General features: G+C 52.2%; 6 protein-coding genes and 1 long non-coding RNA gene across 9 annotated transcripts in view; 2 read left to right on the top strand and 5 right to left on the bottom strand.

Moving 5' to 3' along the window:
• The window catches only part of IBA57 (iron-sulfur cluster assembly factor IBA57), an 8,071-nt gene extending 3,076 nt beyond the window's left edge, over nt 1–4,995 (bottom strand). Inside the window, exon 1 of one of the 2 annotated variants that reach the window (XM_036450381.2) lies at nt 4,587–4,995. In XM_036450381.2, coding sequence (XP_036306274.1) covers nt 4,587–4,927 — 341 coding nt within the window. In that variant the 5' untranslated portion in view covers nt 4,928–4,995. Of the gene's footprint in view, nt 36–4,586 lie in introns of those variants that run through there. The other variant, XM_036450382.2, reaches the window with a different exon arrangement.
• A 7,883-nt stretch (nt 4,996–12,878) lies between these two features.
• GJC2 (gap junction protein gamma 2) lies at nt 12,879–22,456 on the bottom strand. Its single transcript, XM_036450612.2, has 2 exons — nt 21,517–22,456; nt 12,879–14,505 (listed from the first exon to the last, which is right to left on the bottom strand). Exon 2 carries the CDS (start codon nt 14,485–14,487, stop codon nt 13,276–13,278), a length of 1,212 nt encoding a protein of 403 aa, XP_036306505.1. The 5' UTR covers nt 14,488–14,505; nt 21,517–22,456; the 3' UTR covers nt 12,879–13,275.
• Nucleotides 22,457–22,592: 136 nt separating this feature from the next.
• Nucleotides 22,593–30,574, bottom strand: GUK1 (guanylate kinase 1). Of its 2 annotated transcripts, none has more exons than XM_045585962.1 (8): nt 30,421–30,574; nt 24,992–25,105; nt 24,733–24,774; nt 24,072–24,168; nt 23,270–23,408; nt 23,101–23,194; nt 22,900–22,985; nt 22,593–22,799 (listed from the first exon to the last, which is right to left on the bottom strand). In XM_045585962.1, exons 1-8 carry the CDS (start codon nt 30,497–30,499, stop codon nt 22,764–22,766), a joined length of 687 nt encoding a protein of 228 aa, XP_045441918.1. In that variant the 5' UTR covers nt 30,500–30,574; the 3' UTR covers nt 22,593–22,763. The 2 variants fall into 2 exon arrangements, with proteins under 2 accessions (XP_045441918.1, XP_045441919.1); XM_045585963.1 differs by having other exon boundaries at nt 23,101–23,185; nt 30,421–30,571.
• A 5-nt stretch (nt 30,575–30,579) lies between these two features.
• Nucleotides 30,580–34,287, top strand: MRPL55 (mitochondrial ribosomal protein L55). Its single transcript, XM_036450617.2, has 4 exons — nt 30,580–30,691; nt 31,516–31,585; nt 33,606–33,807; nt 34,051–34,287. The coding sequence occupies exons 2-4, from the start codon at nt 31,560–31,562 to the stop codon at nt 34,204–34,206; spliced, it is 384 nt and encodes a 127-aa protein (XP_036306510.1). The 5' UTR covers nt 30,580–30,691; nt 31,516–31,559; the 3' UTR covers nt 34,207–34,287.
• A 5,098-nt stretch (nt 34,288–39,385) lies between these two features.
• Nucleotides 39,386–57,777, bottom strand: ARF1 (ADP ribosylation factor 1). The gene is made up of 5 exons (XM_036450616.2): nt 57,623–57,777; nt 41,240–41,424; nt 41,044–41,154; nt 40,843–40,967; nt 39,386–40,714 (listed from the first exon to the last, which is right to left on the bottom strand). Exons 2-5 carry the CDS (start codon nt 41,385–41,387, stop codon nt 40,553–40,555), a joined length of 546 nt encoding a protein of 181 aa, XP_036306509.1. The 5' UTR covers nt 41,388–41,424; nt 57,623–57,777; the 3' UTR covers nt 39,386–40,552.
• A 15,525-nt stretch (nt 57,778–73,302) lies between these two features.
• On the bottom strand, nt 73,303–121,500 carry WNT3A (Wnt family member 3A). The gene is made up of 4 exons (XM_036450615.2): nt 121,239–121,500; nt 105,032–105,273; nt 83,843–84,108; nt 73,303–75,070 (listed from the first exon to the last, which is right to left on the bottom strand). Exons 1-4 carry the CDS (start codon nt 121,307–121,309, stop codon nt 74,591–74,593), a joined length of 1,059 nt encoding a protein of 352 aa, XP_036306508.1. The 5' UTR covers nt 121,310–121,500; the 3' UTR covers nt 73,303–74,590.
• On the top strand, nt 75,220–85,999 carry LOC123652894. Its single transcript, XR_006742446.1, has 3 exons — nt 75,220–75,827; nt 81,426–81,431; nt 85,989–85,999. It is a non-coding gene; the product is annotated as an uncharacterized LOC123652894 (long non-coding RNA).
• Nucleotides 121,501–139,743: the final 18,243 nt, after the last annotated feature.

Below are 139,743 nucleotides of genomic sequence, written 5' to 3'. Positions count from 1 at the left end.
GATGTGGATTGAGCAAAGTCCCAGAATGGTGGCAGCTGAGATGGGAGCAGGGAAAAGAATGAGGGGCATCATCTGGTGCCGGACCCTCCCCAAAACCTATCACCTGGCTGCCCGATCTCAGCGGCACACACCTTGTGGTGTCCACACACTTGTCTCACATAACCAGTTGCCACAGGACCACTACAGACAGGGTAACAGGGTGAGGAGGGTGGGGAGGACCTGCCACAGCAAGTCAGGCTGACCCCTCACTTTCCACATGTCCTCACAGAACGTCAAAAATGAGGTCAGCTGAGCAGCCAGAAGAATCAGCTAGAAGAGTTCAGAGAAGTTGACACAAATAAGAACAGGAAAAGAAGTTCAGTATCACTCCTCAGTCACAAACAAAATCAAAACCAGCAGGGACAGCCCCTGGCCAGGTGGATCAGTTAATTAGAGCATCTCTGAGTATACCAAGGTTGTGGGTTCGATCCCTGACCAGGGCACATATAAAAATCAACCAATGAATGAATAAGTGAAACAAATCTCTCTCTCTCTCTCTCTCTCTCTCTCTCTCTCTCTCTCTCTCTCTCTCTTAAACAAACAAAAAACACTAAATCCAGCAGGTTCAGCACTAGGTGGTCAGGGGGGCTAACATAAAACAGGGCCACCCCATGCTGGCGATGCTGTGGGAAGCTGACCACAGAATGTTGCTGGTGGGAATAATAAGTACAGCAGCTCCAGAAAAGGGTTTATAGGTCCTTATAAAACTAAACATCAACTACCACCTGAGCACTACCATCAGATACCACTGCACTCCTGGGCCCTTACCTGAGAAATGGAAACTTGTGTTCACACGAGAACCTGTACACAAATGTTAGTAGTTTTATCCATAACTAGAGGCCCCATGCACTAAATTCATAAACGGGGGGGGGGGGGGGGGGGGGGGGGGCGGCGCACCTCAGCCTAGCCTGCACCCTCTCCAATCTGGGATCCCTCCAGGGATGTCCGACTGCCTGTTTAGGCCACCGGGATCAAGCCTAAACCGGCAGTTGGATATCATTCTCACAATCCAGGACTGTTGGATTCCAACTGTTTGCCTGCCTGTCTGCCTTATTGCCCCTAACCACTTTTGCCTGCCAGCCTGATCATCTCCTAACCACTCCCCTGCCAGCCTGATTGACACCTAACTGCTCCCCTGCCAACCCAATTGCCCCTAACTGTCCTCCCCTACGTGCCTGGTCACCCCTAACTGCCCTCCCCTGCTGGCTTGGTCACCCCCAACTGCCCTCCCCTGCAGGCTTGGTTGCCCCTAACTGCCCTTCCCTGCAGGCCTGGGTCCCCCCTAACTGTCCTCCCCTGCAGGCCTAGTATCCCCCTAACTACCCTCCCTGCAGGCCTGATCACCCCCAACTGCCCTCCCTTGCTGGCCTGATTGCCCACAACTGCCCTCCCCTGCCAACCATCTTGTGGTGACCATCTTGTGCCCACATGGGGGCAGCCATCTTATGTGTTGGAGTGATAGTCAATTTGTATATTACCTCTCTATTATATAAGATACAATAGTAAAAAATGACACCAAACTGCCCTTCAGTGAGAGAAAGGTTAAACAGACTGTGGTTCGTCCCCTCAATGGAATACTTCTCAGCAAGGAGACAGGATGGACCACTGGTCCCAGCTGGACAGAGATGAAGGACATTATTGGCAGTGATCATTTGTACAACATTCCTAAAATGCCATAATCTCAGAGATGGAGAGAGAACAGGGAAGGGTCTATAGGGCTGAGGGGATGGCAAAAAGGGGAGCCTAGTGGTGATAGAGTAGCTCCATCTTGTTCAAGGTCACATGGGTATCCACACATGGTCACAAATACACACCTATTAGCATGGTCAACATCCAGAACACTGATAACATCAAACACGGTTGAGGATATAGGGCAACAAGAGCTTGTGGAATATAAAATGGTGCATCCACTTTGGAAGGTTTCTTATAAAACTAAACATACTCTTACAAGCAATTGTGCTCCTTGGTATTAACTCAAAGGAGTTAACATGCCAACACAAAAACCTGCAGAGATGTTTATAGCAGCTTTATTCATAACTAGAGGCCCAGTACATGAAATTTGTGCACTGGTAGGGTCCCTAGTGGCTGCCAGCTAGGCCTCCCTCCCTTCCCCAGGTTGGATCCATCCCCTGGTCAAACTCCCAGATGAACTCCTGGTCGAGGGGACAATTTGCATACTACGCTTTTATTATATATGACTAGAGGTCCAGTGCACGAAATTTATACACAGGTAGGGTGCCTAGGCCTGGCTGGCGATCAGGATGGATCAGGTTCCCGCCTCCCTGCCTCCTCCTTTTCTCACTCCCTCAGCACCCCACCACCGCAGCCTGCTGCTGCTGGTGACCTGCCATGTTCCACGCTGTTCCCAGGTGGTCAGTGCACATCATAGTGAGTGATCGGAACTCCTGTTCTCCCAATTGAACTCCCAAGGGGACCCTTTACATACAGTGGTGCCTCACACAATGAACTTAATTCGTTCCAGGAGCAAGTTTGTTATGCGAAAAGTTCGTTATGTGAAACGCGTTTTCCCATAACAATACATGTTAAAAAAAATAATTCGTTCTGTAGCATAAAATATGCTAAGATGACATAAAAAAAGATAAATTTTGTTATTATTTTTATTTAGATACATCATGATATAAAAAAAATATTGAGTTTAACTTAAAAAGACGACTGCCATGATACGTGCGTGATTTAATTCGTAATGAAGAACGATTGCCGCGATACGTGCTTAAGTTAAGTGCAGTGACTAACGAATGCCTGCAGTGCCTGCGCGGAAGGATGCAATACTGTACATCGGCAGAGATCGTGGAAGCTCAGGCAAAGCGGTCGTGGAAGCTCGGGCGACTTCGTTGTGTGAAACGAAGTTCGTTGTATGAATCATGAAATGAAGTTCGTTGTGTGCAGCGTTCGCTGTGCGAGGTGTTCTTTATGCGAGGCACCACTGTATTAGCCTTTTATATATATTTGGTTGCCAAAACTTTGGAGCAACCAAGATGTCCTTTAGTAGATGAACAAATGAATAAACTGTGCTACAACCGGTATTATTTGGCACTACAAAGAAATCAGCTATCATAAGCCATCAAAAGACATGGAGGGCCCTAACTGGTTTGGCTCAGTGGATAGAGCGTCAGCCTGCAGACTAAAGGGTCCCAGGTTTGATTCCTGGTCAAGGGCATGTACCTTTGTTGCAGGCACATCACCAGTGGGGGGTGTGCAAGAGGCAGCTGATCAATGATTCTCTCTCATTGATGTTTCTAACTCTCTCTCTTCCTCTCTGTAAAAAATCAATAAAATATATAAAAATATAAAAAAATAATAATGTACAAAGGATATTATAAAAAATTTTATTAAAATGTCTCTTACGTACTGTTATACTGGCTGGGCCTCAAAAATATTCGTTTGGGGCCGAAACTGGTTTGGCTCAGTGGATAGAGTGTCAGCCTGTGGACTGAAAGGTCCCGGGTTCGATTCCAGTCAAGGACATGTACCTTGGTTGCGGGCACATCCCCAGTGGGGGGTGTGCAAGAGGCAGCTGGTCGATGTTTCTCTCTCATTGACGTTTCTAACTCTCTATCCCTCTCAATTCCTCTCTGTGTAAAATCAATAAAATATATATTTTTTAAAAAATATTCGTTGTGGGCCGCGAGTTTGACATGCTTGCTCTACAAGCTTTCATGGCTCCAAAACAAGGCATTTAGCTTCTCAACAGAAATGCCAGCTCAGGAAGACAGGCTATGGTTTCACAATTCTCAGTGGCAACTTTGCACCTGAAGTTTTATTCCAGTCACACCATCAGGTAAGACCACTTTTGCAGAGCTCTGATGAGTCCAATTTCACCTGCAGTGTCCACCTCTCAACAAGCTCCTCTGCGAGTCCAACGAGAAAGAGGCAGCCGCGCCCACACCGGAGGGGACACGGGGTTCCCGGGCCCAGCCTGCTTCCCCACACACTGGAACTGCACCACACACTGGAACTGCGCCACACACTGGAACTGCGCCAGTGGGCGGTCCCAGGACCGTCCCGTATAACGGGTCGTGATAATGTCGCCGGGTTGATGTAAAACACCAAACACGGGTATCACTGGATATGGGGGGATTTGGGAGGGAAGTGCGGAGGGCACCGCAGAACTCGGAAAGTCGTGGCACAAGCCGGTCACGCAGAAGCCACTCCCTGCAGCCGTGGCTCCCTTTTCCGTGCATTGAAGACAGGGCGACCGGGGCAAGACTGAACCGGAGGGAAGGGCAGGTGCAGGGCCGCCCAGCAACCAGTAACCAGTAACCAGCAACCAGAACCACCAGAACCACCACCAACAGCACCACCACCACAGCTCCCGAGGGCCCGCCCTTCGGTGCCCCTGCCCCCACCTATGGAAGCCTTGCCGGAAGCCCTCCCCCAGGCTACCGCCCATCTTCCGGTGCCCTTCCATAAATGCTCCTCCTCCCAGCTCCCCACCCCTCGCTTGGGTGGTCCGCTTCCCTCTGACTCCCCACTTTCCCCCAGGTGCGCCTCCTCTGGCTCCCCTTCTCCCCACAATCCGCTCTCACCCATAGAGAATGACGTCATACAGCGTGCGCCCCTGGACGTTGAGAAAGTGGGCGTAGCCCGCACGCGCGGGGGGCGAGGCCGCACCGTCCGCAGGAACCGGAAGCGGCAGGTCATTGGTCAGCAGCCCCAGGAGGAAAGGGGCCGAGTCCGGCCCGCGCACGCGCACCAGGGCGCGTTGGCCCAGCGGGAAGCAGGCCCAGGCCGCGCCGTCAGCGGGGTCGCTGCCGTGGCCGCTCGAGCCAGAGGCCAGGCGGTGCCCTGAGGTCGCGCGCAGGCGCCAGAGCCAGGCAGGCCCGCCACACCCTGGAGCCGCGCCCCGGAACAGCGCTGCGACCGCCATCTTGGGTGCGAGCGCGGCTGCGGGAAGGAGCGACCCGGCCACGGGTGGGTTCCACAGCGGCCCCTGGCGGCGGGCGGAACAAGTGCGGGGACCTGGATGGGCGGGGCCTCGGGCTGGTCGTCAGCCCCTCGCCCCGCCCGGCCCCCGGGGTGGGATCCCGCTCCGGGCTCGGCGCGCCTGCCCCGGCCTGCGGAGGATTTTCTGAGCAGCTTCCGCTGGCTTACTGCGCCTCAGCGCTCTCCAGGTGCACAGCTCAGGAGCAGTAAGCGCATCCCCAGTGTCCTGCAGCCATCCCCGCCATCCAGCACTTTCCCATCTTCCCAAATGGAAACATCATACCCATCAAACTGGAGTCCCCCTCTCCTCACCCCCTGGCGGCATCCCCCCGCCCCACTCCACTCTCTCTGTGAACCTGACTTCTCTGGGGACTCATATGAGAGAAGTAATGTGATATTATCCTTTTGTGACTGCAGATGCCACTGTGAACGATGTCCTCCAGGCTTGTCCACAGTGTGTCAGCATTTCCTTCTTAAGGCTGAATAACATCCCCTGACATTTTGTTTACCTAACTCGATGCTGGACATTTGGGTTGCTTCCACCCCTTGGCTATTGTGAATGTGCTGCATTGACATGAGTGTGCAGATATCTCTTTAAGAGTCTGCTCTTGGCATTGTGCATGGAAATCCACTCCTATGTGTTGTTGACTCTCACACTCCTCTCACTTAGGGCACTTCCGATCACCAAAGGTGCGCACACTGGAGGTCCATTGTCTAACTTGAGGTTCCCACAGCCGTGTCCTTGCGTTCCATTAATTTGCTAGATTGGCTCCCAGAATCCAGAGGAACATTACTTAATATTGCCAGCTTCTGGTAAATATAGCTCAGAACATCCAGATGGAAGCTGCGCAGGGCAGGGTGTGGGAAAGAGCGAGGGAGGGGCTTCCATGCTTTCTGTGCCCAATACTCTCCCTGCCTCTCCACACTTCCAACAACTCAGAAGCTCTCCAGATCCCCTGAGGAAGCTGACGGAGACTCCCTCACACTGGCACAAAGTGACTGAATCGCCGCTCATTGGTGATTGATTCAATCTCCAGCACCTCTTTCTTCCCTGGAGGTCAGGAGGCAGAACTGACCCTGGTTGGCTTCCCTGGTATCCAGCTCCCATCCTTAGGGCTTTCCAAAAGTTACTTCATTAATATAAGAAAAGACTCCTTTATGGTTCTCATTACAAGAGATTCACATGATTTTAGGAGCTCTGTACCAGGAATAATACAAGACCAAATATACCCTGAGTGGCCAGATTATTATGCATTCAGAGGTCATGATAATCTGGCCACTCAGTGTATACCTTCCACTGTAAGTCACAGTATCACAGGTAAATACCCTAAGTGGAATTGCTGGGTCATACAGCAATTCTGTGTTTAATTTTGCAGGAAATCTCCATGTTGTCTCCTAAGTGTCTCAGTCAGCTCATGATACATAAACACTTCAGGCTGGGTGGCTTAAACACAGGCCATCTCCCTCACAGCCTGAAGGGAGGCTGGACATTCAGGATCAGGGTACTGTCGGGCAGGTTTCTGACAGGGCCTTTCTCTTCTTAGTGTGCACACAGCCCTCTCTTACTCCAGGTGTCGCTCCACATAAGGATACCAGTCCTATGGGATCAGGGCCTCACCCTTATCACCTCATTTAACCTTAATCACTTCCTAAAGCCCATCTCTAAGTTCTGTCACACTGGGCATAGGGATTCCACAAGTGGATATTGGGGTACATAATTCAGCCCTTAACACCAAGCACAGTTTTTAAACGCCTGCTCCCCCATTAGTTGTTTGCTTCCCCTCCCAAGGGAAACTTTGAGAGCCTATAAATAACTCACTGTTCGTGAAACCCACAACTGGTCTACCCAGGAAACTGCAAGGTGGCAGATTGAAACCAGCCACTAGTGCCACAGCCCCTCCTGTGCTGTGTTCATCTGCTTCCTGCTCCCCCATCTGCTGGCCTGGGCTCCCTTCTCACTGTCACTTCCACCCAGGTCTGCTGGTCAGAGAGCTTCAGAGCAGAACCATGCTGGCCTGTAGTGTGGGGTCAGGAGTGTCCCCTTGGAGCCTCCTCACTTCCACTCAACCCACCAGCTCTCCAGACACCTGATTTCAGTGTCCACAAACCAATGCTCCAAGTCATGCCTGCAGTCCAGGCATTACTCCCAGATTCCAGCCCCTAGTCTGTTTGGCACTCCTCCAGCATGTTTGATAGTCTAACTGTGTGTGCACAAGCCTCACCCCCACGTCTCCCTAAAGACCCATCACTCCAGCTGCACTGGGCTCAGCTTGCCTGCACACCCCTTGTGTCCATGAGGTCCCCATGTATAACCTGGACTCTCCCTCACAGAGCTCACAGCCCCACACTCCCCTCCAGGCTCATCAGAGTCAGCTCTGCCCCATCTCTGGCCTCCCACCTCTGCCCCCTCCCCAAGAGCACACAACTTGCCCCACTCCAAGACTGGGCCCAGATACCACCTCTCAACAAAGCTGTGAATGCATTTCTCCAACGTTCTATTTGAAATATTTAACCTACGGAAATTGTGAAAGTAATAAACTGTACCACCCTTCACCAATTGTCAACATTTTGCCCTGTGTTTCGGTCTGCTATCTCCTTGCTTGTGCAGCTCCCACTTGTGGGGCTGGCCCCCTCTGGGGACTGTGCTGTCCAAACTCTGATTTTTCAGCGGGGCCAACTGCGTGGTGAGGGGCACAGGCAGCATGCCAAGAGCCCCCAGGCCCTCCATCCCCACCCAGCTGGCTTCCTGGCTGTGACCCACCAGTCAGGCCTGGTATGTGGCGACCCTGACCACTGGCCCTTCGCGGAGGAGGCCTTCCTCTGCCGCCGGGCATTCCAAAGGTGACCCAGCACCTCCCGCCAGCCCCTGAGGACAACACGGGATGGGGGCGCATTCCTGCAGCCTCACATCAGCCTGTACCCCAGCCAGCAGGGAAAACTGCTTCCCCCCGGCCCTGCTGCAGGAAGGGCCAGCAGGCAGCCTGGGGCCACCTGGGACCTCCATGGCCTGCTTCACTACCTGGGCTGTTTAGTGCAAAGTGACTAAAAAATGTCAAGTGAACATTCCAGCTCCTCCCCACCTGGCAATGCTGTCTGTTCCGTCCGCCAAGGCTGGTGTCTGCCTCAATGGATGGAACAGATAGCACCTTCCACCACCCCGGAGTCTGCCAGCCAGCGCTGCTCCCAGCCCCTCCTCCAGGAAGCCTTCCTGGGTCTCTGCTGAAGCCTGTCCAGCCTGACACTAGGGAGCCTAGCATGTGAGCACCACCCAACTGCTGCCCCTTCTCAGTCCCACTGCTTCTCTGGAAGGAGCGGTGGCCGGGCCTCAGGAGGTTCCCAGGGAGCTGGGGCTGAAGTCAGATGCACATGTGCGCCGTCCTGCCTCCGAGGCCACAGGATTGGAGTCATCAGGACGGGTGGGGAGCTAGGAGCTGGGAAATGGCGGGTGTGGGGGTGTGACCCCACTTCCCCGATGCTGCTGAGCCAGGGGTGGTTTCCTGTTATTCTCTCCTCATGGCCTCCTCCCTTCCCAAAGGCAGGATAAGGAAGTTGCCCCGTTCTGGGGGTGTTAGAGCACCCCTCCCTGCAGCCCTCTGCAGTCTCCCTGAGTAGATGGGGAGCTGGCTCCAGCGATGGAAACGGATGGGAATGAGATGGGGCCTTTCCATCTGATCCTGCCTGAGCTGCGCCCCGGGCTGACCCTGCCCCGGCTTGGGCCTGCGACCAACGCAGCCCAGGGAGCCCATGAGGCACAGAGGCTTACCCTGCTGGCCTGCTCCTGAGCCAGGCGGGCAGACAGGGTGGGCAGGGGGGACAGTTCTGTGCCCAGGTTCAGCCCTTCATCCTCATGGTTATCCCAGGTTGACAGGGGCACGGAGAGGGATTTTCATGTTGTTTTTTGTTTGTTTTTTAAGTAGCTAAGTGAACACAAGGGGTTTATTGGTTGGACTGGGCTCCAGTTCTTGGAGTTAACAGACTTTTGAGCATCTCAAAAACCATGTCTGGGTGAGACATGGCCCACCACATTAAGGTATCAGCTCAGGCATGAGGTGGAGGTTGTGTCCAGCGTCAAGGAATTGGTTTTAGAGACGGGACCATGGATGACACCCAGACTGGCTTCTCAGGCATAGGACAACCAGTGACAACAGAACCTAAGACCCCACCCTCAAAAGCTCACAAAACTGCCTGGCTGGTGTGGCTCAGTGGTTGAGCACTGAACTATGAACCAAGAGGTCACTAGTTCAATTCCCGGTCAAGGCACATGCCCGGGTTGTGGGCTCAGTCCCCAGTGGGGATGTGCAGGAGGCAGCCGATCAATGATGTTTCTCTCTCCTCGATGTTTCTATCTTTCTAGCCTTCTCCCTTCCTCTCTCAAAATCGATAGAAACATATTTTAAAGAAATCTCACAAGCCCTCGCCGGTTTGGCTCAGTGGATAGAACCTCGAAGAGTCCCAGGTTCAATTCCGCTTAAGGGTACACGCCCGGGTTGCAGGCTCCATCCCCAGTAGGGGATGAGCAGGAGGCAGCTGATCAGTAATTCTCTCTCACCATTGATGTTTCTATCTCACTCTCCCTCTCCCTTTCTCTCTGAAATCAATAAAAATATATTAGTAAAAAACAAAACAAACAAACAAACCCTCACAAAACTGACAGGACCCAGGTGGTGCATGCAAACCCCCAAGTTCCAGAGACAGAGGCCTCTGCCTTCAGGTGGAGGACTTCAGATGGAGCTGTTTTTGAGATAGGATCTTTAAAGAGGTAATTAAAGTGAAACAAGGCCTCCTCTTATATGACTAGTGTTCTTACAAGAGGAGGACATTAGAACAGACACACTCAGAGGGACGGCCATGTGGGGACACAGGAGGAGATGGCCCTCTAACACCGAGGACAGAGGCCTCCAGGGAACCAGCCCCGCCCACACCTGCATCCTGGACTCTCAGCCTCAGGGCTGGGAGAGAAATGTCCGTGTAAGCCCAGCCTGTGGGATTTGTCACGAAGCCTGAGCTGAGAGATCTGTTCCAGAACAGAGCCTCCCTTTGCAGCTTCCCTCTCAGCGGGGGTGCCCTCTAACCATCTCTGGCTGGTGGGTGTGTATTCCTGGGTGTTCTCCAGAGAACCAGTATCAACTTGTGATCTGTAGAGGAAGATGTGTTACAAAGAATTGGCTCATGCAGTGGTGGAGGCTCAGAAGTCCCGGGATCTGCCATCTTCAAGATTCAGGAGAACCAGTGGCCTAAGTTCCCACTTGAGTCCAAGTCCAAGGACAGGAGAAGACCAAAGTCTAGACATCCTGTCCAGAATGTTCAAATCTAGAATGTTCTTCCCCAAACACAAATCTGCCCAGTGTTTTCCCCTATCTGCTTGGTAGGGCCGTGCCCCACTCCCCACCCCTTCTAGACGCTTTCACCATCATATGAGGAGCACTGACCTTCAGGGTCCCGCCAGCCTCCCATCCCTGCTGGGAGTAGAGGCCTGCATTCCTTGCTGCCCTCTGCAGCCATTAGGGCTGTTGTGAAGCCCAAGTTCCACTGTTCCCCACCCAGATGCCCACCCATTTCTCTGAGCTCCTGAGGGCCTCTGCCAGAGGAGGAGAGTGGGCTGCAGGGGACTGACATGGAAGCATGGAGGGGCCGGGGAGAGAGTGCACAGGCGTTCCATCACTACCAGCTCGGCCACTCGCTGTGCCCGATCCTACCCGTAGAAACCAGGTATGGCAGGACAGCACTGCCCCAACCCCAGGGACCTAGTCTCCCTCGGTGACCACAAAGCCAGGATCACAGTCCTAAGTCCAGGACTGCTACTCCGTGGACCAAATTCTTTTAGGGAGGTGAGCTGTACGTCCCAGCTCTGGATCCAGATTGGAGTCGCTCTCCATGACTTCCTGGGGCGAGGCTCCCCAGGGAGAGGGCTCTTCAAGAGGCCAGTCTCCACTGAAGCGCAGCTCCCCTCGGACAAGGCTCAGCCTGGAGGCGGGGTGCCTCTGGGGGCAGGCTTGTCTAGGAAGGGGCTCACCTAGGGGAGGTGCTCCGACAGTCTGACCCCACACGGAAGAGGGACTCAGCTTACAGGTGGCATCTGACCTGATGCAGGCTGAGGTTAGGGGCAGGGTTCAGCCCGCCTTGGAGCTGTGGAGGAAAAGGGGCCATGTGCTGACTTGACACGCTCAGGGGAGGCCTGCATGGCAGTCATGCAAACTCAGAGACCTAAGGTAAACCGCACAGGATGGTCTGAAATGAAACTTTAACTAAAAGCAGTTCTTGTGGGCAGTTACATCTTAATCTGGCATCTTCCCTGACAAGGTCAAGCTTTACCTTAACTGAGCTTATTGTCTTTTTGCATTTGTGCTAACATATCATTGAAATGTCAGAGTAACTTGTAACTTCCCTTTTTTCTGGACCCCTCAGAGCACAACCGAATACCCTGGGCGCCAGGGCGGAGACCACAAATTCCTTCATTGTCATTGTTATCATGTTAATTGTTGTGACTGTTAACTATCCTGCACCCGAGTAAAAGAAGTATGTGTCTACCATTTTACTTTTTATCCAATCCCAGGGTTCCCCCGCCCTTGGCTTCCTCTCGCCTCCCTAACCTATCACAATGGATTTCATGTAACCTACTTACATCTCCTCCTTTGATGTAACTAAAACAGGTGAAAAACCACCATTCTCTGGAGCAGTGGTCGGCAAACTCATTAGTCAACAGAGAGGCAAACTGAGGCTCGCGAGCTGCAGTTTGCGGAGCACTGCTCTGGAAAATTATCCCAATCCGTTGTGGTTCTGCTTCCTGGCAATTGGTGACAGTTTGGCTCATATTAACTCACGAAAATTCTTTACAGGTTTGACTGTTCTTACGTTAGCAGGGCTTGGTCCCCGGGGCAGCAAAGAGAGGGCTTCCAGCCAGGAGAGGTTGTCAGGACCTGAGCCGGGCCTGAGGGAAGGCAGTTGGTCACCGAAGACTAGACCAAGGTGGTTCCTTGCAAACAGCAGCTGATTTCCCCACCTCCCCTGCCACCTCTGCTCCTCACCAAAGCCACCTCATCAAAGTTCCCCTGAGACAGCAGGGCCCCGCTGTCCCCTGAGCCACAGGCCATCTTGGCTCTGAGTGTCGGGCCTGGACTGCTCTTCGTTCTTACCACCCGTGTGCGTGGAGGGGCCCGCCTGGCCTCTGCCTGGCACTGAGCTGCAGCCCGTGTCTCAGGAGCTGCTCTCCAGGCTAGCCTAGAGCTTAGCTGTGTACCTGGAGGCAGTGATGGACATGCACACGTTTGCACACACCGTAGGGATACATGTATGCATGTGCTTGTACACAGGACATGTGCACACAGGTCACATGCACATAAATACATACCTGTGCATACACACACATCACACATACAGTTATAAACAAAAGTTAGATTTTTATTTGGGAGGCTGTGTCTGAATTAGGAAGGGGCTCCAGGGCAGAGAGGCCCTGGGCAGGAGCCCCTAAGCCCCTTCTCCCAACAAGGCCAACGCCGCAGCTCCAGGCCACCACCCTGTAGGTCCCAGCAGCAAGGCAGACTGACGTCCCAGGGGAAGGGCCCAGCCGGCAGCGGGAAGCTTAGAGGGCGTGGCCGAATCCACGCCCATCTGTCTGGGCGGGGCCCCGGGCAGGATGCAAGCCCGCCCCGCACTCGGGGAGGAGTACGGGCAGCTTAGGAGCTGGTGCCCAAAGGGCCAAGGAGGGAGGAGACGCAGCTGCGGGCTGCCTCGGTTTCCCCTACTGTAGGAAGAAGACTTGGAATTGCTTCCGTTCTGCAGGAAGCAGCATGTGGGCTGGGGGGGGGGGAGGAATAAGGTGCTAGGAAAGGAGTCCCATTGGCTGCTGCAGGGAGTGGGGAGTGGGGACAGCATTGTACCCCGAACGCCCAGGCCAGGCACCTCGGAGGAGGCTGGACCCTCTGTTCAGAGACGTTGTCCTGAGGCGCTGGCCAGGCCCAGGGAAGCTGAGGGAAGGACTGGGCACCTGGGCCAGAGAGGCTCAAGGTGGCTCTGTAGGGGGCGGTGGGGGCGGGAGGCAGTGCCCTAGCCACAGTCCAGCACACTCCTCAGGGTTTACGGACCAGAACTGGGAGAGAGGGCTCCGGTGTGCAGGGGTAGTGATACGAGCAGAGGGTGCCCTTCCCAGGGGAGAGGTCGGCCAGCCGAGGAGGAGCAGGAGGAGGAGACGGCAGGTGATGCTCTGTGTCCAGCGCGGCCGGTACCCAGCTTCATCCCAGAGTCCCCAGCCGAGGCGATGCCGGCGGAGGGAGGGCCGAGCCCCGGGCCGGGGCCTCAGATCCAGACGGTGGTCTTGCCCTCCCGGCTGCTGGCACTGCCTTTCTCGGAGCCCGCCCTGAGTTTGGCGCCGGGCCGGCCCTGGTCCCCGCCCGTGCCCCCCGACGTGGCGCTGCCCGAGCCGGAAGCCGAGGCGCCGGCCCGCGGGGGCCCCCGGGCGGCGGAGAGGCCGGGGCAGGGCGGGCGGTCCGGGTCCCGCAGGGCGGGCAGCGCGGGGCCGCGCAGGGCGGGCCCGGGGGCGCGCACCACCAGGCTGTAGTCGGGCGGGAAGGCCAGGCCGGCGGCGGCGGGCGGCGGGCCTGGCGGCGGGCGGCGCGCGGGGCCGGGGCCGGGCGGCGCGGGGCGGCGGGCGCGCACGGCGTCCTTGGCGCTGCCCAGGCCCAGGTGCGCCATCTCGCAGAGGTTGAGCAGCAGGCACAGGCAGCTGACCACGTACATGACCAGCAGGAAGACCGTCTTCTCCGTGGGCCGCGACACGAAGCAGTCGACCACGTGCGGGCAGGGCCGGCGGCTGCAGGGGAAGAAGGGCGGCACCTCGAAGCCGTACAGCAGGTACTGGCCCACCAGGAAGGCCACCTCGAAGGCGGCCCGCGCCACCAGCTGCGCCACGTACACGCGCATCAGGCCCTCGCGCTGGATGCGCCGCCGCCCGTCGTGCGGCCCGTGGGCGCCCGGGGCCCCCGCCGCCTGGGCGTCCCCGCCGCCGAGGCCCTTGGCCGCGCTCGCCGCCTCCGCCGGGTCCTCCGCGCCCAGGCCGTCGGCCGGCCCCGGCTCCTCGTCGTCCTCGCCCAGGCTCAGCATGGGCTCCTCCTCGCCCAGGTCCCCGGGCTCGGGCCAGGCGGGGCGGGCGGGCGCGGGCAGCGGCGGGGGCGCGCGGCGGCGCTCGCGGGTGGCGGCGCGGGCCAGGCGGTGCACGGCGTAGCCCAGGTACATGACGGAGGGCGTGGAGATGACCACGATCTGGAAGACCCAGAAGCGCACGTGGGAGAGGGGCGCGAAGGCGTCGTAGCAGACGTTGTCGCAGCCCGGCTGCTTGGTGTTGCAGGTGAACTTGGTCTGCTCGTCCGAGTAGATGGCCTCGCCGCCCACGGCCGTGAGCACGATGCGGAAGACCACCAGCACCGTGAGCCACACCTTGCCCACGAACGTGGAGTGGTGGTGGATCTCCTCCAGCAGCCGCGTCAGGAAGCTCCAGCTCATGTTGGTCATAGGGGCGCGGGGCGGGACCTGCGGCCACAGCAGAGCTCAGCCAGGGGCGGGAGAGAGGGGGCGGGAGGGGATGTGGGGCTGGGGGTTGGCAGGACCTGAGGTCCAAAAGGGGAGCTCCACCCTCGGAGGGGACTAGAGCTAACCCCATGGCCCGGAGGAGCACAGGGGCAGGAGTCCAGGGCCCCAGAGGGGACTCAGCTGCCTTCCGCTGCAGGAACAGCCCCTCCAGGAGCCCCGCTCCCACCTCTGGCCCCTGCCCCCTGCCCCTGAGGTGTGTACAGAGAAGTGGGGCCTGGGTTGGCAAAGGAGAGACCCCATGCTGATGGTCAACAGGCTGTGTTGCTCCGTGGACCACTCACCCCTGCTGACCCAGGTCCCAGTGGCCTCCAGTGGAGCCAGCCCCTCCTGTGCTCCCCAGGAAAGCTTGGTTCTGTGCAAGCCTCTCCCATCCCTCACGTCTGGGAACCCCACCCTAGGTCCTGAGAGCCACGGGGAGTCAACTGGGTGAGCCAGCTTCATGGGGTTGCCTAGAAACCAGAGGCCAGCCTCAGCCGTCATGCATGCTTGGCCCCCACCCCACTCAGCCCCCAGCAGCACCTCGCTGTATGAAGTCCTGCTCCCAACACCCACCTTCCCACAGCCAAGGCCAGTACCTGCTCCATCACCCACCTTCCCACAGCCAAGGCCAGTACCTGCTCCATCACCCACCTTCCCACATCCAAGGCCAGTACCTGCTCCCAGTGCCCACCTTCCCACAGCCACAGCCAATACCTGCTCCCCATGCCCATCTTCCCACAGCCACGGCCAGTACCTGCTCCCAGTGCCCACCTTCCCACAGCCAAGGCTGTACCTGCTTTCAGTGCCCACCTTCCCACAGCCACGGCCGGTACCCGCTCCCAGTGCCCACCTTCCCACAGCCAAGGCCGGTACCTGCTCCCAGTGCCCACCTTCCCACAGCCACGGCCAGTACCCGCTCCCAGTGCCCACCTTCCCACAGCCACGGCCGGTACCCGCTCCCAGTGCCCACCTTCCCACAGCCAAGGCCGGTACCTGCTCCCAGTGCCCACCTTCCCACAGCCAAGGCCAGTACCTGCTCCCAGTGCCCACCTTCCCACAGCCAAGGCCGGTACCTGCTCCTGGGGAGTCTGGGAAAGGAGACCCCTGAGTGCCCAGCTCTCCTGGCCCTTCCTCCTGAGCAGGCCTGGAGGCAGCGTGGGCAGGTGTGGGATGGAGAGGCAGAGACAAGCCGGGCTCCGGGCCCTCTTTATGCAGTTGGCCTCTCCCTGGCGGGAGGTGGGGAGGAAGAGAGGGTAGTCAGGGTTCCTGGGGAAATGACCCTACTTCCTTACATCTGTGTGCACGGCCCACCTCAGAGCTACACGTATGCAATGCAAACACAGACACACACTCATGTTCACTCAGACACACATGCATACAGGTGTACAACCGTACTCATAACATGCACACTCACATGAGTGCACATATAAAAAATACCCTGTGTTAACACACAGTTAACCTTACACACATGCAAACACTCAGACATGTGCATACAGGTGTACAATGAACTCACAGATATGCACACTCAAGTGTGCACACACTTATAAACACTCACGCACACAGTCATCACACACATACAAATACTCAGACACATGCGTATGCAGATATGCACGCTCCCATGTGCACATATACTCAGGTACAGGCTGGTGCAGGCCAGTCCCTTCAGGGCCGCCTTCTCCCTCACTCTGCCGCAGGCAGGGGCTCACAGAGGACCCCTCAGGCCTGAGACTGGCTGCTCTTCCAGGACCTGTTCCACCCTCACCTGACACACCACAGGAGGCTAAAGCCACCAGAAAGGGAAGGCAGAGCAGCCCCCACTTCTTTCCTCTCACCCAAGACACGGGGAAGGGGGGAGTCTCAGGGTGCAGGCAGACCTGACTTGTGCTTTGGGGGTCAGTATTAACAACTGGTTCTCGGGGGAAAGCCTTCATGCCTCATTTGGCAATCCCTGGGGTGGAAGTACTCCCCTCACACCCATGACCTGTGGCGGGGGATCTAGAGACCAGCTCCAGCTTGGCATGGGTCAGACCCCGCCCTGGGGGGTGAGGGATGATGCAGAGAGAAGAGGGCAGGTGACAGTGGTCAGTCGCAGGGCCATCCTGAGCAGCGGGAGGGGAAGGAGCGAACCTCTCTGTTCCCCCTGTGTCACGGGGGTCTCAGACAGCCTTCGAGCAGGGGCAGAGGCTCTGGCTCTTCAGATCAGATGCACGTCCATGTGCTCATACATGTGTGTGCAGGACCTGTGTCACACATGCAGTCAAGGTGGTCATTCCGCAGTCGGGGGCTGGCAGTGCCCAGCTCTAGCCTGGAAGACCCTTGCCCTGGTCTTAGTGACATGCACAGGAGTCCTCAAACCCACACCTTCTGCTGGTGCTGCCTCCTGCCCTGGCACATGGATCCGGAGGACCAGTCCCAGCACTTTAGGAATTCTCCTGGAGCATCTGGTGGAGACAGAGTAAGGAAGTGCTAGCACATGTCCCCCCTCCACACACACACACACACACACACACACTGCTGAGGGGTACGGCAAAGCGATACAGTAATTTATGGAAGGAGCTCCCCATGGGTGTCTGAAACCAGATCAACTTGGGCAATAGAGTGGATAAAGGAGTAATATAGGCTGAGTTATAGATTATTACCAAAGTATAAAATGAACGAGTCCCTATTGATACAAATTACTGAATAACTAAATGGGGAAAAGGGAATTCTAAATAGTTTTTGGAGCCACTGTGCCCTCGGGGGGGGGGGGGAAGAAGGGTGTCTAACCCTCATTCCTCAAGGGCAGCTGCCCAGAGTGCACAACAGGGACGGAGAGCAGAGCCTGCAAATGTGACCGTGGGTGGGACCAGAACCCACCTGCAGTGAAAGGCGAGGATGAGAGCACGGGCCTTGCAATGGTGTGAGAAGGGCGGCCCTCGCTGCCTCTCCCCAAAACCTCAGCCCAGGCGACCAGGAGACAAGTTCCAGGAGGGGCTTTTTCATTGACACAGCCGAGGGCATCGGGCAAGGGGCTCTGAGGGACTCAGGGGATCCGAGATATACATGCCCAGTGGGGCCCAGAGGACAGAGACGTGAGGACCACATGCCTCATGGGGGAAACTGGGGACATCAAAGGTCATGGGAGCCCTAGTCAGTTTGGCTCAGTGGATAGAGTGTTGGCCTGTGGGTTCGATTCCAGTCAGGTCAAGGTCATGTACCTTGGTTGCAGGCTTCTCCCCAGCCCAGGCCCAATAGGGGCTCATGCTGGAGCAACCAATCAATGTGTTCCTCTCACATCAATATTTATCTCTCTCTTCCACTCTTCCTTAAAAAAAAAAAAAAATCTATGGATAAATATCCTCAGATAAGGATTAACCAATGATGATGATGATGATGATGATGATGATGATGATGATGATGGTGATGATGTCATGGGAGTCCCAGGTTTGATTCCAGTCAGGGGTTTCGGACACATCCCCAGTAGGTGTGCAGGAGGCAGCTGATAAATGTTTCTCTTTCATCAATGTTTCTAGCTCTCTATCCCTCTCCCTTCCTCTCTGTAAAAAATCAATAAAATATATTATAAAGAAAAGGTCATGGGAAACATGGGAAAGCACTGGTGTGGCAAAATAGTGTTTGCCTGTGCACTGAAGGGTCACAGGTTTGATTCCTGGCCAAAGGCACATTACTGGGTTGCAGGTTCGAGACCCCACTCTAGTCTGGACTTGTGTGGGAAGCGACTGACCAATCGATGTGTCTTTCTCATATTGATGTTTCTCTCTCCCTCCCTCCCCCCTCCCCTCCTTCCATTCCTGTCTTCCCCTCTCTCTCTCAAAAAAAAAAGAAAATCAGCCAAAACCGGTTTAGCTCAGTGGTAGAGCGTCGGTCTGTGGACTGAAAGGTCCCAGGTTCGATTCCGGTCAAGAGCATGTACCTTGGTTGTGAGCACATCCCCATTAGGGGCTGTGCAGGAGGCAGCTAATTCATGTTTCTCTCTCATCAATGTTTCTAACTCTCTATCCCTCTCTCTTCCTCTCTGTAAAAAATCAATAAAATATATATTAAAAAAAAGAAAATCAATGGAAAAAATATCCTTAGGTGAGGATTAACAACATATATATATATATATATATATATATATATATATATATATATATATGATTTTTTTTTTTAAAGGGAACATGGGGAATCTGAGGGATGTGTGGGCTATAGTTTTGATTGTCCCATGGTGGGTGGGCATGGGGGTCACATGGTCTTCTCACCTCTACTTCTCTATGAACCGCAGTGCTGTAAAATAAAGACCTTAATTGAAATATTGTAGTTACCGCCTATCACTCTGAGCCCCAGCCCCATCTTATCTCCCTGCCTGGCACACATCTGTCTGCCTGGAGGCTCAGGTTTGGGGGGTAGACTTGGCTGGTGACCTGTTCTGGGCTGCAGTGGGGCAATCAGTGCTGCTGGGCAGCTGCGGCCAGCAAGGGCTCAGCCGGGCCAGCGGGAAGGGGGCTGCTGCCCCTTCAGGGATCCAGACTCTGGGGGTTTGCAGGGACTTCTGTTCACAGGGAATCTCACCCAAACCATATCAGAGCAAGTGTAGATAAGAGCTGCTCAGAGATCCAGGATGAGGGTTATTTTATTTATTTGGGGGTGGGGAGGGATGGGGTGGGAGGGAGGAGCCAAAAACCCTGGGTCTGGGAGGTGGCAGATCTTGAACAGTCAGCAAGGGTGTTGGGAGCGATGACTGCTGGGCCAGCGTGAGCACAAACAGGGGTTCCCTGTGACGGCTGGCTGGTCATCCCCACCAAGAGGCTGGAGGGAGGTGTGATGGTGGGCTTCAGGACGGCCTGTCCTGAGACAGCTGGCTTGCTTCCCCCAGTCCAGACCTGGAGAGTGGCCTCTGCAGGGTGGGCAGCTGGGCTCTCTCTGCTTCAAGTACACACCCCCCCCCCACCCCCCCCCCGTCTGCACAAAGGTTCAGGAGGTGGGGGTGGGAGGCAGGGCTGAGAGCCAGGGACAGCCTAGCGCCATCCTGCAGTGCAGCAGGCCATGGCCCGGCCAGCAATTTCCTTCCCATTTCTGACCACACTTCCTCCCCGCACCCCTTAGGGCCACGTGGGTGGGACTTTCCTCTGCCGAGGTGGGGCTGTGGGCAGGGCCTCAGCGCTCAGCTGCCATGAGGCAGGGGAACCCTGGCCTTGGAACCTCGGGCAGTGGAATGAGGCGTCTCAGGCAACGCTTTGCCTCCATGCGGACATAGGGACCTTGCCTGCACCTGCCACCGACAGCCTTCATCCACAGGTGAGCACCATGAATACTTCCAGATGGCTCTGCCCTGGAGCCCAGAGCCGGCTCCCACCTGTCCACCCCCTGAGGAGACCTGGGGGCACAGGCCCGGTGCTGTACGCCCCCTCCCAACCTTAGCTCTTCTCCCAGGTCTCCCCTCATCAGTTCTGTGGTGATCCCATGGGGTTTAGCCTTTCCAGGTCCCTCCCCGGGACACTTAATTCCCATCCTGGAGGTCCCAGTTGTGTTTTGCCTGGATTTCCTGGCCAGCCAGGACCCAAATCCCTGGCTTGGGGACCCTCATACAACTGCACAGCAGCTCCTATGCACATCAGTCTACCCCCAACACCCATCCCACCCCCTCAGCCCAAGGAGGCTGAAGGCCCTGTCAGAGTGGGTCCCAGGGAGGCTGGATCTCAGCCAAAGCCCTCATCCTCCCAGGGCCTTCAGGGCTGGCCTCGTCCAGGTATGCGCTCTGCCTCACACGTGTGCTCACCCACACGCCTTGCCACTCTCTCCACACCAGGTGCTCAGCAAATGCAGGGAGTTAGGAGACACCTCCTTCTGGGAAGGGTGGGTGCATCCCAGGGCCAATGATGTAGGTAGCTGGGATTCGAGGAACCCGAGGGGGCAGAGATCCCATGGAGGACTCAGGAGCCTCTCAGCTGCAGCTGGAACTGGGAAGTGAGGGAGCTCCTCCGGGGAGGGTTGAGGTGTGGTGGGCATGGGCCTGGGGAGCAAGTCATGTGGCACCGCCCGAACAGCTCCAGCGGCCTGGCCTCTGCCCCCTCCGGAGCTCCCAGTGCACTGCTGGCCCAGGGTAGGATGCAGAGCCCCTTGCCCACTCCTGCAGAGTGCCCACACTCTCCACTCCTCCCAACCCCCTCACCCCTCCTCTCAAACTGCCCTGGGTAGAGCCACCGCAGCCAGCACACTGCCACCTTTCTCAACGCAGAACACGGGTCACTTTTCCTCTGCACTCCCAGGCCCCTGCCATGTCCACCTAGTCCCCACAGCCCAGCACACCACAGGCCCTGCCCTGGGCAGCAGCCTGACCACTCCCGGACCAGCAGCTGCCCCTTGCCAAGCCCTCTGCCAACTCCTGCTCACCATCCTTGCTCTGGCAAAGACAACTCGCCATTTCTGTGGCACATTGGGGGGCCCTCCTGGAGGACATGGGTCTGTTCTATTTCCTGTTGGTCCCCTGGGCCTGAGGACCTAGGACCCACAGTAACTTAAGGGAAGTCCGTCCCAGGCCATGAAGAGGCTGGCTGGCCCCAGGTCAGGTGTGGAGGGCAGGGAGGTGTACCCATCCTGGCTTGACTGCCCACATGTAGGGGTGGGGCTCCCAGATTCCCCCTCCCCCGCCCCCCCTCCGGCCCAAATAGCTGCCTGCCTGGGCTGGTCAGTCCCGCACAGCATGAGTTCCCAGCTGCCGGGGGAGGTTCTGGGCACACACCCCTACTCCTCCCGCTGAGCAGCCTCCCCCTTCAGGTCTTGCGATCCCAGAAGACCCTGCTGGTCAGGACCCACCTGTGAACAGTGGGCTTCAGACAGATCCCCCAGAATGGACACCTAGCTGGGCCCATTTCTCCTGGGGAAAGGCCATTTCAAGAGGCTAGAACAGGCCTGAAACCCTGGTCCAGAGGGGAGGGTGACACTGCTCAGCCCCAAGGGCAACCCACAGCTGGTCCCTAGACAGCACCCTACCTTTTTCAGGTCACAAAATGCAAGTCCCTCTGAGCCCTTCCACCTGCCGGCTGGTCAGACACTGGCCTCCAAGGGTGTACACCCGGCAGAATCCCAGCCCGATCCAGGGCCACCTCTCACCACCAAGCACAATGCAGGGGGGAGGGCCTTCAAGGGCCTCATTGTTCCCCCGAAGGCCCGGGGTCTGAATCCCTGATTGTCCCTAGAACTGTATGGGGCCAAGAGAAGGAAGGGCCTCCCCCAAGCTGGGTGACAGTGCGTTGGGAGGCAGCCAGCCTTACCTTACCCCCTCTGCCCACTGTCCCGTGCCCAATGCCAGGCCTCCTCTGTGCATCTGAGGGTATGGACAACGCCCAGCCTCCCCCCTCCAGCTCTGTCCACTGCTTGTCTTGGTCCCACTGCAGGAGTATGGCCTGGGCATGGATCACTATACCACAGGCCACCACAGCTGCTCTGACCCAAGACGAGTGGCAAAGGAGGTGTCTTCTCAGCCTCCAGGGCGCCTGTAACCCAAACAGAGCCCCCCAGATGTCCTTCCAGAGCTGGCCTCTCCCAGACCATCAGGCCAACTGGGCTCAGTAGGTCAGTAGGCGGTGCATACGCCTGATGGAGTATCTGACAGAGGCCTCCAGGGGACAGAGATCCAGCCCCTGTATTCTCAGCCCCATCACCACCCTCACCTGGTTCAGGGACCAAGTGGGGCAGCTGGGCAGGAGGAGCCCCCAGGGCCTTCTCCTCCCAGCCTCATTGTCTTGGGGAGTCAGTGGGAGAGGTGTGTGCTGCGTCAGCAAAATCCTTCCTGCCTCGGGGCAGAAAGCAGCCCAGCCTTGGGGGACCCCCTAGTGCCCCTGTGCAGGGAACCCCTGCTGGTCTCTGGGGTGCGGAGCTGGGCATGTGGAGAGCCTGGGGAAGTAGTGTGCCATCGGGGAGCAGCCCCACTGGCCCATACCCAGAGTAGCGGATATGGGGTAGAACCTGCTGCCAGCAGCCCTCTTAGGGCTGGCTGTTTAGGAGGGGGCTGCCGGAGTCCCCCAGCATGAAGGATGCGGGGCCAGGGCGGCAATCATGGACTCAAGGACACTCTTAACTAGCAGCTCTTTATTAGGATGTGGGTCCAGGTCCCACAGGAGAGTGGGACTGATCTGGGGCACCCAGAAGAAGGCTGGCAGAGCCAACCTTGTCAGGGGCACCCTGGCCACTGGGGTGGGTTCAGGGTCCTGTCCAGGGAGGACACAGCGTGGGCATCCTCAGGAGCAGCCAGTCCCTTGGGCCTTCTTGATTTCCTGCAGGAGAGAAAGAGGAGCTTGCCCTGGAGCCCAAATCCGCTGTCCCAAGCCCTTTACTGCAGCGACAGAGATCCACCCCTGCCCCCGGCAGACCCACCTCCGAGAGTGCCTCCTTCAGGCTCCAGTAGGCCTTGTCTAGGTTGTCGTTGACAATGATCAGGTCAAACAGACCGGGCTCCTTGCCTGAGATGGGGGGGAGGGTCAGTGAGGGGAGGGGCTGTGGGTCTACCTCCCACCTCCGGCAGATGAGTTGTCTCAATTGGGGAGGGTGGGGGACACTGGCTGCACCCACACTCACTGCTTTCCATGTCGGCCTGGGCAGCGAGTAACCGCTTGGCCAGGCTCTCCTCTGTCTCTGTGTTCCGCTGCCGCAACCTCTGTTCCTGAGGTGCCTAAGGAGGGTCAGAGCCTGCAGGGCCGCCTTAGCCCCTCCTCCACCCCTCCCGGGCCTGGCTCCCCACCCCCACCAGGACTTCCAGCGAGGGTGGCTGCACGAAGATGTAGATGGGCCGCAGGTCGGTCTTCTTTAAGTTCCGCACGCCCTGGAGGTCCACATCCAGCACGCAGATCCGGTTCATGGCCTGCACCACTCGCACAGCCGCTTTGCTAGGGAGGCAGGAGGGGGCCGTTCAGCAGGGACCCAGAGCATCTCCACTGCCGTCCCCTGGGGTTCTGCCTCCCCATTCTGTCAGGGAGCCTGCAGGGGCCATCCTGACTCCAGCATCTGCTCCCCTTTCCGGAAGCACTACCTCAGGAACCCTGCCACACCGGGCCACCTGCTAGGCTGGGGGCAGCAGTGGGAGGGGCAGGAAGGCCCTGGCGTCATCACTGGGCTCAGGGCTCCTGGGTGCCCACCATCTAAGGGTAACAGCAGCCCCAGTGTGACCCCCTTCGGGGGCCAACTGCCCCCACCAGCTGCACCTGGGGTGGAGCTTGACGGTCACAGGGGGCTCAGGTATAGGCTACGCATAGCAAGCCTGGGCCCGCCTGGACAATGATGCTGCTCTGGGTGTGTGGGAGGCAGGCAGCTGTTGCTGGGCTGGGGACTCCCCCAGGCTGCCCTAATTGCTGAATCTTCACTGCACACCAGCCCATCACTTGGCTTCCTGTTCCCACAGGGGCCTGGCCAGGTGGGGCGGGGAGGGGACAGAAGGGGGCAGCCTGGAGAGCTCAGGCTTCTCTTCGATCTTGATCCCTGGATGATGAAGCCCTTGCCAGGGCTGCACCTCTAGGTCCCGGGCGGGCTGGGGGTTGCTGAAGGTGACTCACCTAGTCCCGTACAGGTTCCCCGAGAACTCGGCGTGCTCGATGAAGTCCCCGGCAGCAATGTCCCGCTGCATCACCTCCCTGGTCACAAAGTAGTAATCTACAAGAGCAGGAGCTGGTGGAGCTGTCCGCAGCCAGGCCACAACTGCCCAAGCAATCAATGGGCAGAACCAGCTGTCTGGGCCGGTCCGCCCTCTGTCCACCCACACCTGGGCTCCAGCCACTGGGCAGGGAGATATCCGAGGAAGGGACAGACACCGCCTCTCACACCGTCCTCACTGAGGGGCCCGGTGACTACCAACTCAGTGGGGGAGGTTGGGGGAACTTCAGTGCTCTGCCTCAGGAAGATACAAACACCCTGCTAAGGCTGTGATGTCAGAGAGCCCTGAAGGCTGTGCATGGCTGACCCCAGCTATACTGCCATGTGCAATGCAGTGCACAAGCAGGGATCAGTACCCCAGCACTGCCTGGGGTTGGGGTCAGAGCCCTGCCGTGGACAGCTGGTGTCAGCATGAGATTTAATGCCTATTATCCAACTAGGCCTGCCCACCCACCCATCAGATGGGGAAATGAGGCCTCATGTGTCACCCTGACAAGTGTGTGTGTGTGTGGAGGGGGCGCCCCCAGACCTGTACCGGGGCACTGAGTGGCAGGGCCAGCTTACCTTTGCCATTCTCCTCTCCGGGCCTCGGGTCCCTCGTGGTGTCTAGGAACAAGCATCTGTGACCCGTCTGGAACATCAGGAGCCCACACATCCCATCCCGGGCCTTCCCGAAGGGCCCGGTGCAGCCCGGGTGAGGGACTTCAGGGGGGTCAGCAGTATGGGCACATCCCGTGTGAGAGCGGGTTCTTGGGGGTGTTAGCAGTGTGGGCAAGTCCCCATATTTGTGGATCACAGGGCCCCCCAAGCCCTAGGGCCTCACGGGACACGCTGAATCCGAAGATGCTGTTGTGCTCCTGCAGAAGTCTCTTGAGCAGGGTGCTCTTTCCGGCCCCAGAAGGTCCACTCAGGACAACAGGCCTTGGTCCTGACATCCCTGTGGGTGAGGGAGCACACATCAGCAGGCCTGAGGGACCCCAGTGAGTGGGACAGCTGCAGTCACAACCCCTCCACCCCAACTCTCCCCAGGAATCTGAGCTGGGGGCCACACTCAAACCTTGGCTGCACCTCCTCAATGGGTGGGCTACCTGGTACCACAAACACATGACCTCCCTGGCTGTGCCCTCCCAGCCCCCAGAGCCTGGACTTCTGCTCCTGGGAGAGGCACATCTGGGTCCCCACCCCTGCATTTCCGAGGCGCCATGCCCTGCCTTAAAGGTGGCCGAGGTTAACAAACCCTGTTCTGGGAACTTCCATCCGGAAGTGAGGGGCCGATCCAGAGGACCACAGCCTCCTAGCCTCCCCTCCTCTCGGATACCCTCCCTCCCAGCCAACAGCACAGGCTCAGACACCTGCCACAGATGGGAGTGGGTGAGGCAGGGGTTTAGGAAAGCATCAACCCTGACAGCTCTGAGCCTGCCTGACACCGCACACCCCTCCCCAGAACAGGACCTACTTCCTGGGTGGGCGAGGCCCTCTCTGTCAGCCTGGGCTGCTCCGATTAAGCTGGGAGGAGTGGGTAGTCCCAGCCAGCTCTGACCTCTCAGCACTGAACTCCCGAGGCGATCAGCCCCGCCCACTCGGTGCCTTTGGGAAGAGGAGGCTAGTTCCGGCCCTTCAGTAGCGGCTACCCACCCAGCCACGTGAGCCTGAAGGCAGAACGCCAGGAGCAAGTGTGCCTGCCTCAGAGGGAAATCCCGAGGGGCATGTGGGAACTGGAACGGCTCCCTAGGCAGGCCTGGCCCTGCTGGCTGTCTGGGGGCCCTCTGATAAGGCGTGGAACCTCCAAGGTGCAATCAGTGGCCAGGAGGGAAGGCCACCTGGCTCAGGGACACCTTGTTGCCCATCTCCAGCAGGGCCCCCACCGGGCACTGCTTTCCTAATCCACAATGTAGGCCAGCCGGGTAATCTGGCTTAAGCACTGCTATTCTGGGCAATCACACCACACACATTACAAAAAGCACCCTGTTTCTATCTAGAGAAAATCCCAGCGGACTCCTGGCTTCTCACTGGCATCCCCGCTTTCCCCCCAAATACATGCCACCTACACAGCTGCACACACGTGTGCTGGCTCGAAGCACGTGGCCATTAGCAAAGTGCAGCCCTGGCTCTCCCTGGAGGCCTGGTGCACAAGAGGTCTCTCCCTCATGGCAACCTTCACAAAGCCCTGTGCTGTTCAGGAAGGATGTCCCAGTGGCAGCCCAGCCTACTCCCTGATCTGTCCTGATTCCTAGGTACTGGGTGACTGGGGAGGGGAGTGGAGGGGGACACCTAGCAAGGCAGTGGAGGGGCTGGGGGCCACCAGGTCCCGTGAGGGACTGAGGGCTGGGGTCTGACGCCCACACTGCCCAGCCTCTCCGGCCTAAACTCTTGGACCTGCGGCTGTTTGGTGCTACAGGTACATTAGTTCTTCCAGGGCAGGAGCAGCCCCAAGTGGACACATGGTGATGGCCACAGCGATGGACCAGGAGGCCTGCCGGAGCCTTGATCACAGTGGCAAGCCCTCAACCCAGTGGGCACTCATCCCCAGCACCCAATTTGGGGAGTCTACCTCCAGGGAGAGGAGGACCCAAAGGCACCCTTACCCTCCTGTTAGGGACTTGGGAGGTGCCCCTTAGGGGGGTTGGGAGCACAGAGAAGGGAGGGAGGCCCACTGCCTGTTTGCACAGAAGCGCCTCAGGGGCGCTCTGCTTTCTGTCATGTGTCTGCCATGGGGGAGTGCCCTACCTCATCCCCCCCCAATCCCGAGGGGCACCCTCCAGCCTCCAACAGCAACCTGGTCAGCAAGACCCAGGGCTTTCTCCAACATGCTTCCCCAGCTGCGTTCCCCACGCCTGCAGTAAGGCCACACCTTCTGACAGTTCTGACACCTGGAGACTGCAAACCTGCACAGGACTAGCCTGGACCAACAACACACCAAGTCCCAGTGCTGACACTGCACATGGCATGTGGCACACGACCTGCTTATCACTCACATCCAAACGCTGGTTTCTATTGGGCGCCCTCCACCCCGTGGTGGGACACTGGGTAGGGGAGCCTGTCCCACTGAGCAGCACTCCCAGGCTCACCACATACCTGCACTGGGCCAGCAGTCAGCAGGGGGTGTGTCCGCACAGGACTGGCTGGCAGCTGCAAAGCTCACCCCCTGCCTGACTGAATCACTGCAACCCTCAGCCTCTCCTGAGCCCCCACCGACATCAAGCCCAAGCGCCATGTGCCCAGTGCAGCCACTACCTCTCCCGCTCTGTAGTCTGTCTCATGGTGGTGGAGTCCAGCCTGCTCAGCCTGGCTAAGGGCATGTGTGCTGAGTCTTACCCCGAGGGGCCCACACAAACCACACAGGGATGGCCCGGCCCTGGACGGCCGCAGGGGACAGGCCTCTGTCCAGTAAACACGCAGCAGAGCACTCAGGAAAGCCACCTTCCACAGAACACCCAGCATGGGACAGTGCTTTGGCCTTGAGTACCCAGAGATTGACTTTGGCCCCAGGGCCTGCAGAACCAACCAACCGAAACGTGTACCTCAGAGGAGTCATCTCCTAGGCAGAGCCCTCTAGCTGGGGTATTCTGTGTTCTCCATTTCTCGACTATCCCACAATCCCAAACCTAGTGGCCTGGCAAGAAATGGCAAAGCTCACAGGACTGCACTAAAAACCCAGACGCAAGCATGTGCATTCCGGAATGCTCTCGACAGCACCTGCCCGCGCAGCACCCAGCGCAGCCGGGCAGCCTTCTTCCAGAAGCACAAGGGGATCCTCCTCTTTCCAGCTTCCCCTTTCTTCCCGCTCTGTCCCAAGAGCAGGACACTGTCACCACCCCGCTTTCCTCCCACTCCCCCACAAGATACCAGGTAAGGTATGGCCTCTGAGAACATGGAGAGGAAAGTCAAACCCTGCCTGCAACAAGCCATAGACCGGACAGAATCTGGCTCAGGACAGCAGGCCATGTCCCACCCCTGAGAGAGACACATCCTGGCCAAACCGCTCAGCTGTTGGGAACTTGGGTTGCAATGGGGCAGCCACAAAGCGCCAGCCATTACTCCTCACTTCTCCCCACAGCGGGGTGGGAACCATTCCTCTCACAAAAGAAAGCTGGCCCCCCAAAAGCACGAGGAAGAGCCACAGAGTCCGTGCAGGACTTGGGCCTGTCGGTGCTGCATGGCATGCCAGGGTCTCTTTCCATAGAGGAGAAGAACCAGCATTCAGTCTTGGACCGAATCCCAATTCTGCATCACAGACAGAGGGCAGAGGATGCACAAGAGGGGAAGGGTCCCAGGCAAGCGAGTTACAAAGCAGGAAGGGCAGAGGCACCAGGGTCAGCCTTGCTCTCAGAGAAGAAACCGAAACCCTCAAGTGCAGAGTCAGCTGGAACTGGGGGGAGGGGGGAGAGGCCTGGCGCATGGGAGGTAGCAAGGACTTGGGGTCGACTACCAAAGTGCCTGCCCCCCTTCCAGTGCTCCCAGGGGCTCACCCTCATCACTGACTTGCACTGCTGGTGGGCTGGAGTCACCGCTTTCCACCCAAACACACCACAACACCCTCTTCATTTCTGCTCTTCCGCAGATCGACTGAACATGGTTTTCAGGCTGTGGTGAACATGCTACAAAAAACTGAAGTTTACTGTCTAAGTGGCTGAATAGAAAAGTAGTGACTGTATCGCTATAACTCCCAGAATCTGCTACTCAAGAAAATAACCGAGCCCTGGCGGGTTTGGTTCAGTGGACAAAGCATCAGTCTGCAGACTGAAGGGTCCCGAGTTCGATTCTGGTCAAGGGCACAGGCCCAGGTTGCCAGCCAGATTCCCAGTAGGGGGCATGTAGGAGGCAGCCAATCAATGGCGTTTCTATCTCTCTCTCCCTCTCTGAAATCAATAAAAAAAATATTTAAAAAAAATTATAAACCTACTTAAAGAAGAAGAATAGAGAATAACTGATATCACCCATCCCAGTCAAAGATCAAGGGCCAGATCTACGTGACCAGGATCTAAACAAAGTCCAAGCACACTGCACCGGTCACAGGTGTGGCCCTGACCTGCACATAAGCGAGTGTGGTGTTGCAGGCAGCTGCGTGGCATTCTATGAGCATTCACAGAGTGGGAACTCACATAGCAGGAAATTAAGCTTGTTAGTGGTAAGACAGGAAGCCCCACCCCTCCCGGATCCCTCCTGAGTGGAGAGAGAGGTTTTCCTGCATTCTTCACAGCAAGTTATGATGGGGAAGATCTAAGAGTGACAGAAAGCCCAGAAAAGCCTGCAGGCATGCTGCCTGGGGGACTCACACGAGGCCAAGTCCTGGTTCCCCTCTTCCTGTCCCTGTGGGCCCCACCTCTACTGGCCAGCTGTCACCTCAGCTCACTGCTTCCCTTTTCCCAAGTGGAAGACAACAGTGATAACAGGTGAGGTGACCTCCTCATTGCTCCTCCCCAGACCAGCACCTGGATGAACTAGATTCATTCCTTCTCTGTTCCCAAAAGAAAGTCTAAGAACAGCAGAGGGGCGGGTCCAGCAATCTGGACTTGGTCTCTGGGACTGACAGAAGCTGAACATCAATGACCACATCCACAAGTCAGGCATGCCCGCCCCCAAGAACCTGCTCCCGGTGGTGTACCTGTATCTGCCCGCAGTCGTGGGCCTTGGAAAAGGCCTGGGGGCCCCACAAGCTGGCAGGGACCGTGGGGATGATGCCATACCAGGTTCCTCAGGCGCCACGTGATGGCCCCTGCTCTCCCAGGGTCTCCGGCTCTGCTGAGTGCCCACCCTGGAGGAGTGTCAGCCTGCTTCCCCTCTCTGCCCCTCCGCGTCCTTCATGAAGTCCCAGGCTGCAGGGGTTTCACCAGCTGCCTGGAGCTTTCCGCGCTAGAATTTCCTCCTACGTTCTGAGAACTGGCACCGGGGAACCGGCTTTTAATGCGTCTCCACCAAAAGCCAACTTGAACACCCGGACACACAGGACACAACTTCAAAACGATCCTAAACGAAGTCAATTCACCTCCAGGAGAAACCGCATTACCCAGTCCTCGTGCCCCCTCTTCGCTCGCTAGGACCCCGCGACCAGCCAGCCCTGGGAACTGCCGCGGACGGGGTGGCGGTGGGAGTTCCGGCGGCTCCCGCCCCCAGGCCCCTCACGCACCCGGGAGCACGCGGGCGGCCACGTCCCGGGTGCAGGGAGAGCGGGACGCGAGCGGCTCCTCCTGTGCGGTCCGCGGCGGCGCACGAAGGAGCTCCGGGGCCCGCGCGCGCTCAGACGCCACTCACCGTGCACGAAGGTGCGGTCCAGGGCGGCCGCCGCCAGCCCCGCCAGCCCCGCCAGCCCCGCCAGCGGGCGCCGCAGCATAAGGGGCCCCGGCGCCACCCTCCGAGGCGCGCGTCGCCGCGTCGCGCCGGCCCACTTCCGCTCGCGGGGCTACGTCAGCGCCGCGCCCCGAGGGCTGTGCGTCAGCGCCGAGCGACGGGGGCTCGCGGTGGTGGCGTGGCTGCTGCGCCGCGGCGGGGCTGGTGTGGGTGCCGCGTTGCGTGAGGGCGGCAGGTAGGTGCGGCGTCGTGCGGCGGGGACGGCTTCCCCACGGGCGGTTCGGGTCCCGCCGCGTCCTCTGGGGCAGCTCACAGCGTTTGCGTGTCCCGCGGGGTCGCCGCGGGCGACAGGAGGCCCGCAGTTCCTGCGCTGACCGATAGGGGACAGCGAGACAGGCCCACACCTCTCGGCTCGGCCTTGGGGTCTGAATGCGATCTCAGCAGAGTAAGGGCTTAGTAAGGGTGACCCTTGGCCTCAGCTCCTGCCACGTGCCACAGGGGTCCTCACTTTGCTGAATTGTGAGAATTAAATGACCTTGGAGAACAAGGTGTGAGCCAACCAGTTTCTGTTGCACTGCATGCTCAGAGCAGCTTCCTGACTCTTAACTCGCCAGAATGGGCCCGGGCCCTGCCCAGACTTCTGGAGTCCGGCTCTTTGGGAGTAGGACCTGAGCATCTGCTGGTCACAAATCTTCCACGGGTGATTCTAATATCAGGTTAGGGCGAGAGCCTGGCAGTGACCTGGGAACCACATACGGGTTTATAGATGTGATTTGGTTTGTGGCGCTCTTCCTGGCTGGGATTTGGCAAGAATCCATTATGTTGGAAAAGCCTGCCTGTTAGAAATACTTTTCTTGCCTGGCCGGCGTGGCTCAGTGGTTCAATTCCTGGTCAGGGTACATGCCTGGTTTGTGGGCTCCATCCCTAGTGGGGGGCGTGCAGGAGGCAACCAATCAGTGATCATCTCTCATCATTGAAGTTTTTACCTCTTTCTCCCTCTCTCTTCCTCTCTGAAATCAACAAAAACATACTTTAAAAAATATTTTTCTTGCTCACCAGGTCACACACTGGGCCTTCACATGCCACAGTGACCCTCAGGAGGAATGACAGTCGTGGGCAGCATGCTTGGGTAAGCACCAACTTCCAGGCTCCTTGTGATTGCTGTCATGGGGTCATCCAAAGGAATATTAACTCTGGAGCTTCAGCCATGCTGCCATAGGGAAGCCTCCCAGGCCACTGCTTGCTATTTGGAGAATACATGCAAGCACACATGTGTAGATGCTTTAACAGGGTGTTGAGGGGGGACTGGAAGCCGCTAGTGACTATTTAGCACCAGGCAGTCGTGGTAATCACTTTCCTATTCAGAGCCTGCAACCTGTCTCTGCTCTGGGCCCCTGGAGAACGCCATGGCTCTCCTGCTGTTCCCACAGGCACTGCCTGCTCCCCTTGCCCCAGTGGCTCCCCCAAATGGGAAGCATGGTGTGGTTAGTGTTGCCAGAGGAGAAAACGAGGGCAGGTTTCTTGTTTCTGTGGAATCTGGGGAGAGGGAAGTGACACTTGCAGTCTGAGTCAGTGTGAACATGGGGAAGGAACCTTTCCCTGGAGGGCCCTCGTCCTGGGAAAGGTTCATGCGAGAACCACTGCTAGAGTGGGAGAACACCAACATTCTCCTCAAGGATTGGCTTCATCCCTCCCAGAAGCCTCCGCAGCCCACTGATCTCAGGTTCTCAGGAGAGGCCGTGCCCTGGGCTCCCTGGCACTGACTGCAGGCTCTGCTGGTGCTGGTGCTCCTCCACCATCTCCTTTCTCCCATCTTACACTTCTGAAGGCAGGGACTGGATTCATTTGGCCAAAATTCAGAGTGCTCAGCTAATGGTCTAGGACCATGGTTGGCAAACTGTGGTTCATGAGCCACATGGGGCTTTTTGGCTCCTTAGGTGTGGCTCTTACACAAAATACCTGGGCGAGTCTATTTTGAAGAAGGTGGTGTTAGAAGAAGTTTAAGTTTAAAAAATTTGGCTCTCAAATTTCAATCGTTGTCCTGTTGCTATATATATTTTTTTTTTAGAGTTTCCAGAGAGCTGGAGATATATATATATATATATATATATATATATATATATATATATATATATATAATTGATTTTTAACAGAGAAAGGGAGAAGATAGCTAGAAACGTCGATGAGAGAGAAACATCGACCAGCTGCCTCGTGCCTGCAACCAATGTACATGCCCCTGACTGGAATTGAACCTAGGACCTTTCAGTCCGCAGATGGACGCTCTACCACTGAGCCAAACCGGTTTAGTCTGTACTGTTGATATTTGGCTCTGTTGACTAATGAGTTCTCGACCGCTGGTCTAGGACTTAACAGTCAATAAGCTCTGGTTCTTGCCCCCAGGCCATCAGCCCTGGGTATCAGCTGGGAGGTGCAGGAGGTGGGTCTGAATTCAAATTTGCATGAAAGCCAGGTTGTAGGGGACTTAGGGGGCCACAAGGCAAGGCCCCAAGTAGGTGAGAGAAAAGGCAGAGCAGGGCCTTGCCTCAGAGTATGTGTTTTCCCAGTGTGGGAGGTTTTGAGTGTATGCCATGTTCAGAAAGTGGCCTCCACTGGTCTTGGTGGGCTCAGGCTGCCCCACAGAATGCAACAGACCAGGCAGCTTTATTTCCCACAATACTGGAGATGTTCTTCTTGGTTCAGATGGCCACCTTCTCCATGTCTTCACAGGGCATAGAGAAAGCCAGTTCCCATCCCTTCTTATAAGGGCACCATTCCTACTGTAAGGGGCCTACCCTCATGAACTCTTGTAACCCTGCTTTTGAAGCTTCTTATTGGGGGTTAGGGCTTCAACATAAGAATTTGGCGATACATTCAGTTCACAGCACCAAGTCTGTGTTCCCCTAAAAGGCAGTTTCCTTGTCCATGGTTGCAGACATCTAGAAACTGCTATCCTAAGTCTCCTGTCCTCAGCAGTCTAAAAGTCTCTGTGCTCTCCCTCCTTGGCCTCTTCCCAGACATGGGGCAGAATGTGCTTTGACCATATCCCAAACCTAGGAGATCCCTGTGGGCACCCACAGGAACTGGCTGATTGGGGCTTAGGGGACACTCTGGTCCCAGCACCTGCCACTGACCAACATATGTGTCTGCAGCCTGGTGCGGCAGCATGTGGTGATGGGGGCCTCCTGTGTGGGCCGCTGCCTGCACATATCTTCGTGTCGAGCTGACAGCAGCAGAGCTTCGCTCACTCGTGTGCACAGACAGGCCTATGCACGCTTCTACCCCATGCTCCTGGTCAAGCAGGATGGCTCCACCATTCACATCCGATACCGGGAGCCCCGGCGAGTTCTGGCGGTAAGCTTCCCTCCCAGGGTGCAGGTCTAGGCTGGACTGGGGGGAGGAGGGCAAGTCATGGAACTCATCCCACACACCAAGATCAGACAGCAGCAACAGGCCATGTGTAAAACAAATAAAAAAACACTTCCTGGGTAGACAAGCAGAAATTTATTTAAAGATGAGAAGCTTTGAAGGGAGAGGAGTGGCTACACTTTTTGGCCCCTTCCAGTGAATGAGCGCGTGCCTTCCCTTCCTCTACAGATGCCTGTGGACCTGGATGCCCTGTCCCCAGAGGAGAGGCGGGCACGGTTCCGCAAACGTGAGGCCCAGCTCCGAGGGAAGAAGGAGGAGGAGGAGCCAGAGCTCCCTGACAGCTTTGACCTGGAGCAGTACAAGCAGTTTTGGACCAAGAAGTGATCATGCCCACAAGCTGCCCTGCCTCAGGATGCTGTAGAAGGGGAGGGCATTCATCTTTAAATGGAGTGTCAGGATTTTAAATCCACCTTGTCTTCTTTCTTATACACCTGCTGGGCAGGGCTCTCTGTGACAGCCCATCGGAGGGATCAGTTGGGTCAAATTGTGGTTTTAGGAGGAGGTTCAAAGGGCACATGAGCTGTTGACAGAAGTCAACGGTGTTCTTCCCACTGCAGGAAGTGCCTGCTACCGTCCAGCCACTCTTCAGCTCCGGAGCCTGCTCTGCCAGCACTGCCTGTGCCTCAGTACCAGGAGCTCTCCCGGGAAGCACAACATGGGGAGTGGGTGGGATCCAAGGATGGTAGCACCTAGCCTGCAGCTGGCATACTCTGCCCCTCTCTGATGCCCCCCTAGCCCCACCCCGACAGTGGGAAAGTGCTATCTGAGAGGGGACAAGCAGAGCAGAAAGGTCCATTGCTAACTTTTTAAATCTTAGCAAGGAGCTCTGGTGGGCTGCCACCTTTTGCCCTTTCCTGCAAGACCTGAGTGAGCAATTACCCACTTTTACACAAGCAGCTAACCAGGCCCAGGCATGGGGCTATACCTTGTCCTGTCCTGGAGGTTGATCATGGGACCGTGGCTGTGAGGCTTTTTCATAAACCTGAGGGCCCATGGTAGAACACTGACATATAGCTAGACAATGGGGAACGCCATGGCCAGGGAGACAGAAGTCTGTGGGAAGTGACCCTGCTCACACAGAAGGGTGCTAGGCTGAGCACCCACCTTGGATGGACTTACATCTTTCAATCCTGTCCACTGAGCGTGCAGCCAGTTGTAGCTCCCTCCACGATCTGCCAATCCTCTGGCCTGCTCAGGAACATTCCTGCCTTGGCAGCCTCCCTGGATCCTTCATCCCTTCAGCTGCTGCTCCAGCTTACTGCTTACTACTCACCTTCAGGGAGACACCTAGCAAGTGTCTGTACTCACTGTTCAGGGCCAAATTGTTCCTGACACTTGGAGATGGTAAGACATACTGACTAGGGTAGGGCTGTGCCTGAGGGTGCAGTGGGGGGAAGAGGCTAAGTGTTGCACGGAAAAGTGGATTTGTGCCAGGAGCAGGGTAGGGGTCAGTGCTGGGAAGTTACTAAGAGTACTTACCTAATGGGTGTTCTGGTTAAATCCATCTAGCAGGATTGATACTGAAGGCAAGCAGGCGATCAGACTTCCACTGGGAATGAGGAACCCAACTAGATATGGAAGGTGGGGGATCTTACCGGAACTGGAGGTGTAAAGATGGACCTAGAGGCCCAATGCCTGGTGGGGGAGCTCTGAGGAGCCTGAGGGGTTAAGCAGTCTCATCTGCACTCTCCATTAGGGTGGTGGCAGTGGCGGGGTACTCTATAGCCCCTCAGCTCCTTCCATGCCTCTTCTGGCCCTCCTTATCCAGTTAACTCGCTCTAAAATGCCATCAATGCTGATTACCCCCAATATCCAGAGTACAGATGGTCTTCCCCACGTGGTAATGTGGGTTTGGGAGAGCAGACTTGGAGCTGACCCTGCGGCTCCCCAGCATCTTCCCGCCCTTTGGCATCTAGCCCTTGTCAGACATGGCAGTGCCGCCTTTGGACCCACCACTGCCTGTGAGGTCCCATACTTCCCACAACAAGCTATCCTACACGGCAGAGCTGCTGTCCCTCACTGGAGGCCCCTGAGCATGTGCAGACAAGGGCTCCCACATGGGGGAACTGGGGCTCAAACTTAGTGGTAGTGTATTACAAAGCTGGGGTTCAAACCCTGTTGAATCCCACTGTGGGAGCTCCCAAGTCCCAAAAAGCTAGCGAGGGAGTCAGAGGTGGGCCAGGGGAGCAGGTAGAGGCCTCTTCTTTGCCCAACTCACTGAGGACTTGCAGGCCACATAAGCAGGGTACACACTAGGGCAGTGTTCTGTAAAAGAACCCACAACCCAGGGGACGCCCTATTACATGTCTGCAGCCACCCTACTGAATGGGCCCTGCATTCATTATTCCATTGTCACTGAGTCGGGTCTGCTACAGGCTGTGGTGACAGGTGGGACGCATTTGTCCAATCACCAGCTGGTAGAGCCAGCAACGAGGCAGGAGAGGGCAGAGGTTCTCTGCCGCATTGCATGCCCTGCTGAGACCACAGCTGGGTACCAGCCGTGGCCACTCCCTGGTCCCCACAGCTGCAGATATAATGGCTAGAGACTCATGTCCCCAACTTTCCCTCCCGGGCACCTGTCTGTGGGCCCTGGTACACGGCGCTTATCTAGACAGTGACTTTCGGGCGCCGGCCCTGGGTCCTTGCATCGCCACACAATAGGGCTTCTAATAGCAGCTGTCCAGCCACTTGGGTCCAGTTTCTGCCCTTTCTGGGGTTGGGCTAGGGCAGGGCAGTGTTCAGGTGCGTGGGTTAAAGGCAAGGCCCAGCAGCCATGATGCACGAGGTGGGCACCAAGGCCAGGAAACCCAGAGGCAACGGGCAGATTGGAACCATGTTTGGTTCCAGCCTAAGCGGCAAGTGTGTGTGTGTGTGTGTGTGTGTGTGTGTGTGTGTATACTTCGTGGGTGAGCCCGAGTGGAGGTCAGGGGTGCGTGCCCACTTGTAGGCCGAGGACTGGCCTGTTCCCACAGGCAACTTGCTGATGGCGCAGGTAGGCTGCTGACAGAAAGGCCATGACCGCACGTGATAAGCTAAGGGCCAGGCGGACAGCGTTGTGCTGCGCCGGGAAAGGAGCCTGGGGCGCACTGGGGAGGACGGGCTGAGGAAAGGTCCATGCCTGACACTCAGGCACCTTCCACTGTGAAAAAGCAGCCTACCGGCCTGAGCAACGTGAGGGGCGGCTTCCTCGAGGTGCGAGAGGGAAGGGGTAAACTACACAGTACCATGAGCTCCTGCCAGCTTCCCACGTGACTGTGGAGATCTGCAGGTGCAAAGGAAGTGACCGCGGGGGAAAGGGAGTGGACTGGCTTCTGGCCTGGGGAGCTACAGGTGCTCCAAGAAGGGCAGGGGGCTTGGCCTTGTCAGCCAGAGCTCTCAGCAGGCCTGCTGACTTCCTCTTCGGCTAAGTTAGGGGTGTCGAACTCAATCAGAGAAGGGGCCAAAATCTAAATCCAGCCTAAATCGCGGGCCGAATGGTTTACTGAACAGTCATAAACTGTCATTGTGATGGAAACGCAGCGGAGTGCAGTGATGACGGCGCGGTGCGGGCCACATTGCAAGGCCTGGCGGGACGGATTTGGCCCGCGGGCCTTGTGTTTGACACATGTGGGCAAGTGATATTCCCATCTCTGGCCCCCTTTCCTTTTGGGGAGCCTCTTTAAGTTGTGAGCCTGGGCCCACCTGTTGTGGAGGCCACTTGAGGGGTGCAGGAAGAGGTACTATGGCGAATGTGCTGGAAGGGACCATGAAAAGGCCCCACAACTTTTCTGCCTAGATGGGAAGGCCCCTATTGGAGCTGCCCATTATGCCAGTCACTGCTGGCACTGTGTGTCCCCCTCACAGCCCTGAGAATCACAAGAGCAGGAAAAAGAAAAAAGCACAAGAAAGAGGAGAAAAACAGCACAGGACCAAGGTGAACTTCCTTGAGGTCCCTGGCTCCTGCCAAGTAGGAACAGCAGCTGTGCCTGTGGGGCTGGGGCAGGTGGTAGGCAGTTCCCTCATATACCCCAGGACTTGCCACCACAAGCACTACTCTGACTCCTTGCCCTGTTGTAAGAGAAGGCAAGGGCATGACAGCGACTAAGACCCAGCCCACCAGGACCCTCTCACCCTAGGCAGGCCCTGTCCTCAGTGAAGCCTTTGAGCATGTGCCCCACCAGGCCCAGGGAGCTGGAGAACAGGCTTCTGGGGGCCCTACCAGGCCCCTGTAAGCAGGCAAGGTATCTAGATGAAGCCTCACCCCCAGGTAATCCAGGCCCATCAGGGGAATACAAACCGCCCAGGAGAGAGAGGTTCACCTGCTTTAGGCTCCAGTTACTGCTACTTCTATTTTTCTTTGTGTTGACTCATCCTTTGTACTTAAACTTTTAAGTTGAAGTGTCCTAATAGAAAGTGATGTGAGAGAATGTGTCAGATGCCCTGGATTCCAGCAGTACCACCTAAGATCTCACTCGGTAGGGGACTCTCTATTAGGGGTGTCGAACTCAATCAGAGAAGGGGCCAAAATCTAAATCCAGCCTAAATCGCGGGCCGAATGGTTTACTGAACAGTCATAAACTGTCATTGTGATGGAAACGCAGCAGAGTGCAGTGATGACAGCGCGGTGCGGGCCACATTGCAAGGCCTGGCGGGACGGATTTGGCCCGCGGGCCTTGTGTTTGACACATGTGCTCTAGTTGATGGTGCTGGGCAGAAGTTGCTCACCTGCAGGTGGGCCTTTCTGAGGTGGAAGAGTGCAGGGGGAGAAGGCAGTCAGAACAAGTTGCTTGTAATTGGTGGATAGGGGGTGAAGGTGATTTTATACTTGGAGACACCTTTGTTCCTCAGGTACCCAGAGATCTGCTACCCTGGTTCCATGAATCTGCTCTGCTTCTCCCAGTCAATCTCCAGGTACACCTCCCCTACCCTCCCTCCAGCTCCTCTGCGAGGAGATATGCCTGCAGGCATTCATCACCTCATCCACACAAGAAATGAACATTTACAATAAATCACATTGGAGTAAAGACAAAACCCAGGCTGGATTACGAAATATATTCAATTTTGCTTCTGATTTTTTAAAGAACTGAAAAGGAAAGTGATTCTGTCTTCAGAGCCCTGATTATCAACATGTTAGTGAGACTAGATAACAGGGCAGAGGGCTGAGCCCCACATAGGGCTGGATGGCTCTGGGGGAAGGACACCTGGAACCTGGATTGGGCAGATACCAGGGAGCCCAGAGGGTCAAAGGGATAGCCCCCGGATTGGGTAGGGGGCCCACAGCACCCAAATGGGCAGAGACGTGCACCACGGCGAAGGCTCGGGAAGCAATGATAAGGAACTATTAGCAACCCCATATGGGGATCTTCTTGGCCCAAGACTAGACCAGGACTGGGGACTGGACTGCCAGTGGAGACAGACCAAGGACAAAAGCTCCCGGGAGTGCTGGTCACATTCCCTAAGGCATCCTGCCTGTGTCCCAGGAGGCAGCCTTGGTCAGTGGCACCCAAGCACTGGAAAGCCATGAAATAGTTAAGAGATTTTATTCTAATAGCTATAATTACAGTGCTTGTTTGTCGAAATGAAAACTGAAAACAAGTATACAAAACAGTTGATTACTAATCGTGTATTGAAAGCAGAAAGAGGTTCCACGACACCAGATAAACCAGTTCTGAGTTTTTCCCCAAGATAAATTTTAACAGCTCTAGTTTCTTCAGTGTTTTATCAAAATACAAAAGAAAAAAGTAGAGGTTGTTGTTTTTGATGTCAATCTGACCCTTGCAGGCTGAGGGAGTGAAAGCACATGTGGACGGGGGCTCTGAGGAGCTCGGCTCTAAGATGACCGGTCACCTGTCTGCGTTCCTACTGGTGAGACCCAGACAACCTGAAGCAAATGAGTTTGTGTAGGGACCATGGGGGTCTCCTGTTCTGGCCAGAGTGGTCCCACCAAAGCACCTGTGCTGACCCACTGACCAGAGGGAAGGCTGGAGTCCTTCCAAGGGGTCTGAGTGGTGGCCACAGCCCCCAGCCCACACCCACAGGCAGTGGTGTAAGCACAGGTACAAGCATGAGTGCTATGGGATGCAGATGACCCAGCGAGACAAAGCCAATCAGGGACCTAAGTGACCATGCAGAATGCACTGTGGCTGGTTCTGCCCACTGCACACTCCAGATGGGAGACAGACCGCAGGCAGACTGGACTCAAGCCATTACTGCAGAACTAGGCACATTTCTCCCTTCTCTGTGTTAAAGTGTCTCCTTATGTTTATATTATAAAAAATGTACTGAGTTTGGGTTAAAAACCAACCACCAAAAATGGATCTCAACACAGATTTAAAGCCCAGAGGAGGAGCGTTGAGGTGATCTCACAGCAGCTCCTTGAGGCCCTGCCCCGGTGCCTAAAATCCCTTCTCAGTACTAAACAGTGGGTTGATTCTTTTTCTTTTTTTTTTACAATAAAAAAAGCTGAGTAATATTGCATAGGAGTACCAGAAACTGCCTCATTGGAAACAAGAACTATTTACATTAAATAAAAACCCGGTTGCAGGCTGCGTCTGCACATGTACAGCATGATGAAGCACACTGAGACCGACCATGGAGACAGCTTCTGGCACTCACACCACAGGGGCACATCTGCCACATGAGAGGAAAGCAAGGGTGAAGGAGGGAGTGAGGGGGAAGAGAGGAGTTCGGCTCACTTCTGGTTCCGGAGCTGATTGGACAGCCAGTCCAGTCCCTCATAGAGCCCGTCCCCACTGGTGGCACAGGTAGCCTGAATGTACCAGTTCCTGTGGCGCAGAGAGTGGAGGCCCAGCTTGTCCGTGATCTCAGCTGCGTTCATGGCATTGGGGAGGTCCTGGTGGGAAAGGCAGGGTGGCATGGCAGCCATGGATCATCAGAAGACTGGGATCCCTCCCCATCTGACCTGTGATCCCTTCATACCCCCAGCCCCTTGGGGTAGCTCAGTCACATGGAAGTGCGTACCTGCTTGTTTGCGAACACGAGCAGGACAGCATCCCTGAGCTCATCCTCCGCCAGCATCCGCATAAGCTCCTCTCGTGCCTCATTCACACGCTCTCGGTCATTGCTGTCAACCACAAAGATGAGACCTGCCGAGGAGCAGGTGTCAACGAAGGTGCTGAGGACACCCAACCTCTCCTACAGGCCATGGCCCCCAGCCCTCACCTTGTGTGTTCTGGAAGTAGTGGCGCCACAGAGGCCGGATCTTGTCCTGGCCACCCACGTCCCACACAGTGAAGCTGATGTTCTTATATTCCACGGTCTCCACGTTGAAACCTGCAGGAGCATGGCCTAGTTGTGAGCCAACCCCCACCAGCCGTTCCAGCCATCTCCCCAACCCCCCATGGCCCGGCCTCCTCACCTATGGTGGGGATGGTGGTCACGATCTCACCCAGCTTCAGTTTGTACAGTATGGTGGTCTTCCCCGCGGCGTCCAGGCCCACCATGAGAATGCGCATTTCTTTTTTGCCAAAAAGGCCCTTGAAGAGGTTAGCAAAGATATTCCCCATGCTGTAGACTGGAGGGAGAGACACTGGCCAGAGAAACCTGCAGAGACAAGAAAGGGATCCCTGAGTCTCTCTGCAACACAGGGTTTAGCACAGAAGCAGCTTGGAGACAACTGCCCCTCCCACCATGTATGGAGAGACAAACCTCCTGCTTCTTCCTGAGAACTCACAGGACAGGAGCTAAAGAAATGCCAGTTCCCAAGCTACAAAACAATAAAAAAAGTTCTGTCTGCTGGGCATCTCAAGCCCCCTTTCACTCGCTGTCCCTCTCCCCCACCCCCTGTACCAATCACCCTTAGAAGGCAGAGTCTGGGAATCTTAGGGACAGGGCTGACCCTTACCATCCGACATCCATGGCTTTCAAAGGAATACTAGACTCTCTAATCTTTCAAGGGGTCAGAAACAACTGAACCAAGGCCCCATAGTATCCCTCAATTGACCCACCAAGCCTCAGTGAAAGATGGAGCAGGCTCAAGATGATGACTCCCCTCGGCCGGAACGAAGCAGAAGCCAACCTTTCCCAACACACTGAGAGCTCAGCACTCACCCAGCAGCAGGTGAGACATGGGGACCACACCTGGGCACTGAGTCCAAGGCACAGCAAGGGCCCCACGGCATCATGTCAAGGGGGGCTCTTTCCCACCAGTGGAGGTCACCCCCGTCTCAGAGGGGAGGGGGCTCGGCCCAAGCGGGGTGGCAACACACTTACAGTCTGCCCCCTTCACGTCCCCCACTGGGGATCAAACCCGCAACCAGAGCAACATGCCCCTGACTGGAATTGAACCTGGGACTCTTTAGTCCACAGGCCAATGCTCTATCCACTGAGCCAACCCAGCTAGAGCTACTCTTCAACTTTTATTCTAAAGAAGAAAAAAATTGTCACTTTCTCAAATGCTGATGCGCCTGCCCCCAGAAGTAACCAAGAGCTCCCAGTCTTTGAACAAACACTGCTGAGGTCAGAGGCCAGTAAAAGACATGATATGGGCCTAGCACAGGCAGACCCCACTGTATGGGACGTGCCCAGACCCTCACAGCCCCATGCCACCTCTGATGAAAGGCTCAGGTAGAGTCAGAGTTTTCTCGAATCTAAATTCTCTGCACTTGAGCACTGAGTGACAATGTACACACCCAGCTCTTCATCAAACATCCACCCTCTCAGGTTTCAGCACCTTGACATTTCCTGGCTGAACTGCCATGACAACTGTCAAATGGAGCTTTTCTAATTTAGTCATTCCTCCCAGCTGTTAGCATTCTGCTGTAAGAAACCACCTTTCCTTCTCCAAGTACATGATCATGAACTCACATATTCCTATTTCACTGAATGGGTCAGCTGACCCATTGTGAATGTGGTGCTCCAATGGTCCCAGACATGCCCAGTAGAGCCTTTTCCAGTTAAAAAAAAAAACAACATATATATATATGTTTTATTGATTTCAGAGAGGAAGAGGGAGAGATAGAGATAGAAATATCAAAGATGAGAATCACTGACTGGCTGCTTCCTGCAAGACCCCTCTCCTGCCCCCTACCACTGGGGATCCAGCTGGAAACCTAGGGATGTGCCCTGGCCAGGAATCCAACTGTAACCTTCTGTGCTAGCTTCGACAGCACATATACAAACTGTAACCTTCTGGTTCACAGGTCAACACTCAACCATGGAACCAGTCGAGGGCTTTTGACATTTTAATATTCTTTTTTGTTTTGAACAATATTACTATTCAACAAGTTAAATTTTAAAGTTTAAAAATATATTTACTGTAACATTTCCTTTTCTGCAAATAGCAAGTTTTCCTCCTATCTCCCTATAAGGAGTCGCCATGGAATGGAAGAGACTAAAATAAACAATTTGGAAGGAGGCCAGACAGAAAGCAGAGACTATTTAAAAGGAAAACAAACAAAAGCATAACCCCCACCCAGCCTCCCAGTGTTAACAAGGTGGGTATGTGCTACCTGAAAAACAACAAGATGCTAGCACAGGGAGCAACAGTGCAGACAAAGTGAAAAATCCACAAAAAACATGGGTAAGAAGAGGAAAACTAGGAGAGTTTGAAAGATTAACATCTACTTGGGCACGCTGATGACTTTTTAGATACAATACCAAACACATGATCTAGAAATAAGTGATAAGCTGGACTTTGTTAAAATTGAAAGCTTCTACTCTGGGAAAGACACTGTTAGGAGAAAGAGAAAACACATTTGCAAAAGACATATCTAATAAAGGAATATGCACCCAAAAATACAGGAAAACTAGTTAAAACCAATAGTAAGAAAACAACCTGATTTAAAAATAAGTCAAAATACTTTAAAATATATATATTTTTATTTATTCAGAGAGGAAGAGAGATAGAAACATTAACAATGTCATGGATTGGCTGCCTCCCGCATGCCCCACAATGGGGATTGAGCCTGCAATTCAGGCATGTGCCCTTGACCAGAATCAAACCTGGGACCCTTCAGTCTACAGGCTGATGCTCTTTTCACTGAGTCAAGCTGGCTAGAGCTGGGTCAAAGACTTTTTATGACAGTTGTTTGTTTGTTTTTTCTCCCCCCCCCCCCCCCCCGAAGGGAATACTTTAACATTGAAACAAGCAAAGAAGATGTACACAGAAGGCAAATGATCCATGAAAAGATGCTCCACATCATATGACCTCAAGGAAACACAAATACACACCTACTAGCATGGTCAACATCCAGAACACTGTCAGGAGCTGGTGGGAATACAAATTGGTGCATTCACTTTGGAAGGTTTCTTACAAAACTAAACATACTCTTACAAGCAATTGTGCTCCTTGGTATTAACTCAAAGGAGCTGAAAGGTTATGTCGACACAAAAATCTGCACACAGATGTTTACAGCAGCTTTATTCATAATTGCCAAAACTTGGGAGCAACCAAGATATCCTTCAGTAGGTGAACAAATAAACTGTGCTACGGTCATATGATGGAATATTATTCGGCACTACAAAGAAATCAGCTATCACAAGCCATCAAAAGATATGGAGGGAACCTGATATATTATTAAGCGAAGGGAGCCAATTGGGGTAGGTCACATACTCTACAATCCAATTATCTGACATTTTGGAAAAGGCAAAAACTAGGAGGCAGTAAAAGATCAGTGGTTGGCCGAAACCGGTTTGGCTCAATGGATAGAGAATCGGCTTGGGGACTGAAGGGTCCTGGGTTCGATTCCGGTCAAGGGCATGTACCTTGGTTGCGGGCATATCCCCAGTGGGGGGTGTGCAAGAGGCAACTGATCAATGACTCTCTCATCGATGTTTCTGGCTCTCTGTCTCCCTTCCTCTCTGTATAAAATCAATTAAAAAAAAAAAAAAAAAAGATCAGTGGTTGACAGGGGTTGGTGGGGAGGATGAATTGGTGGAGCACAGATGATTTTCAGGGCTGTGAAGCTGCTCTGGATGATGCTGCAATGGTGGTTATTCCGGTGGGAGATACTCATAGTGGGGATTTCCCATACCATGTGTGTATGGGAAATCTCTGTACCTTCTCCTCAATTTTGCTGTGAACCTAAAACTGCTTCCTTAAAAAAAAAAAAAAAAAAAAAAAATCAACATCTGACTACGATTGAAACAAACCTACTCACTTGAAGTAGACTAAATTCTAGAACACAAAGGGTCAAAGAACTTTAAACTTAGCACCCAGCTATCAGAAAGCAGATCAGAAAACCATTAACACCAGGCAAAGTATGAAGTAGATATAAGGCAGAGCAAAAGTCAGGTGGGAAATGCCAGGTGGCCCCAGGCCTGAGCAGCAGTCAGCCCAACCATTATACTACCTACATGGTTTAAACATGGGCTTGGCAATTCCAGGGGAATTGGAAAAAACTAATGACAGGTACACAGAAAAAAATCCGAAGATAAAAACCAACAAAAGGAGGTCATTTTAGGATTTCCCGTGGGAAAACGTAAGACAGTCACCCCTTAGCTCAACAGTGTACAATATTTACTTAGTCACAATAGTTACGGCTATTTGCTAAGGCCAGAACTTGTGGTATGAAGGGCCCACCCTCACCATCCAAACAGACACACTCACATGGAGGTACAGTCATATGATGAAAGGGGCTATTCCGGAGAAGCAGGATGGAGGACTGCTGTTTATGCTTATTTTATTGTTCAAGTATACCCTTCACACCCTAGTCAGTTTGGCTCAGTGGACAGAGCATTAGCCTGCAGACCAAAAGGTTGCGGGTTCGATTCTGATCAAGGGCACACACCTTGGTTGCAGGTTTACTGCTTTGTCAGAGGTCCTGACCTAACCCAATATCTGTTATAACAAAAAAGTTCAACACTGGCCACCAGAATTGTGCCATCCTCTTGGCACAGATTCCAACTTGTGGGGACGGGACACCCAGCCCGGGTGCTATTTCACCTTTTACTCTACCAGAATCCCCCACACTCAAGCAAAACCCGTTTTCAGGTTCATCGTAGTAGTGAGCAGAGAAGACACTGACTTTCTCAGCAGAACCCTTCCTCCTCACCTGTGAGTCTGCAAATGACCAATCTAGAAAATGCAAGAGTAACAGGCCCTCCTCTGAGAGCAGACAAGACTTTTAGGGTAGCATTCCAGCATTAAAGCCAAGGATAGAACACAACTCCCACGTGCAAAGACCTAAAGGCCCACAAGGCAAACGATGGCGCCTCCCTGGGGAAAACATCCATCCGACTCCAGTAAATGACTGCTTTAAATGCTTTAAAGCAATGTGTCCCCGTGCGCTCTTCCCGGCCCCCTGCATCGCCACCAAGCCTCAGTGGTTTCAGAAGCAGCAAAGGTAGCTATGCTTCACAATTTGCAATCAGACTTGTGCAACTTATCTCTGCAGAAGGAAAGTCTGTCAGGTTTTCTGAAACCGTTAGAGCTGGTTTATGCAACAGAATCTCTTTAACAGCGAACACCTAGATGACCTACATGGTTGGGATTGCTAGGAAGAAGACACCACCAATGTAGAGCACAGCCTGGGAAACAAAACCAAACAAGTGACCCAGGGAGCCAGAGAGAGAGAACTGAGCACTACATGGTGCTGCAGATGGGATGAGCTGCCTTGGTCTTCTCTGTAAATGGGAGTTAAGATGGATGAATTCCCTACTCAAATGAAAAGCTGGGTGACAGTTTTTTTTCCCTTTTTATTTTTTTCTCTTTTTGCCTTTTTAAAGGTCATTTATTGAGGTGTAAGTTACTAGGATAAAATTGTTCATCTGTTTCAGTATGAGAAAAATTAACAAAGTGAAAATTCCAGAGAAACTGATATATTGTACATTACAAAACATTTTCTTTGAGTTTTGTGAATGAGCAACTGCCTCTGGCAGGCCCACATGTACAGTCTTAAGAGTATCCATCATTCAAAAGCCCAATTCATCCCTGACACACAGAATTTAAATTTAAAGGTGGACTTCTACTTTTACAGGCTGCAAACTGCTTTTTTTGTGATTCACCTTGGGACTCTTATACACCAGCGAAATAAAAGCCTCAAGCCATTAACTCTGCCTGTTAGTCCAACATTCAATTTCTGAAGCATTGACGTTTTTTTCTGTAATTGAGCAGTATACTAAATTTTGTCATTACTTCGTAAAAACTAATGTTAAGAGGAAAACTGAAAGTGTTAATACTAGTGATAAGAAGGTATACCTCATAGGCTTAATACAACTGTGTCAAAGATATGCATCGACAGGCTCAGAACAACATTCAGCCCGAGACCCTCAGTGGATCTAAAGAAGTTGAGAGAACTTTATTTTCTTTCCCTTCAAATATAATTGATATACACACTGTATTTGTTCCAGGTGTGCAACATGATCACCATAAAAGTCTAGTTAGTTAACACCCACTACTTCACACAACTAACATTTTTTTTCTTGTGATGAGAACTTTTAATATCTACCCTCTGAAATACTTTTAAATGTATGATACACAGTACTGTTAGCTACAGTCAGCACCCTATTACTTATCTTAAAACTGGAAGTTTTTACCTTTTGACCCACTCATTTCCCAATCTCAAACTTTCAATAAATAAAAGAACATGCAACAATATTTTAGAATTGTATCATTCTGATCTGAATCTAAAGGTGAGTTCAAGTTTTCGTTGTTTTTTCAAGACAAAATTTTTAGGATGTTTTGCAGGAACCAATCAAGCACAAGGGTGGTGCCAACAAAGGAAGCCTCTATGCAAGATTCTGCCCCTTGTGACCCCAACCCAAGGAAGGCCAGCATCCTCACACTAAAGGGTTGGTCTCTAATACATCTTTTGCATAGCATCTCCCACACCTGAATGAGAGCATTACTTGTGAGGTCAAATTCTTAGAAGGAGCAACCAGTGAAATTCAGTTTAGATCACTTTGCCAGCTTAAAATTCAAGGTAAAAAATCCTTAAAGTGACAGCTAGAAATGAGTTTCATTTATGTATATGACTCTTGGTCTACAGCAAGCATGTCAAACTCCTGGCCCATGGGCTGCATGCAACAAAATAGTTTTGCGGCTATAATGGTATGTAAAAACTATTTTTTTAAAAAACATTTTATTGATTTTTTTACAGAGGAAGGGAGAGGGATAGATAGTTAGAAACATCAATGAGAGAGAAACATCAATGAGCTGCCTCCTCCTACACATCCCCATTTGGATGTGTCCACAACCAAGTTACACGCCCTTTACAAGAATCGAAGTTGGGACCTTTCAGTCGACGGCTGATGCTCTATCCACTGAACCAAAATGGTTTTGGCAAGAAACGTTTTAGTAAAAACTTCATAACTTAATTTTTACAATATCCTGTTATACATGACTAGAGGCCTGGTGTACAAATTCATGCATGGGTGGGGTCCCTTGGCCTGGCAGGTGATCTGGGCGGGGCCACCAGGGGGCAGCTTCTGCATTGAGCGTCTGCCCCCTGGTGGTCAGTGTGTGGCATAGCTACCAACCGGTGTCCAGCAGTAAAGTTTCCTTAGGCCTTTATATATGTACATTATTAATAACAAACTACAACATTCGCTAATGACTGATTACTATAATCGTGTTGCATTCATTTCCCTTACGTGCCTAAGCACTATTTCTTTCCACAAATACTAGCAGTGAATATTTTAGCAGTCAATTGTCATGTCTTGGACTAACTTGTTTGGTGTGCGCCGCAAGAGGAAATATTTCGCTTTCTGAGAACAAGAAAAATAGATTTATTTGCATTACATTTATTAATTTGTGCAGTTATTCAGTATCTTATAAGTTAATGTTTAAGAAAAAATATTAATTTTTTATTTGAATTAATATTTTTTAAAATATATTAATTAAAAATGTGCTATTATATTCTGTTAATGATTACTCATGTATTTCAGTCCTTTGTATTCAGCATCTCTCTATAAAAATTAACCTATGTTTCTATGAAAATTGAAGCTTTTCTTTTTTTGTGTGGCCCATATAAACGTGAACCTTGTTCATTTGGCTTGTGTTAGCCTTTGATTTTGATATGCTTGGTTCATAGTAACATGAATTGAACACCTAAGAGCCACTGTCACTATCTACAATACATGAATAGGCATCCAGCAACCAGTAAGGCACATGTAGGAACAGCATAACTGCAATTACTTACCACTATCTACAAAGGCATTTAATCATTGAGCATATTTAGGTTTTGTAGTTACTCTTTATTCTCAATCTTAAAGTTCTACTTATTATTAAACACAGAGGCTCAGTGCAAGAAATGTGTGCATGGGTAAGGTCCCTAGCAGCTGCCAGCCGGAGCCTTCCTTGTCATAGTGAGCAATCGAACTCCCGGTAGGTCAAAATCCAGAGGGGACACTTTGCATATTAGGCTTTTAGATATAGAGAGAAGATAATCATACTCAAAACAATTTACCAAACACACTTAATGACCTGAAACCTACACCAGGAAGCAAATATCTAGATGGCCTAGCCCACTGGTCAGCAAACTCATTAGTCAACAGAGCCAAATATCAACAGTACAATGATTGAAATTTCTTTTGAGAACCAAATTTTTTAAACTTAAAATTCTTCTAACGCCACTTCTTCAAAATAGACTCGCGCAGGCTGTGGTATTTTGTGGAAGCGCCACACTCAAGGGGCCAAAGAGTTGCATGTGGCTCGAGAGTCGCAATTTGCCAACCATGGGGCTAGCCCAAATGAAAGTGAAACCAGGATGGAGACCCACAGCTTGGAGCTAAGCCAGGAACAGCTCTCAGAGCTCTGTGCATGTGTTCTTGTGCCAGACCCCTGCTTATCTGTATTTCCCCTCCCTGATTTGTCCCTGGGCTCCAGAACAATCCCACACTTCTGTCCCCTCCCCCCACAGCCATTAAGGATGACTGAGTATTCTGGCCTATGGAATGGAGCAGTGTCCAGATCCTCTATTGTAAAGGCACCAGCACTCTGGACCCTAATGAGTATGTCTACTCTGCAAGTAAGGACGCAGATACCCTTTGTCTGACCCCAATTGCAGTTAAGTCTGAAGGGCCTATTTCTAGAAAAAAAAGGAGAAAATTTATTTATGACTAAAATACAAAGCAGGAGCAATTTTGCAGGTTACTAGTGGTTCTTTGGTCAACTAGAGTTTTCTGATCCATACAGTAGGAACCAGAGGACCAGCAGCTTGGGAGCAGCTTGAAGTGCCTCAGAAAGTTGCTCAGGTGTGTTCTAACCCCAGCTGCAGTCCCAGTACCCTCACCACACCCATTTCTCCATGCTGTGCCCATCAGGACCTTTGCTCAATCTCTGAAGCTAAGCTAAATGCTACCACCTTCCACAGGAGGGCCCTTTCATCTTTACCCTCAGCGCACCTTGACACATCGCGGGGCTGACAGTCACCATACTCACAACAGGAAAAGCTGTGTGAGGACACAGAGGCCAATAATATTCAGTGACCCAACTGACAGGTGGTGAAGGAGAGTGCAGCAACTAACAGCGCCTGTTCTTCCTCCCTCACCTGATTAAGCTAGTTCTTAGAGGCCTCTAGGTCAAGCAATATCAAAAGCTGCTTGTCAGTGACTCTGGGACCCTCTCAATGCAGCTAAACAGCTTCAGCCCCACATGCACAGTCCCACACCCAAGAGAGAAAGGGTAGGTCTGTGTGGTGTGCCCAGTCCTGGGTTTCAGTTCTAATAGTGAGAACATGGAGAAAAGGATTCAGCATTCTGATTTCTACTGTGAAATAAATCATATTCCTTTGTTTCTGTCACTCCACTCCTTTAATCATGTGGGCATTGCAAAATACATTAAGCCTCTGCAGACTCGATTCTGGTGCCTTCTCAGAGTCTACCCAGGCCCACCATGTGGACACAGGTCCTCTACCAACACTAGGGTGGGGCTCTAAGACCACTCTCCATATCCTTGAAGAAAAGAGAAACTGCAATCAGGAACCCTCTGAACCCTTCTAAGCTTCAAAAATGGCAGGCAGTCCCTGAGGCTTTCTTGGCACAGGGGCTTTGGTGAGGGGGTAAGCCAATCTCCAAAAATTGGTTTTTGCCTTCAGGGAACTTTCATTTTGAAAACAGTATTTTAAAAATTGTAGCTCCATCTCTTTTTCTGAGGTCCAGGCTTCCAGGTGATCAGAAAAGGAAAGTGTAGCAGGGAGTGAGAGCCTTGTTAGATCCCTCCACCTCTGCGACAAGTCCCTTGCCAGACTTGCCACAGTGGCAGCCCAAGAGCACACAGAGGTGCAGGGCTCAGGATGCCCTTTTCATCCTCAAAGAAAGAAGCTGCTCTTGCCTGAGAGGCCACAGCATGCTCTCAATGGGCTTCTTCCAACATCTGGTCACGCTTTAGACTAGTGGTTCCCAACATGGACACAGGGGACAATTTGATTTTTAATGGGGGCAATTAAAGAATGAGTTATTAACAGTGAATTTTTTGCATTTCTTATGGTTCTAGGGGTCTCATATACATATATATTGTGACATATTCATGCATTTCAGTTCTCTGTTATGTTTTAAAACTTGCTATTTTTTCATATCACTTCATATTACTAGAGGCCCAGTGCACGAAATTCGTGCACTTGCATGTGTGTCCCTCAGCCTGGCCTGCGCCCTCTCACAGTCTGGGAGTCCTTGGGGGATGTCTGACTGATGGCTTAGTGCTGCCACAGAGGTGGGAGGGGCTCCTGTCAAGGATGCTGTGGCAGCCATGAGCCCAGCTCAGGGCTTCTGGCTGAGCGGCACTCCCCCTGTGGGAGCACACTGACTACCAGGAGGCAGCTCCTGCATTTGATGTCTGCCCTCTGGTGATCAGTATGCATCATAGCGACCGGTTGTTCCACAGTTCTGTCAATTTGCATGTTAGCCTTCTATTATATAGAACTTAAAAATTTTTTTAACTTTTTAAAAATTTTATTTTGGCAATTTCTTCCTCAGTACTTCAACTGTCCTTTTGTTCTCTTCCTTTTCATTTTCATGGATCACATGTTCTTTGGAAGCTTGTTTAGACCAAGTTAATGGCCTTTTAGGCTTCCTCAACATGAATAGGAGTTCACTTTTTGAATAACACACAGATGGGCATCAGGATTTTAGAGATGCTTAGGTTGGGCATGGCCAAAAAGAAGTTGGGAACCACTGCTTTAAACAGAAGCCCTGGTGTCGAGAGAAATCTCATTTACATGCTTGCTCACAGTAGCCTTTCCTTAAAACCTCCCAGATCCCTACCACTGTCCACTACACCCCAACACTGCCTCTTCTCAGCCATTTACTCCCAGGGCAGTGTGGCCCCTAAACATGCCCAATATTTCTATTCTCAGCTAGACCCCTCCCTTACTATCCCCTCCACACACAAATCTCCCAGCGAATTCTAACCCTCCAACATAAAGAGCCCACCCTTCCTCACTGTAACACTAAGCAACTTCCTCCCAGTTTCTCAGAGATACCAACAATCCCTTTCTCCATCTCTCTCACCCCCAAATCTGTCTGCTTTACCGAGTCCTGCCTCTCCCTCTGAAAGATGCATCCACACCATCAAGTGCCTGTGCCCTGGTACGGCCACCTCATCTCCTCTCTGGCATCTCAATAACCTGCAGCTTCCACTCCACAAGATGTTCTCAATATCAGCAAGAGGAGCCCGAAACACCACATGCTAATTCAGGGTCCTTACACAGTCAGAATGGGCATTTCACAGCACCACCTCCAGTCACGAAAGGAAGTTAGCAGACTACACAACCAACATCTGCTCTGATTGTAAAACAGCCATTACATTGCCCAACTGTAATGTAATGGGGAAATGAAGGATAGTGACAGAATAAAACACACGTTTCAATACCGGGCAAGACCACACCAGGCTGTCAAAGAACCACCTCAGGAGCCTGCTGCAACGCACACCGCCCGAGCCAGTGCCTGTAGCTCGGGCACTAGGGACTGTCCATGAAAGCAGAAAGAGAAAGCAACTCCTGGGAAGGCTCTGCAAAGAACAAAACATAAACCACTCCCTAATTTCCTGGAAAATTTAAAACATCTATTAAAACCATGCCAAAAAATGGAAACTGTTGTCTCGGTAGATAAAACAGAATTAGGTCTAAGATATGAAAGTCACACAGAATGCATTCTTGCTGCTCTCACAAATTTCCCCAAACACCCTTTTTGTGGAGCTAGCCCCTCTAAGGTCCACTGGAACACACCAGTAGACTTCCCTCCAGCTCCTCAACTATTCTGCTTCCGGCAAGTCTCCAAAACCACGCCAGGGACTCTGCACTCAACGACTGTTCCCTGCCGAGAAGCTCCCTATTTCTCCCACAGAATCACAGGACCTCTGCTCCCTCGCACCTCTTCTCTCCCTCCAAACCCCATGTTTATTCCCTATCCCCCCGCCTGCCCCTTTCCCATGTCCTGTTGGCCTGCCTTCCCTTTTGTTCATTGTATCTCCACCATGCCCACTCTGCCTGTGGGTCTCCTCTATCCAGAACTCACCATTTTCCTCATACCTCTACCATCTTCCTCCTCTGTGTACCTCCCTGGGCACCCAAAGGATTCACCATCAAAGAGAGAACTGTAAAAGAGCACTGACCGAGGGCCCTTATGGATTGAAGGGAAAAATATTAGTCATACATATCTACAAATATGCTTTCCCAAAATATTAGTTGTCAGAAAAAAAACCTGTCAAGTCAACAATGAATTTCATGCTAGTTTCAAACTATACATGGGTGGTGCCATCTGAACATTCCTTTGAGGATCCAGTGAGATCAGGGATGTGGGGACACTGTGACTACTCAGGGCAAAGGTGAGCATCTAATGTCCAGTACATGGCAGGGATGTGTGCACAATCTGCTTCCTACACCTGCCCTTAGGTATCTGCAACTGATGATTCAATACATTTTCATTGAGCTCCCCAAGAATTAGCAAGATACTATATCACTTTGACAGAAGAGATGCTAGAAGCTATAATTATTTTAAGCAAAACTGACAAAAGATGCAGTATTTTAAATATAAATTAATGGATCCAATCAGTTAATTAGGAACTGCATACTCATCTACAGAGAAGAAACTTAAAAGACATCTTTTGTTCTGATTTACCAAAATACTGGCACATCTAACTTTGCCTTCATTCCTACTCTTCATGAATGGGTCTAGACAAAATCTTAAAATAGCTTTCTTGGCCATTTGTACCTAAGTTAAACTGATAGGGTACTGAAAAAAACAATCTGACATATAACACAAATGAAAGATGATAGTTATTTTACGTTATGACTTGCTAACATCCCCTTGAAGAGCGTTACTTATTAAATTCTGATTAAACATTAACATTTCCAAAATGCACTGTATTCTTTAACTTCTGAAAACGTGCATGGGTCATACCTGAGCCTCCTATTAACTTATGCCCTATACTAACAGTCACCTGTGGCCTCAGAGGTGCGTAAAAACATTTGAATGCTTAACAGAATCACTCCCAATTGCTGTGTGTGTAGTAAAATCTGTTCTTTTCCCAGTCTCTTCCCTTTCTGTTTGCTGATGACAGGTTGCCAAGCTCTTGTGACACTGTATGCAAAAACAAAACAAATAAAACAGGAAAAAACGGTCTTTTAAGGACAAGGAGGTAGGTTCCTACATCAGGCAGACTCACCATCCCTTCCAACTCAAATAAAGAAGGTGGAGCCCTAACCAGTTTGGCTCAGTGGATAGAGGCCTGCGGACTCAGGGGTCCCAAGTTCGATTCCAGTCAAAGGCATGTACCTTGGTTGCGGGCATGTGTAGGGGGTGTGCAGGAGGCAGCTGATCGATGTTTCTCTCTCATTGATGTTTCTAACTCTCTCTCTCCCTTCCTCTCTGTAAAAAATAAATGAATTAAAAAACAAAACAAAAAACAGGTGGAGTGATAGCAATGGTGTTCACCCAGAGTACCTTCCTAGGAAATACAAAGCTTCAGTGTTTTTGTGTTAATTACCCCTCTCCCCCAGTTAATCGGGTCATCTGATCCATCTGAGAATTCTGAACATCTCCCAGAATAGTGACATAGCTTTAGTCATAACAGGTGCAATGCAACTATATTTTAAGTGTTTGTAACACAAAAGGATAGAACCTAAGGATAATGGAAATGAGCTGAGATGTTATATGTGACTTGAAACCAACCCCCCCACATAGATACACTCACATATTCTCCAAGGTGTCCTTTACTTGCCAGTTAGAAGTAAGAGTATACCCAACCCCACTAGTAGGTAAAAATCATTTCCAAAAGACCACTTCAGAAGATGCTGGAAGGCCATCTGTAACACCATCCATCCCATGGAGGTGCAGACAGAGCACCAAGAGGTAAGTTCTTTTCTAACTTTAAGATCTAGAGCGAAACTTTTCATTCATGTTTCTCTCCCACCCACTTCTGAAAGATGTGCATTTTATTTCCTTTCATTCTCCTAGTTTTACAGAGGTTGGAAGTCAATGGGAATGTTGTTAGGACACGAATGCATTGGAAGCCCAACCTAGCTGGGATCTGAAACACTTGCTCAGTAAACTTATCACAACCCTTAGGAAGACTGACCTTATGTGACCAAGAGCACATTTAAAGGCATCTGTCAAAGCAAATTCAATGTGGAAAAGCTGAAGAAAACTGATTCAGCTCTCTCAAATGAACTTGCACAGTTTTCTCCTTGGTTAGGTTTATTCCTATGCCCATTTGACTCGGCATATCATCCCTGTGGACAATACTCCACAGCAAATTCCACTGAAATCTACAGATAATTTCAAGTACATTTGGTCTTGGTAGAGGCAGCTTAGCAGGTCTGAATGTTCTCTCCAAATTGTGCAAGAGGTAAAGCAAATAGCTAGACCACACAATTTAAAAACCAGAACTGTGAGAAGCACAGAACCAGTTTTTGCTTTCTACTAACTTTCTTAGTGGTGAACTAAAAAGCATGTGAGTCAGCTATTATCCAAGCCAACTTTTTAAGTGTTTTTGAAGTAGTAATTCTGAATACCTGTATCTGAAGACAGCCCTCACAGGAAATAGCATGTTCCTAACGCCCAAGTGAGAAGGATTTACTTTGACAGGACATTCCTGAAGCCAGTGACACATGTGAGGAGGCACAGCTACATTCTGCCCAATAGGGAGAGAACTTTAATGAGAAGAAAATAGCACATTCTAAAAATGTGGCCAGATTTGTGATTAACATACACATTCAATTACTATTAACTTTGTACCCAACTAGCTAGTAGCACCATGCATTCAATTTCTTACAGATTTGGCTACTCATGGAAGTTGCTCAAAACTCTGAGGACAACACACTTAGTTAGATACTAGGAGTGGCCCTAGCAAAGGGCCACAATGCACTTCACACTCTTTCAGACACACAGCTGGAAAGGCAAGACCCATCACGCAAAATAGCTTGCAGCATAATGTGCTGACCACTAGTTCTGAAACAAGAACTAGAGCTGAACCAGGTCGGAATGGCTCAATGGTTGAGTGTTGACTTGAATCAGGAGATCACGGTTGGATTCCCTGTAGGGGCAGTCAGGGCACGTGCTAGATTATGGACTCGATTATCAATGGTTCTCTGTCACCATCGATGTTCCTATTTCTTTCTTCCTCTCTGAAATCAATAAAAGTATTAAAAAAAAAAAAAAAAAAAAAAGGGCTGACCACTGGAACACTAGTAGTGGCACATTCTACACAACTCTCAACAGTGACTTCCCAAACCACTCCAAAGCGTTTGAATTCCCTCCTCTCCTGCCAATAACTTCTTGAGCAATTCCGCTCAATTCATTTAAGACAGCAACTTCCTATCTCGAGGAAATTTGGAGAGTGCCACCTAGCTAAGAAGTGCCATCTGAGTTGACTAGCTAGTGTTTTAAGTACTCTGTAATTAACTGGCAAGCCTTATTATTAACACAGCTAAAATTTTACTGACCGTAACCACCTGGACTGTGCAACAAGAAAGCGTGAAGGCGTTCTGCTAGGGAGGCCATCGTTCTATGTACGGGTAGGTCGGAAGTGTTCTCAACTCTGCCAACGGGGCCCAAGAAACAAGCTCGGCGTGGCAGCAAGCTTTGATAAAGGACCCCGCACAGGCGTTCTCATTCAGACCCTAGGACCTCGCCCCACAGCCCGTCCCGGGAAGCCGGGCCCCACCCCGCCCCACCCGTCCCATCCCGTCCGCGAAGCAAACAGGAACTGGGCTCAAACCCTGGTCATCGCGTGACCTTGGCCGCGTCCCGGGACAGAGGCCTCAGTTTCCTGGTCCTCTAAGCCCCGAAGCCGGAGGCGGAGCAGGAAACTGGGCTTCCAGGGAGCCCAAGGCCGGGCCCGACTTCCGGGCGCCAGCCCCGACAGCTCCGGGAGGCTCGGGCCGCGGCGGGGTCTAAGCGGGAGGCTGACCGCCCCCCACCCCCAGCCCGATCTCAACTCGACCTCGCCTTGACCCCCAGCGAGTGACTAGCCTCGATCCCACCCCCCTCCGGCCGTAACTGGACTTCCAGTCCAGCCCTGCGCGCCCGCCCCGCCGCGCCTCGCTCCCAAGCTTGGCCTCGACCCCGGCCCCAGCCTGGCCTCGACCCTTACCGTCTGCGCTTCACCTCGGCCCCCAGCCCGGCCGCGCCTCGCTTCAGTCTGGGCCCTCCCCGCGGCCCGGAGCCCTGCCTCACCTCGCTTCAGCCTCGGCCCCCACCACGGACCCGGTCCCCGGCCCAGCCTCGCCTCTGCCCTCACCGCGGCCCCCGGACCGGCGCCGGCCCTCCCTGCCCCGCCGCTCCGGCCGCGGTAGGCAGGGCCTCGCGCGGCCTTGGTCAGCCCCCGGCCGCAGTTCGCGCCGGCCCCGGGCCCCTGCCTCACCCTCGGCAGCCGCGGTGCTGCTGCTACTCCGAGCCAGGCGTTGGTTTCGCTCCCACAAGATGGCGGCTCTGACGGCAGCCACGTCAGTGCCTGCTGCCGCGGGGGGCGCTGGGGAATGGGGCCGGCCACCGGAGCCCCGCCCACGCCCCGCCGCGGCGCGCACGCGCAGAATCCCGGAGTGGGAGTGCCGTGTGGGGGCCGTCAGTGCGTGCGCGTCCCACCTCTGCGCATGCGCGCCTCCGGGACGAAGTGCGGCTGCGCCTGGGCCGCTTGTCTCCCGGGAAGGTGGCAAGGGGAACTTAAAAATAAGGTGACCAGACGTGCCGTTTTTGAGCAATATGTCCCGCGTCCCGCGGCGTTATCGGGGCTTTTTCAAAACGCCGCGGGACGCGGGACAAATTGTTAAAAATCGGGACGTCTGGTCACCTTACTTAAAAACGTATTTCGTGGCTACTGGTATTGAGGCTCGAGCAAATCCTAGGGTTCCAGAAAGACTGCGGCCAGGATGTCAGACCCTTTCCCCGGCCAGGGGGTCCTCGTCCCCCCGTATTGAGGAGACACACACTGCGACCCACGCAGTCCCTTGCTCGCGGAGCTGTTGCTGTGGGGGAGCTGGTCGCAGATCAAATAAAAAGCTGTAAGGTGCTCAGTGGATAGAGCATGGGCCTGCGGAATGAAGTTCCAGTGTGATCAAGGGAACATGTCCGGGTTGCGATTGCGGGCTCGGTCCCCAGTAGGGGGCGTGCAGGAGGCAAAGGATGAATGATTTTTATCATTGATGTTTCTATCTCTCCCTCTCCTCCTCCTCTGAATGAAAAAAAAAAAAAAAAAAAAAAAGCTGTCAGTAGTAAGGGCCAAGCAGTGCCAGCGCTGCCCCAGGAGAGGCCGCTGAGCCAAGGTCCTGGTGACAAGAAGAGCGAGCCCCCTCCTCCAGGAAGCCTCCCTGGGCAGATCAGAAGGGAGGCGAGAAGCATCGTGGTTCTCTCTGTTTTCTCCGGACTCAGGGTCTGGCTGTGGCCCCCGCTTCGGGACCTTACTCTGGCATTCCACCGACCATAGTCCCATCCCCTCCCTACCCTCACCCCGTACTATCAGGGCTCCTTCCTCCCCCCACCTTCCTGCTGCAAAGGTTCCCCCCAATCAGGAAGCGCTGAGGAGATTGCTGTGGGGTCTCTTCAGCCTTGTGCCCTGTGTGTTGTAGAGGGTGCAAAACAGCCATCACCTGGGCCCTGGCCCAGGGGCCTGCCTGCGTTTCTGGCCTGGCAGAGGGTGGGGATCTCCTGTCCCCCTTCTGCCCATCGTGCTCACCTGCTACTCTTGGGCAGGGCCCCCTCCCTGGGACCTCAGCAGCCTCGAGGGGCTGCCCATATTCAACAGGGATTCCTCCTGCCCCAAACACTGATGCCCTCTCCTGAGAGGCTGTGGGCTCTTGGCTCTATGAGCCAGACCCGCTGGTCCCTCTCAGGAGCCCAGCCTCCCTCCCTAGACCTCACCACCTATGTCTTCTGGACCTCGCCTCTGACCCTTAACCTCATAAACACTCCAAGGTTGTTCATGCACAGTGCCTCCCGGGGTCCATACCTCCAAGGTGGGGCACAGAACCTTCAGGCAGTGCTGGCTCCGCGCCTTGGGGAGCTGACCCATGGCCAGTTGTCTGCAAGTGCTCATGTGTCCTTGGGAAGGTCCTTAAAAAAGTTAATTTTAAACCCACACTGGAGGATATTTCCCCCATCAATTTTTAGAGAAAGTGGAAGGGAGGGAGGACATAGGAGAGAGAGAGAGAGAAACATTGATCAGTTGCCTTCCACACACAGTCTGACCAGGGCTGGGGACTGAACCCGAAACCCAGATATGTGCCCCTAACCAGGAATCAAACAAACCTTCGACCCTTTGGTGCACAGGACTGACATTCTAGTCACTTAGCCACACTGGCCAGGGCTAAAATTATTTTAATTGTGGGAAATATAGACAGGAAGGAGCATGCAAAAGCCACACAGTTTAGCTGAAACCGGTTTGGCTCAGTGGATAGAGCATCAGCCTGCAGACTGAAAGATCCCGGGTTCGATTTTGGTCAAGGTCGTGTACTTGGTTGTGGGCACATCCCCAGTAGGGGGCGTGCAAGAGGCAGCTGATTGATGATTCTCATTGATGTTTCTAACTCTCTATCCCTCTCCTTTCCTCTCTGTAAAAAATCAATAAAATATATTTTTTTAAAAGAAAGCTACACAGTTTAAAAAAGAAACAAGATGGCTTCCTGTGTTAAGGAATTGACCTTCCTCCTGATTCGGTCCCGGGGCATCTTCAGGTCATACAGGTATGGGGATCCCAGCTGTGACTAGCAGATCTGCCAGGGAGCCAGCAAGTGCCAGGCAGTTACCTAGGGAAACTGATGCCCTGGTGCTTTCCTGAGGTGATGTTGGGACCATAGCCCCTCTTCCCTGGGGTTCTGGGGGGAGACATCCTGGAGACTCATTGAGTGGATTGCCAGCCTCACTTTGGCCAGGACGGCATGAGGTGAGCTGACTAGAGGGTTGCCAGCCTGAGATCCTCTACCGACAGGCGTCCTCAAACTTTTTAAAGTGGGGGCCAGATCACGGTCCCTCAGAGAGCTGGAGGGCCGGACTATATGAACTACTAATTCCTACTGTAACACCTCGGCTGTGCTCACTGCCCAAAAAACCTGGCGGGCCGGATCAGACTTCTCTGTGGGCCGCATGTGGCCCGCGGGCCGTAGTTTGAAGACGCCTGGGCTAAGGTATCCTGGGCCCAGATCCTCCAGCCTGCCCACGTGGGGGAGCGGAGGTGGCTGGGGTTGAACTCCTCCCCTCTGGGAGTCCCTGAACTTACTCTCCAGGTGTGCAGAACAGTAAGCCCGCCAAGGAAGGCGGCTGACAGGATGGACGCGCAGTTAGAACAAAGGGGCAGGAAAGAGAGGGAGGAGGAAAGGTTCGCACCCTCCAGGACCCACGTTGGCAGGCACTTCTGCGTCCGTGTGCAGCACCTGTGAAGTGGGCGGTGTTCACCACGGGCTAGTGACTCAGAGGGGTTGGAAGTCCACTCAAGGTCACACAGCTAGGGTGGAGCCTCTGGAACTCACTCTGCCCTCAGCATGCCTGTTGACACACCTTTGCTCTTCCCCTGCTCCCCACCCCCTCACCTCAGGCTCTCAAGACGCTAAAGCTTTGGTGTTTCTGCAGGCTGCAATGTTATCTCCCCAGTGACAGAGAGCTTACTACTTAGTCAATATACTCCACCTTCAGCACCTAGTTTCACAACTTTACCCTCTTGAAAGGGTCCCTGGCTGGTGGGGGGAAAGGAGGCTCTCTGGCTCCCTGTGCTCTGCCACATGCTCCATGGGGATGGCCTCTATGCGCCCCCTGAGCCCAGAGGGGACACTGAGACTGGTTGCTGTGCAGTCAGGGGTGGGTGTGGAGAGGCCCCTGCCCTTCTGTCTGCTGGGCCCTGCTCCCTTATTCTCTTCCAGGCCATTCCCAAAGCTGGCCCTCCTGCATGCCCCTCCTGATGCAAGCTGCAGGAATTATTACAGCTGTTCTGACAGTTCAGACCTCATGAGGGGGCCTGGAGAGCCCCTGTACCCACACCAAATTACCCGCCCCAACCCAGGTAGCTCTGCTCCTTGGCCTAACCTGGAGTCTGGGGCCAGCCAGGCTTTGACTTGTGTTGCTCTAGTCATGCACCTGCCTCAGTTTCCCCATCTCAAGCTAGCCCCTCCCTCCTTGCATCCCTAGTATGAGCCCCTCCCTCCTTTCCATCCCTGAGACAGGCCAGGACCATTTCCTGAGGGTCCTGCCCCCTCTCCTGTGACTGTTGAGAGTGGGCAGCTCTGCTGGGATTTCCCAAGCACTGTGGCTGCCCCTGCAAGGCCAACTCCACAGGGCAAGGATGCTTCCTGTCTAGTTCTCAGGCTCCCCCATGCCTGGTGGACAGCAGATGAACCAAGTACGGGATGTCCCACCCAGCGGGGCTCATACAGGGATGCTGAAAACAGGTCTTTGCTCTTAGGAAGACTTGGCCTGACATTGAGCATTTCCTTCCATTTGGAATGTAGGCAGCATTCCCTAATGCTGTGTGCACAGGACCTATGACTTGCCAGCAACAGGGACATCAGACATGTTCATTTCACATCATGGCTGTTGCAAAGAACTATGAAATAGGATTTTTCCTCTCCACTCAGCTGAAATTATGAGGTTGTCATCTGGCTTTGTCACCACCAGGGCTAATAACTGAGGCTGACATCCATAACAGATGGCACCCAGTGTCCCCTTCTGCACAGCTCTTCCATGTTTCCTGGCCTTAGGAACGCAGTCAGCTGGACACACTGGAGGTATGCAGTTTGGAAAGTTCTGATCACACTTGTTGCATCTCAGGATCCTCGCCCCCATCAAGGTGATAGAAACCTGCCACTCCTTAAGTCACATCCTACAATAGACATAGCTTTTGATGACTGAAATGGCGTGATTTATTTTAGGTGGTGATACATCCTTCTTCTGCAAAAGGGTCCCATCTTTGCCAGTCTGCTAGGGGAGTCCTGGATGCACACACAGCCTCCTTACTCTGGACATCCCCAAAAGTGGCCTCCAACACCTGCTGGGTCCAGACACTCCCTCCCCCCTGGGTCTTTGGCAAGTAGTCTTCCTGCGCCCAGTGCAGCCCCTGCCACTGGCCTCGCTCTTCACGATGGTTAGGGTGGAGTTTCTGGGAAGAAAATATCAATAGGGAATGGGGGAGCCAGTTTTGTCACCGAGGCTGTGTGGGTCCCAAGCTGCAGCTCATCCCAGCCACCTGGAATGACACTTAACCTCTGACCCCTCTGCCTGATTCCCAGTCAGTGGCTGTATTAGGTTATCTGGAAAAAGAGACCAATAGGGTGTGTGCAGACATATGTATACAAGACAAGGTTGATCATGGGAATTGGCTCATGTGGTTATGTGGGCCAAGAAGTCCCACGACCAGATATTTGCAGGCTGGAGACACAGGAGAGGAATGGGTGAGGCAGTCCCAGTCTGAGGATGGGAGAACCAGGAGCTCTGAAGTCTGAGGGCAGGCAACATCGACATCCTTGAGACAGACATCCAGAGAGTGAAGACGTCCAGAGAGTGAATTTGCCCTTCCTCTACCATTTTGTTTTGCTCAGGCCCACCTGCTTTTGTGAGGGCCATTTTCTTCCTCCAGGGCAACTTTTCAAATGTTAGTCTCATCTGGGACACCCTCACAGACATTCAGAAATAATGCTTCACCCATTTGGCCCTCCCTCAGCCAGCCATGTCGACACATAACACTAACACATAACACTAACCACGTCAGCTAGGAGGGAACTGAGAATTTGCATTTATAACAGGTTCTCTGATTCAGATATTGCTGGCCCAGAGAGCCCTCTGGGTGACATGGGGTGGGGATGACGGTCAGCTAGCATCTTCTTGGCTCTGAGGTAGCAGTAGCACTCAGGTCTATACAGGCTTTGTAGTGGTAGAGCTGTGTCTCCCAACAGTAATGTCTGCACGAACCTCAGAATGTGACCTTACGTGGCAATGGGGTCTTTGCAGATGTATAGTCAAGGTAAGGATGGAGATGAGGTGACCCTGGATGAGGCAGACCCTGCATCCCATGACATGTCTTTATAGAGAAAGGAAGGCTCATCTTCCACAGACACGGGAGATGGCCGGGTGATGGCAGAGGCAAAGGTTGGTGAAGTGGCCCTAAGCCCATGGATGCCTGAGCAGCAGCTGGAAGAGACAGAAAGGACCCTCTTCCGGAGCCTTCAGAAGGAGGACAGATGTGTGATACCTCTCTGACCTCTGGCCTCCAGACCTGGGAGAGAGCGCTTCTGTTGTCACTTAAGCCATCATGTTTGCGGCCATTGGTTATGGCTGCCCTGGGACCTCCTGCAGGCTTCTTCGCTAACATGGCTGGCGCTCAGGCTGAAAGGCTGCCCCCTACCCTCATAACCTCTTCTTTTCTCTGTGGCCTGAATGGTGTCTGCACACAGTGGCCGCATGAGAGCTGGGCCACTTGTAAGTGGGCACTTGGCATGTCCGTGGCTCTGACCGCCACCCTTCACAGCCAGTCCCTCTGCAGCCCAGCAGGACCAGGGCAGGACTGGCAGCAGCTGGTGCTGGTAAGGAGAGTACCTCTCCCCTCACTTCCCTCACTCATTGCCCTCCAAAACCCGTTGTCTGGAGGAAGCCAGCAGGGAGAACGTCCACCCTGCAGTGGTGGTTACCGCAAAACTGCCCTGAAGAAAGACGACGGCTGTGGGGTAGCCTGCCGCCATCCCGGTGGAGCTAGGACACAGGCTCTCTCAAGGACCACGTGTGTCTTGCCTCCAGTGCCACTGTGCCAAGTCAGGCGGCTTGGACAGCATGCAGAGTGGAGCCAGGCGGCGGGAGTCAGGTGCCCGGTGCTCCTGGTACCTAGTAAGTGCCCCTGCCAGAAGCCCCATGTACTCCCATTCTCTCTAATGAAGCCAAGCGCTCCCTCCCTGCTGTGCCCCTCTTTCTAGTTCGCAGGTGCAGGCACACCAGCCCCTAGCTCCTCAGCATGTCCAGGCTCCTGCAAGAAGCTTTGCCTGGCTGCTCCTCCAGGTGAGCTCCCACCCTTCTCAGGCGTGTCATACCCCCTGTCTCCCCAATCCCCTTCTAAAACAGCTCTCCCTGCTCTCTCTGTCCCTTGCCCACTTCCTCCTCTGTTTTATTGTGTCTGTCCGTCTTCTGTCACCTAGCAAGGCCTTTACAGCGGACACCAGACACTCATGATATCCAGTTGATCATTCCAGGGCTTATTGCAGGGCAGGTGACTGGAGGGAGAGCAGGGCAGGTCTCAGGCGGCAGCCAGCAGGGTCAGTGAGGGGCCATGCAGACTGGATGGGAGGCCTCAGGCCCTTGGAGGCCAGCCCGGCTGTGTCCCAGCCAGTGGGGGACAGGCGGGCTTGCTGTGCCATTGGAGGCACCACTGCCCTTCGAGCAAGATTGGAGAGGAGTGGTCAGGTGGGGGCGCTCCTGCCCAGGCCACCACCACCACCTTGGTTGGAACCCTGGAACTTTAATTAAAATTGGCCTCCTGCCTGACCCCATTCTGCCATCACATTCTCCACCTAATGAGGGCCCTTTAGAGCCGAGGAGGCTAATTAAAAAGGCCAGTGAAGGCTTCGTGGTGTCCCAGCATCTGCCACCAGCGCCCACTTTCCCTAAGCGCCAGAGGGAGGTCCTTTGCCTGTCATCCCTCCTGGGCAGGGGTCCTCTGCCATGTGCTGTAGGCCACCTCCAGTTCTGGTCTCTCCAAGGGGGCGGGGGGGGGGGTATCATTTGGAGCTCACTGTCCCCGCCAACGGAGGGTGCTGCCCCAACTCCAGCCTCCACTCCCCACCCATCAGCCCATCTGGGTACCAAATCTGGGGAGCCCCTTTTCAGGGGGAGTCTCTAGCCTCTCTCCCTCCCAGGCTGTCGCCTCTACCACCACAGCTAATATGACTGTGAGGGGTGGGCAGGGCGCCTAGTATCCCAGGTGCATTCAAGATGGACGAGGGGAGGGAGGGGAAAGGCGGATGTGCAACCTACCAGGCGAGAGGCCAAGGGCATCGCGGTCTTCCAGCTGAACCTTCAGAGGCCTCATGTTCAGGGCCTGGCCGCAGAGAGTGAGGCGCAGGCCAGCCAGAGGAACTGAGTGACGAAATGGTCTTATTCTGCCCTCAAGTGGACAAGGGCAGAGGGAGCAGGACTCAGAGCTGGAAGGCAAGCAGATGACCAGGCTGCTGAGAAGGCCGGGACAGCCAGCACTTGGGTTATTTTATTTTATTTTAATATTTTATTGATTTTTTTACAGAGAGGGATAGAGAGTTAGAAACATCAATCAGCTGCCTCCTGCACATCCACTACTGAGGATGTACCTGCAACCAAGGTACATGCCCTTGACAGGAATTGAACCTGAGACCTTTTAGTCTGCAGGCCGACGCTCTATCCACTGAGCCAAGCCGGTCAGGGCTGTTTTTATTCTGGAGAAAAAGTATCCCTCCTTTACTGGGTGGGAACATATCTAAAAAGAACACACCCAACAGTGAAACAGATCAACGCTGGATATCGTGGTGTGCTGGGGGCTTGTCGGGTGGGGTATTGGCTAGGTTGCTGGGCCACCCAGCACACTAGGTACAAGCTGTGGGAAGGGCCCAGGGCAGGCTTCGGTCCTGTTCCAGGGCCCCAGGCCCTCATAGGAGGGGACACAGGAAGTGGACATGCCCCTCTCCGACTGAAGGTGCGTATTAGAGTGGACGGTGGGCTGTCATATGTCAGCTGGGCTGGGATGTAGACACTGGATCCTGTGGGGCCAGACTGGCTCAGCTCGCTGTTGAAGGGTCAGCCCAGGGGAGTGGCTAGCTCTAGGGTCGGAAACACAACGCTTTTAGCTCTGCCCATGGCAGAACATGAGTGACAGAGACAGAGACTGGGTCTGAGCCACCTGTGAGAGTGTCTCAGCTTGAGGCCTCCCCCTGCACTGTATGCCACCCCACCGGTGGTATGCTCTCTTGTATTGTCTCCACCTGCTGCATGCCCACCTGCAGTGCCTTCCCTCACCTGCATTGTCTCCTACAGATTCCCCATCTGTATCATTCTCAGCTGCACCGTCTCCTCCATCAGCGTCCTTCCCTGCAGAATCCCATCTGCCTTGCCTCCATCAGTAATGTCCTCACTTGCACTGTCCCCACCTACAGTGTCCCTACCTGTATGGTTCCTACCTGATGTGTCCCTACCTGCATTGTCCTCACCTGCATTATCCCCATCTAGAACGTCCCTGCCACCTGCAGCGTCCCCACCTGTATACCTGTGTGGTGCCTACCTGCAGTTTTCTCACCTGGATTGCGCCCTCCTACAGTGTCCCTACCTGCATCACCCCCACTTGAGTTTCCACCAGATCTGTTATTGCCACCGCTGTCCGGGAGCTATGCTCCACCCTTGTTGCTTGGAGAGGAGGTTGGAGTTGGCCCTATCAAGGGTTGCACTATCTGTAGGTGGAGGACACACTGGCCTCCTGGTCTGAGCAGGTAGGTGCTGGGCCCAAACCTCACTGGCTTCCACACATTGGCTGAGGGCTGGGGTGTCTGTCCTCCCTACCTGAGGGCTAGAACTGTCCACACCAGGGTCTGCCTATCAGTGAAGTTTTCTGCTAAGTCCCATCCAGTCTGCAGACGAGCCACACCCAGGGTGGGGGTCAGGGTGAGGGGACAAGCCAGTGAAATTTTATCGCCAACCCAAATGTTCACAGTACAAGATTATATATAGAATGCAGAATACAAAGCAAAACAGGACATGGGGCAGGGGAGGGGGTGGTGGGAGACGTGGGATGTGCTGGCTCTCCAGCTGTGTGAGATCAGATGCTAGCTGTTTGAGTTGCTGACCGGGCTCCCGAGGTCTTTCAGTTTGCTCTGGATGCCTTATCACATTCCCACGTGCTGCTGCTGCTGCTGCTGCTGCTGGTGGTGGTGGTGGGGGAGTGAGAGCTTGGGAAGGGGCTCATGTTCTCATTTACCATACAGACCCTGTCCTCAATTTGCTGTAAACTTCCAGGCTGGGACAAGGCCTGGCCCTCTCTTGGCCTCAGTTTCCCTGTTTGCAACAAGACCGGATGCTATGCTGTCAACCTGACACCCGATACCCTTCCTCGAATGCCAGGGCATAGCTCGTTGGTGGCACATATGCCTGGCACGGCTGTGGGGCCAGCTCATGCTGAGGTCACACCTTGTGGGGTTGGCACCTTCCAGGTGGCCCAGCCTCTTCCAAACCTCCCCCCAGAAGAGAAGGTGTTTCTCTGGAGGGCTCCAAGGGGCACTAATTTGGCTTGTCCAGCCTGGCCTGCACAGGGCTGGGCTAGAGAGGGTGTATCTGGTGGGGGTGGATCTGGGGGTGGGGGGAGAATTGGCCCCTCAGATGGACCAGGCAGGGAGCTTGGCAGCAGGGCCCCCCCCCCTCCCACCATGCGCATACTCACAGCTTCTCCCCTGGAGCCTTGGCACCCTACCTGTGTGGGCCCCGGAGACAGGGCTGGCACTGGCTTCCCAGGGTCCCCAGCAGAGATTCAGGAGACATGGAGGGTTAAGGCAATGTGGTGGTAAGAGGGCTGTGGTTGGCGGGATGGAGGGAGGTTGAAGGAAGGCCAGAGTGAACTGCAGGTGAGACTGAAAGGTGTGACGAGTGCCCTTGGGCAAGTCCTGCCCCCGTGAGGGTCAGTTTCTCCACCTCACCACAGAGGCCCCCCGTCAGCCCCGGGTAGGACCAGAGTGCAAGGGGCACAGGCTGAGGCACTCCAACTGCATCTGTGGGCCCCGGGGAGCCATGGGCGCAGAGAAGGGGCTGGCTCGGGACTATGCAAGCCATGGTCTCAGGTCCGGAGATTCCGGCTCAGGCCTGGGTGCTGAAAGCACGTGTGGGAGAAGCACGTGCAGTCTACAAGGCTCCTTCCGAACAGCCTTGCCCTGGGCGCTCAGCCTTGCCCCTCTGGGTGCTGTGAGCTGGCAGGCTGTGTGGTGCTAGGTGAGGCAGGGAGGACGAACCGGTGGACTGCAGGCAGCAGAGGGAGCTGAGGGGCTACTGGGAGTTCTGCACGGACCTGCCTGTCTACCCACCAGCTGCTGTCAAGAAGGGGCAGGCAGGTGGGGAAGTCCCCTTCTCCCCACTGCTGTCTGCCTGTGCCTGGAATTCCACCATCACCCTCCTGTATTCCTGTCTTCAGTTCTGCCGATGGCTGCTGTGTGGGGAGAGGACTGGGGGCCTGTTGAGGGAGGTGATAGGAGCTGTGGTTGGATGCAGAACCCCCCTGAGAGGAAGGCAAGGGCTCTGGTGAGCTTTCTGAGCTCCCTCTGGAGAGGCCTCCCTGCCTCGGAAGCCTCACCTCTTCCGAGAAGCCCTCTGGATTAGCTGCAGTGCCACCTCCGGCCACACAAGCATCCGACCAGCAGGATTCTGGCCAATGCCATTCCAGCTGGGCCCTCACCTCAGACTGGGCTGCAGGGAGTAGGTCGATTCCCTCCTCCTTCAGAGTGGCGGAGGCTCCCCTACAGAACTGGGCCTTCATGAGTGGGAGGGTGCTGCCCTCCCAGCCAGCCATGCTTGGGTGGACGAGTCTTGGTCCTCACACCATAAACACCAATTTGCAGGGCCCAAGAGCCAAATGACTGTTTACTGTGCGCTCCAAGGACTCAAATAAAAAAAAAAAAAAAAAAGAGAGAGAGAGAGAGAAAGAGAGATGAACGAGGAGCCCGCCTGTAGCTAAATATTAATTAACACCTTCTCACTAGTTACTGTCCCAGTTGCCAGGCTGGGCAATGGGGGCTCCCAGGTTGCAGCCCCTCCCTGGGGCTACCATCATGCCCTGGGCACCCTGCCTGGTCCTCAAAAGTATAGGAGACCCAGGGGCCTGGATTGAGGATGTTGGAGCCAGAGAAACAATGGCCCATGCTCACCTCCCCCTGCAACCCCTGACCCAGTAGGTGGCAAAGGAGCCATTGTCCAACTCCCTAGGATTAAGGTCAGTTGGTGGAATGAGGGGTGGGATGGGTGGGGGTGTCATCTGTTAGCTGCTCTTTGTTGTCCCACTTTATGATGGAATAGGAAGGGTGGAAATGGGGGTGGCCTCGCCTTCATGAACTCATACCCCAGAGAGTAGCCTTACCCAGCAGGCGTCAGTATACTGGCTGATAGCTATGAACAGGAAGGCTGGCAGTGCCCCCAACCAGTGTGTGGGAGGGATGCCATCCTGTTCCCCTGAGAGCCTTGGATGTCGCCTTGGATGTCGCTCTAGGAGGCCGTGCATCACCCGGACTGAGGCTGGACTCCAGGCTGCACTGAACTATGCAAGGCCGGAGGGCAGCGTGGGCGGGTCAGGTGTCTAGTTTCTGCTCAGACCTGGAGGCCAAGGGGCTGCTGGAGAGGAAGCTGCTGATTGCCAGGTCAAGACCTCAGAATGCCCTGCCTTTAGGCATCTCAGTCAGAGGGTTTCATAGTGGAAAAGGGGTTATAACAAGGAAATGGATGGCAGACAGGCTCTGGGTCAGGGCCAGGGAGTCCACTGGAGGGGAGAACCCAGGGAGTATGGCCACCCCAGGTCATTGGCCAGGTACCCAGGATGGGCCGTGTTTCTCAGACCAGAGCCCAAGGTAAGGACAAAGGTCAGTCCCCCAAACCAGACCTCAGGGCCCTAGGGGCAAAGTTCAGTCCAGCAGGGTATTGACATGTACCCACCCGCCAGGCTCTGCTTTGGGAGGCAGGGGACTTCAACAGTTGGGGTAGAGACTGGGGGAGGGCTGGGGTTGGGGGGGAGGGGAAGAAAGGGTCCTGCAGCCGAAGGTTCCCAGCCCTGGGAGAAGGTGGGAGGTGCTCAGCACGTCCCTGAAGGGAGGAAACTGAGGCTCCAGACCAAGAAAGTGGAGGCCTGAGGAGGAGGGCCACATCCCCCAGGACTTCAAAGCCCTCGCTTGGGGAGTGTGAGATTTGCAGGGGCGGGGCCAAGGGCGCCCTGGGGCAGGGTGGGGGCCTACCACCTCCGGGGCCTTTAATATGGTTATTCCTCTCCTGTCTCAACTACCTGCGAACAGGCCCACCAGGCCCATTTCCTCCCTCCCAGGCGGCCAGGACGGGCTATAAACTCCCGGAGAAGTATCTTCAGAGGCCCCAGGCTGCCCAGCTCTGCCCTCCCTTTGAGTGGGGGTTGAGGGGAGGGCTGGGGGCTGGGCAAGGGGTTCATGCGGACATGCAGACCGATCCTGGCAGGTGAGAGGGTAGCCAGCTAGGCTCTAGCAGTGGCTCCAGATAGAGCATTCCACATCAACAAAAGGCCCTGGGAAACACCCCCTCACCCCACTTCCTCTAGCGCTGGAGGGAGACTGAGGCCGGGAGAGTTGAGGGTTTCTCTTCTTCTCTTACGCAGGCACTTCCCATACCCCTTGGGGCCTATCCCGTGGCTCCACGGGCCTGGGTGCCCCATCCCGGGCCTTTTCTGGGGAGTTCTGCCTCTCTCCACCCTGGAGCCATGCTGGCAGGGGTGGTGGGCATGCCTCCTAGGTCAGCACTGTCCTGGTGCCTCCCCTCTGGAGAGCTGAGACCATCTCCACCTCGGTACTGTTACCCAGACAGAAACGGGGCCTCAAGATCCAGCACCCAGAGACCAGAATGGGTCCCTGACATGCTGTGTCCTCGGGCCAGTGCCACCCCCTCTCTGGGCCCACCTGCAAACAGGCCCTCTTGTCACAGTGGTCCCTGGCCAGACAGAGCCCGGATGTTGGGGCCTGGCAGTCCTGTGACTCAGAGGTGTAGACAGACAGAACCCACCTCTGCACTGACCTCCCAGGATGGTCCCATCTTGTCTCTTTTCGCAGGCCAGCCCCGCCCAGGCCTAGGCCGTCTCTCTGGCCCTTTCATCTGTGGAGCCCCTGGCCCCTAGTTCACAGCAGGTGCCAATTAGGATGGCTCCTGCCCAGCCCCTGACTCAGGTGCTGCACGTCTGTGCAGTCTGCACTGTGGGCACACCCACGCTGGGTTCTCCGAGCACCTGCCACCCCCACCTACAGGGCCTGACCCCTGCGCGGTGTCTAATCAGCTGTTACCCAGGATGGCCTGGTGGGCTGAGAGAGCCTGGTTCCCCTCGCTATGACTCACCCGGAGGGAGAGATTGCTGTCGGTGCTCCTGCCCCCTGCCCTGGGCACTTAATCACCGGTTCTCTTTTTATAGAGCATTTGCTCGCAGCCCATCTGGCCCTGGCTGACCTCTTAGAGTCCCAGTTTTGGGAATCTTTGGTGGTCAGCTGTGGCCCCAGAGCAGTGGGTGACCAAGCCTGGGGTAGGCCTATTGGGGGAGCAGCAGCCCCAAGCCACTGAGGCCATGGGCTTGGGGTAGGACATGGGGGTGCCAGCCCATGAGGGGCAGGGAGGGATGGTGGGAGCCTGGAGACCTGCGTCTTTCTCCCATATTTTTGCCCTACTGGCTGAGTTGGAACCTCCAGCAAGGACCCTGTGGGCATCAGAAATTGGGGAGAGGGTGCAAGTTGGAGGAGGGAACTTTCCAGGTCCTGTCTTGACCTTAAAAGCCATGACCTCCCACAATCTGGCTTCCTCTTGCCTCCCTCACTCTGATAGGCGCCTACTCCATCCACCAGGCACCTCCCATACCCTCCCACAGCTTTCTTCCAGCTCAGGGCTTGGCTGTGAGTGGGTATCCACGCCGGTGCCCCGTCTCTGCACACCCGTCCTGGACCCCCTGCCCGGTTTCTGCACATTCCTGTCTAGGACCCCCTCCAGAGACAGGAGTTGCGCTCTTACTTCCTGGGCCCATGGTGTAAGGTGGGGGGCTGGAGAGCTCACAAGGAATCCCCTGCCAGCTGATGGTGGAGAGAGGGGGCCTGATGTTCTAGTGGCAGGAGCTGTGCCCAAGTGGGCTCTATTGGAGAGTGTGTTGGGCATAGAGCTGACCTGGGGCCAGGTAGGGGCCAGGTTAGAGTCTGTACCCAAGGGCTGGTGGGAAGCAGAGGCAGAGGGTGGCAAAGCTGAAAGGATGAGTGGAGTCAGTAGGGGTGCATGTCTCCAGGGTAGAGGCCCGCCCACCCCATGGTCTGGGAAAAACTGGAGTGGTGGTGAGCAGCAGGGGCAGGCCCTGCTCCCCAAAGCCATGCAGACCCCTCCCTCCTCCTCCCTTCCTCCTAACCTCACAAACAGCTGCGTCAGCTCCCTCTCTCCACCATCAGCTGGCCGGGGATTCCTTGTGAGGTCTTCTCCTCCCCCCCCCCTCCCCCTCCCACCTTCCTTCCTTCCAGCAAATGGCCTACATAGGGCCTGAGCTTGGAGAGGGTGGGGGCTGGGCCTCCTGCCCTCAGCTTTCTTTTATGCTCCTCACCCTTCACCTGTCCCAGCCTGTCCACCCCCACCCTCCTCAGCTCCCTCTCTCCCTTGGAGTCTGGCTCAAGAGGCGCTGGTGGTGGTGGTGAGGGGGTGGGCTCAGAAGGGCAGAGAAAGGTCAGGTGCCCTGCACCCAGCTTGGAGAAGCGAAGGTGTGGCCCTGGGGGAGCCCCCTACCCCCTTCCAGTTTCCAGAGGCCCCACCCAGGGCTGCTCTGCATAGGCCTGGTGAGGGTGGACCAGGCCACTGCCAGGCCTCAGCTGGGCAAACCTCTGGTGGAAGGACTGTCTCTGCCCTCCCAGACAGGCTGGGCTCCTGTAACACCCTTGGTGGGCCACATTGGGGACCCCGCACAGAGGCCATGTCCCCAAACCCAGCGGGCGCAGCCACAAAGCCTGCACTGCAACGTCAGCCGAGCGTCATGGCATTTGGGGAAGTGGCTTTTGGATGTCCCACTGCTACACTGACTTTCGTGGGGCCTCCAACCTGCTCCCTGCATTGCACCACCCCTGCAGCAGGCAGGCTTCCGCCTCCTCCCTGCACCTCACCGGAGCCTTCTGCTGGGTCTAGTTCGCCTGCCCCAGACCTCAGCACCACTGGCTGTGTGCCCTCTTTTCCTTGGCATGACGGTCCCTCTTTCCTCTGGAATTCTGGCCTCTGGGTGCCAGCTCCAAGACCCCAGGCGTCTCCGAGGTGCACGCTGACTGCCTCCTCCCCGGCCCATGGGGGTCTTCTGTCCCAGAGGTCACCACCGATCCAACCACCAGAAATCCAGCACAATCCACAGCGTTTGGTTGTTTCTGCTTTTTGTGGGTTTTTTTTTTTTTTGTCTTTTACTTCCCCATTGTTTGAAACTCACAAGCTATGACTCAAATATTTCTTTCATAGAAAGAAAAGGGAAAAAACAACAACACATCTGTTTGATCAGCTCCAGTGTATGGTGAATATAGCAGCATCAGAAATAAAATTAAAACCAAAAACACAAAATTCAAGGCAGAGGAAGGTCTTGTCCTCGGAGGCATGCAGCCATCCGTCTCTGGCTGGCCTCCACCCCCTGCCTGGGGACTGGGGGAGTTCACAGTGGCAGAGTCTGAGTGAGAAGAGGCCTGGCCTGGGCATTGGCTGAGGGGTCCAGAAGCCAGTACTTCCTGGGCTGGGTGGATTAGTCAGAAGGTGCTCCAGGACAGTGGCCAATGTGGCCAGCCTGGCACACCATAGCTGCAGCAGGAGCCCTACGGGTCAGTCCTAACTACCGGGGCTGCCAGGGGACACCACTCCTCTGGGGGCTGAGGGTCCTCTGCAGCCCCCAGGTGTGACTCCTCCTACGAAAACCTCCCAAACAACCCAACCCTACCCCGAGTGAGCTTCCAAGGCAGGATGATGGAGCTGGGGGGGGGGCGGGGGGAGCAGGGGTTTGGGGGGGTGCAGGCCAGCAGTCCTGGGCAGATGATGAGGAAGGCGGGGGAGGTGCTGAGGCCCAGAGGGAGGCTGGGTAGGGCTGGGACAGAAGGCTGTGCTCCTCTCCTGTGGATGGAGTGCAGGTGGAAGACCTGAGAAGGGAGGTGGAAGGGCCTCACAGTGGGCTGTCCCAGCCAGGGCTTGGGCAGCAGCAGTAACAGTCCGGGGAAGAGCGCCTGATGTCTGATAGCCTCACACACGACAGCCCGGGCAGAGCCAGGTTTCGGGGCCCAGCCTCCTGCTCGCCTCTGCCGCCAAGCCCCTCCTTCCCCCAGGTCCAGCCGGCTCTTGGGGCTCTGCAAGGCGTGGGCTCTCTCCGTGGGATTGGTTGGGAGCGCGGGCAGATGTCAGGCCTTTCCAGAGCACCGGACCTGGGAGGCCCCTGGTCCCCAGCCTTCAGAGGAAGAGGCTGGGAGACAGGGGTCTCGACCGCTGTTTGTTAGGAGAGCTGCTCTACATAGAAGAGTGGGGTCGGATGGAAGCTTACCAGGGGGCTGCCAGGAGGAGGTGGCAGGGCGGGATTCCCCGCTAGATGGGACCCCGCCCTCCTCCGAAAGCCTCAGCCCGAGCCCCGCCCCATCCGGGAGGAGCCCCGTCGGGAGGCCGGCGGCGGGCCCGCCTACTTGCAGGTGTGCACGTCGTAGACGCGCGCGCACTCCTGGCAGCTCACGTAGCAGCACCAGTGGAAGACGCAGCGGCACTTCTCCCGGCGCCGCTCGGCGCGCGCGTTGTGGCCGCGGCCGCAGCACAGCAGGTCGCAGCCGTCGATGCCCGGCGAGCTCACGTTGCAGGCGCGGTCGCGCGTGCCGAAGGAGCCGGTCTCGCGGTTGGGCTCGCAGAAGTTGGGCGAGGCCTCGTAGTAGACCAGGTCGCGCTCCGTGGGCGCCTTGAAGTAGGTGTAGCGCGGCCGCAGCGTCTCCACCCAGCCGCGCGACTCGCGGTGCTTCTCCACCACCATCTCCGAGGCGCTGTCGTACTTGTCCTTCAGGAAGTCGCCGATGGCGCGGAAGTCGGGCTGCGACCACCAGCAGGTCTTCACCTCGCAGCTGCCCGACAGCCCGTGGCACTTGCACTTGAGGTGCATGTGGCTCGCGATGGCCTGTGGGAGCGCGGGCGGGGCGTCAGGGCCCTCGCACTGCGCGGTGCCGGGTGCCGTTTCCCAGGACCCTGCTCCTGGCCTGCCGCCCCCGCCCCGGGCTCCTCGGGCAAACCCAGCCCCCCTGCCTGCTCCACCAAGCAACCGTGCCCGCTCCAGGGACCTGCAGTGCCATTCCCTCCTATGTGCTCCCGTGGCCGACCCCAAGATCCCGCGGTGCGCGGGGTGGAAGTGGGTAGAGTAGGAGGCCAGGGCCATGGAGCTCTCTCCTAGGCTGGCTCTAAGTCTTGGGCATCTGTGACAGAGTGAAGGAAGGCCGGGGCTGTAAGGAGGTAATGTAAGTGCAGACAGGAAGAAGGAAGGTGTTAATTCTAACCTGGAGAACCCAGGATCGAGGCCCCGGAGGTATAGGGCGGCTGGTGGCAAGACTGAGAGCTACCTGAGTGTGGCTTGCATTGGGCATCTTCAGGCCCCAGGAAGCTGGGATCTTGGACTGTAGGGGGTTGGGAAGAGGAGGAGCGAGGCAGTGCAGGGCACCAAGTTGTGGAGGCCTAGGGGTGGACAACCTACAGGGCCTGGCCAAGTGGTGTGTGTGTTACTTCCTGTGGGACCCCCAGGTTCTCTTTGGGAAAGAGGTGAAGGTGGGTGACTTCATCAGACCTAAGGTTGCCTTGCCCACTGTGGTGGTCACCACCTCCCAAGAGCCCGGGAGGCGAGGCTGGTCCAAACGGAGAAGTGCTGGGTGTGCAGACCGTACACTGTCAGTCCTCAGACTTTGTACAAGAAGAGAATGTAAAAGATCTCATGCATGATTTTAGTATTGATTGCATTACTGAAATGGCAGCATGCTGGGTATAGTGGGTTGAATAAAATTTAGTATTAAAATTAGTGTCGCTGTTTTCTTTTGATATGTGGCTACTAGAAAATGTGGTACCTATGGCCCTCCCACTGGATGATGCTGGGCTCTGCATCCAGATCCTTCCCTGTCCCATCCCCATCTCCCTTCTGTTTCAGCTCTTCCTCGCATACCGGCACTTTTTCTGGGCACTTGTTAGTTGCCCCCATACCAGTTCATTTCTGTCCAATCTCCACCCTCTTTCCTTTCGTGGCCAAGCTTTTCCAAACAGGAGCAGATGCTTTCTCCTCTGCACCCTCAGTCTCTTGTTTTAGTTTGACTTTATCAAAGTTATAGATGTTTGTGCTTTAAAGCAGCGGTCGCCAACCTTTCGGCCCACATGTATCACCAGTGGTCCGTAGACCACCTGTTGGTGACTGCTGCTTTAAAAAGCCCAATAATTCCCAAAATGTGCTAAGAAATATAGGAACCATGGCCAGGTAGCTTAGTTGATTAAAGCATCATCCCCATAGGCCAAAGTTTTGGGTTTGATCCCCTGTCAGGGCACATACACTGAGTGGCCAGGTTATAATGATCTCTGAACGCATAATAATCTGGCCACTCAGTGTGTGTGTGTGTGTGTGTGTGTGTGTGTGTGTGTGTGTGTGTAGCCCGGTACATGAATTCATGCATGGGTGGGGTCCGGCTAGCCTGGCCAGGGGGAGGAGACATGGTGGTTGGCTGGCCTGCCTGCTGGTTGAACTAGTTAAGGGGGCAATTTGTATATTAGTTTTTTATTATATAGGATATACACTGAGTGGCCAGATTATGTGTTCAGAGGTCATAATAATCTGGCCACTCAGTGTATAAGAATTGACCCATATTCCATAAATAAGTGGAACAACAAATCAATCTCTCTCTCTCTCTCTCTCTCTCTCTCTCTCTCTCTCTCAAATAAAAAAAACACACAAAGCAGTTCTGCGCCCACTCTCCCTCAGCACTTTCCTGACCATCTAACGTAGTGCTGTGTGCCTCTCACAAACCTTGTGTTTGGCATTGTCTCTGGATCTCTCATCCCTGCCCCTGACATTTCCAACGTCTTCCTACCTTAAGAACTAGAGCATATTTCTAGCTGGATCAATATTTAGTGCTATTGGTATTGGGATTGTTAAATGTCAGTTCAATTGAGCCATGTGGTACGTTTCCATTACTTATCCTTTTCTACAAGATGTTTTGTTGTTACTTTTTGAATATATGTATCATGGATTCAGCCTCAAGCTCTCCCTTAATTGTCTAAGTATCTTCTTCAAGACACTTAAACACACCAAGTGTCCTATCCATCTCATCTTGGAGACATCTTGTTGAGAGGTCTTCTGGTCCATTTTAGGAAATGTGCTTGTCTGGAAACAAATCTTTTCTACTTGAAAGTTGAAAAATGGCTTAAGAAAATTTCTTGGCTAAAAGCTCCCCCATCCCTACCCCCTTCCCCCCCCCCCCCCCCCCGAATTCTGAGAGTGCTGCCCCATTTTATTCTGTCGTTTATATTTTCTTGGAAACTCTGATGCCATCCTGACTCTGATACTTGATGTGAACTTCATCTTTTCCTGGGCGGCTTGGGGGCCATGTCTGTGCTGCCAGCTTGGTGTGGGGCTCCCTTTCTTATTTCAGTCACTTCCTGTGTGGGCCTGTGTGGTCTGAAACCCGTGATCTCCAGTCCAGGAACTTTCCTGCCTTATTTCTGTGCCAACTTCCTCCTCTTCATGTTTATCACTGTCTCTCATGGACAGAGCCTCCATATTTTCTGTTCTTCCCTAGTCTCCATCTCTGTCTTTTCCCTTCTGCTTTGTTGACAAGTGTCTTAACTATCTACCAGCCTTTCTGCTGAGAGGTTTTTTTTTTCTGCTGCCCTATTTTTAATTACTAAGGCCTCTTCCCCATCCCCAATGTTCTCTTAAATTAACATCCTATTCCAAGTTCATGGGTACAGTATGTTTTCTCAACTCCCTAGTTTTTGAAGTTTTCTTCTCTCTTTACAACATCTCTTTTCCATAAGTTTGCATCTTTTTTCTTTGTTTTGATCTTTACCTTTGTGATTGCTGGAGGCGGCCTTGGTTGTCTGTTTATATTTAAAAGCAGGCCACTAGCCCTCGCCCGTTTGGCTCAGTGGACAGAACGTCAGCCTGCAGACCGAAGGGTCCCAAGTTCAATTTGGATCAAGGGCACACACCCAAGTTACTGGCTAAATTCCCAGTAGGGGGCCTACAGGAGGCGGCCAACAGTGATTCTCTGTCATCATTGATGTTTCTGTCTCTCTCTCCTTCTCCCTTCCTTTCTGAAATCAATAAAAATATATTTTTAAAAAGAGTGTAAAAGGCAAAAAATAAAATAAAATAAAATAAAATAAAATAAAATAAAATAAAATAAAATAAAACCAGGCCACTGAAAATCTTGTTGGAAGCTCCTGTGCCTGGGAGGGACTTGCCAACTTGAGCCCTAGCCCCAGAGTGACTTGGCCACACTGTTTCATTGGAGACATTAAGTCTCTTCTCCTGGGTCCCTCTGATTTCTAGGGCAGAACTTTCCACTCTCCTGCCTGTGGGTGACCCGGCATCCGTGCAGCATTAGGAGATTAGGAAGAAAAATGCACACTTAGATATACTTTTTTCACTTGGGTGGCCTTGCCCTTAGCTGTGCTTGTGTCCCACAGGCCAGACAACCCCTGCTTTACCCTTTTTAGAAAGGAAGTTTGCAGCTTTCTGGTAAAGGAGGAGTGTTGCCTGGGTGCAAGAGTTGGACAGAAGAGCTGGTGGGTTAAACAGTGCTTTTAACATAGACTTCCAACCAGTCTTCCTGTTTACAGCCCCATATTTCCTTCTGTTTCTCAAGACACCCGATGCTAGTAATTTCTGAGTTGCTCAGATTTCGGTCTGCTGCCTTAAGACTCTGCTTTCTTGGGCCTACTAAGACACTGGATATTCATGTAACTGCTTTCTAGCTTTCAAACTTTCGTGGCCATTGTTACTTCTTCTGTTTTTCATGTTCTCAGGAGCCTTATTTGTGTTAAAATTTATTCATTGTCATTTTAGTGGGTGATTAGGAGGTTGCAGAGGGAAATACTGTGTTGGCTTTGTTGTCTTTAACTGGAAACCCTCATTCATTCTTCACTTCTACAATTTTTATGTGATTCTTTCCTAAATCTACTCTATTATTTTTATAGTTTCCAGTTCCCTGCTGAAATGTTCAACCTTGCATTTTAGCTGTATGAATGTGAGCATTTTTTAATAATTATTAATCTTATATTATTGATGAGAAAACGGAGGCTTGGAAAAGGTCAAGTAACTTTCCCAAAGTGATAACTATTAAATGAAGGGTCGATATTTGAATCCACATCAGGTTTCCTCCCAAAACCAAGTCTCTTAGTATATTCCTATGCTATTTCTGAAAGGGTAAATTTTTGTTTTCTTTTTTTTTTTTTAAAAAAATAAAGTTTTTATTGTAGATAGTATCACAGATATCTCTACTCTCCCCCACTTTACTTCCATCCTGCCAGTCCCTATTTCTCCATGTCTGCCCTACATAATTGCTTGTGTCCATGGGCTATGCCTATCTATTTATATAAAACCCTAACATGCGAATAGACTGAATGGTAGGACAACCAAACAACCAGTCGCTATGGCATGCGCTGACCACCAGGGGTGTGCATGGAACATGGCAGGCGTTGGCTGTGGTGGAATGGTGAAGCAGGTGAGTAGGGGCACCAGACCAAGGCAGGTGCCAGTTGTTGCCATTGGGGTGAGCCTTTGGTGGTTACTGAAAATTCTTTGCTCCTGTGGTCCTGCCTGGTGCTTGCACCTGCTGCTGGTGTCAGCCCTGCTCGCACCCACTGCTGGCACCCAGCACCAGCCTCAATCACTCGGCACCGTCAGTAGGTGCAAACATTGGCTGCTGGCCTCGATTGCCCCTCAGGGTTTCTCCACCTCCCTCTGCTCCTGAGGGGTGATTGGAGCTGGCAGCCGCCCCTTACACCTGCAGCTGAAGCCAGAACTGCCACTCATACTCATTGCTGGTGCCTGGCACTGGTCCTGATCACCCCTGAGGGCTTCTCCACTCACCCCCCCGCCCCTTGCTCCTGAGAGGCAATCAGGGCAGTAGTCACCACTTGTACCCATTGATAGCGTCAGCCCCTCTGGCACCTGCTGCTGGTGCTGGCCCCAGTCGTCTGTGCTGTCAGCAATGCAGTGGAGCCAGCACCATCAGTGTGCGTGAGCAGTGGCATGAGCAGGGTTGCTAGCAGACAGGGAACCAGGACCCCAGTGGGAGGGACCAGGTGGTGGCATAGAGGATGGGCTGAAATCCGCCCCTGTGCCCATCACAGCCTTGTGGCCCACAGTTCCTTTCAAGGTGCACAGATTAGTGCACTGGGCCCCTAGTAAGGATATAAACTCTTTAGCTTATCTCTTCTCATTTTCCCAACCCCACATTGATGTTTGTCAGTCAGTCTGTTCCATGCCTCTCTGCTTCAGGTCTTATTTTGTTGGTCAATTCATTCTACTCATTCAATTCCAAAAATAAGTGAGATCATGTGATATTTGTCTTTCTCAGTTTGGCTTTTTTCACTTAGCAAAGTATTTTCCAGGTCATCCATGCTGTCCCAAAGGGTAAGAGATACATCTTTTTTATAGCTGCATTGTATTCCACTGTGTATATGTCCCACAGCTTTTTTATCCATTCATTTATTGATGGGCACTTGGGCTGTTTAAAAATCTTAGCTATTGTAAATAATGCTGCTATGAACATAGGGGTGCATATGGTCTTTCTGATTGGAGTTTTTGGGTTTTTAGGATATATTCCCAGGAGTAGGATTGCTGGGTCAAATGGCAGTTTCATATTTTTTGAGGAAACTCCATACTTTTTTCGATAATGGTTGCACCAGTCTGCATTCCCACCAGCAGTGTACTAGGGTTCCTTTTTCTCCACATTTCTGCCAGCATTTGTCATTTGTTGATTTTTTTTTTTTATGATAGCCATTCTGACAGATGTTAGATGATAGCTCATTGTGGTTTTAATTTGCATTTCTCTGACCATTACTGACTTTGAGAATTTTTTCATGTGTCTCTTGGCCATTTGTATGTTCACTTTGGAGAAATGTTTATTCAGGTCCTCTGTCCATTTTTTAAATGGGTTGTTTGTCTTCCTTTTGTTGAGTTGTATGAGTACTTTATATATTTTGGATATTAACCCTTTATCAGATGTATCATTGGCAAATATGTTCTCCCATACAGTGAACATCCTTTTCATTTTGGTGGTTTCTTTTGCTGTGCAGAAGTTTTTAAAATTTATTTTGATGTAGTCCCATTTGTTTATTTTCTCCTCAGTTTCCTTTGCCCTAGGACAGTGGTCAGCAAACTCATTAGTCAATCGAGCCAAATATCAACAGTACAATGATTGAAATTTCTTTTGAGAGCCAAATTTTTTAAACTTAAATTTTTTCCAATGCCACATCTTCAAAACTGACTCACCTAGGGTGTGGTATTTTGTGGAAGAGCCACACTTAAGTGGCCAAGGAGCCACATGTGGCTCGTGAGCCGCAATTTGCCGACCACGGCCCTAGGAGATGTATCTGTAAATTTACTGCTACATGAGATGTCTGAGATTTTACTGCCTATGTTCTCCTCTAATATTTTTATAGTTTTATGCCTTACATTTAAGTCCTTTATCCATCTTGAGTTTATTATTGTGTATGGTGTAATTGGTGGTCTAATTTCATCTTTTTGCATGTGTCTGTCCAATGAACATATTTGTTTATAATCTGTGTCTAATCATTCTAGTATTTAGAGTCCTGTTTCTGTCCCCCCCCCCCCTCCTGATTACCACTTATCCATTGTGTCATCAGCTCATGTGACAGGTTATCCTTCTCTATGGTTAGTTTAGTTATGTGACATTTAAAAACCATTTTATGGAAGTGCATTATACAAAAATGTATATATGTTATAATCTAAAACATGACACAATTTTACAAATCACCAGGTCCTCAGAAACTCCCACCATGCTCTTTTCCAGTGGTTGTCCTCCCCCTTTCCAGGGCACTGATTCTGACAGCATTTCCCTGATGACTAGTGGTATTGAACACCTTTTCACATACTTATTGGCCATTCCTATATTTTCTTTTGTGAAGTGGCTTTACTTTGTTTTAGCCAACTTTTTTATTGGGTTATCTGTCTTCTTAAAAAATTAATTTGTAGAGTTCTTATATTACAGCTTTCATATATTTTTGGAGATATTATTTCCTCCTGTGTGGGTTGTGTTTTTAGTTTCATGATAGTGTCTTTTATGAATAGATGTTTCTTTAAACATTTTTGTTTTAATCCTCACCTGATAATATTTTTCCATGGATTTTTAGAGAGAGTGGAAGAGACAGGGAGAGACAGAGAGAAATATCGATGTGGGACACATTGATTGGTTGCCTCCTGCACACGCCAGGGAGAAGCCTACAACCAAGGTATGTGCCCTTGGCTGGAATTGAACCTGGGACCCTTCAGTCTGCAGGCCAATGCTCTATCCACTGAGCAAACCCGGCTAGAGCTGAATAGACATTCTTAATTTAAATACGGTCCACAGTTTTATATTTTTCTTTGACCTATTTAAGAAATTTCTGCCTAAGATGTCTCCCTTAGGTTTTCTTCTAAGCATTTTTTTGGGCTTGTTTTACCTTTCCCACTTGGATTTGTAATTACAATTTATATATGGTGTGAGGTAGGGGTCAAGATTATTTTTTCCATATTGTGATCCAATGGACTGAGCACATTTATTGAAAAGCCCATTTCCCCTCTGCACTGCTTTACCTCCCTTCAGATAAATCACGTGACTGTATTCTTTACTTTTAGCAGGGTGCCTTTTGTCTTCCATCCTGCATTTATTCTGTCTTCGGCAGGAAGATGAGACTGACTCACCTAGTCCCTGTTGTTGGAAGTTGAGTGTCCCGTTCACTCTTCAGCCCTCTGCCATCCCCTGGTTCCACTGGGCAAAGCCAGCGCCATCTTTGTGTTGCTAAATCGACTGGATACCTGCAGGTCCTTACACAGTCCCTGTTATCAGCAGTCAGTCCTCTGTCAATTTCCCACTGAACTTCTGACCCAGTCCTTCTTAGCAGGGCTCACAGAGCCCTCAAAGCTTGATCTGTCAGTCTCCCAATCTCCCAAATTCTCCTCTTCCTTCTGTTTCCCATATTCTACCCAGACTAACTCATGTGCAGCCTCACCCTGGGCTGCCCGGCGGCTCTCCTGGCCTCCTCCCAGCTAGATCACTGCATCACTCTGCATTTCTCTGCTCACTGTCTGACAGCAGAAGTCTTTTTTTTTTTTTTTTTTTTTTTGAGACTGCAGCCTGGGTCTGGACCGTCCTCTGAGCCAGTTCACCCTATGTGTGTACATTCCCTCACACAGAGCATCCACGCTGTGCTATAGCCGCATCTCTTTGGCTGTGTAGGAGCTTCTGCAAGGCAGGCCTTTATCCCATCCCTCCTTTCCTGTGATCCCAACTCCACAAGCGGACCTGCCATTCTGTGGAAATACCCAGACAATCGTGGAGCAATTGGACACGACTGTGTTTCAGACCAGGCCACACTTCTCAAGGGACCAGGGGTATGCTCTGAGGGTCCCCTGGGACATCCCCAGGGCACAGAGGGCCATGGCCAGACACCCCTCCCCAGTGCACAGGACAGTGGTCGGAGCGCGCCCTGGTGCATCCTCAGGCACACAGGGCCATGGTCGAAGACACTGCCCAGTTCCCGAGGACGCCCAGGGCAGTGGTCGGAGGGCGCCCTGGTGCACCCCCAGGCACACAGGGCCATGGTCAAAGACACTGCCCAGTCCCCGAGGACGCCCAGGGCAGTGGTCGGAGGGCCCCCGATGCACGGCTAGGACACAGGGCGGTGGGCTTACCTGGCGCCCAGCCTCATTGTTGTGGCGGTTCATCGCAGAGCGGGCATCAGGCCTATTCTCTCTCGCGTCCGCGAACTCCCGAGACACCATCCCACCGAACTCGATGTCCTCGCTGCAGCCACCCCATTTCCAGCCGTGGCCTGGCGAGCCCTGGTGACGGCTGCTGCACCCGCAGATGGCAGCGGAGCCCTCGGCGCAGGAGCGTGTCACTGCAAAGGCCACTCCAGCGGAGGCGATGGCGTGCACGAAGGCCGACTCCCGGGTGGCTGCGGAGAGAGGCGTGAGGTGGGCAGGGGGCAGGGCTGGGGGAGGGAGTGCTTGTCCCCAGAGGACCCAAGGAAGAAGGAGAGCTTCCTCAGAGAAAGCCCACCAAGGGCCAAGGAACACAAGAAATGATGCTGAAGGGCACTGGTTGTGGGGAAGTGTAGGGACATGAGCACCCTGCGTGCTGCTGGCTGGAGGGACACGGGAGCGCCCCTTCGAAAGTGGTTTGTCAGCTTCTCAAACACATACTCGTACTGCCTGCCCCAGCCATCACCCAGGTATTTCCCCTGGGGGAAGCCCGCATTGACACAAAGACCAGGAGCAAATGTCAGGGTCGCTCTATGCGTAACAGCCCCAAACCGGCGGCTCCCAAATGTCTGTGAGAGGGGCGTGAATGAGCAGCTCTGGCCTACGATGAGTCCTGTGATCGGATGGATATACAGGGTGGTGACTGCATTGTATACCTGGAAGTTGCTAAGAATACATCTTGTGTTATCACCACACACACAAAATAGTAACTGTATGAGGAGATGGATGTTAGTTACACTTATTGTGGAGATCATTTCACAATATACAATATACCAAATCATCATGTTGTACCCCTATAACTAATACAATAGACACCGAGTGGCCAGATTATTATGATCTCTGAACGCATAATAATCTGGCCATTCAGTGTATATCCTATATAATAAAAGACTAATATGCAAAATGTCCCCTCTACTAGGAGTTCAACCAACAGGCAGGCTGGCTAACCGCCCATGACTCTTCTCCCTCTGGCCAGGCTGGCCGGACCCCACCCATGCACGAATTCATGCACCAGGTCTCTAATATATATATATTTATATATATATATATATATATATATATATATATATATATATATATATATATTGTGTGGCCAGGTTATTATGCGTTCAGAGATCATAATAATCTGGCCACTCAGTGTATATGTCAATTATACCTTCATAAAAAATTGTGGCATTTGTATAAAATGGAATTTTATTTAGCAGTAATTGGAAAAAGAGCACGATGTTTCTCAAAATAATCATGCTAACTGAACCAAGGCCACCGGAAAGCCCTGGGGTCAGCTCCCTGGCCCAGACTTCCCAGTAGGAGCTTCCAGCAGCCCGATGACCTGCCCAGGGTGTGGCTCTGGCCCACATGCTGCTACCTGTGCTGCCATTCTGCCTGCACATCTTTCCCCTCCTTCACCCGGCTCTAGGTGCTGCAAGGACCTCAGGGCCTGGTGCACGCTCCCCCTGTGCAGGCTGCACACGCTCAGGCCTGGGGATGCCCAGCAGCTGCCTGACACCTGCCCCAGGACGGCCTCCAGGCCTCTGCTAACCAGAGGCTGATACTGGGCCTCTGAATGCAGCCTCTTGGAAACTGAGTCAGAGGGAGTGACATTAGCTTTGTAGAGGGGCGGTGGGGGAGGGCTGGAGTGTGGGAAGAGGAAGCTTGCCAGGCAACGGTATCAGACAGGTATGTGTGGCTGTCCAGGGATTTTGTTATGGGAAGGATATGGGTAGATGGGCTCTATCCTGGGGAGTAAACAGAGGTTTCAGGCTGTTTCCAGGTTTGCAGCCAAGCATGGGTACCCTAAACCCCGTGAATGCACACACCCAGCTTCACTCACATCCACACACACCTGTTCCCCCAAAGCGAACATTTCCTCAGATACCGAGAGGACATGCCCTCTGCATTGGCTCCCACTGGCCACCGGGCCCCACTTGCACTTTTGCTTTTGGCGATTCTTTCCATAGACTTACCAACACTTTCTAACAGCCCGGTGCAGGCTCTGGACACGTGTCCTCCTGGGCTCTGAACTGAGTAGGCCTGTCTCTCCCTGCTTTTGGGAAGCTCTAGGCCACACCCCCAGCCATAAGTCCCAGAAGGCCCCCCACTGCCAGTGTGGGACTGCCCCAAACTGAAAGCTGCTTTGGTCTCGGGGACCCAGGCCTATCCTGCTCACCCCCCACCCACCCCTAGGAGTCCAGCCCTCACCATCTCCCACCAGGACCTGAAGGAGCTCCTGGTTGGAACCTGCACCCTCAGCCTCCAGCTTCTTCTCTGATTACTATGTACCACACACAGAGACATAGGGATGTACACACACACACACACACACACACACGACAAGCACGCACACACACATACACACACACACCCATAAACACACTCATACACATGTACACACACACGCACGCCCCCATAGATAGTTCCTTGCACACAGACACGTAGATACACAGAAACGCAGAGGCATGCACATACATACACACACACATGCACAGATATACATACTCATAGACACTGTCACACACAGACATAGATATATACAAATAGATATTCATCTCACATAAACATGGCCACACAGCCACACACAACACCTTTGCAACACCCCTGCAGATACTCTTACACATAGACACCCATGCACACAGAGACAGACACATAGGTACATGGACACACAAACATGCTTGCATACATATACATATACATATACATATACATATACATATACATATACACATACACACAGAGACCCACCCATAGGCTCTCTCACACACTCCCATACACACATATACACATGTACACACATGCACACACACATACACAGGTCACTGGCACAGTGCATTGTCCAATGGCCATCTGGCTCTGCCTGGCCTCTTCTGAGTTCTTGACATTGTGTCCTTGCTTGACTCCTGCCCCTGTGCTGTCCTCCCGGTTCTGTCAGCCACTACCTGACCTCCAGCCACTGCCCTTCCCTCAGGTTTTTCCAGATGTTCTAATGCTCATGCAGCATCTGCCTGGTCCCATCCCTCACTCTTTGGGGCACAGGACAGGACCCTGTGGCCATGAGGTCTGGGCATGATCTGTTTTTGGCCCCTCAGACTCCTAGGCCCCATGGGAGCTCCCTCCTTTACCCGCTTGTTCTGGAAGCTCCCTGAGGCAAGGACTGTGTCCTGTTCACCTTTTGTTCCCAATCAGGCGATCACACAAATGGTTCCTGAGGAGTGAGGACCTGGTCTGAGGAGAAGGCAGGGGGTCTAGCCTGATCTGAGCCCTTCTAGGCAGGCTTACTCTGTGTGTCTGACTCTCTGACCCTCTCCACTCAGCTTGCCCTTGAACAGATCCAGGGTAGCTCCCCTCATCTTCCCTTTTCTCAAATACCAGCCAGGCAGCTACCTCCCCAAGACTCACGAAGCCCCCTCCCTGTTGTCCTTACATAATCCGATGAATCAGTTCTCAGGCAGGCCTGCAGCAGCCCCTTGCTGGCCGAAGGCATCTGAGTGAATAAGGGCCAGGGTGCTGAACAGCCCCTTCCCCTCCTGTCTCTGCACTCAGCAGAGCTCCCACCTTAGTTTGTATTCTCAAGAACTCAGGCTGTCTCCTTCCCCCTTCTCAGGCCCTCGCTCTCAGCTCTTCTTTTTCTCTCTTCTCCTGGACTCAGCCAGATGGCTCCTCTCCCACCGGTATAGCCTGGGTTCGGGGCTGTAGTTAGGATGGCTTGTGGACCCCTAGGGGGCCAGCTTTCCTGGCCACCCCTCCCAGGGCAGCTCAGGGCACAAGGCAGAACCAGTATGGCTTGGACACCCTGGGCCCCTCCACACACAGCTTGGTGCCTTTCTCCACTGCACCCTCTCACTCTCAGCTGGATGAAGGCCTGGCTGCCAAGGTCTGAATACCCTCCTGCAACCCCAGCAGAATGGCCTTTCAGCCCAGGGAGCTCAGGGCAGGTTCCTACAGGAGGACCCTGCTCTGCCTCTGCCTCCTCCCTCCATGCTAGCCCCTCTCTCCTCTGAAGACAAGGGAGAGCAAAGGCCTTGCCCCACAGCTCTCAACAGAAGCTTGGAGATCCCTGCTTATTAACCTTGGGCAAGCAGCCAGGGCCTCCAGACACACTTGAGGGAAAGGGCGTGTGGGGTGGGTGGAGGGTTGGGGAGCTTCCCCTTGAGCTTGGACGAAAAAGAACTCATTTTTGCCCAGCTCTGTCACCAGCTAGCTGTGCAATCCTGCACACGCTCCCCCCGCCCCCACCGTGGCCTCAATTTCCCCTTCTGCCAGATGAGAAGACCTCTCCCCTGACAAAAGCCTGCCAGCCGAGGATGCCATCCATGGAGCAGCCTTCACTTCACCAACGGAGAAAAGAAGCCTCTGCCTTATGTTTCAGAAAAAGGTGCTATGGTTTGTTTTGGCAAAGGAAGTCCATTTTAAAGGTCAAGATAGGCCTGAGCAGTTCCCCGCAATACTGACCTGGCACCAAGAAAGACTGAGGCTGCACTGGAGGAGCTGGGTAGGCCCCTCTCACCAGAGGGACTGAGGTTGCCATAGCAATGGGACAGATCACAAATGGTTCCTGCACCATGCAACTCCCCAGACAGTGCTCTGAGGACATCCCATTGCTCTCAAGGCATTCTTTTTTTTTTTTTTTTTTTTTTTTTTTTTTTTTTTTTTTTTTACCTGAGGACATTTTTTCCATTGATTTCTAGAAAGAGAGGAAGGGAGGGAGGTGGGGGAGAGAAACATCCATGTGAGAGAGGCACATTGATTGGCTGCATCCTGCATGCGCCCCCACTGGGGCTGGGGAACCTGAAACTAAGGTACATGCCCTTGCCTGGAATTGAACATGAGACCTTTCGGTCCACAGGCAGATGCTCTAAGCACTGAGCAAAAATGGCCAGGGCTGCTTTCAAGGCATTCCTGCCAAGGATGTATCACCTTTTTCTAATTACCAGGAGACCCAGAGGCCTGAGCAGGCTCCTTCCAGTCTCGAGGGCACAAAGGACAAGGGCCAGCATAAGATCTTGGACAAAAAAGGAACATTGGTGGAAAAAAATGGGTGAAACCTGGTAAAAATCTGAAGCTTAGTTAATGGTGATATAACTTAATTTTGATGGACGCACCTGGTTTGTGCTAGGTCAGCCCTGAGAGAGGCCTGGGAGTGAATTTGGACTCACTCTTGCAATGTTTCTATAAGTCGACACTTATCTCCATAAAAAAAGTTAAAATGCACCGAGGCCATGCAGACAGAAGATCCTAGAATGCCCATGTGACTTTAACCCAGGAGCAATAGGGAGGCTTGTGGGGGTTCATGACCCTCCTGAAACCGTAAGCAGGAATGACAGCGCATGTCTGAAAACTTGTGCTGATTTCTGACTCGAGGACCCATTGCCTTGATCAGATTTCCACAGGGATCTGAACACAAAGGCTATGACCCGTGGCCAGAATGGCCTCCGTTTACAGAGGAGGGGTGCAAGCTTCCCTGAGGTCATGGGTGACAAGGGTCTGGAGCTCATTGGCTGCCACAGTCGCAGCCAAGTTGTTATCCTTGGGCAGCAGCTTCTGCAGACTTTCCTGCTTCTGTTTACACAACATAGCGGCTCCTGAGGAAGGGATGGGGAGCCATCCTGCCCTGGGAAGGCACCTCCTTCACCAGCAAAGTGCCTTTTTCCCAGTGGGCTGTGCAAGGTTAAGAGAAAAGGAGGAGACACAGGCTGTTGTGGGAGGAGCTGCTTAAGGACCAATACTTCCAGTTTGCCCTGTCTCTGGGGAAGAGCCTGGATAATTTCTTGAGCTACATCAGGCCTGCTCCCTTCAGGCCCAAGACTCAGTCCCACACTGCGATCAGACAAAGCTGCTCTGTAAGACAAGCATCTTCCACCAGGAAACCATCTTCCCAACTTAATGTTGTCTCATTAGCAATTATTTACTGAGTTCATGCAAAATACCAATGATTTATCCTTCCTTCCATCCATCTCCCATCCATCCATCCATCCATCCATCCATCCATCTACCATCCATCCACCATCTATCCATCTTCTGTCTATCCATCAATCCTTTCATCCATCTAGTATCTGCGAGTCTATAATGAGACATGCATTAAATTCAGAACTAGGAATATGAGATAAATAAGATGCAAGGTTCCATTCTCAAAAGCCAAGGTAAGAAATATGAAAGTGGATTGCTGCTCCACGTGATGAAGTCTCTAACAGCCCAGGCTTCCAAAAGTTGAAAGAGCTGCCTATCCAAGTGATAATTAAGCAGAAGCTGAATGACTGGCCGATGGTCCTATGAGAGAATCTTTGTACTGGGGAAGAGGAGGGTGAACCAGAGGAATCCTTCCATGCCATTAGTAGTAGGCTCTGCTGCTGCAAGTCAGGTTCTCTGCTTTGGGCTGTCATTTGCCTTTGGGAGCTTACAGTTCATGAGGAAGAGAGCAGGGGGGATAAGGCAATATGAGAAGTAGGCTTGGCAACAGGAGCTTTGGGATAGATGGGACGGTGGATGGGTGGATGGATGGATGAATGAATGGATGAATGGATGGATAGATGGACAGATGGCTAGTAGATGGTACATAGAGAATACATGGGTGGGTGAGTGGGTAGATAGGTGAATGGATAGGTGGAGAGATGATGGATGGATGGTGGATGGATGGGTAGAGTCTGGTGCGGAGGAGGAAGTCCTGTGTGGTAAGAACTGGGCATCTGGAGGAGGGCAAGAAGAGGAGCCCATCACAGCTACCAGTGCAGCCTTAGGGGTGAGGACCCAAGTGTCTCTTCCGAGATGGGCTTTGGCAATGACTCCACCTCCCAGAACTTAGAACTAAAAGGATCTTGGCAATTCCTTTGTTTTCAGGGGCTTGTCAAGTGTCAGAGATCATTTGTGGACTGAACGAGTACTGCCAAATATTATTACTTTTTCATGAGAGGGCAAAACATTTAAACAATGACTATCATAATTTCGGAAAAGGACTTTTTAACATCAAAAAGGCCATATTTTTAAAGTCCTATATGTTGAGGAAAGTTCCAAAAAATTATTCTAAGGATCTTGTTTTTCATATTTCACCATGAAGCTGGTCGGCTGGCACCTATTCATTGAGTACCACCTGTGTTCATGGTGGACAAAAGGCTCTGTCTCTGAGCTGACCTTCCCTTGGGGAGGTCACCCAGGGGGCCATTTCATCATTTCAGTCAGACTGATAGGGAGGCACAGCCTGAAGGCCAACTTGCCCTGGACCCTGAATCCTTTATCATGAATGAGAGAACCAGCCCAGACAGGAAAAGGGGTGCCCTAGTCAGCCCCAGCAGCATGTGGAGGTTCAGAGCAGGTCAGCCACTGGCCCTAGGCTGCCCAGCAGGGAGTACATACCCCAGACAGAAGTCCTGGAAGAGGCTTCTGCACCCCCAGCAAGGGGTCCTGAGACCCCACCAGGCTGTTTCTGTGGTTGCAGCCTTAAAGAGGCGGGGACTCCACCTACCCCACTGGGCCCACATCCCATTGCCACGGTGGGGTGAGGGAATGCCTGCCTGTCCTCTCCTGGGAGGGGAAGGCTGAGGGGCACTAATACTGGACGCGGAGGAGGGGTTCCTGGGATGAGCCGTTGGCCTGAGGAGACACTGTACTGGCCTTTCTGAGGGACAAGGGTAACTCCAGGCAGTGGAGGTTCCTGGAAGGGGACCGTTCAAATGTGATCTCTGAACAGTAAGCTGAAACTCTTGGGACACTCTGTCTGTGGGGTTCACTAGGTGGTCTCTTTGGGAAGTTCTGCAGGGACAAGGTCACCCAAGCCCTGTGGCCACAGTTCTTGGAGACATCTACATCTATAAAAGATCCCAGGTGATTCCCCAGCTGTAGGGTGCTAATGCTGGATGGAGGAAGGGCTCCTGGGATGAGCCCCCAGTCTCCATTGCGGCCTCAGATTTGTAAGACCCTGAAGGTGTGTGGGAGGGGAGGCGCTCACATGAGGGTCCCTAACACAACCTCCCTGCCCTGGGTCCCCGGGTGGGCTGTTTATCTCTGGCTGGGTCCGTACGTGAAGCCAGGCCCTTGGTAACTGACTTCTGGAACTCAGAGGCCTGTCTATTGTCACCTGGTGGCCAGGCAGGGACTCAGCCAAAGACAGGGTGGGGTATGAACTCCCTAGAAGCTGCAGGACCTGTTTGCTAGAGTCTCTTCTTGGCTGACATCCGACCTTACCTGGGTGCAGCTCTCTCCACCACGGGCTCCATCTCTCCTCAGGTCAGTGCTGACCTTCAGGCCTCTGAGGGTCACTTGGCCCTTGCCTGCCTATAGATCACATGTGTCAAACACAAGGCCCGTGGGCCAAATCCGTCCCTCCAGGCCTTGCAATGTGGCCCGCACCGCGCTGTCATCACTGCACTGCACTCCGCTGCGTTTCCATCACAATGACAGTTTATGACTGTTCAGTAAACCATTCGGCCCGCGATTTAGGCTGGATTTTAGATTTTGGCCCCTTCTCTGATTGAGTTCGACACCCCTACTATAGATCATCACTGGTGCATCACAGAGAGAACTGGAGTGCCCTCAACCATCTGTACCCCAGCCTCCTTCTCTGTCTGCCCCCCCCCACACACCTTCCCAGGTGCCTTGGGGGCTACTTGGCCACTTTGCAGGTGGCAGCCCAGGTCACTCCTAGAGCATTCAGTAGGTAGGCACCTTCCCTCAATCAATGCCCCAGGACGGGCTCTGCTGGACCTGGCTGGCCAGTGCCTCCCCTTCCACAATGCCTACCCTCCCTGGTCCCAGAGTGAGGTGGGCAATGGAGGGCGGGGGGGTGTGTGTGTCTTGATGGCATCTGGTAATACTGCATCCTGAAACCACCTGAGAGTGGAATTCGGCCGGCACCCCACTGTGGCCAAGGCAGTGGCCTCTGACACCGCCCCTCCGGCACGGCCAGTGCCCTCCGATTGCCTGCTGGGGCTAATGAATTTGGCTTTGTGAGCCACTGTCATGCCGCATTAGGCCCACAATGGCCTGTGATATTTTATATGAATTTCCCCCTCGTCGGCGATTAGGCCATGGCAAGCTGGTCATAGCAACCGGGAGGTATGTGCGGGGAGCGCTGTTCACACGCCGAACATGGCCCTCGGGCGTGTGAATCCAGCAGCATTTTCACTTTTCTCTGTGGCTAATCTTGTCGTCCTGGTGGGCGCATTGTGCTCTGAGCCGGGCGCGGCAGGGTGTCCTAGAGTTTCTCTGGCGCCTTCACCCCCTCCCGCTGGGAAGAGTTAATGATATACGGGGGAGCCCCCACCACCCAGCACAGAAACACTTTCTCATGAGGGTCAAAGGTTGCGACCTGGATTGGGGGCACTGATCCCGTCGAGGGCCTCCTATTCAGGCCTCTCCTGAGCACTGAGCCCAGCTCGTGCCTGCACCCAGCCCTCCCAGGGAGGCAGCAGACCACCTCTTGGAGCAAGTCCAGGAAAAGGGCTCTGCCAGGGAGGGGACGGGGCATGCTGCCCCCCTCCTACTCCTCCTTAGCTCAGCCCACAAGGAGAACAGGAAAGATTGGGGTCTGGGCACACACCTGCTGAGAACTTGATTGACCTTCCCTGACCTTGCTTGAGGGGCTGAGGGGTCCTGGGGGAACTGATCAGTACCCTGAAGTGATAGGCTCCCGGCCCTGCTGGCACCAAAGGCACAGGACGCATGAATAGACGCAGCCCAGTGCCCAGTGTCACTGGAGGATGCAGCTGGGGGCCTTCCATTGCTTTCAGGTGAAGTGCCCCACCTGGCTGGGAGCCCAGCCCCCTGCAAAGCCATGTGTCACAGGGACTCCCCCTCACGCTCGGACCTTAGGCGGGCCACATGCACCGTGCTTCCCAGCAGGTGTATGGGAGGGGAGAGCTCACATGAGGGTCTCTCCTACTTCAGGGTGTCTGCTGAGGCTCCTAGCTCTGAGACCTGTCTTTCTTGCCTGGAGGCCTCCCCACTCCTTCACCTCATAAGTCAAGAGGGGGTGTTGGCCAGCTCTGGGGAAAGCAGGCCCTTCAGGTGCCCGAGCCCTGCCAGGGGTGGGGAGCAGATAAGCAGCAATCCTGCGCCAGCCTCCATGCACTCAGAAATTCTTCAGATGCTTTTTGCCCTACAATGCATGCTAAATTGTCCTGCTGCCTTGCAAGCAGGAGGGGGCACTTGTCCCAAGCTAGGGCTCACTTCTGTCACCCAACCCCACCTTCCCGCCAGCATGTTCTGTGGGTCCAGCCCCAGGCTATGCAGGTGGCAGGGTGTGTGTGTGTGTGTGTGTGTGTATGTGTGTGTCTGTGTCTGTGTGCTGACAGCGGGAGCTATGAGCATATGCTCTTCCCTCATATCCTCACACACCCTGCACACACTTACACATGCTCAAACATGCATGCACACATGCCCACACAAGGCTGGGCCCCTATCCTAAGCTTGCCTGCTGGTTAAGCTCTGTTCAATGAGGCCGCCTCAGTGGGGGGGCCAGACCCATGGACCCCACCGCAAAGCCTGGGTGACCTCTGAGATGATTAGGGCTGCCCTGACTCTAATCCAATCAGATTGATTACAATCAGGGGGCAGGTGAGGAGGAGGGTTCCATAGTTGGCTCCAGGAGCCAGCTTCTCCCTGGGGCACCTGGCCAGCTCCTTCCCCAGGCCATTCACCAGTGACCAGGCCCTTTCTCAGCCCCACAGCAGGTGAGGGAGAGCAGGGCTTCTTCCCTATTCAGACCAAATGGTGAGGGCTGGGGGCTGAAGCACTTGTAATCTAGCAGGAAAGGGAGGAAGGGATATGTGAGAGGGAGGGGATGGGAGAGACTGGATAGGGGAGCCAGAGGGAGCAAGGAGCAGAGATAGGAGCTTGGATATAGGACGAGTAGATGTGGGGAAGTGGACATGGGGAGAGCGGATGAGGGGGAATGAACAACAGAAGAGCGATGTGGGGGAGTAGATGTGGGGAGTGGACATGGGGGAGTGAATGTGAGGAGAGTTGATCTGGGGAGAGTGAACATGGGAGATCAGATGGAGTGTGGATGGGCACAGGGAGAGTGGACTTTGAGTTATAAGGGGTCAGGACTTGGAGGCCTCAGGAGTGTCCCTGTGGCCTGCTGGTGTCCAGACTTCCTAGGAGAGGCTCCGAGGAAGTTAAGGGGTGCAGAAGAGGAGAGCATCTCCCTAGGCCCTGCGTACCTGCTTGCCCCAAAGAGCCCCTGCTGACTACACATGGGCTGGGGTACCCTTAGGAGTCCTGACTGGGCCCCTCATCTTGCTTTAGTTTCCTCACACATAATTCTGGCTCATCTGATGGGTGTTAGGATTCATTTTGTGGCATGCTGTAAAACACTGAGCACCCCAACCAGAAAACATGGTAAACTTATTGTAAAGGAAGAGAGAAAACTCTTTGAGAGCCAGTTCAAATGCCATCTCCCCTGCTCCCCTGAGAAGTCTGCCCACACGGGGATATCCGGGCACAGAGCACGTCTTTCAGCCACGGGCTCAGAACCTCCTTACTAAGCACCTACTATGTGCCAGCGCACACACTGGAACTGCCCCCCGTGCACCCACTGTGCACCTGCTGGGTATGGGGTGGGGCACACGAGACTCCTGCCCAGACAGCAATGGCGTTGGTGGGGCCCAGACGGAACCAGGAAATGGGGAGCGGCTCTGGGGGCTTGGGGCTGCTGCCCAGGTGGGACCCGTGGGCTGAGAGCTAAGGAATAGGAGCTGGACAGGATGAAGACTTTGATGATGGGACACAAAGACTGCCCTCACTTCAGATTCAGGGCGTAGTGAGGCGGGGTCCAGGGATGGGCAGCTCTGGGTGGTCAGGTAAGATCTGCGATAGCATTGTCTGAAGCTCACAAGGAGCACGAAGCATCTCAGGAGAAAGCGGGACGCTGAGTTGCCCTGGGGTGGGAAACAGAGGAGAGGACGAGGTCTTAGGGCCTAAGACTTAGGCAAATAGACCTCAGGGCTTCAACGGCCTTGCTGACCCAGGTGTGTGTGGGTCTGAGCATAGCTGGGAAATTGCGGTTTGGAGCTGAGGATGACGGGACTCAGTGTGTGAAGAACGGACAGAGCCTGCATCCAGTGAGGGTAATGTTGTGCCCCAAGGGAACAATGGCTTATCCCAGGGACCTCCATGTGGGTCAGTCTGTGTATCCCCGGGGTGCCTGGAAAGGAGTCAGAGCCCTTAGATGGCCTGGGGGTTCCAAGGCATCTTTGCTTAGGCTCCTGCCTCCCCTTCCAGGGCCACTCCCTCCCCTCTGCCTGGAGGAGACCCTTAGTCTTCCCAGCAGGTGGCCAGCCTGGCGTTGGCTATGACAACTGGGCCACAAAGCCCCGTGCACATCAGGTGCTTCCAATTTCTCCTTTCCCACAGAATGAAGGACAATCCAACTGAGTCATGAGCTCACAAATGTTAAAACTTTTTGATGATAGATTGCTATGTGATTTTTGGCACGTGTAACTCAAAAAAGTGCAAAGAATCAAAAGAGACATTATAGCCCTCGCTGGTTTGGCTCAGTGGATACAGTGTCAGTCTGCGGACTGAAGGGTCCTGGGTTCGATTCCAGTCAAGGGCACATGCCCAGGTTGCAGGCTCAATCGCCAGTAGGGGTTGTGCAGAAGGCAGCCAATCAATGATTCTCTCTCATAATTGATATTTCTTTCTCTCTCTTCCTCTTCCTTATTCTTTGAAAAATAAAAAAATAAAATAAAAGAATTGTCCTTAAAAAAAGAAACTATATATATATGTATATAGTCTCTCTCTCTCTCTCTCTCTCTCTCTCTCTCTCTCTCTCTCTCTCTCTCTTTCTCCCTCCCTCCCTCCCTTCTTCCCTTTCTTCCTCGTGCTCTCTTTCACTCTTCATATATACCGTATTTTCCGGCGTATAAGACGACCCCCTAATTTTATAGTTAAAACATAGGTTTAGGCCTATATTCGCTGTATAAGACTACCCCCCACTTCTGAGGCAACACCAGTTCTTTTTTTAATAGACCGCCTCTCTGACTCTGGCCAATCTGAGCAGGCTTTTTACTAGAACACAGTAGTCGTCTTATACGCCGGAAAATATGGTGTGTGTGTGTGTGTGTGTGTGTGTGTGTGTGTATGTATATATATCTCCCACATTACCTATTCAGACGAATTGGTATCCTCACACCGAGATCTATAAAACTAGCTAGCATTATACCCAGTGGTAAAACACTGCCCACTGCTCTTCAACATTGTTCTGGATACTCCAGTTAGGCAACTGAGCAAGGAGAAGAAACAAAGAATGTCTAAATTGGAAGGGAGAAGGAAAATAGTCTCTATTAGCAAATAACATGAAAATCCCAAGGAAGTCATAAAAACTATCTGACTGATAAACCTTCAGCAAGGTTAGAGTATGAGGTCAATATTAAAAATTGACTGTGTTTCTTTACACTAACAATGAACAATCTAAACACGAGATTAAGTAAACAGTTCCATTTACCATCGTATCAAAAAGAATAAACTACATAGAAATAAATTTTATAAAAGAAGTGCAAGACTTGTACCCTGAAAACAATAAAACATCATTAAAAGAAATTACATTCCATGTTTCTGGAGCAGGAGACACTATTGTAAGATGGCCATATGCCCAAAATTGATGTGTAGAAGCAATGCTATCCTTAAAAATCAAAGCTTTTTGCAGAAATTGACAAGCTGATCCTAAAATTCATATAAAATGGTAAGGGCCCCAAATAACCAAAGCCTGGACAAGCAGAACAAAGTTGGAAGACACACATTTTTGGATTGCAAAACTTACTGCAGGTAATCAAGATGGCATGGCGTGGGCATTGATGGGAAAGACATGTGGAGCAATGGGACAGACTAGAACCCATAAGTAAACCCTGGCTTCCCAACCCCATCGGAGACAGCCTTACTCCACCGCCACTGGCAGCCCTCCAGGGAGGACAGGCTTCTGCCTTTTCCCCAAATTCTGCTGTTTCCTTTTGGGGAAGTGCGAACCCGAGGAATGCCAATCTGGGCTCTGGAACCAGAAACCCAGAGAGCCCTAGGACCCTGTTTGGGGCTCCTGGCAATGGTACAAGGGCTGAACATGCCTCCCTGCTCCACAGCACCACAACCAAAGCACAGCATAAGACCCATATAGGCAACAACTGCACCACATACATGCTTGCTCATACATGCACACACACACGTTCATGCGTGCATATACACCATACAATGCACACTTGTGCATATAAACAGACACATCACACATGAATACACACACACCACATGTCTATACACATATCAAACACACACACAAACACCAAACACACTACACACATTTGCTCAAACATGTACACATGCAGCCATGCACACCCATACAACTTTATGCACACATACATGCATACATGCCCCACACTCACACGTGTACAGACACACATACAGACACACACATATGCACTCATACACACATGTTCCCACATGCCTGATGTGCCACATTGCCCTGTGGACCTAGCTCCTCCCATGCATGGCAGTGGCCATCCCCATAGAAAGCTGCTATATAATTATGCTTATGGTAGTTCTGTGAAGTCAGCCGAGTAGCAATTATTTTTCCATTTTGAAGATGGGAAGGCTGACACTTCAGGAAGTGAGTGGACCCCACAAGCTCGAGAACAGGGGCTCATCTGGGGGAGATGGTTATGACTACCTGACATTGGGGAGTCCTGGGCCCTTGGACAAACACCATCAGGTCCCCCCAGCCCTCAATGCAGCATTCAGCTTCACTCCCAGGACCCCTCCTCAGTGGGCCCTGCTACATGCATGCCAGCAATCCCAGGATCTGGTGCATCTCTCATTCTTTTTCTTTCTCTTGAATTCTGAGGGCGTCTGCACCCGTGCACATCTTATCCTTTAAGCTCACCTCTTAAGGTGACTTTATCATGCCATCAAGGGATGGGGTTTGTGTCTCCTACCTTAGACCTTGGGAGGCCTTTGAAACTGCCTCAATGAATGTGGTTATGACTGGTCCTTGAGACTAAGTCTCAAAGCAATACGAAGTGACATCAGCAAACTGGCAGAGCAGGAAGTGTCCAGGGCTTGCCTTCCATGGAAACATGAAAAAAAAATCAAGCCTGTCCAATGTGTCTCAGTGGTAGAGTGTTAACCTATGAACTAGGAGGTCACAATTTGATTCCTGGTTCAGGGCACATGCCAGAGTTGTGGGCTCAGTCCCGAGTGTGGGGTATGCAGGAAGCAGCCGATCAATGATTCTCATCATTCTCTCTCTCTCTCTCTCTCTCTCTCTCTCTCTCTCTCTCTCTCTCTCTCTCCCTCCCTCCCTCCCTCTCTCTCTCCCTTCCCCCCTCTCTCCTTCTTTCTCTCTCTCCCCTTCCTATCTGAAATCAATAAAAATGAATTTGAAATAATCAAGCAAAGACTCAACATAGTCAGAACATTGGAATGGAGCCCAAGGTTTCCAGCAACCAAGCAAACCACCCTCTGACCTGAAGTCTTGAGATGGCCAACTTTGTTTTTTCCATATGGGTAGATGGTTCTGGATGAAGTCTAGTGGATATTGTTCCCAAGGATTTGTTTGGGATTCCTTAAAGGACTGATATAAAAAATCAGAAGTTTCTCAGTGGAGGGTATTCCTTGAAAACATTGAAAATCAAATAAACAAGTCTCTGCCACCTGGGGGGAAAGATTACAGTTGGCTGCCTGGGAGGAAAGGCTGGAGAAGAGCTACTTTGGTGAATAAAAGATTTGAAAAGCTCCTCTGTATCCAGAGAGAGCTAAAGCCACATGCATGCCAGAGGCAGGATGCATGCTCAAGAAATATTTTAAGATTTCATCTCCAGCTGATCTTTAGGCTCAGTGGCAGGGAGCAAAACTAAGGCAGAGTTGTGAGCAAACTTGCTAACATGGAAAGAGTGCACAGCACAGCCAATCTGCAAAGAATAGAAGGACTATTTTTGCTCTAGGATATTAAGGAAATTTCTGCCAAACCACTAGCTAACCACAAGCTAAAGAAACAGATACTTCAGAGACCACACATGACAAAGAACCCTGATCGGGTGGCTTAATTAGTTGGGGTGTTATCCCATACACCAAAAGATTCTGGGTTCGATCCCCAGTTGGGGTGCATATGGGAGGCAACTCACAGATGTTTCTCTCTCACATTGGCATTTCTTTCTCTCCCCTTCCCTCTTTCTATAAAATCAATAAAAACATACCCATGGGTGAGGATTTTAAAAAAAGAAAGACACAAAAATAAGCAACTACAACTCATAGCAAGCACACTGGAGAAGGGAAAATAATCCAATTTCCAGAGTTACCATATTATAATATTAAAAAGGTACATATTTCAACCAAAAATTATGAGGCATTCAAAAAAGCAAGAAATCTAGACAATATGGAGAAATTTCTAGAAAACACAAACTACTAAAACTAACTCAAGAAGAAATAGAAAATCTGAATAGATCTATAACACGTCGAGATATTGAATCAGTAATTTAACGCCTCTCAACAAAGAAAGTTTGGGAAGTTATAACTAACATTTAAAGAAGAATCAACACCAATGATTCTTAAACTCTTCCCCAAAACAAGAGGAGGGAACCTTTCTAGACACATTCTATGAGGTCAGCATTACCCGGACACCAAAAACAGACAAATGTAAGAAAAGAAACTACAGACCAATATTCCTTATGCAGAAATCTTCACCAAAATCATTGCAAACAAAATTATCCAGCAAATCAAAAGGATTGTACATCATGGTCAAGGAGGATTTATCCCAAGAAGGCAAGGGTGGTTCAATGCCCTCAAATATCAACATCAACCAGCACTAACACACATGAAGAGGATAAAGGCAACACCACATGATCATTTTACTTGATGAAGAAAAAGATTTTGATATAATCCAACATCCTTTCATGATAAAAACACTCAACAGACTAGAAGTAAAAGGAAATTTTCTCAATCTGATAAAGGGCATACAAGGCAAATGACAGCTAACATCACACTCAAAGTTGAATGACTGAAAGTTTTCTACTTAAGATCAGTAAGAAGACAAGAATGACCACTCTCACCACTTTTATTTAATACTAGCAAGAGACGTTAGGCAATAAAAAGAAATAAAGGCATATAAATTGGAAAGGAAGAATGAAAAGTATCTCTATTCACAGATGACATGATCATATACATATATATATATATATATATATATATATATATATATATATATATATATAAATTAGAAATCAACTACAGTGAAAACACCCAAAACATTCAAACACATGGAGGTCAAAAAGCATGTTATAAAACATTGAATGAGCTACCAATGAGATCAAGAAATAAAAAATTCCTGGAAACAAATGAAAATAAACACACAACACCCAAAAATCTCTGGGACACAGCAAAAGCAGTCCTGCGAGGGAAGTTCATAGCACTACAGGTAGACCTAAAAAAAAAAAACAAAAACCCAAGAAAAACGAACAATAAACTGTTTAACCCTACAACTTAAAAAACTAGAAATAGAAAAACAAGAAAATCCCAGAGTAAGTAGAAGGAAGAAAAAAAAAAAAAAAGGTGGCAGAAGCTCGAGGGCCTGTGGCCAAAAAAAGATCCTGAATAGCAGCAGCAATCTTGAGAAAATAGAAAAAAGATGGAAGGGTCACAATATCAGATATCAAGCTAAATTACAAAGCCACTGTTCTCGAAACAGCCTGGTACTGGCACAAGAACAGACATATAGACCAATGGAACAGAACAGAGAACCCAGAAATTAACTCATCATTATGCTCAACTAATACTTGACAAAGGAGACAGACACTAGCATACAGTGGAGTCAAGACAGTCTCTTCAATAAATGCTGTTCAAAATAATTGGACAGATACAGGCAAAAAAAAAAAAAAAAAAAAGGATAAAGAAAAGAAATTAGACCACCTACTTACATCATACACAAAAATAAACTCAAAATGGATAAAAGACTTAAACATAAGATAGGAAACCATAAAAATCTTAAAGGAATCCACAGGCAGCAAAATATCAGACATATGTCATAGCAATTTCTTCACCAATACAGCTCCTAGGGCAAAGAAAACTAAGGAGAAAATAAACAAATGGGACTACATCAAAAAAAAAAAAAAAAAAAAAAAAAAAAAAGCTTCTGCACAGTCAACAAACTATCAACAAACAATAAGAAATCCCATTATATGAGAGAACATATTTGCCAGTGTTATCTCTGATAAGGGTTTAATCTCCAAAATTTACAGGGAACTAATACAACTTAACAAAAGGAAGATAAAGGATCCATAAAAAAAATGGGCAAAGAACCTCATTAGACACTTTTTTTAAATTAAATTATTATCTGTGTACATATACCATTGCCTCTTCCCAGCCCCCATACTCATTAGACACTTTTTGAAAGAGGACATACAGAAGGCCAAGAGACATATGAAAACAAGCTCAAAGTCACTAATCATCTGAGAGAAGCAAATCAAAATGACAATCAGGTATCATCTCACACCTGTCAGAATAGCTGTCATCAACAAATCAACGAATGACAAGAGCTGGCGAGGATGCACAGAAAAAGGAACCCTCGTGCACTGCTGGTGGGAATGCAGACTGGTGCAGCCACTGTGGAAAACAGTTTGGAGTTTCCTCAAAAAGTTAAAAATAAAACTCCCATTTGACCCAGTAATCCCACTTCTATAAAAATATATCCCAAGGAATCATAAACACCAATCAGAAAGGATATATGCATCCCTATGTTCATAGCAGCACAATTTACCATAGCTAAGATTTGTAAACAGCCTGCAGATGAGTGGATTAAAAACTGTGGTACATCTATACAATGGAATACTACTTTATAAAAAAGAAGGAACTCTTACCATTTGCAACAGCATGGATGGACCTGGAGAGCATTATTCTAAGCGAAATAAGTCAGTTGGAGAAAGATAAATATCACATTATCTCACTCATTTGTGGGATATAATGAACAACATAAACTGATGAACCAAAATAGAGCCAGAGAAAAAAGTATTTTAGACTATAATAAAAATAATCCCTGTTATTTGCAGATTTTTAATATTTCCTACAACTTTTGTAATATTATAATATGTTAGTACAATTTTAGTAATATTATTATATTTAAATTTTTTCTTGAAATATTAATTTTTATTGCATTTAATCTATAATAATAAAAGGGTAATATGCTAATTAGACTGAATAGCTGAATGGCCTTCTGGACTCATTCCAGACGTTCTTCCAGATGACCTTCTGGATGAAGCCATGGAGGTGGGGGCCGAGGCAGAGGCGATTAGGGGAGATCAGGCAGGCAGGTGAGTGGTTAGAGACAATCAGGCTGGCAGGCAGAGACAGTTAGGAGGCAATGATCCTGATTGCGTGAGGGATGTCTGACTGCCTGTGGGATTGGGCCTGAACTAGCAGTCAGACATCCCCTGAGGAGTCCTAGATTGCAAGAGGTTCCAGGCCAGGCTTAGGGACCCCCTCACCCCAACTAGTGCATAAATTTTGTGCACTGGGCCTCTAGTATTATTTTATTTAAAATAGTTTTTCTTGAAATATTAATGTTTATTGCATATAACATTATTATACTTAAAATCTTTTTTCTTGAAATATTAAAAAAAATACTCTTAAAAAAGAAACAACAACAACAAAAAAACTTAGAATTATCCCGAGAACAAGCAATTCTACTCATCCACTCCAAAGGCTTTGAAAACAGTTGTATTAAAATGTTTATAGCAGCACTCTTTACAATGGCCAAAGGTTGAAAACGCCCAAATGTCCATCAATGATGAATGAGTAATAAAATGTGGTATATCCATATAGTGGAATATTATCTTACCTAATAATAGTCAAGCATGTAAATTGACCATACCTCCGCTATGACCACAGCCAACCAGGAGTGAGTACGCAAATTAACTAAACAAAGATGGTGGGTTAATTTGTGTATGCAGGTGCAGAGCTGCCAGGAGGGGTGGGACATCTGCTGTGAGGGGGATAGGGGGCAGCAGAGGGAGCTACAGGATCAGTGCTCTGGCCAGAAGTGAGGACTTTTGGGCTCCCAAGCATCCAGGAGTAGAGCCAGGGTAAGGAAGGCATATCCTTGCACGAATATCATGTAATGGACCTCTAGTTCAGAAATAAAAGGAATGAAGTGCTGTAACATGTTACAATGTGGATAAATCTTGAAAACATTCTGCTAAGTGAAAGGAGTCCCTTTCTCCCACTCTCCACCTCCTTCCCTTCCCACTTGCCCATGTGGCCCAGCTCCCATATAGTAATGGAGCCCAGGCCACATGCAGAGGAATGCGATCAGCCCACTGATGGCCAGATGTGAGGAAGAACATGGACTGGCAGAGGGGCATAGGCAAACTTGGGTGTGCTGCACTCTGATTTGTTGGGACGTATGACACATCATCATTGTCCAAACTGTGATTTTCAACCTTTTTCATCACATGACACACATAAACTAATTACTAAAATTCTGCAGTTCATTATATATATATTTACAATCTGACAAAAATAGTTATAATTTTGATTCATTTATACTGGATGGCTATTGTTGTAGTACCTGCTATCATTTTTAAAAATCTGACATCTTAAGGAAAAAGAGATCAGTACCACTAACTAAATAGTCAGATGTTGCATGTTTTAAAAATTCTTGTGGCACACTGGCTAAAAATCGCTGGTTTAAACCATGACTTTTTGAGAAAATTTGCTCTTCACCAAAAGTTCACCAACATGCAGCCCTCCTCATCTTCCTCTCCTTCCCCAAATAACCACTGGCTCCAGGCCCCTGGACAGCTTTCCTCATGTGCCTCTTGGCCTCCAATCCTCTCCCTTCCTGTTTTTGTTTTTTCCTCTTTTAATTGTATTTTCTCCCTAAGACCTGCCTTAAGTGCAGTTTCCTTTCAGGGAGGGCAAGTCAGAGAAATCTGTGTGATCTTGTGTCCTTCCTGAGCTTCAGGAGCCCCCCCAGGGCCAGGGACCATGGGAAGAAACCACATCAGAGATGCCGATATCACCAGGCGTGTGCCCCACTGCCCACCTGTTGGAGGTGCTGCTCCCATGACTGGGGGCAGGTGGGACGCGAGGGCAGAGCAGGGCAGCTGGCTCGGGCCTGCGGCACCAACAGGCTTCCACCTCCCCCTGGAAGCATACCTTTGTCCAGCACGGGGCCGAAGATGGCCAGGCTGTTGTCGATGGTGGTGCAGTTCCACCTGCGGCCGCGGAACTGGTGCTGGCACTCCTCAATGCTGATCCTGACGCCCTCGGCCACGCTGGGCATGATCTCCACGTAGTTCCGGCAGAAGCGCAGCTGTTTGGGGACGAGGCCCGGGATGCTGGCGCAAAGGATGGGCTGTGTCCCCAGGGACGAGTACTGGGGCCCGACTGCCAGGGACCTGGGGGAGAAGGGCAAAGAGGCCTGGTGAGTGGGAGAGCTGCCCTGGCAGCCTCTGAGGCAGGAGCAGAAGCTGGGTCTGCCCTGGGGGGAGCAGGAAGGCCCTTTTCTTTGTGCATTCCAGGGTGAGATGTGCTGCCACCCGGGAGGTAGCTTGTCCCGATGCTGTACCTGAGATTGAGCACGAAACTCAAGATGTGCCTGTGGAGTGGTGGGTAGTGCATCACGGGGGGCTGGGGCCACTTGCTGCCCAGAGGAGGGGCTGCTGGTCCGGGGCAGGAGTGAGGGTAAGTGGGCACAACAGTGGCTGAACCACAGACCTCCAACCCCCACACGCCCAGGCCAGCCCCACGGAAGTAAAAACATATGTCCCAAGGAAGACGTGCTCCGAATATTCTCAGGCTGTGAGCATGCACGCAGACAGGAAGCTCTGCGAGTGCAGCAGGGAGGTGTGGACACAAGGCAGCTTCTGCGGGGGAATCCGCTGGGAGATAGGAGTGAGGGCAGCAGAGAGGCCTGACCGATGCCTGAGTTCCATTTCTCTGAGGCAGGAGCTGAGCACACCATGGATGGGAACAGAAACCGGAGAGGTGATTCCCACATGCACACGGGGAGACGGGCCTGTCTGGGACAAAGGTTTCTCAGGCTGCAGAATGGTCCCCTCTACCCACAGGCACCTGACTTTTAATGAAGTAAAATGACATAAAAAGAGAGAACTTGGCTTCTCAGTCACACCAGCCACACGTGGCCCCAGGTTACCAGGGTGGAGGGTTACGTATGGGACAGGTCAGAGCCTGTGGAGAGTTCTGCTGGACCACAGGGGTCTAGGGTGACAGTGCTCTGTGTTGATGGGGGAGTTGATTACACATGTGTTTGTGTGTCAGACTGACGGAACCATTTTCATTTCACTGTGTGCATGATTTAAAAAAAAAAAAAATGACCAGGTGCCCTGGCTGGTTTGGCTCAGTGGATAGAGCGTTGGCCTGTGGACTGAAGGGTCTCAGGTTTGATTCCAGTACAGGGCATGTACCTGGGTTGCAGGCACATCCCCTATGGGCGGTGTGCAGGAGGCAGCTGATTGATGTTTCTCTCTCATAGATGTTCCTAACTCTCTATTCTTCTCTGTAAAAAATCAACAAAATATGTTTTTAAAAAATGACCAGGTCCTCTTGGCAGGAGGAGTGAGAGTTTATTGAATTGGCAGGTGATGCACAGGCCTGCCCCCTGGGGACTTATCATTTCTATGGTGGGCACTCCGCCATCCTGCTGCCACCAGCATGTCCGCCTCCACAGTGGTTCCTGGGGTCCTGCCTCTGTGGACACTTCCATTTCAATAATGGGTGCCCCGCTGCCTGCTACCTGTGGATTGTCCATCTCTGCAGTGGGTGCCCCATGGTCCTGCTGCCCCTGGCATGTTGGTGGCACTTATAGGCAGCGCTCTGTGTCTTAGTACCTCCTTCATGCTGGTGTGAATGGTGCCAGGCTGTGCAATCTTCTCTTCCATCAGCTGCCGGAATCACAGGCCTGCAGGGGTCTGAGGAAGGGCTGTGGAGATCTTCAGGCTGGTGGGGGAGGCCCCAGATCCAGGGGCACTGCTGGGTGGGAGATTCTAGGGGACCAACACCCATGGCTTCTGAATGCACCATCAGCGTCAAAGAGTGGCTGTCTCTTAGCTCACTCAGGCTGGGGCTGGGCATGCTCTGTCCTCCTGCTCGGGGAGCCCAGCCCCTCCTTATTCTGGACTGTGTGTGTGTGGGGGGGAGTCTCCGGCCTAGGTCCAGAGCAGCCCCTGGGGCCTTGCTTATCTGGGAGCCAGGTGGGAAGGCCTGTTTCTCCGTCCTTGTTTGGTGAGACTGAGGGAATGGCAGCTTTCCTAGTGCCTGAGCCAGAACTCCTGGGACATCTTCTTATTCAGCACCTCCTCTCCCCTGGGCAGGCTGAGCCCCGAGAAGATGGGGCAAGGCTTCTGTGTCCATCAGACTCACGTTATGATACTTGTACTCAGTGAGTCCTATTCGAAGTAACTCAGTTCTAACCAGCTCTGATGAGAGCAACCGGGGACAGCAACAAACCTGCTCTCTGAAGTGGGAAGCGGACCCTATCCTGTTCCCCACTCCAGTCTCCAAAGTCTTCCAAGCCTTCTCCTGGCCTGAGGCACCAAGCCCGTGCCCTTGAGCTCCTGAGCGCCTGGCGCCTGGTTGGCTCAGAGAACATTTCCAAGTTGCACAGTCCTGCTAGGGTCTGGATTTCTCCAGCTCCTTCCTCTCACCCCATGGGGCCCTGCACTCCAGCCACACCAGCCTCCCTATGCATTCCCTCCGTCTCCTGCACAGGGCTCTCTCCCTCCCCCATCCCCACTGCCACACAGAGCACCCTCTCTCCCCTGCAGACCCTGCTCCTTGCCCTCAGCAGGCAGCATGTATGCAGTTCCATCTTATTTACTTCACCAGCTGCAGGTGAAGGCTGGAGAGGGGGCAACTTCTCCTTGGAAGTCCTGAATGCAGGGTTTCACCTGTCTGATGTCCTGTCAGTCCATGCCCTCCTGCCAAACCCCTCAACAGCCTGTGTGTTCTCACCATTCCTGGGCACTCCCCTCCCTCCCTCCCTCCCTCCAGAGCATGTGCATTTCTCAGGGGTCAACCCTGTCTTCTCCAAGCGTGCCAACCCACCCTGCAGTCAGATGTCCCATTGAAGCCAAGCTTCCTTCCCATAGGCGCTGGTCCCCGTGTCCCGGAACCTGGGACTGGCCTGGCGCTTCCAAACCAGACTTCTGGTCCCTTGCCTGTTCCCACCCTGATATTCCAGAGCGCTCCCCATCCTGCCCATTATTTGCTCTGAAGCACAAACCAGCCATGACTTGGTGCTGGACACCTCAGGCCTCCCTTCCCCTCCATCTGAATCTGTTCCCTAGTGTGGTGTGCAACGGCTGGCCCAGCTCATTCTTCACTTGTGAACCCCAGGGAATGCCGAGCACTGGGCCAGGCCCCACTCCCAACTGCCTCATAGTCCTAGGATCCCAAAGTTTCCAGAAAAGCCAGCCCTCTGCTCTCACTTAACGGTTCGGTCTCTCTTGGAAGCATCCTGTAACCTGCTCCTGGCTCTCCTGCAGCCTTACCCTGCATGGATGGGCTGTCTCCACTATTCCCCTGAGACCTCTGTGCCAACCTGGTACGTGGCTTCCCGATGGACAAGCCAGGACCAAGTGGACAGATGGCAGGATGCACTGAGGTCAGCTGTCTGCCCTCGGAAGCAATCCGGAGGATAGGGTGAGGCCTCCAGGCTGGGAAGTGGGCCTGGCCTGGCTCCAGGACAGGGCAGGGTTAGGTGGACAAGAGGAGGCAGTGGTGGGAGAAAGTTGGTAGCTAACCTGCACACCCCCACCTCTCTTGGCCACCTTGGACACAGAGAACCATAAAGAGAACGTGCCGTGCCCAGAACTGCTTCTCCTCGCCACCTCCACTTCCTGTCCAGTCCACTCAGCCAGTTTTTGCGACACCCACCTACCATATGCCTTGTCCTGGCCCCAGGGACTGCGCAGCCTGTCAGACTCTGTGCCAATGGCTCTGCCTGCCCCAGACTGAGGTTTGCATCTGTTTCTGAAGCATGATGTCGCCACTTCTGATGCTGGGGGCTCCACAGCAAGGACTAGGGACCAAAATCCTCTTTGGCATATCCACCAGGCTGCGTGCCCACCCTCACTGGGCACTAGTGGAATTGACCGGAAACCACAGCACCAGGGGTGGGGGCGACACCCTCTGCAGTGAGACGAGATTCAGGCGAGAGGCCCCGAGAACTGTGTGGCTGGCTGATTGTCCATCAGGAAACTGGGATGGGGGGCGGGAGGGGGGGCAGGAGAGGAGCCAGTGGCTCCGGCTTCTTCAGCAGCTTCCACAGGCCTCCTGTTGGTGAGCCCGTCTCTCACTATAAGGAAAATTCACGTCGATGTTGACTGAGAATCTCAGGAAGACAAGAGGACTCCATCTCTCTGTCCTTGCCAGTCTCAAGATGCTGGCCCCTGCCAAGTGTGAGGCCAGAATGTATTCTGGGTGGGGGTCCAGGAGGGGCAAGGCACTCACCCCAGAACCCCACAGCTCCCACATCTCCCACATCTCCCACAGCTCCCACATCTCCCACAGCCCCCACAGCCCCCACAGCCCCCACAGCTCCCACAGCCCCCACAGCCCCCACATCCCCCACAGTCCCCACAGCCCCCACAGCTCCCACAGCCATCACAGCCCCCACAGCCCCCACAGCCCCCACAGCCCCCACAGCTCCCACAGCCCCCACAGCTATCACAGCCCCCACAGCCATCACAGCCCCCACAGCCCCCACAGCCCCCACAGCTCCCACAGCCCCCACAGCTCCCACAGCCCCCACAGCCCCCACAGCTATCACAGCCCCCACAGCCATCACAGCCCCCACAGCCCCCACAGCTCCCACAGCCATCACAGCCCCCACAGCCCCCACAGCCCCCACAGCCCCCACAGCTCCCACAGCCCCCACAGCTCCCACAGCTATCACAGCCCCCACAGCCATCACAGCCCCCACAGCCCCCACATCCCCCACAGTCCCCACAGTCCCCACATCCCCCACAGCCCCCACAGCCCCCACAGCCCCCACAGCTCCCACAGCTATCACAGCCCCCACAGCCCCCACAGCCTCCACAGCCTCCACAGCTCCCACAGCTCCCACAGCTCCCATAGAGCCTGCATCACCTGGCCCTTCCCATCTTCCTTCTTTCCTGCAGCCCAGGGCCAGGGCAGAAAGACTGGGCTACCCCACTCCCTTCACACCCAGGACTCTGCTCCAAGGGAAACAGAGAGGGTCTCTCAAGTTAGCAGGCTCTCCCCAGTTCATTTCTGGGGGTGCTAAACCAGCTCCCACCTGCCTCCTCTGGGCACTCCTCTGGACAGGCCCGGGCTCGTCACCTCCCCGAGCGAGGCCAGGGTGCCAATGGCCGCCAGCCCAGATGCCGCTCCAGCTGCTCCAGCCTCCGCCAACCCCAGCAGGATCCCTCTCCCACCCCTTGAATTTCTTGAATTACCTCCAGGAAGGTTTTTCTGCTCAAGAACCAGGTGACCAAGGGGGTCTGGGTGAAGCAGACGCTGTCTGAGGAAGACTGAGAGCAGGGGATAGAGGAGGAGGAGGTGCTTGGGGGTGTCCCTTTCTACAAGGGCAGGGGGTGTTGAGCAGGAGGAGGGCAGGGGAGGGCCGAGAGGGCTAATGGGGCCACCAAAGGTTGGCTAGGTTTTGAAGGACAAATTGAGCCATTATAAAATCACAAAAAAATCCAAATACATTCACTAACCTTATGTGAGCGTATCATTTCACAACACCTACATTATCAAATCTTTGCATGGTCCACCCGAACCTCACACAATGCCATGCCACCGGAATCTCAATAAAGCTGGGGAAGCATCCACACTGCACACACCAGGACCCAGATTTCTCACCGAGGAGAAAGTAGATGTCCCTGGGCAGTCAAGACTTGGAAACCAGGGTCTATGACTTCCTCTCTCCCCCTCGCTCCCCCCCCCCCCTCCCACACACACACACACTTCCAAGTGGAAGTGGGAGGCTCTGGGCTGGGGCTGAGGGAAGGTGGGGAACAGCCTCCACCTGCTGCAGTGCTGCCTGGGGCTCAGTCTCCTGGGACTCCCATGCACTGGCCTCTCCTAAGGACTGGAGGCAGCACAGAATGGGACGGGGCAGGAAAAAAAAATCACAGAGACTGGTGACGTTGGTCACGGGCTCTCCATCCTGACAAATGTGCCCCTAATACAAGACGTGAGCACGAGGGGCAGTGGGCACAGCGCGGGAATGGCTGGCAGAATTCATCTTGAACCAAGAGAAGATGCAGTGATGAGGAAGCAGCAGACTGGCTGCAGCCGCAGCACAAGCCTGTGATTGGGGAGCGAGCGTGTCTCCTTGTTGAGCGACGCCTGGGCTGAGAGTGCCAGCGCACTCTGTGCTCTCTGGCCAGCACTGCGTATCTGCTTTCTTCGGGTGCCTCGGGCTCAGGAACTGCCAACAGTGTTTGCCACCGTGTTCATAGCTGAAGGTGAGCCCAACTGCGGGCCGTGGTGGGTGCAAACAGAGATACCATCTCCTGTCCCAGGGGCTGGCACTGAGGCTGCTCCGGGTGTTTGTGGGGCACTGCGTGCTGTGGGAGGGCAGAGTGTGGCTCCCCCTGTCTCATCACCCGCTGAGTTCAGACTCTTACGTGGCCCCAGGAGCCCCCACCCTGCTGCCCAGACTGTGACAGACAGCGGATCACCAGAGCTGTAGAGAGCAGACAGCACTCAGGGCCCACCACCGTTGTTTTCACAGCACAACCTCCAGCTGGGGGTGAAGTCAGCGCCCCCTGGAGCTGCTGAGGCTCGGAGATGGAGGGGCCAGAAAGTGGCCCCTAGGAGCTACAAACCACCGGACGGACAGCTGTCAGTGCATGGAGACCGGGTCCCCTCACCACAAGGTCCTGAGTTTGACGGCGAGGTGAGGTTGGGAGCATGTTTTTCCCAGACTGGCCACTTTGATTTTGGCGTCATGAGACCCTGAGCAAGAAACCCAGACAAGCCCCCCAGCTTCTGACCTGCAGAGCGTGGACTAGTGAATGGGAGCGCCCTGAAGCACCGAGTCTGGCCACATGTCACCCAGGCAGACTGGTGTACCCCTACTCCTCCTCTGCTCACAGGCGCTTCACTCTCAGACCTTGAGACAGAACCTCAGGGCTGACAGGCCTTCCAGGTGCAGCTTGAGGGTCCCTGCCAGTGCCACCTTCACCAGCCAGTCACCAAGCTCTTTAGATAGCTCTCCCAGCTCCCCACCTCAGTCAGCACCACCTCTCCCCACAGCCCGTGCCCCTCTCTCTTGGAGGATGGTTATTGTTTCCTTCCAAACCCCTGGCATTGCTCAGGCCTCTCTGCAGTTTGCCGCTGCCCAAGTCCTTACTTGGCCCACCTGCTCTGTCACTGTCACCTCAGCTTGGCCCACTATGTGACTCCAACCTGCACAAACTATGGAGGTGGCTCCCGGGACCCTCTGTACTGGGAGGCCATGGCTCAGAGCAAGACACTGGCCAACAGAGAGCTGCCTTCTCACCATGTCCTCCTCTGGCAGAGAGAATGAGTTCCGGCCTCTTCCTCTTCTCTCAGGACAGTGATCCTATCTCCTAACATATCTCATTGGGGGGGTCAGAGCTTCAACATGTGGTTGGAGGACATGGACATGTAGTCCAGACAATGAGTACGGTGTACATCACATTAGTAAACAAACCCCACCAGCCATCACTACACTCATATGGCCCATTTCCATCATGGAACCATCATCAAGGAGGGACCCTTTTGTGCTTTGGTTTCCCCGGCTGACACACCAGGTGGCTGGGTGGCCCCTGACTTGACAGCATGCCCACCACAGGACCTGTTAGAAACTCGCCGAGTTCCCTGAACCTGCTGAGTCAGAAACTTGCCCTGGGAAAGGGGTTCTGATTCTGGGTCACTGAGGGTGTGTCCAGCTCTGAGTATGGGGCTGCAACGCCTCCCTGTTGGCAAGGAGACCTCTTGGGAGGCGTCTTCAAGTCCAAACCCTTGGGTCTGGCAGCCAGGGCTTCCCTCTGGTTTCTGCTTCTGGACCCCAAGGCTTCTGGGGATGTCCAATGCCACCTTTGAGAATGTGGGTTCAGTCAGACCCAGGAAGGCAGCAACATCTGATCCAGGTCAGAAGTGGGACCAGACCTGACTCCTTACCCCCCACAGCCCCATCCATTTCCACAAGGAGGCCATTCACTTCCCTCCAGCCCAACGACCCAGAGGCAGAGATGAGCAGGTGAGCAGGGCCAGGCCCACATGTCCCCTCAGAGGCACCAATAGGAGGAGCCGGAGCCAGTGGTGCATGTCCTGAAGCCATGTCATGGGAAGAGCGATGCCTGGTGGGAAGTGACAGCCTGCTCCCCAGCCAGAGGAGACAAACTGGAGTCTCTGTCCAGCAGGAATGAGACAGGCTCTTGGGAGGGGCCTCCGTCAACTCCTGAGCCCACACTGAGCTCTCACCTGGAGCCTGGGAGGCAGGTTAGTCCTCCAGTCTCCCCTGAGCCCCTGACATGCTGCACAGAATGCCAACTGGGGTCACTCGCAGGAGAAATGACTGTCCAGGGGAGCAGTGGCTGTGGGACCCTGAAATCTATTACCCCTTTTTTTTAATCCAGGTCACAGCAAGGTCCTGACCCTGCCTCAGGGGTACCACACGTTTCCTCCTCGTGGCCTTTGCCACAAAAGGATGTTTCAGCTAATGGCCACCTTGGGGGTTGGCCAGCCCTGCCCTGATGGTTCCTGCGATTGTGGTCCTGGGAACCACAGGGACATGAGGGCCTGCCCATCCTGGGGAGAGGACTGAAGGCTGCTTGCCCTCGCTTCACCCATTTCCTCTACCTGCTCCTGGCCACGTGACTCACCCCTGCGTTCCCTTCCTCTGCCAACCCTGAGGTGCAGGATGGCATCCCAGGAAGTGCTCACACCTTAGCGGGATTTTAGCTGCCCAGCTGGACATCACGCCCTGATGTCCCACACTGAATGCACCCCCAGATGCGTCACTCTTCCTCCTTCTGCCCCCTGAGTTCTGAGCCTTTACCTTAGATCCCAGCTCAGGGGAGACCCTCCATGCGGAGTGTCCACACAGCAGCAAGGGCCCACAGTCAGACATGGCACCTCCACACCGCAGACCTGAGGAACTGCTGCACCATCACTCCGAGGGCCCAGAGACCCCCCCAAACGCTCAACGGACAAGGCGAGCCTTAAAACGCAGAGCACAAGCTGCTCCCCGCAGTTTTTACAACCAGGAAAAACGTGTGAGTGAAATGAAAAGAACCCGCAGCGTTAAGTCAGCGAGATGGCAAACTTGACTTTTTTTTTTGTCCAAGTGGGGGTGTCACCTTCAGCCCAGAACACACCACGTGTGAAGTGGCCCCTCGGCTCGGTTCCACTTGTGGCTGAGGTCACGTGCACCACGGCCGGCCGCGCCAGCACCGGTGGTTCCCTCCCTCCCTCCCTCCGCGCTCACTCCTGTTGAGCAGACACTGCCGAGGCTGGGCGCCGTGCCAGCCTGTCTTACTCGGAACAGAGGCGGCACTGGCTGTGACATGCAGGGAGCAGGCTGTCCAGAACCCAGTCTGGCTGATGGCCCTCACCGTGTGGACTGTACCACGATTTTGTGGTGGGGCCAGAGGACTGAGGGGCTCTGGGCAGAGGCATGCATTCCCAGGCAGAGAAGCTGGCCCTGTGAACTGTCCAGGCGGGTCCGGATGGGCGGCAGGATCTCAGGTGAGCATTTTGCGGGCTCTGTAGGCGGGGCCTCGGGTGGGCCTGGAGGGCAGGATGTGGGCCGTCTTCTGTCTGAGGCTCCCAGAGGGAGGTGAGCAGTGGGGACGTGGGTCCTTGTACCTTGGCGGCCCTTGGGCGCGTCCCACCCCACATCATTAGGCTGCCTCTTCCAGGAAGCACCCTGTGCCCCAGCCCCACTGTCTGCTTTCTTGTGCCAGTGAAGACTCTCCACCTCTTTCTGCACGGTCTCCCATGCCTGGGCCATGAGGTGCCTCTCCCAGAGGGCAAAGCCATGCCTTCTCTTGTCCTTTGAGGGCACAGAGCTGGCACAGAGTGGGCACAGAGCTCGGCCTAGGTCCAGGGAGAGCAAGGAGGTCCAGTGCCTCTGCTGTCCACCCCGAGGGGTCTCTGGCAGGAAGGGTCCTGGTTTGTCCAGGGCCTCCTCCTTGAGGATGTACGCAGCCTCCAGAGCAGCTGTCCCTTCGGAGTTGCTGTCTTCTAAGATCGGAGCCTTTCCACTGGAGGAAGAGGGTCCTGTCCTGAGATCGGAGGCCCCAAGTGTGGCTGGCTGCCCTGAGGGTTGATGGCCGCCTAGCTTGATGGACGGGCTCAGCACCTCTGGGTGGAACCTGTTCAAGAGCCACAAGGAACCCAGGCTCCCTCGTGGGGGCAGACCTGCCCGAGGGAGAACCCCCAGGTTCTGCACGCCAAGGGGACCCCCGGGAAGGCAGCGTGCCTCCTCTCGCTCTGATACACTCGGAAGACCCTGCCCTCAGAGCGTGAGCACCTTCTCTCCGGGGAGGGCCAATGGGAGAGGGGTCCCCGGACCCACCCCTCCCTGCCCAGTGCATGACCCTGCCTGTAGCCCCAGCACTCCCGACCCACCGGGCCAGAAAGCATTACTGACACATACTTTGAGCAAGTCCCGGCAGGTGGGCAGAAGCTCGAGTGCCTGCGGCCAAGCATTTGCCCGCTTCCCTGGGCGGCAGCGGCGGCACGTTTTTGTCTGGGAAGGAATGTGGAAGCGCCAAAGCATTAAACACCTCCAGGGTGTCACCTGTGGAGGCTTGGAGGGAGACCGAGGTAGCGCTCCCCAGTGAGTCATGGGCACCCAGCCCCAGAATGGGGAGCTCGGAGTGCACTGCACAAACGTTCAGCCACGTCCTCCTGTCCCTCCGCTCAGGCCGCCTCACATGGCTTGCTTTTCATGGGGAAGAGTCCACTGGTTCATTCATTCACTTGTTCATTCAACAAAACCCCAGCAGCAACGTCAGGGGTAAAGGGAGAAAAGGGAGGAAGGGTGGATCCCCTCATGAGATTTCACGGTGGTGATGCAGGGACAGTCCTGTGACCATTTCACAAAGGGAGGGAGACTGACCTGGGCTCAGGCAGCCCAGCTGGGGTCTCTATCCCTACCACCCGAGATCCAGTCAGCGCATGTCCAGCCCGGCGTGGGTGCGCCAGGCAGGCTGTCTCTGCTGATGGTGCCAGGGCTTCTCGGCAGGATGCACTCGGTATAGTGCCTGCCTGACACCAGCTGTTGAACAAACAAGCTACACAGACTGCACACTGCCCTCGTGGTATTGGGGAAGTGACCAGGAGGGCGGTCACTGCAGTGGTGAGCGCCAGGTGTCCAGGGGCCCAGGCGGCAGTTGCGGTCCCTTCCCACGCCTCCAGGGATGGGCAGCCCACCGCCTCCCAGCACCAGCCCTGAGTCAGGGAGCCTTTCCCACTCGGAGCCAAAATCCACCTCCCGGCGCCCTGCAGCTTCTGGCCCCCACCTCTCAGGCCCCGCACAGAGTGTGGGCTCCAGACGCTTCTTAGTCCTCCAACCACCCTTCAACAGTGCAACTACAAGGCCTCACATTTGGTTCAAAAGTCCAAATGCAGTGCTGGGTGGTGAAGCGAAGGGCGTTTGTCAGTGGGCTGCGGATGCCGGGCTCCAGGCAGACAGACGCTTTTCAAACTCGCTAGAGAACAGCTTGCATTTTGAGTTTTCTTTTTAAACTCCTAGACCATTATAAAATATCTGGAAACACGGCAGTGCAGGCACTGCCAGGACCCAGGCACATTAAAAAAAATGTTTTTTATTGATTTCAGAGAAAGGAAGGGAGGAGAGAGAGATAGAAAACTCAATGATCATCAGCTGCCTCCTGCATGCCCCCTACTGGGGACTGAGCCTGAAACCCAGGCGTGTGCCCTGAGGGGAATCAAACTGTGACCTCCTAGCTCATGGGTGGAGAGGCTCAGCCACACCGGCGGCTCCACACACGTATTTAAAAAATGTTTTTATTGATTTTTAGAGAGAGGGGAAGGGAGAGGAAGAGAGAAACATCAATGATGAGAGAGAATCATTGATTGGGTGCCTCCTGCACGCCCCCTATTGGGGATTGAGCCCGCAAGCCTGGCATGTGCCCCTGACCAGAATCGAACCCGGGAGCTTTCAGTCCGTAGGCCATAGGCAGGCGGGCTTTCTCCACTGAGTCAAACCGGCTAGGGCCCCTCATACGTATTTTTAATTTCTGTTCTCATTTCTTCATGGACAACCTGGGGACCGCCCTCTCCGTATAACCAGCACCTCCCTGGACAGGCGGTACCTCCTGGCCCTGCTTGTCTGTCCTGGGCCACACCTGGGGGCAGGACCAGGCGCTTCCATCCTGAGGCTGGAGACCGGCACAGGGTACCCGCCATGCAGAGTGTAATCTGCAGCCTGTCTGAGACTGCCCCTCCTCTATGTATCCCTCCTGTTCTTCTGCCACAAAGGATTCTAGCAAGTTTATGCAAATAAAACAGAAAACCACTTCATAAAAATTGATAACAAGCCCAGCAAAAAGGAGGGCAGCCAATCTGGGAGCAGCTGCCACACCCAGGCCCCAGATAGAGGCCCGAGTGCTTGGGTGGCCAAGTCAGAGGGTCAGGCGCCAGTGGGTTTGTGAGGGGTCGAGATGAGGGAGAGCTGACTTGGTTGTATGAACCAGTGCTCTGGCCACACAGATTCTGGCCGTGGCCATTTCTGACCTCGCCCCTCAGGACAAGGATGCCTGTTGGTGGTTCTGTGCAGAACTGCTCCTAGTGCCCCAGGGTCCTGCACCACTGGGGGTGTCAGCTGGTGCCGGGACTTCTCTAGCTTTATAAGCTAGCCACCACTATCACCAGCCTCAGGGGTGCAGAGGCAGACAGAGGAGGGGGGGCGGAGAGAAAAAGGAAGGATTTGGAGAGAGACAGGGGGCAGGGCCACCCTGGGAGGCACATCGGATGCAGCTCTCATAGGCAGGGCAGTTCCAGAACCTTGCCCGCTGGGCCCTGCCTGCCTAAGAAGCCTGAGTCTTGCTCAGCCCTCCTCCTCTCCTCCCAACCCCCTCCTCCTCTTTGCCGATGCTGTGAGGCTGAGGGTCCTGGGCCATGCCTCCACAGCTCTCCTTCACCTGCTCCTGAACTCAACACGCACAGTCACCCCACGAACAGCGGGCCCACTGAGGGAGGCCTGTGCCTCACTCTCAGAACGAGAAGACCCTGTGTGCCAGGAGCCTGTGGGGCCAGAATGAGGGAGGGCCACACAGAGGAGGTTTCAGAGGTGAGGGCAGGTGAGGACCTTCCTTGGGGGCCAGAGGAGCTGGAGGGAGATGAGAGGCCGGGGAGGAGGGAGAGGCAGGGAGCACATCCCAGCCTCTGTGCTGGCCGAAGAGTGGGAGAAGGCTGGCTTCAGCCACACTGCACTGCTCGGCTGGGGCCATCTGCTCCGGGGCATGGCCTCTGTGCTGGGGAGCCTGCAGTCCAGCAGGGGCTAGTGAGGGGACAGGCAGCTGGAAGGGGGTCCCTACAGGGAAAGTGGGGGCAGGCTGTCTGTGCAGGTGACATCAGGGCAGTAGCTCTGAGAAGCAAGGTGTGGGATTGGCCTGCAGGGCAGGAGGGTGAGGATGGAGGCAGAAGATGGTCTCCAGGGCCCTGGCTATGCTCCTGGGGGGTGGAACGTGGAAGGAAGGCGGCCAAAGCACAACAGGGCTCACCTTGCCCACGGGAGGGGGCTCTCTACAGGGCTCTGTGTTCCCAGGGGGCCTCCACTTAACCCTGGTTCTTTAGGAACGCAGCCTGGGGAGGGGCGGGAGCACTGGCCGAGGGTGTCAGGTGCCCAGGCCCCTCCCTTCTCCGGGCTCCCACCTTCACCCGTCACAGGAGCACATGCTCCCGCAGGCGCCAGCTCTCAGCTTCTGGTCTCAGGACCATTTCACCTTTGGACCTTGGGCCTCCGGCATTGAACAGCTGAGATGGTCCTGGGAGCCTGTGCCCTCCAGGCCCCCCAAGGCTGCGGCTGCTCCTCTCCTCTCCCTCCCCCTCCCCCAAGAGCCACACCAACTTCAAAAGCCTAATTACTCCTGACTTGGGCTGTTTCCTGGCCGTTTCTCAGGTGAGGAAGTCCCCATCACTTTCACTTTTATATGTGAGCCGCTGGGGTGGGGAGAAGGCATGGGACAGTAACTTCCTTTTGGGCAGGAAGGGTGAAACAGAACCGCCAATTAGGGAGGCTGGGCGTGAAGGTGAGAAGCTATAAAGGGGGTCCCTCAGGCCCCCTTGTGGGTGGCGGGCAGGAGAAGGGAGGAGCCACCTGTGGGAACTCGGGACAGGTGGGGCTGAAGGCAGAGGCTTTTCCTGCTGTGACCCCCATCTTTCCATGAGCCCTCTCCGTTCTCCGTTCTGCCTGCGTGCCCTGTGGGGAGACAGCACCCCTCCTGTATCCAGCTGGTCTGGGGACAGAGAGGAGGAGGGGGATGGGTGGTCCCCGGAGCCCTGAGGCTGTGTCCACCCGATACACTTCTCAGGAAAACAGAGAATCACTGAGTGTGCAAATGAAGTGGGGTTCCATGCCACCCCTACCCTCAGGGGCCACAGGCTGCCCTGCACTCTTGCCTGGGTGGATGCCCAGGGGTAGCTCCTGGGGGAGAGGCCCGGGTGCGTTGATTTGCAGAAGGCGAGGTTGGGGTCCGTGTGGACGGGACGCACCTGGCCCAGGTGAAGGAGCGGCACACGTGTGCTGTGCGGGGCTAGGCTCGGGGCCCGCGGGCTGGACAGGACGAAGCGCTCACCGCGCGGGGCGGGCAGAGGCGGTGACAGGGCCCTTCTTTACGAGGAGCGCGAGGTGCAGGCGCTTCCTCCCGCGCCCAGGAATGCGGCGGCGGTTCTAATTAGAAGCCGGCGAGGGAGCGGGCGGCCGCGGGCCCTCTGGACGCGCTCCCGGGCTCCCCCCGCGGCCGGCGGGCGAGCGTCAGTGTCCCCGCGTCCGAGGCACCTCGCCGCGGCCCGCGCTCGGGGGTGGGAGGTGGGGGCACCAGGGCTGCAGGTGCCACGCGGGTGCGGAGTGCGCGGGGGTCTCCCAGGCGCACCCCGCCGCTCCAGCGCCCATCCCAGGCCCCGGACCCCCCCCATCCACCTCCCGCTCCGCCCCGCCTGGCTGCGCCCGGACCGCAGCTCCCACCCCGGGCGCCCCCGCTCCCGAACACTCTCGAAGAGAAAAATTATTATCGGATTAGATGTACTTGGGCTCGCTAGGTCTCCCCCTTCCCCTCGGCGTAATTATTATAATTCCAGGCAAGCCGTCGGAGAGGGTTCCCGGGAGGGTGTGTGCGGAGCGCGCAAGTGTGTGGGGCGGCTTCTCTCCAGCCCTGGGTCCCTTCCAGCGGCGCGCCCGGCCCCGGCGCCCGCTCTCCTCCCCGCGGGGGGCTCGGGGCGACCCCGGCGGCGAAGGCACAGCCTAATCGGATGCCAGGAGGGAGAGTGACCCTGGGCGTCCACCCCCATGTGTGCCGTGAGCTCTCAGGACCCTTCCCTCGGTCCGTCCGCACGTCCACGACCAGCTTTAGGTTGGTCTCACGCGGTCCCCGCGTCCGGGGCAGAGGACGGAGAGCCCCAGCCTCCTCCGAGGTGGGTTCTCTCCCTCAGGAAACCTCAGGCTCGATGCTCGCTCCCTCTGTACCTCCGTCGCTCCTCCGGGCAGGGGAGCCCGGGCGGGCGGCTCGCAGGCAGGGCCCCCGGGACACCCTCGCCGGGAAGCGGAGGGCGGCCTGGCGCGCCTGGCACCGGCCCCACCGCGCCGCCGCTCCTGGCCAGTCCCCGCCGCTGTCTTTACGTAACTGCGCTGCCCGAGCTGTTCGGTCTTGTCTCAACGACTTTGTTTTAAGGTGTGTGTGTGTGTGTGTGTGTGTGTGTGTGTGTGTGTGTGAGAGAGAGAGAGAGAGAGAGAGAGAGAGAGAGAGAGAGAGAGAGAGAGAGAGAGAGAGAGAGAGAGATGGTCCTTAGGAGAAATCTCTGGCGAATTTCTCCCTCCCAGCTCGCCTCCCCGCTTCCTTCGGACCCGGGCTGCCCGGACGTTGGTGACATCTGTGCGGACCCCTTTCCCGCCTCGCTCCAGCCCACCGTTCGCCTCGCCTCCCGCCGGGGCTCCTCTCCACCCGGGGATCAATGTCCCCGGAAGCTCCGCCACCCGCATCCCAGCCCTGACCCCAGCAGGTCATCGGAGGCCGCCCGGGGAGGCAGCCCGGTGCCCGCGGCCCGCGGGATCCGAGGGACAGGGCGTGGGCTCCGGGCCGCGGGGGCCCTGCCCGCGGGGTGGCGGCCGGGGCGCACGGAGGCCGCGGCGGGCGCGGGGACGCTCACTCACCACCAGATCGGGTAGCTGCCCAGCGCCTGCTTCACGCCGCAGAGGAATAAGAGGAGCCCGAGCGGGGCCATCGCGGGCGGGCGGAGCACGGGCGCCGGGCGGGCCGGGGCCCGGGGAGCTGGCGGGCGGCGGCGCCGGGTCCTCCTGCGGCCGCAGGGTGTGCGGGGCGCGGGCGCTCGCGGGTGTGCGGGCTCCGAGGGCGGCGCTGCGCCAGGTGGGCCGGCGGCGGGGCGGCGGGCCCCGGCCCAAGGCGGCGCGGGACGGCGGGGGCGGGGCAGCGCCGCGGGGGGCGCCCGCCGGGGCCCTGGCCGGGGCGGGGCGGGAGGGCCGGGCTGGGGGCGGGCGGGGCTCTGGGAACTGGCGCTAAGGAGGCGCTGGCCCCTCCCGCGGCCGCGGGATGCGCGGGGTGCGCTGGAGGCACCCAGAGTTCAGGAATTGCTGTCAGATGCGGGGGTGGAGGTGGGGGGTGACGGGGAGTGAACGAGCGTCTGCCGACCCACCTGGACGGCGCGGTCGGCAATCTTCCTCTCCGAGCTCCCGGGGCCCCGCCTGGCGTTCGGAGCCCTGCGCGCCCTGCGCTGCCCGCGGGACTCGCTGTCCTGCGTTCGCTCCTGCTGTGTCTCGCGCGCTGTCCCCTGCCAGCATGGTGGCCGCGGCCGCTCCCTTCCACCCATCTCTTTGCCAGTTCTTCCCAGGCCGGCCCTACCAGCCGCGCCTCGCCGGTCCGCTGGGAGCCAGGCTGCCAGAGCAGCTCAGCCGCCGACGGAGATGGGCTGGTCTGGGAACGGCCGGCCCTGGGCCAGCGGCTGGGTGGGCGTCCGGGGTGCAACCACGTACCTGAAGGTTAAGATTGGGAAGCAGGCGGTGACGCCCCCATTTCCTCCCCACACCCACCAGGAAGGAGGACGCGGGACCTCCTGGCATTTAGGGGTGGCGCGCGCAGCAGCAGCGGCGCCCTGAGCTCTGGGACCTCGCATCGCCGGGTCCGACGGGGCCCAGAAGGGATTTCTGACGACGGAGGTAAGCCTCACGGTTCTGCTGTCGGGGGAGGGAGGACCAGAAAGGGTAAGTGACTGGTCCAAGATCTCAGGGAGTGGCTCCCCAGCTCCCCAGCTCTCAGACCGCGGAGTGGCTGTCTGCATATTCATCTGTGGCTCAGGAGACACAGGAGCTGTTACTTGGGGAGGGGAGGGGAGAGGTCACCGCTCACGCCAGTTTTCCCTGGTGCACATGGTAATAACAGGTGAGATGCTTGAGCCCATGGGAGACTGGTCAGTTTCAATCATGCTGTGAGGGGAGCAGAGCGGGATTGGTGTAGTTGTTTGGGGCCTGTGGGGAGGGGAGCAGGACTGCACCTGGAGATCCTAAGCCGGGGCCCTGAGGAGATGCCGCCTTTCCTTTGGCCGCTGCTCAGACAGCCTCTGAGTGGGGTCACACTGTACAGCGTGGTCTGCAGGATGTGCCGGCCCCAGAGAGGGGTCCCGCAGAGAGGGCCCGGTTCAGGAGCGGCTGGATGTCCCTTCAGACTGAGCCCTGGCTGGAGACCCAGAGGCAGGTGTCCCGCCCAGCGGGCTGCCAGGTCACCCGCAGAGGGAGCCCTGGGGCACCTGGCACCGGCCTCAGGAGCCCTTTCCCACAGGGGAGCAAAGCCTTTGCGTTTCCAGGAAAGCTCTTTCCCCTTCACCAGCTTTGGGATCCAGTTTTGTCTACACATGCTCCTCCCTACACCCCTCCTCTGAGTCAACCAAGGCCCCGTCCCCGACCCCACCCACTGAGGGACAGAGAAGGATTCTGGAATGAGATGGGTGGGCAGGCGGGAGGGAGCTAGATTGTCCTCTGGACTGCCACTCTCTCTCTCTCAGAGAAAACTTCGCCCACTTATCAAATTACTGTGGACCCGGGCTGTGGGAGTGGACGGGAGCTCCTACCCCTGCTCCCCAGGTGCTCGGCTGCCCAGACACAGGGGTGGATCCACACACGGGCGGCCCTCCCGCCGGAATGGAGCAGGTAGGTCTTGCCTCTGCAGTCCTATGTCCTGCCCCTCACCTGCTCGGCCCCCTGGGCTCCCCCTGCCACTCCTCTCTTTCCTGGGCCTTGCCTTCTGTGGTGCTAGGTGGTAGTGGTGGTGGTGGTGGGGGGGGAAAGGGGGAGAGAAGACGGAGTGAAAGGTGAATGCTGCCACTCCCAGGTGAAGTCCCCCTGTTCTGGAGAGTTACCTGAAGACACGCATCGCATCGTAGCAAGCCCCCTCCCTCCCCCCCCCCAGAGCACCGGCCAGGGAAGCTCTTCCTTCGCCCCATGTTCTAGGAGCCGTCGAAGCCCTTGGGTCTATTTCCTGCAAGCCCAGGAGCATGGCGAGGCCATCCCGGGGCTGGTGTGGAGAGGAACACAGGTGCAGGAAAGGGAAGTGTCCACTACAGTGGGGTGGTGAGGTTCTTCCCCACTCCCTTACATTCAGCTGGAAATTCTGTTCTCTGACTGGAAAAGAGAGACAGCCCGTCGTCTCCCCCCCCCCCCCCCCCCATGTCTGCTTGTGCCCCTGCTTGCCTGGTCCTGGCCACTTCCCTCTCAACTAAGCTTCCCTTTCAACTAAGCTGCTGAAGGTGAAGTCCTTCCTGGCAGCGCCCTCTGCTGTCATCCCGAGGGAGTTTCCCTGACCTACACCCAGGGCCTCAGAACTGATACCGAACCATTCCCTTTGTGGACTCCTGAGGAGAGGAAAGGTCCTGTATGCACCACTGCAGACGGGAAGAGGCCCCTGTGAGCGGCTTTCTTTCCAAAATAAGCCCCGAGGGGAAAGAGGGTTTGTTCCCAGGAGCTCTGGGTGGCCCCTGCTGGGGCCCGGGGTGGTGAGGACCTGGTGTGGGGGCAGTTTGCTATCTGAGGTGTTGAGTTCAGAATCTGTGGTGGTGTTAATGGCAGGTACCAGGTGGAATTTTGTAGTGGTATTTCTTGTACTGGGGAGAGGGATTCCAGGCTTTCAGACACTAATTGCCTAATCCCTAACTTCCTTCTTTTCCATAGCTAAGGGCTTCCCACCTCCAGCCCCTGGTGACCCACATCAGTTCCTGCCTCCCCAACTTCTTTATGGAAATCTGTTCTCTTATTCTGCTAAGGGCTCTCAGAATCATAGATACAGAGGTCTTACGGCTGCACCTTCTGGAGCAGGGAATGGAAGATCATGCAACAGAAAGTCACTTGAGCTAGGGCTGTGCACTGGAGATATACAGTTTCATTCCCGGCCAATGCAATAAAACAAGAAAAAATAATGAAAGGTATCCAGAATTGAAGGAAAGATATAAAACTGTCACAATTGTCTATGTAATAAATCCTACGGAATCTATGCAGGTGGGGAACTACTAGATGTTAGCCTTGCGGTGTTAGCTTTCTGTCTAATGTCCTGTTTTGCTATGATGGCCGGATGGGGCCATTAGTTTGAGTGATCACCTGTGGAAGTTCCACTTCTGGGTCCACATTGCTATTATACCATGTGGAATGAGGCAGCAAAGGGGACAGGACTCTGGGGCCACAGTGAGGTCCCTAACCTGTAGGCAGTGCCCTGGGCTCTGCTATGGGTGGAGGGAGCTTCAGTCACTCCTTAGCTCTTGGCCTTCCTGAGGCCTCTCTTGCTGGTAAAAGGATGACCACAGTCCCAGAGGGTTTGCTTTACTGGTGTTGGGTAATTCACTTGATCCTGAGACCACTCAAGACACACTGTTACTATCCTCAGGGCATGAATTGGTGCTGAGAGTGATATTCATGAAGCTAGTGTTCAGAGGTTTAGGCTGAGTCTAGGTGGCTCCCAGGTGGTATCCTCACTGCACTGTCACCCAGGCTAACAGTCTGACTTCTCTCTCCTTTGGTGAATCACACCCCAAAGTGTCACCTTTGGAGTCTTCTTCAGTGACGGTGGGAGACACACGTCTGTGTGTTGGCCTCCATCTCCACAGGTTTTGGGAGGCTGGGATGTTACTTCCCCACATCTCTACGCCAACATAGAGCCAGGTCAGGTGGAGCCTGATCCTGGGAGGGTGTTAGCAGGGTGGGGCAGAGGCCTAAGGCTGTCCAGGTTTCCACTGGCCACTCCCTTCCTCTTTTGCTGCTCTCTGGCACCAAATGGCACTTGATGTGTTTTCTCTAAGGTCATCCACCCTTTGGTGGGTGACATGCTTTTCTACCTGCTTACAGGACTTCCCTACCCAGCAGCCCCATCTCCCCACATCTCCACAGCCCAACCTGGTGCCCCAGCAGCAACTTCTTTCACTTCTTCTGTAATTCCAGTAGACTCCCTCCTCTCTCATGTCATTGTGGGAAACTGAGGTCATTAGTTTTCCCATTACAACCTGCAGTGGAGCCTCCATCTCTCCTGTCTCAGAGGATGAATATTCCATCAGTCCTGCTGGTCCAGAAAATTTAGCAAAGCATTTGATTTCTTTGCTCCAGGCTCAGCGACCATCCCTCTCTCTCCTAAATCTTCCATCTGTCCCTAGACCAGCTTCTTCTGCTTAGTCTGGAATGAGGTGCTATTTCAAATGGTATTTTTCTTTCAATTTCAAGTTCCATCATTTGCTGCTAGAATGTGAAAATATCATTGATTTTAGCGTACTGATCTTGTAGCCTTTCCAAACCCACTTGTTAATTATAGTAGTTCCCCACCCCTATAGATTCCATAGGATTTACTACATAGATAATTGTGACAGTTTTTTTTAAATAAATTTTTATTGTTCATATTATTACAAATGTTCTTTCCCCTCCCCCCTCCATTGCTCTCCTCCACCAGGTCCCGTCCCACCCTCTGCCCTTTCCCCACCCTCCATTGTCCTCATCCATAGGTGCACAGTTTATGTTCAGTCTCTTCCCACATCCCCCTCTCCCCTTTTCCCCAAGAATCGTCAGTTCATTCCCCTTCCATACCTCTGATTCTATTATATTCAACAGTTAATATTGTTCATCAGATTTTTTTTTTAATTTCCTTGGTTTTTAGATTCACTTGTTGATAGTTACATATTTGTTGTTCATAATTTTTATCTTTAGCTTTTCCTCTTCCTAAAGAACCCCCTTAAGCAATTCATATAATTCTGGTTTGGTGGTGATGAACTCCTTTAGCTTTTTTTTTTATTAGTGAAGCTCTTTATCTGGCCTTCGATTCTGAGTGATAGCTTTGCTGGGTAGATTATCTTTGGCTGTAGGTTCTTACTATTCATCACCTTGAATATTTCTTGCCATTCCTGTCTGGCCTCCATGGTTTCTGTTGAGAAATTAGCTGACAATCGTATAGGTGCTCCTTTATAGGTAACTACCTGCTTTGCTCTTGCTGCTTTTAATATTCCCTCTTTGTCTTTTGCTCTTGGACTTTTAATTATGATTTGTCTTGGTGTGGTCTTCTTTGGATTCCTTTTGTTTGGAGTTCTGTGTGCTTCCTGGACTTGTAAGTCTAATTCTTTCATCAGGTGGGGGAAGTTTTCTGTCACTATTTCTTTCAGTATGTTTTCAATATCTTGCTCTCTCTCATCTTCTGGGACCCCCATAATTCTGATGTTGGTTCGCTTGAAGTTGTCCCAGAGGTTTCTTACATTATCTTCAATTTTCTGGATTCTCTTGCTTTCTTGCTTCTGTGGAGGAGTGTCTTCTGGCTCTTTATGTTCCATAATTGTGACAGTTTTATATCTTTCCTTCAATTCTGGATACCTTTCATTTCTTTTTCTTGCTTTATTGCATTGGCTAGAAACTCCAGGACAAGAGTGGTATCCTTGCTTTGCCCTTGATATTGGGGGACAGGCATGCAGTGTTCTACTTAAGCATTGACACCAGTGGTAGGCTCTCCATAGACTCCCTCTCTCAGGGTGAATAAATTCCCCTGTATTTCTAGTTTGATGAGAGTTTTTATCAGAATTTGTAAAGTGATTTTTCTGCACCTATTGAGACAATTATATATTTTTTATTTTTTAGTCAGTTAATATATTGAATTATATTAATTGATGATCAAATAGCAAACCAATCTTATATTCTGGGATAAATCCCACTTGGTTATGATGTATTGTCTTCTTTATATATTGTTCGCTCTACCACTGAGCCAAACCGGTTTTGGCTATTGTTGAATTGAATATGATAAACTTAGTTAAAAGTGTTTACATCTGTGTTCACAGGGATATTGGTCTGATAATTTCTTTTTTTTTTTTTTTAATAATATTTTTGTCTGATTTTGGCATTAGGGTAATTCTGGCCTCATGGATTACTCAGGTGTTCACAACTCTTTAATTTTTTAAATAAGAATTTGTAAAAAATTGCTATTTATTTCCTGAATGTTTGGTATAATTCACCAAAGTAGCCTTCTGGGCCTAACGTGTTCTTAGGAAGAAAATTTTCTATAGGAACTTTTATAACTATACATCCAATTTATTTAATAGATTTAGAGCTATTTTAAAAATATATATTTTATTGATTTTGTACAGAGAGAAAGGGAGAGAGATAGAGAGTTAGAAACATCGATGAGAGAGAGTCATCGATCAGCTTCCTCTTGCACACTCCCTACTGGGGATATACCTGCAACCAAGGTACATGCCCCTGACTGGAATTGAACCCGGGACCCTTCAGTCCCCAAGCCGACGCTCTATCCATTGAGCCAAACTGGCCTCGGCAATTTAGAGCTATTTTGGTTATTTATTTTTTGTTGAGTGAGCTTTGGTATTTATTTATTTATGAGTTTTGATATTTATATCTTTCAAGAAACTTGTTCGCTTTGTAGAAGTTGTTGACTTGTTAATTTGATGTGGTCCCATTTGTTTATTTTAGCATATAGATTATAATAAATTCCCATTTACTTTATTATTATTTTAAAATTTTTCTTTATTGTTGAAATAATTACAGATGCCCTCCCCCCTACAATTGACCCTCTCTCCCTGACCCCCACCCGTGTCCCAGGTCTGTTCTGTACTATTGTCTGTGTCCATGAGTTATGCATAGGTATATACATATAAATTCTCTGGTTAATTTCTTCTTGACCCCCTCTCCACCCCATTCCTCTGTGATTCACCAGTCTGTTTCATGCTTCTATGTCTTTGGAGATATATTTTGTTCATTAGATTTCACATATGAGTGAGATCAGGTTGTACTTGTCTTTCTCTGACTGGCTTATTTTGCTTAGCATGATACTCTCCAGGTCCCTCTATGCTGTCTCAAAGAGTAAGAGATCCTTTATTACTGATGCATAATGTAAATATTCCATTGTATAAATATCCCACAGCTTTTTTATCCACTCGTCTACTGATGAGCATTTGGGCTATTTCCAGATCTTAGCTATTATAAATTGTGCTGCTAGGAACATAGGGGTGCATACATTCTTTCTGACTGGTGTTTCGGATTTCTTAGGATATATTCCTAGAAGTGGGATCACTGATCAAATGGCAGTTCCATATTAAATTTTTGAGGAGACTCCATATTGTTTTCCATAATGGCTGCACAGGTCAGCATACCTACCAGCAGTGTACTAGGGTTCCCTTTTCTCCAGATCCTAGACAGCACTTGTCATTGCTGATTTGTTGATGATAGCCATTCTAACAGGTATGAGGTGATGCCTCATTGTTGTTTTAATTTGCATCTCTCTGAGGATCAGTGACTTTGAACATTTTTTCATATGTCACTTGGCCTTCTTTAAGTCTACTTTGGAGAAGTGTCTATTTAGGTCCTTTGCCCATTTTTAAATTGGATTGTTTGTCTTTCTTTTGTTAAATTGTATGAGTTCCTTATATATCTTGGGTATGAAACATTCATCAGCCCTAGCTGGTTTGCCTTAGTGGGTAGATTGTCCACCTGCAGACTGAAGGGTCATGAATTTGATTATGGTCAAGGGCACTGCACAGGATGTGAGCTTGATCCCTGTAGGGGGTGGAGGAGCAGCTAATCAATGATTCTCTCTCATCATTGATGTTTTTATCTCTCTCCCTCTCTCTTCCTCTCTGAAATCAATAAAAATATATTAAAAAAAACAAAACACCTTTATCAGATGTATTATTGCCAAATATGTTCTTCCATACAGTGGACTCCTTTTTCATCTTGTTGATGATTTCTTTGGCTGTGCAGAAACATTTTATTTTGAGAATAAACAAACAAACAAAAAAAGGTTTATTTTCTTCTTAGTTTCCTTCACCCTAGAACAGCGTTTTTCAACCGCTGTTCCGCGGCACACTAGTGTGCCGTGAGATGTTGCCTGGTGTGCCGTAGGTGCAGACAAGACAAGAATTTTATAATTTTTCACTATTTTGTTTACTTAATATTTCATAATAAAGTAATTATAAAATACTTTATTTGTGTTTATTTGATTCCTATTCAAGAGAATTACTTTATATATAGTCAATATAGGCACAGAGTTAAATTTTTTAACATTTTCTAATGGTGGTGTGCCTCGTGATTTTTTTCATGAAACAAGTGTGCCTTTGCCCAAAAAAGGTTGAAAAACACTGCCCTAGAAGATCTACCCATAAATATATTACTATGAGAGATGTCTGAGATTTTTGATGCCTATGGTTTCTTTATGATTTTTATGGTTTCACAACTTACATTTAAGTCTTTTATCCATCTTTAGTTTATCCTTGTGTATGGTGTAAGTTGGTGGTCTGGTTTCACTTTTTTGCAAGTATCTGTCCAATTATCTCAGCACCATTTATGAAAGAGACTGTCTTACATTCTTTGTCAAATATTAATTGAGCTTGGGTCAATTTCTGAGGTCTTTGTTCTGTTCCATTGCTATATATGCTGGCTCTTGTGCAGTACCAGGCTGTTTTGATTGTGATGGCTTTGCAGTATACCTTGATATTTGGTATTGTGATCCATCCAACTTTGTTCTTCTTTCTCAAGATTGCTGTGGCTATTCAGGGTCTTTATTCAGTTCCATATAAATTTTTGGAGTATTTGTTCTAGATATGTGAAATATGTCATTGGAATTTAAATAGAGATTGCATTGAATCTGTAGATTGCTTTGGGTAGTATGGACATTTTAATGATGTTAATTCTACCAATCCATGAACATGGTATACTAGAGGCCCAGTACACAAAATCATGCATGGATAGGGTCTCTAGGCATGTCCGGCGATCAGGGATGATCTGTGGGATGACCAGTGGGGCAATCAGGGGGTCCCCGCTGGCACCCACCTTGGCTGGCCTGGTGCTGCCCGTTCACCTTGCTGCCACAGCCGATTGCCTCCTTTTGCAGGGCGACCAGCAGGGAGATTGGCACTTGCCTTGGCTGGCCTGGGGCCTGCAGAATGAGGGCAGCTCCTGCATTGACTATCTGCCCCCTTGTGGTCAGTGCACATCATAGTGACCTTTTGTTCCACCATTTGGTCAATTTGCATATTAGGCTTCTATTATACAGGATTCTTCCACTTGTTTATATCTTCCTCTCTCTCTTTTTTCAATGTCCTATAGTTTTCTGAGTACAAGTGTGTTACTTCTTTGGTTAAGTCAATTCCTAAGTGTTAATTTTTTTGTTGCAATGGTAAATGGGACTATTTGTTTAGTGGCTCTTCCTAAGAATTCATTATTGGAGTATGAGAATGCCATCGATATCTGGATGTTTATTATGTATCCTCCTACATTGCCAAATTCATTTATTAAATCTAGTAATGTTTTGATGGAGTCTTTAAGGTTTTCTATATACAATATCATGTCATCTGCAAATAATGAGAGTTTTACTTCCCCCTTTCCAATTTGGATGCCTTTTATTTCTTCTTCTTATCTGATTTCTGTGGCTAGGACTTCTAGGAGTATGTTGAATAAGAGTGGTGAAAACGGACATCCCTATCTTGTTCCTGCTCTTAGGAGAAATAGTTTTAGTTGTTGCCCATTGAATATGATGTTGGCTGTAGATTTGTCATATATGTCCTTTATTATGCTGAGATATGATCCCTCTATTCCCCCTTTGCTGAGAGTTTTCATCAGAAATGGGTGTTGGATTTTGTTGAATGTTTTTTTGTTGAATGTCTATTGATATGATCATGTGATTTTTCTCTTTCATTTTGTGTATGTAATGTATCATGTTTATTGATTTGTGAATCTTGTACCAGCCTTGTATTGCTTGTATAAAGCCTACTTGGTCATGGTATATGATCTTTTCAATATATTGCTGGATCTGATTTGCTAATATATTGTTGAGGATTTTAATATCTATGTTCATCAAGGATATTGTTCTGTAATTATCTTTCTTTGTAGTGTCTTTCTCTGGTTTTGGAATTAGGATAATGCTGGCCTCATAAAAAGAGTTTGGAAGTGTTCCTTCCTCTTGGAGTTTTTGGAATGTTTTGAGGAGTATAGGCATTATACTCTTTGTATGTTTGGTAAAACTCCCCAGTGAAGCTGTCTGGACCTGGGCTTTTGTTTGCTGGAAGTATTTTGATGACTGCTTCTATTTCATCAGTTGTTATTGGCTATTCAGGTTTTCTGAATCTTCCTGATTCAGTTTTGGGAGATTGCATTTTTTCTAAGAATTTGTCCATTTCATCCACATTATCTGGCTTGTTGGCTTATAGTTGTTCAGTGGTAATTTCTCTGATTTTCTTTTTATTTTATTTATTTGGGTCCTCTCTCATAGTTTCTTGATGAGTCTGGCTAATGGTTCATCAATTTTGTTTATCTTTTCAAAAACTAGCTCTTGGTTTCATTGATCTTTTGTATTGTTTTTATTTTTATTTTTAGTCTATGTCATTTATTTCTGCTCCAATTTTTGTTCTTTCCTTTCTTTACTTACTCTGGGCTTTTCTTGTTGTTCTGTTTCTAATTCTTTAAGTTGTAGGGTTAGATAGTTTATTATCCTGTTTCCCCGAAAATAAGACAGTGTCTTATATTAATTTTTTCTCCCAAAGTTGCTTTAGGTCTTATTTTTGGAGGATGTCTTATTTTCGAGGAAACATGGGTATTATTATTTTTTTAAATATATTTTATTGATTTTTTACAGAGACGAAGAGAGAGGGACAGAGAGTTAGAAACATCGATGAGAGAGAATCATCGATCAGCTGCCTTTTGCACACCCCCTACTGGGGAAGTGCCCACAACCAAGGTACATGCCCTTGACCGGAATCGAACCCGGGACCTTTCAGTCTGCAGGCCGATGCTCTATCCACTGAGCCAAACCGGTTTCAGCAGACAGTTTATTATTAATTTTTCTTGTTTTTTATTTATTTTATTTTATTTTATTTTTTATTTATTTATTTATTTTTAGATAGGCCTGTAGTCCTATGAGCCTTACTCTCAGGACTGCTCTTGCTGTGTCCCAGAGATCTTGGGTTGTTGAGTGTTCGTTTTCATTTGTTTCCAGGAAGTATTTTTATTTTTTTCTTGATCTCATTGGTAACCCATTCATTGTTTAATAACATGCTTTTTAGCCTCCATGTGTTTGAATGTTTTTTACTGTTTTTATTGTAGTTGATTTTTAGTTTCATTCCATTGTGATCTGAGAAGATGCTTGATATGATTTCAGTCTTCTTGAACTTGTAGAGACTTGTTTGTATCCTAATATGTGGTCTATCTTTGAGAATGACCCATGTGCACTTTAGAAAAATGTATATTCTGAATATTTGGGGTGAAATGGTCTATAAATGTGAATTAAATCCATCTGGTCCAGTGTGTTATTTAGAGTGACTGTTTCCTTATTAATTTTTAATCTGGAATATCTATCCAGTGATGTCAGTGAGGTGTTAAAGTCCCCAATCTGACTGTATTGCTGTCAATCTCTCCCTTAAAGTCCTCTAGAAGTTTTTTTAAAAAATAAAATATATTTAGGTGCTTCTATATTGAGTGCATATATGCTAACCGGGGTCATATCCTCTTGTTGGATCAATCCCTTTAGTATTATGTAGTGACATTTGTTGTCTCTTGTGATTGCCCTAATTTTGAAGTCTTTTTTGTCAACTATGAGTATTGCTACCTCAGTCTGTCTTTCTTTCTTTCTTTCTTTCTTTCTTTCTTTCTCTCTCTCTCTCTCTCTCTCTCTCTCTCTCTCTCTCTCTCTCTCTCTCTCCCTCCCTCCCTCCCTCCCTCCCTCCCTCCCTCCCTTTCTCCCTCCCTCCCTTCCTTTCTTTCTTTCTTTTTCTTTTTTTTTCCTTTTCTTTCTTTTTTTCTTTTTTCTTTTTTAAATTTCCAGTTGCATGGAAAATTTTTCCCCATCCCTTTATTCTCATCCTGTGTGTGTCTTTTGGTCTGATGTGGGTCTCTTGCAGAAGCATATTGTTGAGTCATGTCTTTGTATCCAGTCATGTACCCTATATCTTTTAATTGGAGCATTTAATACTTTTACATTTAAGGTTATTATTTATAAGTACTTATGTATTGCCATTTTAATTCTCTCTGCCTATGTTTCTCTTTGTCTCTATTTCTTCTCATTACAGTAGTCCCTTTAGCAATTCTTGCAGTGCTGGTTTGGTGGTGATAAACTCTCCCCCCCCCCTTTTTTGGGGGGGGTCTGGAAAGCTCTTTATTTCACCATTTATTTTGAATGATAGCTTGGTGAACATAGTAATCTTGGTTTCAGATCCTTGCTATTCATTACCTTGAGTAGTTCATGTGATTCCCTTCTGGCCTATAGAATTTCGGATGAGAAATCAGCTGACAAGACTTATGGGAGCTTCTTTGCAAGTAACAAATTGCTTTTCTCTTTCTTTCTTAAAGATTCTTTTTTTATCTTTAATTAATGGCATTTTAATTATGATTTATTCTGGGCATGGGCCTATTTGGGTTCTTCTTGTTTGGGACTCTGTGCCTCCTGAACTTGTGTAACTTTTTCCTTCATCAGGTTAGGGAAGTTTTCTGCCATTATTTCTTCAAACACATTCTCTATCCCTTGCTTGCTTTCTTTTCCTTCTGCCACTCCTCTTATGCGAATATTGTTTCATGTTGTCTCACAGCTCCTGGAAGCTGTCCTGTTTAAAATTTTTTTCCTTTTTTTTGTTTGTTTTCTGATTATTTTTGTCTCTCCTGTCTTCTAATTCACTGATCCAACCCTCAGCTTCCCCTAATCTGCAGTATATTCATCCCACTGTGTTCTTTATTAGTGCTATGTCATTTTTTATTTCTGACTGCTCTTTTTTTCATAGTTAGTATATATTTTTCATGCTGTTGAGCATCTTACCATTATTCAGAACTTTATATCTGATAAATTTTATTTCTATTTCATTTATCTACTTTTCTGGTCTTTCTTTCTTCTTTCTTTCTCTCTCTCTTTCTTTCTTTCTTTCTTTCTTTCTTTCTTTCTTTCTTTCTTTCTTCTCCTCCCTCCCTCCCTCCCCCTTCCTTCCTTCCTTCCTTCCTTCCTTCCTTCCTTCCTTCCTTCCTTCCTTCCTTCTTCCTTCCTTCCTTCTTTCCTTCTTTCCTTCTTTCTTTCTTTCTTTCTTCTTTCTTTCTTTCTTTCTTTCTTTCTTTCTTTCTTTCTTTCTTTCTTTCTCTCTCTCTTTCATCTCTCCATTAGGGCTGCCTATTTGTGTTTGTGTTTATGTATAGGTAGATGTGCTATGACTCCCAATCTCTAGTGGCAGACTATGTCAGACATTGTTTCTGATTGGCCCCGAGTATCCTGTTTGGTGCTATCAGCAACTCACAGTCTGTAGCTCCCTCTGCTGGGGATGGATGTCTTTGAAAAGTATCAAGATGTGCATAAGGATCTGTTTTTCCTATTGTCAGGTCTGGAAGAAGATCAGGCAAATAGTCAAAGCCTCCAGAGATCCACCTCTGCCTGCAGTCTGATTGTTATAAGCCTTGATTACTCTCAGGCTGTGGACCACAGGGTGGGACAGGAGTTCTCTCAATAGGGTGTGGCCACTGCACTTCTACCCCCTCCCCGCTTGGCAAACCACCTGGCTAGCAAAGGTATGCAACATGAATGAATGACTCAGCACAGGAAACCAGGGTGGCTGCCCTCTAAGTTCCAATCCCCAAGCCCGCACCTCTGGACTCTCTTCACACAGCTCCAGTTTGCTCTGACCTTCTTCTGCTGGAGCCCAAGGTGAGTGGCTGCACACAAAATTTTGGGCATTGGCTTTTTAAGAGGGTGCCTGCAGTTACAGCCATCTCTGGCTAGCAGATAGCAACCCTGCTGCTTTTCATAGCCAGCGGTTATATGGGCACCTTGTCAGGTCTGGTTCTCTGGGTCAGGGAGCCCAGCTTGGGGTTTAGACCACAGTTTTCAGTGGGAGCCTCCCACAGATGATATATTCCTCTGGACCTTCAGCTGCTATTTGTGGGAGCCTGGCCAGTCTTTTTGTACCTCTGTCCTTCCTACCAGTCTCTTTATGGTCTCCACTTTCCATCCTTCATTATCAGGGTTCTCTTCAGTTGATTTTTTAGGATGTTTTTATCTATTTTAGTTGCATTTCAAATTTGGTTTTGGGAGAGTGTCAGTGTAGCTTCCACTTACTCTGCTGCCCCCCCCCCCCCCCCCCCCCATTTATTGAAGTGACTGCCTTTAATCCATGTTTGCTCTTATCTCCTTTGTCAAATATTAATTGAGCATAATGGCTTGAGTCGATTTCTGAGGTCTCTGTTCTGTTCCATTGATCTATGTGCCTGTTCTTGTGCCAGTACCAGGCTGTTTTGATTACAATGGCCTTGTAGTATTCAGGCAGTCCTCGGGTTACATCGGACTTGACTTACGTCATTTCATGGTTACATTTACAGTATTTATATATTTTTAAAAGTTTTGTTATTTCAACATATGTGCTTTATGTTATTGTTTATTTACCATAGTAAAGATCAGAAATTGTTATCTTTCTTTAAAATTTTTTTTTTACTGTTTCACTTCTTTATTGCTGTGTTTGTGCACTATGTGAGTGATGTAGGCGCTTCTGTAGGTGGGTTCCAACTTATGGTGAAAATTGAGTTACGTTGTGCTGTAGGAACGAATCTCTTACATAACCCAAGGACTGCTGTAGTTTGATATCTGGTATTGTGATTCATCCAGCTTTGTTATTTCTCAAGATTGCTGTGGCTATTTGGGGTATTTTTAGTTCGATATAAATTTTTGGAGTACTTGTTCTAGATCTCTGAAAGATACCATTGATATTTTCAAAGGGATTGCGTTGAATTTATAGATTGATTTGAGTTGTATGGACATTTACGTTAATTCTTCCAATCCATGAACACGGTATATTCTTCCACTTGTTTATATCTTACTCTATCTCTTCTTTCAACATCTTGTAGTTTTCCGTTTACAAGTCTTTTATCTATTGGTTTATTCCAATGTATCTTGTTGTTGTTGCAATGGTAAATGGGATTTTTAAAAATAATTTATTATAGGTGTACAAAATTTCATTGATTTCTGGATGTTAATTTTATATCCTGCTACTTTGCTGAAATCATTATTCATTATTAAACTAGCTTTTTTTAAATTTTTTTTTTTAGGGTAATCTTTAGAGTTTTCTATGTACAATATCACGTCACTTGTGAATAATGACAGTTTCACTTCCTCCTTTCCAATAAGGATGCCATTTATTTTTTCTTCTTGTCTGATGACTGTGGCTAAGACTTTCAGTACTATCCTATATAATAAAAGTATAATATGCAAATTGTCCCCACAGGCAGGAGTTTGACCGACTGGGAGTTAGATGTGCATTGACCACCAGGGGGTGGCACGGAACATGGTGGGCATCAGTTACATGGTGCTGGCAGCTGGTGGCAGTGGAGGTGCTGCTGGCCCCGATGGGCCCTGCTGAGAGCGGGACCATGACAGGATGGTGGAGTAGGTGAGCGGGAGGTGCTGATCAACAGCCAGGCCTAGGGACCCAACCTGTGCACCAAGCCTCTAATGTTGAGTAAGAGTGGGAAACACTTTTAGTTTTTGCACATTGAGTGTAACATTGGCTATATGTTTGTCATATATGGTGAGGTATGACTCCTCTATTCCAACTTTACTGAGAGGTTTTAATAAAAAACAGATGCTGGATTTTGTCGAATGTTTTTTTCTGAACCTATTGATATGTACATGTGGTTTTTATCTTTCATTTTGTTTATAATATAAACAAAATGTAATATAATTTTTTGCTTTGTGAATATAGTATCAGCCTTGTATCACTGGGATAATCCCACTTGGTCATGGTGAATAATATTTTTAATATATTGGTGGATCCAGCTGAAACCGGATTGGTTCAATGGATAGAGCATCGGCCTGCTGACTCAAGGGTCCCAAGTTCGATTCTGGTCAAGGGCATGTACCTTGGTTGCAGGCACATACCCAGTGGGAGGTGTGCAGGAGGTGGCTGATCAATGTTTCTCATTCTCCCTCTCTGTAAAAAATCAATAAAATATATGTTATATATATATGGATCCAATTTGCTAATATTTTGTTGAAGATTTTGTCATATATGTTCATCAGGGATACTGGCCTGAATTATCTTTCTTTGTAGTGTCTTTATCTTGTTTTAGAATTAGGATAATGCAGGTCTCATAAAAAGAACTTGGAAGTGTTCCTTCCTACTGATTTTTAAAAAAATTGTTTGAGGAGGATTATTAGTTCTTTGACTGACTGATAAAACTCCCCTGTGAAGCTGTCAGGTCCTTGACTTTCATTTGGTGGGAGTTTTTTAAATTACTGTTTTAATTTTCTTAATTGTTATTGGTCTATGCAGATTTTCTGATTCAGTTTTGGAAGATTGTATGTTTCTAGGGTTTTGTCCATGTCACCCAGGTTGTCCAATTTTTTAAAAAAATATATTTTATTGATTTTTTACAGAGAGGAAGAGAGAGGAATAGAGAGTTAGAAACATCGATGAGAGAGAATCATTGATCAGCTGCTTCTTGCACACCCCCTACTGGAGATGTGCCCACAGCTAAAGTACATGCCCTTGACCGGAATCGAACCCGGGACCTCTCAGTCTGCAGGCCAACCCTCTATCCACTGAGCCAAACCGGTTTTGGCCAATTTTTTGGCATACAGTTCTTTGTAATATTTTATTACAATCCTTTTCATTTCTGTGGTGTCAGTTATTACATTACTTATTTCATTTGTGATTTCATTTATTCGGGTTCTCTCTCTTTATCTCTTGATGAGTCTGGCTAATATTTTATCAATCTTGTTTATCTTTTCAAAGAACCAGCTCTTGGTTTCATTGATCTTTTGTGTTGTTCTTTTTAGTCTCTATGTCATTTAGTTCTGCTCTTATCTTTATTATTTCCCTCCTTATACTTACTCTAGGCTTTTCTTATTGTTCTCTTTCTAATTCTTTAAGTTGTAGTGTAAAAAAGTTTATTATTAAATTTTCTTGTTTCTTGAGATAGGCTTGTGGCACTATAAACTTCCCTCTGAGGATTGCTTTGGCTGTGTCCCATAGATTTTTTTCTCAGGTGTTCACTTTGATTTGTGTCCAAGAAATTTTTGGTTTCTTTCTTGATCTCATTGGTAATCCATTCACTGCTCATTAACATGCTATTTAGCCTCCGAATGTTTGAATTTAAAAAAAAAATAAAATATTTTATTGATTTCTTACAGAAAGGAAGGGAGAGAGATAGAGAGCCAGAAACGTCAATGAGAGAGAAACATCGACCAGCTGCCTCTTGCACACCCCCTACCAGGGATGTGCCCGCAACCGATGTACATGCTCTTGACTGGAATCGAACCTGGGACCCTTCAGTCCGCAGACCGACGCTCTACCACTGAGCCAAACCGGTTCCGGCTTGAATGTTTTTATTGTAGTTAATTTCTAGTTTCATGCTATTGCGATATGAGAATATGCTTGATATGATTTCAATCTTCTTGAACTTGCAGAGACTTATTTTGTATCCTAACACGTGATCTATCTTTGAGAATGACCCATGTGCACTTGAGAAGAATGTACATTCTGCAGTTTTGGGGTGAAATGTTCTGAGGCAGATTCTCATAGGGTTCTTTGGTCTGCACCCCTTGTTATCACTGGCCTTTTGGGTTCTCTAGCACCCATGTTAGGATCTATGGACAGAAGGAGTATAGGACTCATTGTAGCATCTTCCCTCAGATCCCAAAGCCCTGGCAGCCTGCCTTCTCTCCACCTCTCACATCCTGTTTCACTTGGTTCTTTTGGAACCAATATCCTGTTCATGTTTCATGTTAGGTCCCTGAGTGATGGGCCATGCTGCTTCAACTTCAGATGGTCTAGTGTCAGGTGGCCTTTATTCTGAAATAGTGGCATTTCCAGATTTTTGTCCTCTGGGGCCTCCAGCCCTGTCAAGCATAGTGAATTAGGAAGGGCCAGAGGCAGCCTAGGTCTGGGTCAACCCATGAGGCCAAGAGGGTGCGGGATGAGCAAAGGGTCCAGACCCTTCAAAGATGCTGTGAGCCATTTGTGTGGACTGTTACTCTTAGCTTCGATGGTATGGCAGGCACCTGGCAGGACAGTGTAGGACCCAATAAGCGCTCTCCACCTGCCTAGGAGTGTAATTACACCCCATCCTGGGGCTTTTGCATAGCTCTGAAATGAACTCATCTGTGGACACAAGAAGCAGGGGTCAGAATCTATAACTGAGTTCTGTGTCAGGTTTAGATTGGTGGGAGTGG

Source organism: Pipistrellus kuhlii, unplaced genomic scaffold, assembly GCF_014108245.1.
Source record: "Pipistrellus kuhlii isolate mPipKuh1 unplaced genomic scaffold, mPipKuh1.p scaffold_m20_p_21, whole genome shotgun sequence".
In the NCBI taxonomy this organism is placed as follows: domain Eukaryota; kingdom Metazoa; phylum Chordata; class Mammalia; order Chiroptera; family Vespertilionidae; genus Pipistrellus; species Pipistrellus kuhlii.
Note: the sequence above shows the minus strand (reverse complement) of the source record. Positions and strands in the feature narration are given on the sequence as shown.

Coding starts and splice junctions, on each gene's coding strand:
- GJC2 (XM_036450612.2), bottom strand. CDS start 14,487: ATGACCAACATGAGCTGGAGCTTCCTGACGCGGCTGCTGGAGGAGATC.
- GUK1 (XM_045585962.1), bottom strand. CDS start 30,499: ATGCTGCGGCGCCCGCTGGCGGGGCTGGCGGGGCTGGCGGGGCTGGCG. Junction 24,169..24,732: donor CGGAGAGGAGAATGGCAAAG/GTAAGCTGGCCC, acceptor CTGCTCTTGTAG/ATTACTACTTTGTGACCAGG. Junction 23,409..24,071: donor GGGAACCTGTACGGGACTAG/GTGAGTCACCTT, acceptor CTGCCTCCCTAG/CAAAGCGGCTGTGCGAGTGG.
- MRPL55 (XM_036450617.2), top strand. CDS start 31,560: ATGACAGTCGTGGGCAGCATGCTTGG. Junction 31,586..33,605: donor GTCGTGGGCAGCATGCTTGG/GTAAGCACCAAC, acceptor ATGTGTCTGCAG/CCTGGTGCGGCAGCATGTGG. Junction 33,808..34,050: donor AGCCCCGGCGAGTTCTGGCG/GTAAGCTTCCCT, acceptor CTTCCTCTACAG/ATGCCTGTGGACCTGGATGC.
- ARF1 (XM_036450616.2), bottom strand. CDS start 41,387: ATGGGGAATATCTTTGCTAACCTCTTCAAGGGCCTTTTTGGCAAAAAA. Junction 41,155..41,239: donor GACCACCATCCCCACCATAG/GTGAGGAGGCCG, acceptor ATGCTCCTGCAG/GTTTCAACGTGGAGACCGTG. Junction 40,715..40,842: donor TCGTGTTCGCAAACAAGCAG/GTACGCACTTCC, acceptor CTTTCCCACCAG/GACCTCCCCAATGCCATGAA.
- WNT3A (XM_036450615.2), bottom strand. CDS start 121,309: ATGGCCCCGCTCGGGCTCCTCTTATTCCTCTGCGGCGTGAAGCAGGCG. Junction 84,109..105,031: donor CGGCCCCGTGCTGGACAAAG/GTATGCTTCCAG, acceptor CTCTCTCCGCAG/CCACCCGGGAGTCGGCCTTC. Junction 75,071..83,842: donor ACAATGAGGCTGGGCGCCAG/GTAAGCCCACCG, acceptor GCGCTCCCACAG/GCCATCGCGAGCCACATGCA.